The sequence below is a fragment of the Erithacus rubecula genome (assembly GCF_903797595.1).
Source record: "Erithacus rubecula genome assembly, chromosome: 2".
Classification (NCBI taxonomy): Eukaryota; Metazoa; Chordata; class Aves; order Passeriformes; family Muscicapidae; genus Erithacus; species Erithacus rubecula.
The window spans coordinates 80,796,618-80,940,796 of NC_136685.1; the positions used below are offsets into that span (position 1 = coordinate 80,796,618).

At 40.5% G+C, this 144,179-nt stretch overlaps 2 protein-coding genes across 2 annotated transcripts; one reads left to right on the plus strand and one right to left on the minus strand.

The window, feature by feature from the left end:
* The first annotated feature begins 952 nt into the window (after positions 1-952).
* Positions 953-84,066, plus strand: GLP1R (glucagon like peptide 1 receptor). The gene is made up of 13 exons (XM_079329368.1): positions 953-1,170; positions 27,283-27,379; positions 28,611-28,721; positions 50,025-50,134; positions 52,678-52,784; positions 56,132-56,285; positions 57,712-57,871; positions 66,203-66,263; positions 70,318-70,387; positions 71,073-71,161; positions 73,669-73,807; positions 74,657-74,698; positions 79,538-84,066. Exons 1-13 carry the CDS (start codon positions 1,099-1,101, stop codon positions 79,703-79,705), a joined length of 1,380 nt encoding a protein of 459 aa, XP_079185494.1. The 5' UTR covers positions 953-1,098; the 3' UTR covers positions 79,706-84,066.
* Positions 84,067-84,086: 20 nt separating this feature from the next.
* On the minus strand, positions 84,087-84,746 carry SAYSD1 (SAYSVFN motif domain containing 1). Its single transcript, XM_079298260.1, has one exon. It carries the CDS (start codon positions 84,717-84,719, stop codon positions 84,192-84,194), a length of 528 nt encoding a protein of 175 aa, XP_079154386.1. The 5' UTR covers positions 84,720-84,746; the 3' UTR covers positions 84,087-84,191.
* Between the last annotated feature and the right edge of the window lie 59,433 nt (positions 84,747-144,179).

Sequence of the window (144,179 nt, forward strand, 5' to 3'; positions counted from 1 at the left end):
TATTCAAAGGTTTCTGTTGCTTGGCTTGGAGGTAATAATTTTTATTATTATTTTTTTTAAATCTTTATGGCAGTCAGGAATGCCATGATTTCATGATCTCACAGCATCGATGCTCTAACTAGTTACATTGCCAAAGCATCAGACTGGTGCTGTGTTGTATTTGAAATTAATACACATCATTAATATTTCAGCTATTAACTTGTTTATATTCTAGTTGCATCTAACTGACCAGTGTGAAGTATTTTCTTCACTTCCTGGTTCAATTTTGAACTTTCCTTCTAGGTCTGATGGCTTTCTTCCAGTCTGTGGTGTAGAATGTCACCAAATATAGGTGCTCCGGGGCATGTTTAGCTCTACCAGTCAGTGCAAAATGAATAAATAAGAACAGTGATATGAACCTAGCACAAAGCAGATTCAGAGCCTTCTTTTGCTATGAAAATAAGTATTCTAAATCCTCCAGATTTACACATCATGCTGCTGCCGGGACTGACCTGTGCCCCGTCTTCAACTTAGAAACGAAGGTCTGCGAAAGAGCTGCGTGCAGCTCCGCAAATTCAGGCTATAAATGGATAATTGCATTCACTATTATTAAACCTAATAAAACCTGGACGTCACGAACAGCATGAAGGTCACCAAAACGCCCAAGCCTGAACAGATTCAGAGTAAAATAAAAGGAAATAAGAAGTTGAAAAGGTGGGGGACGGGGTCGCAGAGGCGCTGCCTCCACTTTTTTCTTTCCCTCCTCCTCCCCAGCACATCCCTTGACGCTGCCGCCTCCGACGCCCGCCCGTCCGTCCGCGGAGCGACCGCCACCCGCGGCAGCTCCTCATCTCCGCCGGGCGGGGCCGGGCCGGGCCGGGCCGGGCTGTACCTGGGCCGGCCCCTCCCCGCCTCCGCCGCCGATACAAAAGCGGCCGCCGGAGCTCCGGGTGCGGCTGCTGTCGCTCCGCTCCGCCGTGCCCGGTGCCGCTCCGCCCGGTGCCGCTCCGCCCGGTGCCGCTCCGCCCGGTGCCGCTCCGCCGTGCGCGCCGCGGAGCCTCCGCGGGGAGCGGAGCCGGAGCCTGGCCGGGCCCCCGCGCATGGGGGCCGGCCCCGGACATGCCCTCGTCGCCGCTCGGCTTGGCTGTGCTGCTGCTGGCGGCCGCGGGAAGGTCGCTCCCGGTGAGGCGGGTGAGTGCCTGCGCGCTGCCCCGCGGTGCCGGGATCCCTCGGGGCATCCCCGGGGCTGCGGTGCTGCCGGAGCCGCCGCTCCGGGCGCGCCTCGGACAGAGTCAGAAGTTTTAAAGCCGTCACTTTTTGGGCCAGCACTTGCAGGGACGGCGGGGCTGGGGCGCCGGGAATTGTCCGTGCGTGGGTCCCGCCGCGGGTCTCGGCGGAGCGGGGGAAAGGAGCGGACACGCTGCTGCTGCGAGGGCATCGCCCTCGAGGTAGCGCTCCCACAGGAAATAACACGCGTGTCTGTAATGGCAAACAAACGGAGTGCTGTGGGAAAACCGGAGCGGCGTTCTGGGGATTGTAGGGTCGGCTGTGACACAGCGTTGAGGGTGGGAAAGCAAAATGTAATCTGTGTGTAGAGCAAGAGGAGGTGATGGGGGAAAGGGCCACGGAAGGGGTGATGGACAGAGAAGGCTGACTGTGGTTTAGTGACCAGGGGACAGAGAGGCAAGAGACACTGATGGGGAGGGATGGAGCTTATGGCGTTGAGGTGGCAGCAGGAGGGTACTGCTGTAGGGATAGAGCAAGGACAGATTCAAAGTTGGTGTTGTGGGCTCTAGAGGTCAAGGAAAGGACAGTGTATCTGATGATGGACCAAATACACTGTCCAGTGTCTTTCCACTTGCTGAAAGCTTTTGGGGTTACAAATTTCTGCAATACAGCGCTAAGAGCATCTGTTCAATGCCCAACTGAGCCTAAGCTTGTAGGGCTGTCTAACAAGTTGGGTTTTCTTGATGGGTTTGTTTTACTTGCGGTCTACCTCAAGTCCTTAGAGGTGCCCTTGGGAAAATTCTAATTAGGAAAATTGCTTCATTGTTAAGATGATCAAACACAAACAGGGGCCTGAGAGGCTGGGGAGCTTCCATCTGTGGAGGTATTTAGTATTTGACAGGCTAAATCCCTGATCTACTTGAGCTTTGACCACACAGCAAACTGATAGTGGAGCTGCCAGCAGTAGAGAATCAAAGTGAAGTTCATTTCTGAGCCAGAGGGTCTTCTTCACCTGGATGAAGAACTGGGAGCAGTTCAGAAGAAAGAGGCTTCCATGGCCTCAACACTATAACTTTAGTCATGCAGTAAAACAAGTACTTTTATAGTCTTTTCTGACACTAGAGGGTCTTATCTGACAACTTCTCTAGAGCAGTGATTGTTCTTGTTGTGTGCTGAGAAACTGAATGAAGTAATCTACTCAGTCATAAGTGTACAAAAGCATAAGACTGGATAACTGAATTATTTTCTCATGTTCAGCTTAGAATGGTGTTAAAGATGATATTTAAAGGAAACTGAAAATACTGCATAGGCAATAGCAGGTAAAATCTTTGAAAGACAAGTGAGAGGAAGGCAGAATGATGTGATACAGAGTTGAGGGAAGAACTTTATTGGTGCTCTGACAAATGTTTTACTTTGACTTTCTCCCCTCACCCCCTCAAACAAGTGAGGAAGGGAAGGGAAAGAAGAGAAAAAAAGGAAAGCTGAGAATGTACATAGAAGGAACAAAAATTTTAGTCCGGAGTTTTTATCTGATGTGGTGCTGCTTATATGCCACGATCTTAAATGCAGGGTGATGGGTAATTCCTAGGTCTAGATCTTCTTACAGCACTGAGGGTAGTGAAATGACCAAGAAGTTGGTAGCACATGGCTGCATTGCAGAATCTCATCACTAATGACAAGCTTGTGTCCTTTCCCTGTTTGGCCTTGAGCAGTGATGCCCTGCTGCTGAGAGAGCTGACAGGCAGCTGGCCACTGTTCACTGCCATCCAGCCCTCTCTTGCATTTGGATTTCAGATCCTGCTTTCCTATGTAGTACTTTTGTTCAAAGGTTTAATAAGATAATCCTGAAGAAGTAGTTTAAATATCAGAGAAGAGCTGTGCCACAGCTCTGATTTGGGGTGTCCTGTTCTTCAAACTATTCCTGCTTTAGTTTCTGAGGCTAAATGGGAATAATAGAGGTGGTCTGGGTAAAAGTAGAAACAGATAAATTCAGTGGAAAGGCTGTAGATATTTTGCTCTCCTCACCTCTTACTTGTGAAGTGCTCTGGTATGGGAATAGAAAAGCACACATGTAAATATCAGCACTGAGTGTGGATGTTTGTATGTTACTGGTGCTCTCAGTTACTGTTCTGTTACTGAGGCTTATTTAGATACAACAGCCAGCTGTTCTCTCGACCAACAGCACGACTTTGTTAGGTTGCAGGTGTTAGGGGCACTGCTACTTGCTCTCCCTTCCAAAGCCTGCCCTGACTGCTTTTCTAGCTCTGCATGCAGCATCTGCTTCTTCAGCTGTGAGTGTATAGGATTGAGTATTTGTCTCCAGGAGGGCTAGTTTTGAATCCTGATAAGCTTTGAGGAAGAGATGCAGTGTGAGGATGGGTTTTAAAGGGGTTTAAATGCCTTGTTAGTCTGCTGTACTCTGCCCTTGAGGGCGTAGAGGTCCCAAAATGTTTGCATGGCCCAGCCCAGGCTTGCAGGACCATGCCTGTTTTGGCCTCTTGTCTTCTGTTGTATGCCCTAATGCTGAGAAAATTGAACTATGGTTCTGACTACCACTGTCCTGCAGATCTGTGTTCTTTAGAAGTCATTAGGGTGGGAAAATGACTGCAGATAGTGCTTGTCTGAAAAACAGAAAGAAGTGAACCTGTAAGCTAGTGACTCCTTGCAGAAGTGAGGATGGTGAGTTGGACTGCATCTTGGTTAACTGGATCTTCTGTAAAAATTCCTCCATTACTAGGTTGGCTGGAGGTTCTGAGTTACTCCTTTCCTCAATTTTCTATTTCAAAAAGCTTCAAAGAACTGGTTGGGTTTTTTTGTTTTTTTTTTTTTTTTTTTTTTGTTTTTTTTTTTTTGTTTTGTTTTGTTTTGTTTTGTTTTGTTTGGTTTTTTTGGGTTTTTTTTCTTTTTTTTTGCCTGCACTCTGCAAATCCAAATGAGCTAGACAAGCATCAGCAGCACATATTGGCAGAAGTATAGAAGGCAGTGAAGGAAAGGGTGGACAAGGTCTTACACTGGGCCATCTTGCTCTAGTCATTATTCAAAGATACTTGGCTGGCTTTTAGGTAATGGGCTGCTTTCCCAGGAATATGGCCAGGCTCTTAAAAACCTAATATTTGTAGGCTACTTAAGTTCATTCCTATATTGTTATGGTGTAAAACTTAAATTAGGTGCTTGTATTATATAATTCAATGCAGATTAAATTGGTATCTCAAGTGACAAAAACCTCTATGTATTCATAATATAATGTGGGGATTTTTTCGTTTGCTTTGTTTAGAAAAAACTAACTTTCTGCAAACTTTAGAAAGCTAGTGACACTGAGTGTGCTGTAAAGCCAGATGGCCTAACATGACAAACCTGATTATACAAACTAAAAAGATACTTGTTACAATATCCCAAATGTAACTATATTGGGGGGGGGGGGGGGGGGGAATGACACATGACATTTCAGGCTTAAGTAACCCAGGACAAGGGCTGGAAGTGACAGGACAAGGGGGAATGGCTTCAAACTGAAAGAGATAATTTTATATTAGATCGTAGGAAGAAATTCTTTACTGTGATGGTATTGAGGCACTGGAACAGTCCCAGAGAAGTTGGGGATGCTCCATCCCTGTTAGTGTTCAAGGCCAAGCAAGATGGAGCTTTGAGCAGCCTGGTCTAGTAGAAGGCAGAGGGATTGTAACTAGGTGGTCTTTAAAATCTCTTCCAATCTCTTCCAACCCAAGCCATTCAATGATTCTGTGATCTTCAAGGGCCAAAGGAAAGGACTGTATTTCACACAACAGAACAATGACTTGGCTCTTGGCATCGTTTAAAAGCTCTGATGTCTGTTCTAGAAAAGTTTAATTTACTGAAACAGCTCTTAAATCCTTCCCCCTATTTCTCTAGCTGTGAAACCATACCCCAAACTAGGGGACAATCTGAGAGTTTGGACAAAAATATTTGAGGGAAAGTGTAGACAGATGCAGCTGGGAGTGGAAGGACAGGTATTATGGCTGTACAAGTACATGTAGCTCTCCTTTGTGAGAAGAACTTGCATTTTTAAAGTGAGATGAAAGTGACAGAGCTTTACAGAACTAAACCTCTTGCACTCTGAAAGTTGTGACTCTATAGCTGAGGAAGTTCAGTGAAACTGGGCCTGATATACAGAACATAAACAGTTGTCTGCCTTCTGTCAGATTTTTAAAGGTATATCCTGTTTCTGCATGCCTGTATAAATAGGGCTTTAATTTGCTGCATTGATTGATTGCCAGTTACTTGAGAGGACACACCAGGAGGAGCTGTTATCACTGAAATCACAGGGTCTTCACTAGTTTTTACCTTGGAAATAGTCCTTTTCAAAACTGATTGTTTCCCTCTGCAGTGCTGTAGGGAAATGAAAGCTGTTACTGTTTTCTTTCATGAACAGCTTTTGCATTTCTGTGATTAAACCCGTGTGTCCTGCCACCAAGGATGTCTGCTCAAGTTTCCTTGTGCAGTACATCAGTTCTATTAGTTTGTCTTAACAAAAGTGTACACAATAGCAGGCATGTCTCTGTTTTGGAAAAAAATTGTTAGCCAAGTGGATAAAAGACCTTTTATTTAAGCTGTTTTCTTGTGAGCGAATTAAAACGTCAGGCAGGAGCTCATTTCATTAAATAAAACTTCCTAACCTAGCTACTGCACAGAGTTTATTGCTTGCATACAATGCTTCCCATTAGAAGAGGGGTAGGGTAAGCAGTATCTAAGGATGTCTAGCTTGCCAAATAGAAGGTAACTGCTTCAAATGGCATAGCTTCTTATGCAGCAAATTTGAATTTATGAAGGGTGAAAAAGTTTGGTGGTGGCTGAATACTGTTCTTTGATGCCTTGTTTTGTTCAGTGTTGGAAACTGATATTTATGAATTTCAACCACACTGGGCTATGATTGCTTCATTCCAGTGATCCCTTGCCTTGGTGTGAATTTGGAGGAGCTTAGGAAATATGTGCTGATCTTTACAGGCAGGAGAACAATCTCCAGAAAAAGTTGCAGCAGCATCTGTGGTTTGTAAATATAAACATGGAAAGCCCACTGCTTCCATTGCTGAGGGAATGCAGATGAGTCTGCTCTTACTGCCAGGGATATGGACACATGCAAAAGGAGACTCCCTGCAGTTTCATCGGGACTTCAGTTAGTCTTAAAGACAGTGTTCCAACAATACAGTGCAGCACAACTTGATGGAGGAGAACCTGATTAGATTTCTACCACTTAACCTTTATGGTCTTGTCTTCCCAAAGTAACAAACTGCTGCTGCCTCTGATGAATGTGAATGAATTGATACAGGTTGCTTAAGTGTGGCCATGATAACATGAACAGCTCTTTCCCAAATGTTTACATGAAACCTTGTGAGCAGCCCCTGCCCCACGGTCAAATACGGCTTCTTAATAGTCTTGTAAGTACTGCAGTTATTGTATAGAGAAAACAGAGGCTTAATTTAATTGAATGAACAATCAAAAATATGGTAACTGTGTGGAGGAAATTGTAGTTTAGACATGTGAAAAAGAATGCTTCCTTCAGCTGGTCATTTTACTAACTATGTTTTATTGCTGTTTCACCATAATTGATTGTTAATAGATTTCTGTCTTGGTGTAGTCTGGTATTGACGGCTATTTTTCTTGCAATGGACTGTTTCATTGTTAGTTTGCCTTCTCACCATCTTTCTCCTCAATTGTTTTATGCTGCTTTTAGAATTGCCTTATTTTTGTCTTGTGCTTGTCTGTTGATTGAGCTCATCTGCATTCACCTGTTCTGTTCTTGCCTTGTCCCGCTTGTGCACGTGCTCTGCCACTCTCCCAGTGCCTTCTTGGATAATTTCAGGGCGGTTTTTGAAACTTGCATTTTATTACTGATAGACAGTGTTTTGCCTTTGTGCTCTCTGCTGCACTGTAGGACATGTTCAGGAAAAGGAACCTGCTTGCTTGTTGTGCCTTGGAAGCAGCTAAAGAGTTGGGACCTTCGTAGAAGAACCTTTTTGTATGTGTGAAACTATGAATCCTTTGAGCACAACTTAGAAGCTTGTGACTCACTTGGCCTTGCCTTTTTCCACTACCTTCTGGTTCTCTGGCTCCTTAGAGAACAAGTGAGCATGAGTTAGCTTGTCATCTGAATTTTGTTGTAATTGGGACATATCTGGTCACCTCTTACCATTGTTCAAGCTCATTTTTCCCCTTTCCCTTCTGTAAAACTACACTGCTTCTCTCCTTCTCCCCTACCTTCCCAGCTGCCCCTTCTCCCCATGAAGCAGTTTCTTTGTTAGATTTAATGAGCTTTTGGCAAACAGGAATGGGATGTTGGGTGTCTATATGAACACATCTGCATAGGACAGTGTCTGAAGTCTTGCTCTCTTTAAGACTTTAATTTCTGACTGGGATGCTTTGGTAGCTCCTCTGACATCTGGAGTTCTGGTGCTGCTCAGTACATCAGTCTGGAAGCTGAATAAGACTGAAAGGCCTGGCATCAGGTAAACCAAACACTTGTGTGAACAGCCTGAGGGAGGGCAGTGCTGTCCTATAAATCCCTCTCTAAATGGGAAGAATGGTGAACACTGACACTTTTGCATTGAGTGTCTCTGGTGCAGGGCAGAAATGTATGGAACTGTGCTCTTACACCAGAGAATGTCTTTGTGGCAGCATGAGTAGCCTGAGACTTGCTGTTCTGTGTGGACAAGCCAAAAGCAGACAAGAAGTTCAGCTGCCAGAAGAGCTCTCCCAGCTGCTCTGGCTCTGCTTAGGGTGAGTATTTCTCTGGTGCTTTGAAAGGCAGTCCAGCCACCTGTGAGCACGATGTATGTGCTGAAGCAAGTTGAGAAATGGATATCAAGCTTTACCCTGATGTCTATCAAGCACTCAAGAGATGTATAAAAGTCATTCCAATGAAATAGGTGGATTGCACCTCTTAAAACCAGATTATTCCATGCCATGTAGCATTAATCTTCCTCTGAGTTGTGCTAACAGTAAACTTTTATATATTGTAGGAAACAACTGTCATTCTTTCTTTTGCTAATATTTCTATTCCCATTTTGCTCCATATGTATCAGCACTGTTCATATTGTGACCAACATCTCCTGGATGCTATATTCATCCTTATGAATTATGTCATTGTGAAAACTTTTTTGTTGTCGTTGTTGTCTTGTTTTTTGCTTAAAGCATGTTTCAGTTGTTCAGTTGCATCTTAACATTTTTAAAACTGAGTTTCAGAGAGTTTATTTCTCACGTAACCAGATTGAGTCAAATTTTGCATATGCTCATCTCTTTTAGCAAGTCAGTCTTGACATCTGAAAGAAACCCTTATAAAATCAGTATAATTAGAATTTATGACAATACAGATTGGGATGTAAAGGACAGATGACAAGTGACTGCTCAACTGCAGCAATGGGGCCACAGTTCTCTAAGAACCTTACAGAACAAATAAATCAGAAGATTAATTTATTATCTTTAAAGGGTGTCAAAAGCTGTGTCCACCTTCAAGAAAACCCAAGCAAAGCAAACTTGAAAATCCCTCTAAAACATAACTGAACTTCTAAAACATATTTTCAATTTGAAGTTTGCTGTAACTTTATAAGGCATTAGGAGGATAGTAGGTGAGGGGGTATCATGTCCCTGCAGTTGCTAAGACCTTATTACCAAGTCTAATCTTTTTAAAGATGGCATAGTCAACTTTTATTGGAGAGCAGAAAGGACAAAGGGTTTGGGCTCAGTTAGATGGAGAGTTTTTAACTCACTTTTTACATTTGAGGTCATGTATGCACAACTCATACAGGAGAACATTCAGTGTTCATGTTAGGAGGAGTCTTGGTGGATGTGGCTTAATAAATTGTGTTCTGTGCTGTAGTTCATATCTAAAGCCTCAGTGCTGTGGAAGGGTTGAAGACATTAGAATAACTTTCTCTTGACTTCTGTCTAGTATCCTCCTGTGATATTTGTCTCTTTCCCATGGAGAGGATTGATAAATCCTAGGCACAGTGTGCCATGTGTATTGTGGGCAACCTAGCAGGTGTTTTTACTCTCTCCTGTAAAGGAGAATGTCTCTGAACTTTGCAGGTAAACTAATAGCAGAAGACTTATTCCCTTTGGGTGCTTGCTGCTTGTGCTAGTTTGGTGCTTCTGCAGGTGCCTGGTAGAAATTCTAAAGTACAGGGTAAATGTAATTGCTAAAGTGTGGTGTGAAAAAGTAGTTATTGTTATCTTTAAGATCTTCTGGGAAAGACTGATGTGCCTGGTATTTGCAGTCCCCTTTCACAAGATTCATTTCCTGACTGTACAGGCTCCTGGAAATGCAGTAGCTTCTTCATAGATCTTCTTCAGAATGGAAATGGACAACTTTGTTTCTCCTCTGACATATCTAGAGTGCTGTACAGAAGCTACTGAAGAGTTGCTGTCATTCATTTTGATACAGAAAGAAGCATTGAGAAGTATCAAGTGTTTACTTTGTCTAATTGGATGTGGAAAACCAGAAAACTCAAAAGGCTTGGTTTATACGTTACAAAATGTACTAGTCAATGACTACTCTACGAAATTATTAATTTATTAGTGTGATCATTGTGTTATTCAAGCTCAGAGTAGCAGCTTGAGAGCTGGAATAGGGTGGCAGAGCAATGTACCTGTTGTGTTTGTGAAGTCCAGAAACGTGTTGCCTTTATGGCTGGCTGTGACTTTGCTACAGACTGATCATTGTGCTTAAGAGGTCTGTGCATAGAAATCCATATTTTCTGCCTTTCAGAGAGTGAGAACATGAGCATCACTGCTTAAATTTTTCACTCTGCTTCAGTATGTGAAATTGAGTGGGAAGCATAAAGTATGAGGGAACACTAATATATAGGAAGGTAACAGCCTGTCTCCTATGCCCAAAAATCATCAGAGGTGTTACTGCTGTTGTGGAAGGAGCCAGACCATGTAAAGCACTTACTATTCTTCCTAAGTCGCCTCTAAAAGGATATTGGTAGAGCTATGGATGAGTTACAAATAAGATGTATAGCTATATATCAGTAGATGAGTGATAATCACTTAGGTCAATCTTCATCTTCCTCCTTCAGTCCAATTCCTCCCAAATAAAATTGTTCTACTGTACAAAGCTTGTTATGCAGAATGAATTAAGCTTTTAGATTTTATCCCTTGGGATGGGAAAATTAAAGGTGTAGTATTTGGTCTAAATTGTTTGAAATAGCAGTTGATCTTTGTTTTTGTCAGATGCTGTGATGCTCTCTAATATACTGCCCTTTTCATTACCATTTCTTAATGAAGACAAATTCATCAAGTATCACTTGAAATGCATCACTCTAAGAATAACAAAAAGATCCCATTCCTTTTAAATTCACTGACACTGCAGGCAGAGTACACTCTGGAGAAAAAAAAGACAGGATGCTATTATGTGCTGTTTACAGTGACACTGTTATAAATTGCACAGCAAATAAATTGTGTTTGTAGTGGACTTCTTTCAAAAAGCCCTAAATCCTTAATATGTATAACCTCTCTAAATTAAATACAGAACATCACAGATGGCATGGATGGCTTTCAGATATAAAGGTAGTCAGAAACATCCTGTTCAAAAAGTATTTCAGAAAATGAAATTCCAACACATTTATTGTTGTGATAGATGTGCTTTAAGCCTAGAACTTGGCAATCCTGTTTATTAGTTGAATTGAGTAAAAGTCTTGACACAGGAAACTTGAAAAACCTGCCTTCAGTTGCATTCAGCTTTGCTCCCTATGTGCTTCCAAGAGACAGCAATTTTATCTTTTAATTAACTATAGTTAGTTAGAGGAGAAACTTGTACTAGAGGAAAACTGTAAAATAATGATTCTATAACTATTCAGTATGCTCTGTATTTGTTCATTGCTCTTTGGGGATTAAGACACCTGGTGGTAATGAATAAGGCTATTAAAGCTTTGTAAAATAAAACTGATTTTATTACTAATAAGATGTAATGATAAAGGAATGTTAGCTTAATAGTTTGAACTCTTAATGGCCTTGCAATAGTAGAGATGGTTTTAAATTGCAGGAAACAAAGCTGGAGTTGGAAGCTGCATCTCTTGATTTCTTACTTGTTTTGATACCTAAACCACATTTGAACCATAGAATGACTGAGGCTGGAAGGAACTTCTGGAGATAAGCGGGTTCAACCTTCTTGCTCAGGCAGGGCCACTTTTTATTTATTTGTGTAATCAATGCCAGTGGATCATTGAGCTGTCAGAGTTCTGTATTTGCTGATCAGTTTTCCTACTTGTTGCTTATACTAAATGAATGGTGGGACATCCTGTAATGGTTGAATGAAACCTTTGTCTTGTTCCTTGCTCCTGTCTTTTGCACTCTGCCACCATTCATGCATCTTAATTAGTTATAAACTGAATTTACTGTGGTATTTCACCAGTTAAGCTTTTTTTTTTTTTTTTTTTTTTTCAGGTGAAAAGGTCAATAAGTCTCTGTCCAGTAGACTTAAAATCACCTTGGATTAGACCTAAATAGACTTTTACAGGACCACACCAGCAATTAAACTTTGAGTAAGGAAATAGGCAAATGAGTACATGGATTAATCTCTTCCCCTACATATTAATTCCAGAGGAAGCTCTTCTATTAGTAGACTGTTAATTTTCTGTAAAAGAAGCCTTGTATTGGTGCAGCTTTGACTTCTGCTTGGTTTTTGCAAAAGGGTGTCACAGACTTTCCAAATGTAAGCAGCAGTCTTGTCCTTGGACCTTTACTGTGATCTTCCAGGATGCTCTTGCTAGAAGGATGATAGAGAGGAGTTTTGGGATGGGGTGTTCTGTTTGTTTTATCTTGAGGAGTGTATATGGTGTATTATAGGGGAAACTCTTTGAAAACCCAGTCAGAAGAAAATGTTTTTCAACAGAAAATTAATTTCTGTGTCAGGATGGATGTGCTTTCAGCTGCAGAAAGTAGTTGGGGTCCTCTTTGGGGACAGAACTCAAACTTCTTTACATGGGGAAAGGGGAATGTGGGGAGCAAGCTGTCCCTCTCATTGCTGTAGTAGTTATGGTTAGTTTGAGCAATCAAGGGAGAGGTGCCATCCAAGACAGTGGTTATTGGTGACAAGGAATCTGCCTGTGACTTGTGGCTCACTCACAAGTTTTTATTTGCTGATGTAGTGGTTTTGCTTTCAAATAAAGGCTTTCTTCAAGAACTAGGGAATGGAATAGTCAGTGAGAAAAGAAGCAGAGGTTTCTCAACATTTGTGTTAAATGTCTTTATAGCCCCTCATCAGGTCTGATGGAACATCATGTAGCTGATGATGAGAAATGTTCAGATTTGGGCATGGGAAGTGTTCCCTTTTTTCTTTTGCTATCTTGCATGGAAAGATTTACAGTTGCAGATGTTTATTATCTTGCTCTCCTCATTTTAGGGAGTCAGATGAATAATATTGCTGTGGTTTTACATATTATTGAATAGGGGAATGGAATGCAGTGTTGCCTTATATTTTGCATAGGAAGTAGGAGCTGTCATCACTCTTGCTATTAGAAATGTGTGTGTAGAGATAATCCATTTGGTAAGATGACCCTTTCTGAATACCTGTTGTGGGGAAGGAATGGCAGTGCTTTCTTTTATGTGCACTTAATTCACCAAGTCTGTGTGTTTGAATACTAATATGATGGGTGCCTTGGAAATATCTGTAATAGCTATAGAAAGCAGTAGAGGAGGAATTGCTTTTTATATTGAGTCAAGGCTAAAGGACTGTGTTTGTCTGAAAATGTTCTCAGTTCCTGTATAATTGATTACTGGTGGAGAAGGGGTTACAGCTGCACAGAAGAGATCTTCATCAATGAGGCCATTTGTACTATTAAACACTATATTCTTCAGAGCCAGGCACTTAATAACAAACCAAGCTGTCAGTTGGTGCTACACATACTACTGAGGGAGCTTGAAGGCTGTAACACTGGGAGAACAAAGCTAATGTAAACATCATTTGTAGTTCATGAGGTTAACTTTATACTTGCTCAGGCTTTCCATGATTAGTTTTTCATATCTGTTTTGTATTGCCCATTGCATGTGGAGTTCTGAAGTTCAGACTTGGCTCTAAGCTTTGCTGTGTTGTGTCTTTGCTTTGTCTTTTAAAATATTCTGTAGTTTTTCTTCAACAAAAAGACTTACAGTTCTCTTTAATCATAGCTCTGCCATTATGGCTGAGCTGCTTGGCATAATGCTTAAGTAAAGGGTGCTCACATTTTTGAGTAATTCATTATTATGGCTGTACTGTATGGGGAAGGAGAGAGCACCTTTGTACTGACAGATCAAGAGGAAGCTGAATTTCCAGCTAGTGTGCTGAAAAAATAATGATAAAAATTCTGAATTCCCAATATTTTCTCTTATCCCCAAATTAGTTCTGAGATGGTAATCTTTCTGTTGATGCTACTTTATGGCCTCTGGAGTTTTTTGGTTTGTTTGTAATTTATAGCTCTTCTTATTCTTCCCTCTTTCTCCTATTTTTGTCATGCTGGAAGTATTTGGAGCCAAACCAAATTGTGGAAAAAAACAGATTTATTTTACTGCCCAAAGTATCTGTATCCTGCTCAATGGACAGCTGGGATCAGCACAGAAGAAAAGTATTATGTGAAAGACAGCATGGGCAGCAGACTATGTCACTGGGAAATGAGAAGATAATTTCATAGCAAATTTGTAGCAAGATTGGAATACTGTCAAGTATGGGATGACAGGCAGCCGACGTGAAAATATTCAACTTCCACCACCATTGAGATCTAAATGCTTCGTGCTTATTTTGCAATGCTTATCTTTTATTTAGTTTTATGATCCAAACTCGAAAATAAACTATTTGAACAGTTGGGAATGGAGAGTGTCAGCCTACTTTGGTCTTGACTAAATCATTTTCTCTTTAGCTGCCTTTTCCCTCTCATCTGTCTTTTCCTCTACCCCGGCGCCTTCTCAAGTTTTTGACCATTTCTGGTCCAAGGAATCTGACAAGAGAAATGTTCTGTGGGTTAGTGTCCTTTCCATTAAAAGTTCTGGTAGAAACAAAGCAGACAAGCTGGCCTGTGTGCTGTGTTTGTCTGCTTGCCCAAGCTGCTCATCTAGTGGGCCCCTCTAGGGAGCATGTCCCAGCTCTGGCCAGTGTTGTCTTCCTGTCCTCCATGTACAGAGTTACTGCCTTTTTTGGCTGTGTTGTTTCCTCCCTTGAATTCCATGAAATGGATACTTCTGAACAGCTCTAGTTAAGATGGAGATTTTTAGGAAGTTCCCCCCCACCACTTTTATATTGTGATTAGCCTGCAGAGTTTCTGTGCTCACCTGGAGACTCACTATGTTGTAGTGATGAGCATTTGTGTTTCTTCTGGTTTTGAAAAGCCAATAAAAAATGTTCATTTGTCTATTTTTTTCCCCTTCTTTTTTAAGCACTCTATATAGCTGAATAATCTATCATTTTGGAGACAGGAATTTTAAAGTATTTACCTTCATTATTTTCTTGACTTGCTCGTTTGAGTAATTGGAGGCTGTTGTATAAAGGATGTTGCAGAAGGTCTGCATGCACAAGGAGTTACTGCATCTGGATAAATCTTGGTTGCCTTAAAGGAGGAGGATGCATCTTTGTGACCTGAACAGAAGCTGTTCCTGCAGGTTGTTAAAACACAAGGGCTTTTATGTTTCTGCCATTTCCAGCCTGTTTTTGGAGCTGACCTTTCGTTTCTTTTCCACTGAGTACTTTGAATTTCACTTGGATAGTAAGTGTTTTTATTTATACTTATGTAGTGATGTTTGAGCAGAAATTTCACATACAGTAGCTTATTTATCTATTTTAAATCTAAGTGTTTCAGTGAACTTTCTGCCCTCATAATCTACAATGCTAAAACAGAAAAAAAAGATACCTGAGGTGAAAAAGGGACTGTTGTCTGAGTACAGCAGCATGCTACTTTGGTAGCTGCAAGGAACAGATGTATTTTTTTGGGCAAGGTGTTCAGGCATGAAAGCTTTTACCAATCTCTAAAAACAGATGTGATCTACAGCCCTGATTCTGCAGCACTTCCATCAACAGATTTTGACTTGTTTACCTCATTCATTCTTCCTAACTGGAAAAGTAGAAAAAAGAATGTAAGCTACTATCTGCAGCTGCAAAGTTGAAAGAGTAAAAATGGTGTGAAAGGAAAACATTATCATATAAAAAGCACAAGTATTTTTAACTTCCAGGAGATAGTGATGCTGATAGTGTCCCCAGTACCTCCAGCTCTGCAAATGTCTTCTCAGAACTTAAACTGTTCTGGTAAGAAATGGAAGTGGTGGCTAAAATAACTCCAGCAGTTATGTAATGAAAAGATAAGGGAGCTGATGGCAGCAAGTACAAACCAACAGTTTCAAAAATGCTAGTGATGATAAAACAAGTCTGCATAATCTGAGGCTGAAGGACACCTGGTTCCTTTGTCAGAAACCATCTTAATGGCAGTGAGGTGGAGGAGCCTGGACTCTCCTTTGCAGGGCTCCACAGCAATGTGGTGGTATGCAATGATAGCATTCTATGAAAAGTGAAATTTCTATTTGCTTTCACTAGTAAGTCTTATCTGTTTCATCTGATATGCATCCACCAGTTTTGTGAAAAGACTAAAGTTATCTAACCTCATAAATATTAATTGGCAGTTATCTTGGGAAAATTGAGGCAGATACAATTTTAATTGCTTCAGATTCATCTTTATAATTAAAACTATTGTGATATACTTCATGTTTAGCATGGTGGTTACTTTTACGAGAAGTCATTTGTATAGTTAATTTGCCTCAGACCAGAAATAAGTGAAGAATCCAATACTGAGTGATAAGTAGCAGGTAGCCTGCTACTATTTCCTGGTCAAGCTTATTTGAGATGGAGGCAGCAGTTGGTTGGTGTGAGAATCTAGAAGGTGCTGTGTGGGAAATTGAGTTTATCATGAGTCCTTTGGCCTCAAGGTCACTGTGTTTGCAAAAGGTGAAAACTCATGAGCTGTATGGTAGGGAGTGTAGATGAGGAAAATTTAAGGGCTATTTCTCCAATTGTTGAAGTCGTCAAGTCTTTGCTTCTTTTGAGTAACACATTTGACTCCTAGCTTAACATTTTGATACTGGTAATTCATTTTATATGCTATATAGGATTTTACTTACTACTCACTTCAAAGATGATGGATAATTAAGATTATTCTTATGTCTCACTGTGAGCTGTGCTGCATTTGTCTCTGCTTCACAGCAACACTTAGCCTGTCAAATATTTTTCCTGTTTAATTTTACCTCTGAGAGTCAGGCTGTTTGACTTGCAGTGCTAATGGTACGAGTGCATCATAAGGCATAAGAAGACAAGGGGAGTGAGGCGTGGGGGAGAAAATCACCACCTTTCACTGGGCTCAGAGAAACCACTGCTTTCAACAGTGGTGCTGGTATATGCTGCTTTAGATGCTGATAGTTAAGCTGTAAGATGACCCAGTGCTTCAAAAGTACATTTTAAGGGTGAACTGAAATGAAAACATAAGTCTTTTGCAGAGCAGGTTCACTCAGAGAACTTCCTCTGAAAATACATGCCAAGCCAAGCCTGTGCTATTTAAATTCCTAAGTTTTTTCTCTATTATCTTCTCTGTGAATGTATTCTGTTCCTACAAGTCCAGCTTGATTTAAGGTTAGTGTCAGATGGGGAAACGTGTGGCTGTGAAACTGCTAACATGGAATGAGTTTAATTCCTTTAAGTGACCTATCCATTTTCAGCTTTATTACTGCATGGTCACTGCTTCCCTCAGTGCTTTTAAAATTGGAGCTGGGTGGAGGGGAAGCTTTGTGCACAAATTCACCTTCCTCAAAAATGAACAATTTGGAGACCTGACTGGAGAGGTGGCTCTCTTGTGTTCCCATTTGTCCAGCTGGATGGCTTACTTGAATCTCTCTCTGCATGTTTTTCTTTGCTTGCCTTACTGAGCTGCTTCTCCCTTGGGCTTTATCCTGTCTCTTGCTTTCTGAAAACCAGTATGCTTACTGCTCGAACAGCAATCTGCTGCTGCTGCTCACTTTCCCCTTTATTTTGAAGGTGTCCCCAAGGACAAGTGGCAAGAAATGGAAGTCCTGTCAGCTTTAACATCAGCACCATTGCAGTTCACTTCTGTAGCTTAAACCACAATCCTCTTCAGCTGCTTGTGCCCTGGGGAGAATAAGGGAAGGAAAGAAGGCATGAGGTGGAGGCAGGCTGATTTCTGTGGAGAGTTATGACTCTTTCAAACCAGCTGTTGCCCATAGCAGAGCTGCTGGGCTGAAGGCTGTGCTGTCTGACTGAAGTCCAGAAGTGAGATCTGGGACTGGTGAGGATCGTGAGTGAAGAGAGCACACTGATTTCCCACTTAATGAGAAAATTATGTAATGACATCCCAACTGATGAAAATCAAAGTGTGCTAGAAGTGGCCTGAAGATGGAATAGTGATAAACTTTTTTTAAAAATAGAAGTTAGGTCTTGCCTCAGAGTTCCTGTCTTCTGCTGCTGTTTGGGGACAGAAGTGTTGCAGCTTGTGGGATTGCCTTGCAGAATTAATGCATGGATCATTTGCTACTTTTCAGCTGTAGCCAGAGATCCTGACTGCACAAGAGGGACTTCATATTAGTATTTGGTATGTGAGGTAAATGCAGCAGATTGGATTGGAGAAATATCCTGGGCTGGTTCATGTAGCAGTGGAGTGGTTCATAAGTTGCTTTGCAGTCCCAGAGTAAGAAAAGTCTGATTCAACTTGACCAGTCTGTACTTCTGCAGTCAGCTTCCTTGGCTCAGAGGATTGCAGGGAAACTGAGAAGTAAATCTCTCCTGGATGAATTTGTCAAGTACTTTCACTTTTTAGGATTTGGAAGGCAAACAAATGATGTCTGGAGAATGAGCTTCGTGTCTCCTGTATGTTCTGCTCTCAAATGTGTTGTGACCGTGGATGAAAGCCTAACAGTTTGTAAAGGTGCTACTTACAACTGCTTGGCAGGGCCAAGCCATACAGCAGATAATGGGATAGTGAACCTTGAGCCACTGTGACAATGAGCTGCTGAGGGAGTTAATTTGCATTTGTTAAAACCAAAATAAACTGTTGCCCTCAACTAGGACCGGTAAAAGCAATACAGATTTGATTGCATTCTACTCTGGCAATCTCTAAACGATAGTAGATGCAGAACCCATGAAATTGTCAACTGAAGTTCTTGGGTTTGTGTGTGGTGTTTTTTAAATAGTTTTGTGGTGATTGTTTTTCTGTTGAGTAATTTTTTTAAACTGGAGAACTCAGTTTGTTTACAAATAAGAGTGTAGATGAGAATGCTTTCAGTGAGAAAAATGTTTGTGAAGGTTAGTGTGTCTGATTTACTTAGTTGTTTTGTTTTTTTTTCTTGTTGAGCTTATTGCAGGGATTGCAGTGATGGGATGACAAACTGGTGACCAGGTTTACAGTGCTACAGCATTTGCGATCTTGGAAAAACTAGCTACACTTTGCACCACAGCTCATCAAGAAGTTATATAGTTAAATATATAGTTAAACAGTTATTTGAAAAGTTGGGGGAGCTTAACTCTTGGGCTATTTTGGTATGGAAAGTGGAAAGATTTAGAAAGTTTTTCCTGCCTAGTGAAAATACAAATTATTTACAATGAAGTGATGTTCATGTTTTTATGAGTTTTTTTTTTGTGGGAACTTTTTTTTTTAACTGGAAGTTCAAGTGTTGCAATTCCATGGCTCTGTGGAACTGCCAGCTCAGTCTGTCCCTCTGCTCAGCCAGCACTGGGACTGTCCAGCTGCTGGCTGGTACAGAGAAACCAATCAGTTACAAGCATAAGATAAAGATCCTTTTAAATGTACTTGGTTCACTATGTCCTAAAGAACCAGCTTAACTAATTGCATTTTAAACCTCAGCAAGAGGAGCCAGAAGTCCAGCTTTGACAGATGTTCTTTACTTTGTTTTGCTTGAACAGCTTAGAGCTGAGTCAGTTGCCCAAATGTAGGCATCTAGAGCTGCTCAAAATTTTTATAGTATTCAAGACCCTGTATGGGACTAAGGGATATGATGTAGGATATAGAAGAATCCTGTACCTCTCTGTAGGTGTGACAGGACACAACATGAGGGGACACATCTATGTTGAAAGGAACTATGATCAGGCATCTGAATTCCATCCTAAACCTCCTGGGATTTTTCAGCTGTACATATCCCTCATTTTCCCTCTGTTCCATTTGATAGTACATGATTGTGGTGTCCCTCAGGGGTCTGTACTGAGAATACTTTTGTATTTCTGTGCTTTTAAGTACCTTGATTAGTGGATGCAGTGGGATTGAGTGCACCCTTGGCAAGTTTGCAGGTGGCACTAAGCTGAGTGGTGCAGTTGTTGCCCTGGAGGGAAGGGATGCCATCTGGAGGGACCTCAACAGGCTTGCTTGGTGAAAATGGATTGAGAGCAGCCTTCCAGATAAGGACTCGATGGTGCTGGTGGATGAGAGGGTGGTCATGAGCTGGCATTGTGCACTCAGAGCCCAGAAACCCAATTGTATCCTGGGCTGTATCCAAGGCAGCATGGCCAGCAGGGTGAGGGAAGTGTTCTTTTCCTGCTGTTCTTGTGAGATCCCACCTATCTATGTGAAAGATGTCCCTGACCACGGCAGGGATATTAGAACTGCATGATCTTTAAATGTGTTTCAACGCAAATCACTCTATGATTGTGTTACTACACAATTTTTAATGAAATGCTGAGTGGCTCTTCCAGTAGCCTAGGCTGGATTTTGTTTCCAAATCTGTGAGTGTGAAATGAGGTTCTGCTCTCATTTGCAGCTTTGTAGCTTCTGTTCCTCCTGCAGTGTTCTTCAACTCTGCCTTTGTTCATTCAATTATGTTTCTAGAGCTATACCTGGTGTATCTGTCTAAAAATACATGTTAAACTATTGCTTTGTTTGCTCTGTTGTACAACTGCATCAATAAAAGTCCTCTGCTAAAGAGCACTTCAAAAAGTGTGTGTCTAAATTTGCAATGCACAGTAAAATCTCCTTGTATGCTAATGTAATTCTCATGAGTGCTGTATGCTGTCTTCCACTAAAATTGCTGGATTGCTTTCTTCTCTCCAAGAGTTTGTAAGTTATAGTTGCTTTTGAATTTTGCATTTTTCTTCTGTCCCTCTGCATAGTTGCTCAGTAGTTTCCTTCTGGCATTTTTGAGTGGCTCATGTAATACATCCTTGACAGGAACACTTACCAGAACAGATTAAAAACATTGTAATGAAAATAACATTCTCCAGTAACAGCAGCTGCCAGTCTAAGTGTGTACTTGCCTCAACAGTGTGAGTATATGGATTCATGGGTCCTACAGTCACCAAAGACAAAAATCTTTCCAGCCTTAGGAAGTTCTTCATGGGACAAAAAAAAAAAAAAAAAAAAACAAACTTTGCAGGTAACTGTTCCTGTCCCAGGTCTGTCCATCACTGGAGACAGAAACATTAGAAACTTGAACCCTATAAACACAGGTTTGCACCACGTTTTCAGACCATCTTACTTGACCTAGAGGAGTTTGATTTTATTTCTCTAGAAGGTAATGCTAAATTTTGGATCATGCTGAAATATTAGGCTTTACTTTATTCCCTTTATTTTGAAACTGTATATTACGCAAGTTGATTTAGGTCTTTCAAAGTTTGCTTAGACATCTATGTCTCTGAATGCCAAATACTTTGTCTTGATCCAGAAAATTACAGGGCCAAGAGATATTTTTCTCATTGAGATGCACCTTGTCAAAACAAATTTTTCAGGGTCGGGAAAACTGGGTATTTTCAAAGCACAAATGAAAGATCCTAGGACAGACCTGGAGTGTTTGATCCTGGAATGGAAACCCTTGTGGTTAGGGCTGAACTCTCCTGCCTGCTCAGGCAGTTCATGTATTTGGAATGATTTGTGGAATGATCAGTCAGCTGAACTGGGAGCTCCCTGTGCAGAAGTACCAAGAAATAGGAGTATGCCTCAAATCAGTTTTTGTTTTAGTTTACAATACCTTGTCTGAGATTCTGTGCAGAAGCATTTTTTAGGAAATGCCTATTCTTTTTTCCTTAATCCAGTAAGAACAGGTTTTAGGAATGGAGGGGGTGGGAGAGGGGAATGGAGACTGTTGGTGGTGATAATTGCCCTTGTAGGTGCTATTAGAAGCTGCTGTGGGATTGAGCTCAGCCAAACCTTCCTTCTGAAGCTGGGCAGATGTGTAAAAGAAGAGAAAAAGGCATGAAGGCAGGAAAGGACCATGGGTACAGTGGTCATTTTCAGCTGGGAGAGAGGAATGCTGAGATTCACCCAGTGGTTTAAAACAAATAAAAAGAACAGCAACAAACACCACCAAAAGAAAAGGAAATCTGGGCTGGGCAGCTCTGAAGAGAAAAACAGAGGAATGTCTTTTCTGTGAGTTGATCATATGTAACTATCTGATGAGAGCTTCCTCTTGCAGATTCGAGTTCAGAAGCTTGATGTCATGGAACTTGAAGTCAGTGACAGAACAGAGGGCTTTCCATGCTTGGACAGATGGTTCTCAAGATTTGCCTTTATTGGAGTCCTGAGACTTTTTGTTTTTCTTGAAGGACTTACAAGTGCTAAGCTGCTGCAGCCTAGGGGCAAGAACAGCTGGCAGGTGTCACCAGGGAATTTCTCCCTGAATTCAGTAGCTTCTTGTGAGGGAACTCATTTTTTGCTTTTCACTAGCAGGGAGCATGCTGAAAGGTTTCTTTTTCTGGCGCTCCTGAGCTTCTGAAATAATTGGTTCATTAGTAACTAAGGAACAGAAGCATTTACAGGAAAAGCTCCTAGAAGCTGGTTTCCCTCTGAAAGATAAGTTGTTTTGATCCTGTTTATTTTTCTGAAGGGCGAGGAATTTGTACAGAGTGATCCAACCACTGACAAAGTATCTTGTAAAATATGAGTTGGGAAGCATAATTAATATTATATCATCTGATCAGTCAAGCAGCCCTACGGAAGGAACTGAGAGTAATGACTTTATCTCAGAGGGTCACTTAGCATTGCATAATGTCAAATGACTACATTAAACTTGATACTGGGCAACGTAATGTGGGAAGAGAATGTGATAAATGCAGAAATCTAGGGAATGTCAGTGCTGAAGTAGGATCTAATTTATGATCTCTGTAAAAGGATACCTTTAATGATACTTCTTTTGAACTATCTATAGTAGAGACATCATTTTTTTGATGTACCTTCTCCTCCTTTGGCATAGCTTCAGCTCTTAAAGGAGAGTAACTGGACTGTGAGATGTTGCCCCTAATGGATTTATATTAACTTATTACACAGAAGTTGAACTAAATAGTTACAAAACTGGGTTGAATATCATCTTTTGAGGAGAGTGAGGGTTGAGCAGTAACACTTTCTCCCCACACTAACACACTTCCAGAATGTCTTTGGGTCTTTAAGAAGTGTTGTATTTGAAGGACTGATCCTCAACAGAATTGTTTTATCATGGGTTGAACAGTGAGTCAAAGGACTCTGTCAATACCAAATTCAGTACAGTACCTTTTAGTAAAGCTTTGGGTACTCTGTCTCATGAGATCCTTCTGGACAAAATGTCCAGCACACAACTGGATAAACACATCATACAATGGGTGAGCAACTGGTTCACAGGTTGGGCACAGTGGGTTACAGGGAATGGGCTGGCATCCAACTGGGGAGCTGGCACTAGTGGGGTTCTGCCAGGCTCTGTCTTAGACCCCATGCTCTTCAACACCTTCATAAACAACTTGGACACAGGACTGGAAGGGATCCTAAGGAAGTTTGCAGACAGCACAAACTGGGAGGAGCTGTTGACTCACTTGAGTCAGAGAGGCCCTACAGAGAGACCTCGACAAGCCAGAGCTGGGCAATCACCAACCATGTGTAGCTCAGCAAGGGAAAGTGCTGGATTCTGCACCTGGAATGGGCAGCCCTGGATGTAGGGACAGACTGGGGGATGAGGTGCTGGGAAGCAGTGGCACAGAAAGGAACCTGGGGCTCCTGGTGGATTGCAAGGTGAACACGAGGCAGCAGTGCCCTGGCAGCCAGTGGGGCCAAGCCTGTCCTGGGGTTCATCAGGCACAGCAGCTCTGCCCAGCCAGGGTGGGGATTGTCCAGCTCTGCTCTGCACTGGAGTATTCATGCAAACCTATAGCTCATGTTACCTAAGTGATGATTGAATAAATCTGTGTTATACTAGAAGCAATGTTATAAGCCAGAGGGAGCATAATGCTTGTAATGTGTAATCTTCACCTATCTTGCACTTAGTTGCTGTGCTGATCCTGAGCAGAATAGCCTTGAAATGTTTCATTGGGCTTTTCAAAGGAGGGCAGTGAAATTTAAAAGTAACTTACTAGCACCCTTCTGAGCTAAAAGGCAGTAAATATAATCTGCATCTTCCTCTCACGAGGTAGATATACCAACATTGCTATCTAAAGGAAGAGAGCCTGTAGCAGCAAGGCAGTCTTGCTTGTTATCCTGAAGTATTAAAAACATGAAGAAGTTGCAGCATAAGTGGTCCCATTTAAAAACAGGCAACTAAAGACAAAAGAAATGCAAATGTAAGGAGGGATTTCTCATTCTGTTGCATGTGAGACCTTATATGGGGTGGTGGGAGAAGAGAGAAGGTAATCCCAGGGGTCACAAATTGCCTCTGAAGCTCTGAGAAATCTCCTTCCCACTTTAATTCCATTTCATGGTACATTTTGTCTGGAGGCTTTGTACCCTCTCTGCTCAGATTTCACTATATTGGAATATTGCTTTTGTGGCATTGATCACCTTGTATCTGTGTGGATGCTGGATTTGTTTCAGCAGGAATAGTTTCAAAGATGTTGAGAAGTGATTAAAGTGCTTACTTTTACAGTAGGGCCAATGAAGGCAAATGATGTAGAAAGGGGCTTTCTATGAAGGTGTTAAGGATTTGTAAGGAATTCTGACTTCAGACTGTTAAATGTGCTCATTTGGAATGTGCTCACTAGAGATTAGTTGCACTAATTGTGTACATACACTGAGAGGCTCCCAGTCTCTGTCCCTTTGACTGTCCCAATTTTTCTTCATTTGTTTCATGCTCCTTAAGCTGCACTGTCACTCACCTCCTCAATGTCTTTCATCCATTCATGCCTTTTGACTTCTCCACCTTAACCAGTCAGCTGTTCCCATCTTCTCTGCTATCCTTCTGTGATATATTTTCACTCCAGCTAAACTACTGCTGTTTTTCCGCCTGTGGCTGACTATAACAGGAATAAAACCCCTGAGTAAACCACAACTACATGCTTTCAGCAATGAAAACATAGTTCTGAGTTATATATTTTCCATTTGCTCCAGATTTTAGGTACTGACCCAGGAACCTTGGCCTTGTATACTTTCATTTAGTGCTTTGTTGCAGAAGGATTTAAATAACTTCTCAAGAAAATACAGTATCTCATATTTAAATAACTACTTACACGGTAAATCTGTGGCACTGCGTAACTTGTGATTCTTTGTGTAGGCCATAAGCTCTGAGAAATAGAACACAGCATATATTAAAATCAAGTTGAAGTCAATTTGTCTGATAACAAACCACAGTATTTAGCTGAATAACAGTGAAATGTTTCATAGAGAGAACAAATTATGTAGTCTTAGAATTTATATTTGATTGTCTTATTGCAACAAACTATAGATAATAGAGAACTGCCTACCAAATAGGTCATCTCCACAGAAAGGCATGTCTAATTATTTCTTACAATTTGCTAATTTCCTTCTTAGAGTTGTCTTCTCACATTATGGAAAACCAGTATAAGTAGAATGTTTTTACTTTTTCATTAAATTATGGGATAGAGGCTTGCTTTTAAGCTGTAGTTAAAGCTGGTTTTTACTGCATTCATGAAGGCAGATGAAAGCTTACTTTAGAAAAATTACTTTAAAGCTTCCTGATTCCAAAAGAGCTACTTTTCTTAGTGTAAGCAATGTTAGTATATTGTCAGGATATTTTAAAAGGTAGAGTTCTATTTATAAATGAAACTCTGTATGCATCTGTATCTTGTAGCAATTTTAAAAATTAAGTTTGGATTAACTTGATGTAGTTATCAACATGCTTGATCAATAGTTGCTTTTTGGGAAGATGTGTGATGTTTAGTAACTTCTGAAATTCTGCTGAATTGTAATTTAAGAATTCATCTTGGAAATGTTCTTTAAATTCCTTTATTAGAGTGTTAATCTGGTGCTGAGAGGATAGTGAAACAGTCTTGTGTAACTTCAATTAACCACCCTTGTAAAATGAAGACCTTTAAATGATTATCTGATTCTAAAAGATATATAAACTAAAAGTCACATTGTAAAAACTGCCTGAGAGAAACTTAAGTTTGCAAACTGTTTCTCTCCCTGTATTCGGGTTATCTGTCATTACACAGCCTACATGGATATGTAAATGGTGTTTTAGTTACTGATTGTCTCTACACACACCTGTAGATCTAATTTAGGTGATGTTTTCTTTCCCCTTCAGGTATGTTGAGCATAGATCACTGTGCTACAGGTTTGTTTTTCCATTCAGTAGAATCCATTTGTTTTACAATAGGCAGACTTTACAACGTTTATTGGCATAGATAAGGGGATTTAAATCAGGCAAACAAGGTCAGAGTTTCCAAGATCCACAGGCTTGTGCTGGTTTTGACTTCGGGGGAGCCAACTAAATCCTTCTAAAATTATGGCCGTGAGGCCTTAGCTACAAGTTAAGTTAATAGGTACTTACTCTTGAAACACAACACAGGTATTTGCTAAATGCTGTACTTGCCATCACATGTACAAGACTGTATTTGTAATTAAATGTAGTGGGTTAATCCAGGCAGAAGCATTATGCATATGGTGCTTGGTTTCTTTTCAAATGGGTTTTTAATTGGAAGGATATAAAAGAAGAGGACTTTGAGAGATCTTTTATACTAAGGTGATTGTATTGGCGTCTAAATTTTAGTCATATTGGTTGTAGTGGACAGAATTCAGTCTGACTTACATGAAATGTAGGAGAGTTTCATAATTACTTCTTAATTTTAAAATAGTTCTTCCCATACTCTGGTTTTATTCTAACCATCTGGAAAAGGTTTAGAAGCATGAGTGGAAAATAAAAATTAGTAATTGAAGCTGGGAGGGTAAAACTGCAAGGATTATTTACCCTCATGCTTCACTAAATAAACTGATTGACATCTGGGATTAAATGAACTTCCTTCCACTCAGCAGCATTAGTGTTGTACCATTAAGTTCATGCTGTTGATTGTATGTCTGAGGCATCCATGGGGTTTTCTCTGGAAAAAGAAGGCTGAGTTACCTGCATTGTTTATCACTAACAGCCTCCTAGTCCAGACATTTAAACTTGGTTTATACAAATACAAAGAGGGGGGAGAAGGAGTAATGTCTCTACTCAAATGCAGTGAGTAAAGCTGGATCTCTGTGAGCCAGGTAGGACATCTGCTAGGGTTGAGTGAGCAGCCAGCCCTGAGTTAGCTGCTCACTCTAGTAACAGCTAGTTTCCTTTGTTCTCACATCAAGTCTGTACATACTTTTCTCCTGCTCTCTCACTACTTGGGGTAGCTGGTGGTGGAACCTGCAGCCTGTCAGAATGTCCAAAAAGGAGGTTCCACATCTTTCTGCAATTGCAGGAAAAATATGTAGGATGCAGGGAAAAGCTGTTCATCAAAGAAAAAAAAAGACTGGAAAAGCTGTCATCCACATTTTCAAAGAATGCTTAGGGAATAGCAACTGAATATGTTGAATTAACTTGTTTTTGTTTGTGGGAAAGCAGAAATACTGCTGTTGGAAAGAGAGCCTCTATTAATAAAGGACTTACTGCTGTCCCTGTCTTTTCATGAGACAATAAAGCACACAACTGGGGCATGTTCAAGAGAGCAAGGCTAGCTCAGTGTGGGTTTCAGTGAGGACACTATAGTTCGTGGGTTTTTTGTTTCCTTGTGGTGCAAATGGAAGGGGAATTTTTTTTTTTTTTTTGGTTGTTGAAATTAGGCAAATACATAGCATCCTTGTGATAAGCAGTGCTGTTCTGGCTTTTTGGAGTCATTTTCACATTCACCTACTCATTCTGCATGAAAAACCCTTCAGTTTAAATTCTTGCAATGTCTGAGGCTTGTGACTTCTCTTTCAGAGTTCAGATGGGTCCCTTTCTGAGGTTGTGCAGAAATGGAAGGAGTATCAGCTCCAGTGCCAGAAATACTTGTATGAGACACCCCCCATTGTGGCAGGTAAGCTGTTTGGATAGGGATAGGATGTATTAATTTGTAAAATGCATGGTAACAGTAGCAAGGGAGTGATTATGAACTTGAATATACTTCTTTCTGGTCCATTGCTCCTTTATATCATTTGCTCTTGCCTGCTCTCTGTGGGACTCTTCCCTCTGCTGGGGGAAGCATTTTATGAAACTATTTAATTTTAAAGATGTTTGTCCTTAGGTCCAGAGTGTTACACAGTGGCAAGTGGTAGCTGTACCATATCAAACACCCGCTAATGTAATAGACCTGAAACCTCTTCAGGGGTCAAGGTGTTAGGAAATCTGGAACCATGCTGTTCACATTGAACTAGGAGTTTGTGGTTGTAAAGTTGGTATAAATTATTCTGAGCCTTGTAAAATGCTGAAATGGCTTTGGGGAAAAAAGCAAGTGATTTAAGGAGAATGTAGCTTGTCTTAGTGTTTGAGCTGCTTTAATGTGCCCAGAGCATCTGTGGTGTGCCAGCATCATGGTGTTTAGAGAACAAGTGGTGACTTGTCAATAATGCTCACAATTGGACACCATGCAGCCTCTCCCCTGCTTCAGTGCTTTTGTGACACACTGAAGATGTGTCTAAAGTTGTGCCTGTGAAGAATTATTTCAAAACTGTTAATATTCCTTGTCTTAACTACATTATTATGTCAGAGTGAGAGCAGTGGCTGATGACAATGGCAGGGACACATTCATCTCCCTCTGCTGCATTATTCTGTTGAGCAGTTGAGTGCTGCCCTCTAAGAATGACAGTTTAATGAATCTGAAGTTGAAGTATTCTCATGTTGATTAAGCTGTAATGCAAAGTTATGGTTGTGTGTGGGTATTTCATTGGTGGGCCTGTATATTAGGGTAGACTTTCCAACTGCATGAATTTGAATCCACCATTCTGAGGAATTATTATCTTTAGTGTTCATAGCAAAAATGATTTTAAATTAAACTGTGACAAGGGCGTAAAAAAAGGATGGATAAATTAATATTAATCCATTACTTTTGTGTCTATTGATTCAGTGTAAGACCCTAATCTGTTCCTTAGTTCCTCCCTGAAACAGCAGTTTCCTGTGTGAAGATAAACTCACTCATTTGGATAAATAAATGTCATATAATTCTACATCAGAGCTTAAATGCATGTTGTCTGTATTTCCTTTTGTATTCTGCTCTTCTGTTGTATTAGTACAAGGCATTGGCATTAGCCTCTCTTTTTCTCTCTCTGCAGAAGGCAAGTTCTGCAACAGGACATTTGATGATTATGCCTGCTGGCCAGATGGGCTGCCTGGCACCTATGTGAACGTCAGCTGCCCCTGGTATCTTCCCTGGGCTAATGCAGGTAAGAGCCTTTCCTTATAGGCACAGCTTAAAACCAATCCTATTGTCCTTGCCCAGTCTTAACAAGGACAAGATTGGGTTAAATGTCTGTGGGTACAGTCAGTTCTCTGTAATATAAAAGTAGGGACAGATCTTAGTATGATACATTCTTTATCTCTGTTTAGCAGATGAAAATGAGAGAGCAGACTTCTTAAAGGTTGTGTTTAGTCTGGATATTTTTTGCTCTCATCTGGTTTTGCTGCTTGGATAGTGGTGACTATTAATAAACTTAGCTCTATCAATGAAGGCTGTCTAACAGTGATAATGGCTTAGTTGGAAAACTGAGATAAAAGCAACAAAGGTAACTGGTACCTCATCTTGTAGAAGATGCAGACAGAAAAGTCTACACTAAGTGTTTTGTGCTGCTTCCTGAGAGAAACTTATTTCTCAGAACACTGTGAGATGAAGGCATTTTTAGTGGTTGCAAAGACTTCTTCTATGAAGGACTGAATGTTACCTTTAGATTTTACACCCTTATGTGCATGTACACTTGAAGACAAGGTGTATTAGATCACTTTGTCTAGAATTCTGTCTTTCAAACCAGTGACTTGTACAGCTTGTTCTTTTTGAAGACCTTTCTATGCTTTGAAGTCTAAATGAAATAGTTTATTAGCCAGCTACAGTGGTGTGGAGAATTGGCTTTGGCCTCTGTTAAAGGACAGAGGATATTAGTTGATGAGGATGTATCATTCTGATTGATGGTCTAAGTGTATGGTGTAAGTATGGAGAACATGACTTGGTATGGAGGGATATCAGGAATGGCAAAGAGAATTATTTAAATATATTGCATAATGTGGGACCTGGGCATAATAGAAATTAAAATAGCATGAAATTAGGGATGGAGATTATGTTGGGTCTGGCTGGCTTGGAGATGACTTTCTTCCCAATAACCCTTGCTCAGCACCAAAGCACTCACTCCAAGCCCTGCCTGAGGCCAGCAAGCCTGGGGGTCTGCATGAGGTTGGGAGATGAAAATTGGGACAGCTGATCTGATCCGACTAAAGGGATCTTCCTGCCCTATGATGTGGTTGGCCATTAAGCTCAGGGAAAGGGGGAGAAGTGGGGGAAGGGAGTAGAGGCATTCATGGTGGTGTTTGTCTTTTCATGTAATGGTTGTACATGCTGAGGCCCTGCTTTCCAAGAAGTGGCTGGATGTCTGCCTGCTAATGGGAAGCAGTGAATAAATTCCTTATTTTGCTTTACTTGCATATGCAGTTTTGCTTTACTTATTGAACTGTCATTATCTTGAAGGATTGGTGATGTGTGTGTAAATCCCCATACTTAAATCAAAATGTCACCACAACATTGACAAAAGTTAAAAATTTACACACACTATTACACCCCTTAGCCCTTCACCACTTTACAACCACAAAGGATTCCCTGTAGTTGTTCCCCTCTGTGGCAACATCCTGTCCCAGTTTTTTCCTATTAGTTCTCCTGGTTACTTATTTATCCTGACCAACAAGATTCTACATCTTAGTTTTTCCCCCCATCCTGTTGAGGAGAGAAAGCAGCTGGGGGTGTGTTTGACAGCCCACCAGTCAGTTTACTTCATCCACCATGGAAGCCCAGGGGCTGTGAATAAGTCCCTGCCCTGATGCCTGCAGCATCTCATCTTCTCTGACCTTGGTGTTCTGCACAGGGCTGTTTCTCACACTTTTCTCACCCCTCACTGCCAGGCAGTGTTTGGTTTTTTGTATGTTTTCCCTGAGGTGCCATGGTCTAGTTGATAAGGTGGTGTTAGGTCATAGGTTGGACTTGATGATCTCAAAGATCTTTTCCAACCTAGTTGATTCTGTGATCTTGGCTGGGGGGCTCAGCTGTGCCCTGCAGGGGATCTTTGGAACCAGTTGTGTCCAGCATGGGACAGCTCCAGCCTCTTCTTGCAGAGGCCTTCCCTGGTTACCTCTTCAGCCTTATCTGCTTTCCTAAGTGATTTCAGAAGTTAAAATGCTGTTTGCTAGTCCGCCTCAAGTTATTAAAGATGTTATGCTTTTGGAATGAGCAAACAAGCCTTTTCAAATGTATAAAATTAATATTTACCTCACAGTTAACATAAAATGATTGGATACTGCAAGTTTTTGTTTTTTTTCCAGTAATGCTTTTCTCTCTGGATACCTGAAATTCTTCACAGACTTTAACTTCTTTCCTCTAAACCTGTTTACTTTCAGTTTTTAAGACACTGGACTTTCAACTGCTCTTGAAACCACTGCTGGAAAAAGCCATGGTTTAATGCAATACTGCAGATTAATAAATTACTTGAATGCAATATCTTTCATACTTTTGGAAATAAGTTTTTTAAAAAATTAATTATCCTGAAAATGGTGTTTGTTTCAGTGAGAAGAGCAGCAGTCTGTAAACTCCTTGCTAGGGAGAATTGCAAAATATTTCAGAAGATCATTAAACCTTTGGATGTGTTCCCTTGCTGAGAAAATTGTGCATATACCTCAACCTCTGCTTTATCAGTGAGGAATAAAGATGGAACAAGGAGGACTTTCACTGTCCACTATAAAACAAGTAGTTTGTGTCAGTGCCAGGTATGCAATTTAGGAGCCTGAATTGCCATGACCTGATAGTATTGTGTGACATCTTGTGGAGTCGTGTTCAAAGTGAATGCTAATGAGCTGATGTGATGAAGAGGTAAAGTCTTTGTAACAGAAGATCTACAGCAATAGAAAATTGAACATCCTGTGATTTAGAGTGGTCACTAAAACATGTTTATTACTTGTTCCTGCTTAGCCCCCTACTTGGAACTTGAAATAGGTTCTAGCACTGTAGGACTTCAGTCTCATCACCTACTGGAAATAGAGAAGAGGAAAAAATGTTGTTTGGGAAGTGCCTTCAAAATGTGTTCAAGGAAGGTCATCAGGTACAAAATGTTTCAGCCAAGCATACTCAAATATTTAAGATTGCTGTTCCCTTGACTAGGAGTCAGGTTTTCAAGATTGTAGAAAGCTTGCTGGGGTATACGCCCAGGAATCCCCTGGGAATTTGAATCTCTTGAAACTAAGATGCTTATGATGGGGTACTGAAATGGAAGAAGCATTGAGTCTGAGTCTCTTCATGACTTAACCACTTCTGTATACAAGTACAGAAGGGCTGGAAGCAGGGAAAGGTGATCCAGAAAGCATACACTGGTCATTAAAGATAGCATTGGGAAAGTCATAGCCCAACCAGAATCTTGTCAAGTGAGATGAAGAGCAGCAAAAAGGACTTGTAAACATATGAGAAAAAATTTGTATTCACTGCAGAGTGTGGCAGGAGAGTCTTTGGTGAAGGATGGGGAAATGACTGAAGTATTCACTGCCTTCATCATGGCCTTCATTGGTAAAACTCACCTTCAGCAGTTTGAGGCCACTGTGGTCAGTGGTAAAGTTGGAAGTAATGAAGACTTTGTCTAACTGGATGAGGATCCGAAAATGGAACACTTTCACACAGTACACCCACAGCAATTGGTAGGATGTAGTGACAAGTGCTGAATGAGCTGATTAATACTGATGTGAGGTCACTTTTGTGTATCTTTCAAAGTTCATGGCAATTGAGGGAGATTCCTGCAATTGTCACCACTATCTTCAAGAAATGGGAGGAGGCAGATCTGGGGAATTACAGATAATTTGCCTTCTGTCAGTCCCCAGGCAATGGAGCAAATAATAATGGGAATAGTTTCCAAGCACTTAAAGGACAAGGAGGTGATTAGGAATAGTCATCATGGGTTTATGAAGGTGAAATCATGCATGATGAACCTGATAAGAGGACTAGCCTGGTGGCCAAGGGACGAGCAATGGAGATGTTTTTCTTGACTTTGGTAAGACTTTTGACACAGACTCCCATAACATCCTCCTTGACAAACTGATGAAGTGTGGATTAGATCAAAGGCTGGAAAAGTGAACTGACAGGAATCCTGTGAGGTTCTGCCGCTGGGGAGGAATAGGTGTGTGTATCAGTGCTGACTGGCTGGAAAGCAGCTTTGCAGAAAAGGCTCTGGAAGTACTGCTGGACACCAAGCTCAGCATGAGCAGCAATGTGCCCTTGAGGCAAAGGACACCGATGACATCCTGGGTTGTATTAGGAAAGCATTAGTGGCAGCTCAAAAGGATGATCCTTCTCTGCTCTGGGGAGTGACACATCTGGAGTTCTTTGTCCAGTTCTGGGCTCCCCAGTATGAGAGAGACATGAACTTACTTCAGCAGGTCCAGCAAATGACTGAAGTTTGAGGAGTGGAAGTGTCTCTCTAATGAGATTGAGAAAGCTGGTCTTCTTCAGCCTGGAGAAGAGAAGGCCTCAGGGGAAATCTTATCAATGTGTATGCTCACATATTGAAATACAGACAATTTCCTTTAAACATAATTATTTTATGGTGAGGTTAGTCAGATACCTAGGGCAGGTGACCCAGAGAGAGTCCTTGAAGAAGATGATCATAGCCTGACTAGACATGAACCTGAGCAACTTGCCCTAGTTCCTCACTGTATTAGGAAATCTCCAGAGTCTCAATCCAATGTTGACTGTTTTGTGATTCTCTGCTTCTGTTAATTTCTTTTTTACAAGATAAGTCTTGGTAACCAATTATTGTCAGATGTTACAAATTTCTGTTGGTGTCAGCCAGAATAGGAGATGGGGAGAAGAAATAGCATGGTAAATGTTTGCAAAGCTGGAGTATTCCTTGGAGAGTTACAGGTTTTGCAAACTATGCTTTAATAGTTTTTGCTGTTAGTGTACCTCTCTTATCCTAGTGATTGTCAGTCTTGAGCCTGCTCTTCTGCAGATCTCAACAGCAGATGTGGCCCAGCAGGTTGTCTTGCAGAGTGGCAAGCTGAAAATGGTTTGAAGAACTTTTTTTGTGCTCAGCAGGTATGTGCTGTGTCACTAGTCCAACTGCACAGGATGTCAGTGTGTTCTTGTCCCTGCATGATGCCACAGAGCTGCTCACTGAGGTGTGACATTTTTCTTGCTCATTTAATGTGGAGGTCTCTGAATCCCTGTCTGCAGTGTGGGCATGGTTCAGCAGTAGTGCTTCCTCCACTTCTTTGGATTGCTCATTTATCTCAGGGTACAAGAGCAGGGAGATGAGAATCTGTTCATTGAGAAACATGAGAGTCAATCTGGTGTTCAGTGCTGTGTGCCTGCTCAGACCTGTGTTCATATAGACTCAAAAGCAGCCTTTTGCCATCCAGAGCCATGCAGGATGGGCTTACAGGTCTTTTGTGCTAAGGAATATGTGCATTTGCAAGATTTTTCTTTACAAGATCACTTTCCTGGTGATTGCAACATTTATCTTCAGCACTTTTTGAAAATGCTGCTTGCAGTGGCAGCCTGTAAAGTACAGCAATCAGTACTGTAACACTCGTGTCAAATCTCTTTAGAAACACTGAGGCTGAGACATCTTTTTGTTGTGTTACCTAGCAGGTGTGTCAGCATCCCTGAAAGAGTCACTGTTGGCCTCCTCTCTGCAAGGACGGGCTCTTGAGGGCTGGGAATATGTTTAAAATAATTGAACAGAAGAAATATCACAACATTAGACCAGGATTTTATGCTTGAAACCATGTATGCCTGTACTGCTACAGCTTTTTCTTTTTGTGACAGGCAAGTAAATGAAACCTGATTTTTTTTTTTTTTTTTTATTATTATTATAGGTTGCACTGAAATAGTGGGTGAATTTGTGGGTGCACTTTTGAGATGTCCTCTGAAGGTTGGGTTATTTTCTCTTCCTTCAGTTGCCCTGCAGTGCTGTCATTTTTTCATCTGTAGTTAAGCAGCAAACTAGATTGGAAATTCATCCAACTGAGATGTGGGAGTTTAATTCCTTGGAGTCTTTTTTTTCCCTCTCATGTAAATAATTTTCCTGATTAGTGTGATTGCAGCTGTATTAGCATTCATCTGCTTCAAGTACATTGCTCATTATATTATTTTCTTAAAAGAAAATTGTGAAATAAGAATATTATGGATATATGGGTAATCAGTATCTCACTAAAGCCAATGTAGCTGAGGTTCAATGCAGGTTAAGTCATTGTCACTGGAATGAGAAATAGGTGGCTGATGTCTCAGCACAGGGGCTTGTATCCTAGCAAATGAAGAGCCCAGACACTGCTGGGCTGCAACTACATGGCAGGAGTTCATAAAGTTATCTGTGTCCCTTGAGAGCCATATAAAGCAGCTCTGTGTATGTAGTGAGGGAGTTCTCTTTATTGCCTGTTGACAGCAAGAAGCAGAATCATTGGAGCAAATGTAATGTGAAAAGGAATCTAAATTTGGTCAAACAAAGTATTCTGTTCAAGGCTCTGTAGGGAAATTCTTAAATTTTCTCTTTGGGAAGGTTTCTCGGTTTTCAAGTGTTATTTTGAAATGCATTGAAAATATGAAGTGAAATGTATAGGCTGTCAAAACAAGCACATGCTTAACTTTTGCATGACTTGCTTCCCTACCCCCAAAAAAAACTCAAACCAAAGCAAAGTGCTTTTTTGGCCTGCTTACACATCTTTAGAAAGAGCAAACTATAGAAATTTCTCAAATCTGTGCAAGCTATGTCACTCTAGCTCTATTTGGCTTTTACTTGTTCTTATGCAACTCCCACTGAGGGCAGATCTTTGTGGGGAGATGCTGAAGTAGCAGGAGGGAAGTTATTGTTAAATGAACTTTTTCTGCAGAGTTGCCAGTACAGATCTTGGCCCACAGCCAGAGCTTGTTGAAGGCAAATTTTCTATACCTGTATCTGACAGAGTTGAAGCTTTTGCTCCTGTATGTAAAGCCCACTTAGGTTATGACAGCATTGAAGTTGCACCAGGTAAATTTTGCACACCTTGCTATGTACATTGTAGTTGGAGAGATTGTGACAAGTTCTGTGGCCAAAGCTGCATAGGTTGGGCTCAAAGCCCAAATATTGCAGAAGCTCTGAGGGGAGCAGCAGGGGCTCCTTTAAGGGACCATGGGCACCTTGCCTCACTGTCACTGGCTGTGTGCTTTTTCTTGTTACCTTCTCATAATTGAAGGCCAGCTGCCAGTAACACCATGTGGATTTGGAAACTGTGGAGCTGCACAATTCATCTTGCAATTATGCCTCCTCTGGGGTTCTGATATTTTATTGTTTAATAGCACTAAGTCCTTTTTAATTAAGAAACCTTCCAGAGGTAGAGTTTCAGATGAGTTATGTGAACAGTAGCCACATCAGCTGCTCCTATATGCACTGGACTGCACCAAGGCTGGCTGTGGACTTGCATCAGCACAGATCTAGCTGTTGCTCAGATCTCCACTCAAAATCTGAAATCTTCAAATGTTTTTGTTTCAGCTTAGAACCTGTCTCTAGTTTTGAGGGGTCTGACACCTGAATTAGTTTGATGTCAGTATCTATCTGTGTTGGTGTCTTGCTATGGCACAGTAGGGAATTTTGAAGCAACCCCTGATTGTACCTCTTGCTGAGACTGATTTAGTTTGAGCAGCTTTGGTGTCTGTTTCTTCAGAGGAAACTAAGCCAGAAGCTCTGCCCCAGGAGTGCACTGGATTCTTTTCAGTCCTGGGCGGAGGCATAAGACCTAACAATTTGGCTGTACTATTATGAAGTCTTCCAGAACAACCATACACGGGCCTTTGGAGGATTCGTGCACTACCAAGATCTCATGAAACATGAATGTTTCTTGTGCCAAGAAAAGGGCCAGAAGGCTTTCATGCCATGTATTGGTGTCTATGTTGTCAGTGCTTTGTGGTTCCCTATGCTCTCTAATTCTACCTTTCTCCTAGTTTGAAATTTTCTTTGTTTACCTAATAACTTCTGTTGTCGTTCACCTTTGCTTGAATCACTTGTCTCTTATAATTCACTTTATTATCTGTGTTATCTTCTCTTTACTACATTATGTGTTGCAATTGTCACACCTGCTCCTTTGTTCTCCCAGATCATTGGGTAAAGTACAGCCTGGGGACCCCTGGAAACAACATTGGTTTCCAGCCTGTGACGTGAGAGACCTGAAAGTCTCTCTGGTGGCAGACTAAACCAGCAGTAATACCAGGTGACCTCTGATGGTAACCTTGTGGCTGCCTCTGGCTGCTAGGGATGGAGCCAGTCTGATTAAATCATGGAGATATCTGGCACCACAGCTGTGCTTCACACAGTAACTTTGCCCAGTCACAGAGATTGTACGAGCTGGGGGTGTGGAAATGCAGGGATCAGACTGGTTTGCTGCTCCAGAGTACCTCAGCTGCAAGGATACATTGAGGTCAGATATCTCTTGTTTTCCCTCCTGTAACCTACCTTTGAGATCCTCTTCCAGCACTCCCCATTTTCTCTCTGGTGGCAGAACTTCTTTTCCTGATGTGTCTTTTGGTAGGGGCACTGCATGAGGCTTTGGGTGGAAGTGGGATGTTACCTTGGAAGCCCCAAGTACCAGAGGTTAGCAGTTTGACTATGAGGATTTTATGCATGTATAAAACAATTTCCTTAGGGTTATGAGATATAGATAAACCTTATTGAGGTGCAGCAGAGATCACGGAAATTGTCTGCACAGTTCCCACCCAGCATTAGTGTCTAAGTTAGTCCTGGCTGTTGCTTAAATCATGAATGAATGCCTTCCTTCTTAAGTGGCGCCTTTCTTTTCCCAAGAGCTGTAATTGTACGTACACAAGTTCACGATTAATTGCACAATTGTAATGGTATCAAATACAGCAATATTGCAGGTTCCATTCCCTGCTACACAAGCAGGAAAACCAAAAGTGCTCAAATGAATCTATTTGACCCAAACTAAATCCACCTGTGATTGTTGTGCCCAGCAAAAAGGGCTGAGAAAGGAACCAGAACCTTGTTGTGTTTGTCAGGGTGCTGCCACGAGTGCCTTGGGTCTGTGGCATACAGAACTGTGACCCAGAATCACATGTAGACTTCTGCCTCAGCAGGATTTTGTGACATTGCCGCTGGGGTGCCTGCGCCACTGGCAAAGTTTCTGCACCTAATCTTTTCTTCAATGTGATTTAGTACCCCCTCAGCCCCTTGCTATCAAACATAGTCACTCAGAGCTGGTGTTGAAGCATCTGCACTCCCAAGGCATCTGCTGTCCTGCAGGATTAAATCCAGTGTCCTTGTCCTCTGCTCTTTCCCTGAATTGTCTGTTTGCACGCTGTTCAAACTCAGAGGAGGAAAGAGTTTGGGGACAGAGTGTCATTGTGCCAGCAAGAAACAAAAGCATAAGAAAAGATGTTTGATTTTTGTTTGTGAAATCTCCTATGGACAGCAGTGCTGTGGCAGTGAAGCTCTAATGTTGCCTTGTGCTAAGCAGACCAAAAGAAACTCTGTTGCTTTCTAGAGGGCTCTGTGGAAAACCACAGCCAAGGAAGCATCACGAAATGCCTGCATTTGTGTGAAAGTTTTCCTTCAGACAGTTTTTGAAGTTATGTGCATAGCAGGAACATTTGGTTCAAGGGACGAGTTAAACCTTGTCTGGTTTCATCTCTCTCACTTTCTGTTTCCATCCAGCTTCCCAGTTTGCGATGTTGTTTTAAAACCAAGGCAGCAGATGTCTTCGTGAGTGTATAGCTGAGGTACCTGCTTGTCTTTTTGCATGCAAGAAAATAAACTACACTTCAAATATTGGATCCTCTGAAGATGATTAGACATTTATTAAATTGCTTCCCTTCTTTGCTTTAATAAAACCAAGCTTCCAGAAACTTCTCCATAGTACTGAACTGGAGTGTGACCTTTTTTCAGAGAAAAATATGCTTGCATTTGCTAACCTGTAAGCAATTCAAAATTTATGTTTCTTCACACCAGAAGCTGTCTCAAACTAACTGGCAATTTCAGTTTGCTTAAAGTAATAAAAAAAATATCTTAGTCTTTCAAGTTCACCTCTGCCTCTGTTTGTCAGTCTCCATCTGGTAGTATACCAGAGAGCTCTCAAACATATGCTGCTCATCTCAAGGGTAGATATAGGGGCTGTTGACAGATATAATTTTTAGTATCATTAACAGATAGATGTTATTGACATGCATTTATTTTGGGCCATGTGGCAATGCCATTCTCCATTTTATCAATTTTGCTTAAACAAAAGAAGCAGCTTTTTTAATAAACTGCTACTTAACGTCAGATTGAGGTACATATAATAGTGCAGTGCTTTATGACCTTCCAGCTGGGCTGAGATGTGACTTTCTGTAGGGACAATCAAAAGCTCTCTGCTCTGATTCCTCTTCTGCTGCAACCAAAATACATCAAGTGTGTTACAGAACAGCACACTTTGGCCAGACACTGAAATGCTCATATGTGTGATGGAAGCATGAGGTTCACATGTCAGATATAGATTTGGTCACCTGAGACATAGGAAGAATTATGGTTTTTTGCACTGCTGTACAGGCCTGCTGTTGGATATCAGCTTGCTGTGTCTGTGGGAGTTGGAGCAGTTGGCAGGACTGCATGTTTTCCAGAAATTTTTTTGTTATAATTGTACAATGTTTTTGTTTGAAGTAATTCCTTGAAATGCATTGTCAAGGATGTCAAGGCACACCTCAGAAAAGAGATAGCTGAGCTTCCTTTTGTGAGTGCTTGAGACATTTCCTTCAGCTGATCTAGCCATGAACAGTGCCTTTCAGTGAGAAATGAACACCTTTAGACCCAGCTGCAGGGAAGAGCTGTACTGCCTCTGTGCCTTGCCCATGCTAGTCTAGCAGGTAGCTAGATATCTTTGAGCTCAGCAATTATCTTAGACTTCATCTGTGCTCTCATTCCATACCAGCATAACTGAAGTTATCTATTTGCTTTTATTTGTTTTCTGTACCAGTGCACTCTTAAACAGAGGGAGGTCCAACCTTTCTTCAGGTTACTTGCAGTTTTTAATTGCTGTGTACAAGGAGTAAACTGAACTAATTAAGGGTCTGAATAAACAACAGTGTTTGTGTGTGCTACATAATTAAATGCCTTGATGAGAACAGATTATTAACATTCAGCTTACTTAAATATTGCTAATTAGTAAAATATTGATTGTTTTGGGTTCCCACCCCCAAGTCCCAGAAGGTGTGATAAAAATGCCTGATCTTAAAATGGCATAGGTGGAGAGCAACTTGCCCACATGGCTCACTTCATCCTCCCCTTTTGAGAAATTTCTGGCAGGAATTTACCTTGGATGATGGCAAAGACTCCTCTCACATTCAACCCACGTGTGGCCTCTCACATAATAGATATGCTTCTGATGTGATCCTAAAAGTTACTTCTTTTCCCAATATCCCCAGTTAAAATTTGGTAAGATACAACTCCATCTATGTATATATGTGTGTGTGTATATATATAAGTAAAAGCTTTATTTAAAGGCAGCTGAGCCTTTGCCTCTTGAAGTTAGCAGCTCTGTGGTTGAATCTTCTATAATATTTTCATTTGACAGAGTAGTCCTGCAAAAAAAATGTGGACTGATTTAAAAGATGCCTGAATGTAAGTCTAATTATAGAACATCCTCCCTTTCATGCCATTTTGCATATTCAACTTTAACTTGAAAATATGCTGCTCTTTACAAGGATTTAACTTCATAATCATGCACAGAGTTTTATTTATTTAGCAGTATTATTGAAGACTTTCCCCTTGAGAGTTTTCTGTCATCGACTAGATTTTCCCTGGGAGGCCCAGGTCCCTGCTATGAATTTTGAATGGTCTAATCCTCCTCAAACATTCTCCAAATGTTAAATGTTAGGATTCCCATACATCACTGGAATTATTCTTTGGATAAGAATAAAGCTTTTCTAGGGCAATGTTTGTGAGAGAATTTGGGTACATGACTTGTTTGATGACAAAAATAATTCTGGTTGATGCCTGGTCAGACTCATATGACTTTCTGGTTCTAATTTACTTTTTGACAATTGGAATGAGCAGAAATGAATTAGGCAAGAAAAGGATCAAGTGCTCATCGTCGCATTTCCTCTGAAGGCAAGAAAACTGACTTATGCAAAAACTGCCTGGTAATGGTCCTGGAGCTTAATAAAGCAGGGCACAACAATTCCTTAAACAGAATGAAAGCTTGGGCAAAATGTGGAAAACATTGCATTGGTGTGATTGATGAATGGCAGTAGGCCTCTCTTAATTTTTTTTAAATGTGAGGTATCATTGGCAGTGAATATGCAAAGGAAGGGATTGCTCCTTGGCAGGAAAAGTTTAAGTCAAAGGGATTTTATGTCCATCCAAGTACCTCTCAAGCAATGAAAGTTGAACAGAAATTAAAAAGAAATGGAAAACTTGTGGAAAATTGCCCATATAAGGGTGTAAGAGAATCCTGGTTTTTAGATCAGGGGTAGGTCCCAGATTTGGGTTAGAGGGCAAGTATCACTGAGGCTGGTTTAAAGATTGACTTTGTAAGGGAAAGGTAAATCCAGACATACCTGCAGCTTTAGTGGCCTCCAGTTACTGTTGACAGAAAAGATGGTGGTTTCCATAATAAAATTACTTGGTCCTTCTTTTTTTCCCCTCCATTATTTGTAAGAGCTTGTATTTAGTATCTTACAGATTTATAGGACTTGGCATGATGAGGCTCAACAGATTAGAGCTCTGTTTTAAGGCTGATGTTTTCCAAGAACATTTTGTCAAAAATCTTCTACATTTCAGCATGTGGCTGAGAAAGATGAGCGTGGCTCCTGTGTTACTGGTGGTATGTTTCTTGCTGCTTGTGGGGATGAATTCCTTGTGTGTGCTTTGTTTGTACCTACACACCAGTGTGGAGTAGTGTTCCTTTCTCCTGAGATGTGACTGTTGAGGCCAGTTGTGCTTTTGGTGCATGGGCTGAGCAGGGCTTCTTGTGTCCTTGTTGGCTGGAGTAGGTCCGGATCTGAGAGCAGATGTTCTTCATTGGTTTTGCCCTTTTCACTGCTTGGCTGGAGCAGGAGGAGCTTGGAGTATGATGAGGAAGGCTGAGACTAGTGATAAAGGAGATGAGAGGCTGGAGTTAGGTTGCAGTTTTAATTACAGTTTTGGAAAATGGCAATCCTGAGTAGGAGCTGAAAGGGAAATAGAAGAGTATGGGGGGAAAGGGAGAGGGTGCACAGTGCAAAGGTAGAGCAGCAGCATAGGGCTAAATGTTGCAGCAGTAGGAAGGCTTGAAGGAATGAATCTGAAAATGAGAACCAAGGAGATGAATGCAGTTAGAGAAGAATGGTGTCTTCTGTCTTTAAAATGGATGAGATGCTTTATTTTATTTGTTCTGCTTTGAAGTATCTACATTCTTTATTTTGTGTAGATAGAGGATAGTTCTTGTGGAATTATAGTTGCATATATAGCTCTAAATTAAGTTTGATAGTTTGAGATAAATTTTATTATATATTTTGCAGGTGTCTGTGCTGAAAGCTTCCTATTGTTTAGGATTTTTTGGATGATCTTTGTAACTGTCTTGGGGGAGATTATGAATTCAGGATTATTTAATCAGTGGTTCTTTATCCTATTGTTTTTGCACATAACCAAATGCCACTAATTTCCATGTTGCCAAGACTGATGGTTTCCTTGCAGCACCTGGCATTTGTTTTAGCCTCCATGTTTTGGAGCTTTTTTGTTTTGTGCAGAAGCTGCATCAACCAACCAGTGTTTATTTGCATGTGTGCATCCCTCTCCTTCCTGGCTGTGCATATTTAACATGCTAGTTATCTGTTATCTTTTCTCAACTCTTTTTTTTTTTTTTGCTTGCTTTAGCTCGGCAAGCATTTTGCTAATGATTTATTTAGTTTTTTCCTTTCCTTTTAGCTTGTTTTGAGGTGTTTTTTTGCTTATGTTTATAAGGCCTTGTAATATGGGCATAGTAAAATAGATCCCTTCTTCTGCCCTGGGAAGACCTGTGTGGCTTGCAGCCTTTTAAAAGAACTTTACTGCAGGATTTGGTTTTTACATCACTTTGATATCCTCTAATAGGATGGATCCTATTAATTACATTAACCAATCCAATAACTTAAAACACAAAACCTCTTAACAGCATTTTTACAAGTTTATTTTGCATTAAACTTCCAATCACGTTTGTTGTTGCAATAAATGTATTCCAATCCACTTTTATTTATTCTGAGCAAAACTTTTAATGGTAGTTTTTGGTATCTTAGCAAATGTTGACAAAGTTGTACCATTATCATAAATACTTGTTTTTTGTAAGCTGCCTTCCTTTATTGCATTAATTCACATATCTTTTATAGTTCATAAACACTCTTTATTAAACCTGATGCCCACATGCACTTTAATGATTTTTTTTTTTAGAGTTTGTTTCAAAAAGTTATGTTAGGTGTCAGTGTTGTCTAGCATAGTTAATGGCAGATTTTTCTTAATACAAGTTCCTCTAATTAAATGCTTGGAGGGTATAGCTCCTTTTGGGGTAATGCTCTGTTAAAAACAATATTCTTTTCCAGAAAGCTATTTTCATTTTTGAGATACTAGCTCATACCCAGTGATGTATAAATTTGTGACTTAAAGAATACTTTGTGATTTGATATGGTCTTCTTTGCTTCCTTAACCTTTATTGGCCACCATTATGCAAGTAGTTTTTAATTCTGAAGCTATGTTCTGTGATTATTTTCTTTTTCACAGATCTTATTCCTTCAGTATGAAGAATGGAATTGAGTGTGAGATGTAGTAAAGGGGCTCTTCTCTGCAGGATCATTGCCTTATTAACTGAGGAAGTTTGTGTTGAGTGAGGCAAGATATTACAGAGCTGGCAAGGATGCTTTCTGCACTAGGAGAATGGAATATGCCCATGAAGAACTTTGTGGCTGCATAATTTTCTTTTTGTGTAAATGTGGCTTTATTATGTTACCAAAATATGGTCTTTATTTTTTTATCATCTCTTTATGTATACGAGCCTTTAGTCTTCATTGGGGAGCTGAATTGTTGGTGGTCTTTGAATGGACTATACAAATAAGAAAATGCTGTATTTGGTATAGATTTGATTCAGTCTGCTTAAATATAGCATGCTGTAGTAAGAATGAGTAATTTCATATTATTTTTTTTCCCTTTTTTCTCTGTCATGAATAAAACCATGGCTTCTGTAATGAAAAAAAAATATGGCTGTGTATGTAGAAACAATATTGTTGGGTAGAACTAGGGCTCATGTAAATAGCTTTAGTTTAACACTTCCTAATTCTTGAATCTTTAGTGCTGTTGTGTTAATGTAATTTCAAAAGGAATGCTTTTAAATAAGAATTTATATGCAGGCAATATTCCTTGGGTGATGCCAAACAGCATCACCTCCATCTGCAGTGTCTGTGACTTCGTGCTTGTGATGGCAGAGCAGAGGGTTCAGGCACTGAGAATTTCTAGGACATGCAGGGTGTCTGTGCAGCCTGAACATGACCTGTGCTTGGCTGGATCTTCCCTTGCACCATTAAAGGTGTCTGTTGCATAAGGTCATGTCAGGTGTCACTTCAGGTTGTGATGGTTTGGGTGAGAAGTGGGGAAACAGACTGAAACATCTATTGTGAATATTCCTCGTCACTAGCTCCTAGTTTGAAAGGTCCACAAATTTCTCCAGCCTTTTCCAATGAAAAAAAACCCCAAAACACTGCAAGGAAGAAGAGTAACAAGAGGAAAAAGAAAAGTAAATGCATTCACACTTCTACCAAGAGACAGACGTGAGCTTGCACCCACCTAACGACCACTTTTACACGGTTCAAGGCAAGATACACAAGAGCAAGCACAGGCTTGGTTTTTTTCTTTATGTTATTACAAAAGCAAAGGAGTTGAGATTGCTAATACATTACGAGGGAAGAGGAATGGTGGGAAAGAATACTAAATCAAGTACCTGTAGTTAAACTGCCTGTTGAGGTAATATAATTTCACTGGTGGTAAGCCCAGCACAAAGGAGCATTTTGATAAATGTGGTTCTTGAGCAGTGGTGCAGGCTGGGGCTCTTCCAGCTCCCTGGAGGCTGCAGGATCAGGCTGTTCCCTTATGTCATGTTTTTAGCTGCATGCTCCTAGGCACATGAATCCTGGATTTAGGATGCCTTTGCAGAAAGTAGCACCAGGGTTGGGGCTGAGTGACACTTAACAATAGCTTTTATAGCCAAGAGTGATTCCTTTCAGGAGAGCATTGCCCAAGTCACAGCAAGTGATAGCTGAACAGAGCTGCTGATGGGGATGCAACCTCCTAAATTCTGATAAGTTGTTGTACCCATCAAAGGGCAGGTTGCTCATTTCAGGAACAAGCCAGTCTGTCTTGAAAACTGTAGTGATGTTCTCATACTGCAGAGTCCCTGCTTTATGGAGAGGATTGTTACCTTTTCCAAAACAATTCCCCTGCTGGAAGTAGAGAATGGATGTTAAGAGGACAGGTCTATAATGCTTGACACAGAGCAGACAGACAAAACTGCAGTCTCTTGTTCTTCTCATTCTCTCATCTCTCTGCCTGAATAGAATTGATTGGCTAGGACATGCTGTAATTTATTTTTACAATGAATAATGTTCCAGTTTATCCTCAGGGACAGTTGGGTGAGTAATGTCACACTGACCTTGACACCCTGATGTTGTAAAATGCAGATGAGGTTGGCTGTTTCAAATAGAGAAGACATTTGATTTTTTTAATTTCTAGTAAAAGTGGGGCTAGTAAGGAAAGGTCTGTGAGTTTTTTGCCCATGCTCTCCATACGTAAAAAGAATGCAGCTACTTCTGGGATTTGATTTGATTTACAGATTCAGTAGATAGATGTTATTAATTTCAGTGCTAACTCTACCTTTTATCAGCTTACAGAGAATGAGTTTTGGGCATCAGTCCATGTTTTAACATGTAATTCTAATGAGGTGTGATTGACACTGTTCAAATGAACTCGTGCCATTATGCTGCTGTTCCAGAGATTTTGCAACTTTTTGCACTTAACTTAAAAAGTAAATAAAATCAGATTCCCTATGCACTGGGTGTGGATTTGTTTATTTTCAGAGGATGGTAGCCAATTCTAGAATATAGTGGAATGATTTGAAACATTGATTCCATTGATATGGTAACAGAAAACAACAGTGCAGGAAAAAGGTATTGCAGGATAGCAAGGAGGCAAGAGCCACATTGAAACTTTAAAAAAATACTGTTTGTCATTCTGGTCTGTTAGAACTGATGCTGGTCTTTGTGTGCTCGGTGTTTTGACACCATTGAAGGTAAGAGAGCCTGAGTCACTGCAGAATTCAGGCATGGACAAATGTGAACTGCCTCTGAGTAAATCACCTGCAAGCAAGAAGCTGAAATTGCTCAGCAGCTGCAGGGGAAGCTGTGTGGGTGCCTTCTTTCTGTCATGGCACACAGGCCACCTCTTAGCATGTCACTGTGAGTTTGCCTCAGTGTCTATTAATAACTGATTTTCTTTGCAGCAATGGCATCACGTGAAAGTTGCAGGGAATGAGGTTCCCATTGAGCTTTGGACCTGGCCCTCAGCAAAGACAGGATGTGTACATATATTGTCCCTTCATCTGTTTTAGAAGGTTGAAGATCTCTGCCATCTTAAGCCATGACCACCTGTGCAGACAGAGTCATAAAAAGTATATCTGAAAAAACTGTTTGAAAACATTTTTAGGTAGCTTCATTGCAAACCACGTGCTTTCCTCTGAGCAGTAAGAATGGTAAGACACTTGCAATTCTTGAGTCAAAACATTCCTCATTAAAGGCTAGTGGATTCCTTGAACTTTGTAGGAGCTGCTTCTGGTAAGCAAAGATGGGAATTTTGTATATGAGAAGATCTAAAGTCTCCATGGTTTTATTGGTTATTTTGGAGAAATATACCAGAGGAGATTTTCTGGTGTAGAGGCTTTACTCTGTCCCTCATGCCACTGAGGCAAGACTGGAGAAGAGGTGAATCTCTTCTGAGCTATCTGTCATTAGCAGCCTTTTTTGTGTTTGGCATAGCAGGTGGCTGCCTGTGACTGAGCCTGTTGCCCAGGGGAGGAGTAGATGGAGGCTGTTTGCTTTCTGCTTCTGGGGATGGAGAAAGCAGGGATGACCATGGGCTGGATGTAGTTTGGGAGGGTTCTGTTTCAAAGGTGCCCACACCCCTGGGCTGGGTTTGTCTGGGAGACCCTGCATGATGCTGGTGTTGGATGGGCCAAGCTGCAGGCCATGAAAGGTCTCCTGTGTGTGATGTTTATCCATTTCTGAGTCCTTCACAGCTCCACAGAGTGATGCTGGGTGGGTAATGGAGAGTCTGGCACATTACTGAAAGCATTTCATTATCACAACAGTGAGACTTTTCACATTTCTGAGAGTAACTGGCTGCCTACAGTGCATCAGCCCTGTGTAATTTTCATGTCCTGCATTCTGCACTCTCTCAACTCTTTAATGAGCATTGTCCCATGTATCAACTAGAAGCTCAATAGTAGCTCAAAGTGGAATTTTTCTATTTTTTAACATTTTCCATCTCATAAACATTTTTGTTAATAAATTATTCCACAGACTAAGTGTTTAGGTTTTCACATTGTGATGTGCAATCTCATCTATTTGGAATTAGTTTGATTTATTCTTTTATATTTTAAATGCTCTTCCTGGGTACAGACAGCCCAGCTGGTTTTCAGTTGCCTCTGAGTCCTGCACTGATCACCACTGGTTTTGCAATCACTGTGTCTATGATAACCTGCCACAACTGGCATGTGACTGCCTAGAAATCTGTAAGCACCATCCACTTTGAGCATTTGTGCCTCCTAGATGTGGCAGGAATGTTCCTGTCCAGTGTAATAGCATTACATTATTGTTTTTGCTTCATATCTAAATGAATTGCCTTGTCTTTCTGCCTGATAGCCAATTCCATGTTTCGTTTATAGTAAACCTTTCAATTCTCTAATATATGCCAGGCTTCAGGATACACTAGATTTTCCTCTTCATTATTTAAAAAGTGTTATCAATAAAAAGAAAATTAAAGTGTGTCATGATGATTGGGAGAGAAAATAAATATATTGAAGCTAAGCATTCATCCCAATTAGACCTTGTCACTAAGAAATACTGGCAGAGGAGGGGAATTCACAAAGAGTTTCAGAAAATGTGAAATAATGATGTGGTTTGGGGTTTTTTCTTGCTTGTTTTTAATTAATTCTCCTTTAGAAAGAAGGGGTTTTTGGTTTTTTTTTCCCCAGGAATATAGTAAAATTACTTGTTTTCTGGGATTATTTCTCATAACTTTGTCTTCTAATACTTGATTAGAGCTCATCTAATGGCAGTCAGACAAAATTCCTAGGGCTGCTTTTGCATAGGTGTTTTGAATGGCTTATTTCAATTTGCTGACCACTTATCCTAAGGGGGAGTGGGAGGGGAAATGATGTGAAAGATCCTTAATATATTCATAGAGTCAAAGAATGGTTGGGAGGGACCTGAAAGAAAAGATCATCTAGTTCAGACCACCATGCCCTGGACTGGATGTCCTCCACTAGGCCAGGTTGCTCAATGTCCCTGGTCTTGAACTCTTCCAGGGGTTGTCCTCAGCCTCTCAGCATAACGTGTTGCAGTGACTCACCACCTTTACAGTAGAGAATTTATTTCTAATAAATAATCTGGGTCTATTCTCCAGCTTTCTTATAGCCCCCTTCAGCATCTGTAAGGATGCTGTAAGGTTTCTCTGGAGCCTTTTCTTTTCCAGGCTGAAAAAAAACCAAAACAAAACAAAAAAAAGAACCTCACAGCGTTCTCCATGTCCTTTGCAGCCAGGTCTCCCCTATTCTTCCTGACAGGACCCATGTTTTCCCTAGTCTTTCTTTTATTCCTGATGTTCCTAAATAAGCATTTTAATTACCCTTGAACAACATCATTGCAATACCCTGACCTAAGGAAGTGGTTGTCACTGGCCATAGATAATGAGAGCAGGTGCAGTTAGTGGCTCTGAATGTGTGTGTTGCAGATGCTGTGCCTAATGTCTCCTGTTTTCATGTGAACAGTTACCTTTAATAGCAAAAAAAAACCTCCACAAGCATAACTTAATTTTTATACCGTCTTTATATTATCTCTTACTGGTATATTCAGTATAGCAATTACAAAACCAAATAGGCTCTGCCTACCAGAAGGATTATCAGGTATCATTTAGTATACTCATTAAAAATAGCTTATTAGAATTTAATTGTCTATATTGTTTTTATTAAAACATTTATTACTTAGAGTACCTACTAGTTGTCTGCTGCTGACAATTATCAAACAGATTACCATTGTCAGCTAACATGCAAATAACCTACTGGGTTGTTGGAATTTCAAATAAGTTTTTGAATTTTCCCATTGTGCAGAAATGCCAAATTCTAATGATTCTAGTTTGCAGTAGCGAGGGAGCTGACAACAGGATAAGGTTGCAGCATGTGAGGCTGGTTTTGAGCAAAAGCTGTAATTGGGAGGTGTTTTGATGCCCCTGTAGAACTGCATCCTCCTAACTCAGCTTCTTATATCCCAGAATACTGTATTTTTCCAAATATTGTCTGGTAAAGGCTAACCCTGGTTGAGGGATTGACCCAGCATTGCTTTTTGAGGGGTAGCTTTGTTGTGTAGAGTAGGTCAATTTACTGGGTCAAAAATATGGTTAGTGAGAAACTTTCTTTGCAAAGCAGCTCATACAAGGACACTTCCAGGTTGCTTACGTGTACAGCTGTCTAAGTTGTTGGATTTCCCCAGTACATCAGGCACTAAAGAGGGAGTTTCTTGTCATACACTATGACTAAGTGGTGCTTTCCCTTTGCACTTTTTCTTTTGGAGCTTCAGTCTGACATAATTTTATTAGGAGCCATTTCAATGTACTTGCTTTTACAAGATCAAGCAGCTAACTGCTCCAGAAAGGTGTTTAATTTATTGCTAATTTTGTTATTCAAACATGTAGACAGAGGGAATAGAAAGAGCACATAGGTAGTTTAGGAAAAGATTTATGGCTTCATTTTGTAGCACAGATGTTTGTATAAGCATTTACATTTTGGGAAGCTTGTGTTAGTGTACCTGCTCTGAGATTTCTGTGGGTCTGCATGCTTTCAGAAAAGAAAAATCACATTAAGTCTTTCTGCACCTTCTTTTCCATGTAAAATCTGTAGCTAAAACTTAACATTCTTAGAATTTGTATGTTTCAAAGTCTAATATTCTAGTGAGCTGGAATTTCTGCGCCTTGTAGAATCCAAAGATGGCAGCAATTGTTTCAGTCTCTTGTTACTGTGGAACGGTCACAACTGTCCTGGAACATGTCCTGGTGCCATCTGATGCCTTGGCAGGTGCTCCAGGGCTCTGGGGACAAGGAGCAGTGTTGGGGGCAGGCAGGGAGCAGGTGCAGCACTCCCTGCCACGCTGCAGCTGCTGGAGATGCTCTGTGAGCCCTGGGTGGAGCAGGCTCTCCTCCCGCTCACCCTGTGGCTCATTTTGCTCCTGGCAGTGCTGCACGGGCAGGTGTACCGCTTCTGCACCTCGGAGGGCACCTGGCTGCTGAAGGAGAATTCAACCCTGCCCTGGAGGAACCTGTCTGAGTGTGAGCCCTCTGACCAGGTAAGAGCTTTCCCCATTTCCCCCTCCCCACACCCCTTACTGCTGTTGTTAAGGACAAAGCAGAAGAGAGGAAAAAAATAGTTGTTGATGCCTACGTGGTTTTGTCCTGTCAAAGTAATCTTGACTGACTCATCTCAGTGAGCCTAATGGGGAGGGACATCAGGTCTCTCCCTTCAACAAAGGGAATATGGAGGGTAGATGAGAGCACGTTTAAATGTACGTGAGAGCCAGGAGAAGTGACTTAGGTCATCCCAGCTGTGGTGCAGTGCAAGGAGCTCAACTGCAGGAGTGACCTGCTGTTATTCCTTTGCCTTTTTCCATTGTCACGTCATTGTAATAGGGACCATTTGCTCTGTCTTGTTAGCAGCTATTAAGGTGATTAAGATGAACTGAACTGAAGGATATTTGCTTTTCCACCTTTGGGCATGGGGCAGTCCCTGCCTTTTATTTTGTTTAAGGTTTTTTGGTTTCTTTTTGTCTTTGTGCCTTCATTCTCTGTGGGCGATGGAATTAGGCTTGTCAGTATTATTTTCTTGCCCTCCTGCTTTTTACTCTGCAGGGAGCTGAGATGCCTGGCACTAAATGAAGGAGAGCAGAGGGATTTTCAGAGGATTTTTGACAGCCATTGGCGTCAGCCAGTGCACTGTGTGCGTTCCCATGACACGTGATACCACTACTACTGTGAACCTCCAAGGGTGATGCTTTTCCTCACAGAAATTGAGTGCACACTCTCTATCCTGGGGTACTGGGATAGAGAGTGCCTTACCTAGTCAAAACAGTTTGAGTTTAGGAAACTCCCAAGAGCTGCAGGATCTATTCCCTCTGTAGTTTCTATTGCTCAGTACCTCATTCTTCATAAGAAATAAATAGACTTGGAGGATCTGGGAAGAGTTTCTGTTTTCCAGATATGTGAATTCTAACCTTTTCCTTTGACTTGCAGCCTTATTCCTTGTCCCTTTTGTGTTCTGTGCTATGCCACCAAAGCACATTGTCTTAATACTAAGTATAAGCCTGGTTGTTTGACTTTTTCTTGTTAGCCATTATGATTTCTTCCAGAGCTGTGTTGGGACATGCCAATGAGTGAGATACCTAATGTTAACACTTGTTCATTTGGCACCTGCCTCCAATTTTTCTGAACTGATCTGAAATCTGAAACCTTTGTACATGGTGTCACTCCCTGAAATGTGAACAGCCATGTTTGGTTTTCCAGCTAATGTATCTAGAGCCCCATAGTAACTTTGGTTTATGCATCTGGCATGTGGGAATAAGAAGTTGTTTTTAAAAGTTTGTCATGTGCTATATTACAAATGCAAATAAAACAAATTCCAAAGTGTTAGTGAACCTTCATAAATTTAGGTGTACAATGTCATTTTCATCTGTATACCTGTTTTAATTGTCAGGTTTCAGCTGTTTGCTTAAGCTTTGGTATTGAAGAAATTTTCCTTTTCATAAGGCAGCTTTTGTATCATTCCCTTCAAAGTATTAAGCTAGCAAATCTGAGGTACAGCGTGTATGTTCACCTTAAATCCTCCTGGCTGTGCAAAGTGCATCTGAATAACTGTGCCTAATTTTTTGAGGTGCAAGGAATGTATTCCTTTGTACAGCACAGGTCTCAGGAGTCAATTGCAGAGTTAGCAGATGGAAGAAGGGAAATAAAATCCCTGAGTCTATTTAGATAAAGATTCGTGCTTAGAGATGAAAAAGAGCAGTGAATATGAATGTGCCTTGAAGGCTGAGCAGTAAGACTGTTTTAAAATTCAGAGCTGCCTGTACTTTTTCAAATAATTCTCTTCTCTGCAAGGATTTTGGCCAGAGTTTTCAAGCGAGGATCTCAATAATTGTGTTTTCAGTGAATCTGAAGCGAGCCTCACTGCTCTGGTCTACAGCAGGTTGCTCCCTGTCAAACAGTGCAGCAACACCCAGGTCAGGAGATGCTGGTTTTTTACCAGGTTTGTTACCAGGAGCTTGCATAGCTGAAGCAGAAGACAGATTATTTGGGGGCATAGAAGGGTTTAGCTATGTGAATGCAAGGCATGCTTTGCCTCTAAATCATCAAATAGGACCTGGATTGTTGCACTTTGAAGTGTAGATGAGGACCCCTCTCATTATCACAGTAAGGAGATTTGCTTGGAGTGCTGAAGTCTGAAAAGATTAGGTCTTCCATTTTTACTGAAGGTCTGAGTTGTGTCTGTGCTTCCTGCCATCAGTTTTAAGACTTGCTTGTGTGGTATTTCATGTCTCTCCAATTTTATTATGAAATAATGTCACATTATCTATTTTTCTAGCCAGGCTGCAAAACCCAACTATTTGAGCAAACACCTGGGAGCAGCTGAGGAATTAAGATTAAATTTTTATTTCTTTAGAACATATGGAAAGTGGAAGACTGATTTGACATGTGCATTTAAACTTGAAAGTAGGAGAATGATTTCTGGTTATCATTAAGAAAATTACAAAGTAGCTGTGAGAAAAGAACTGAAGGCCATGAGCTCTCTCTTTTCCCCCTCCACCTTTTTGTTTTTCTTTTCTTCTTTATATGCTCTCAGGATGCACCAGAAGAACAGCTCCTGAATTTGTCCATCATATACACCATTGGATATGCTCTTTCCTTCTCTGCCCTTGTAATAGCAACTGCCATTCTTCTTGGATTCAGGTAACTGGCGAAGCTTTGAAGACAGTGGACTAAAGGTTTTATGTTTTTCTATATGACAGTATCAGACTTTGACAGAAACATTTGATAATTTTTTCCCTCCTTCCATCACCTCATTATTTCTCTATCTTTTGTCACTTCTGTATTCCTTCCCAAAATAATTCCTTCTCAACACGCAAGCAAAATTGCCAAATTTTTGCAGTTACCCCTGTGGAACAGGTACTTTTAATCAATTGGAATATTTTGTTAGGCAATTTTTTTATTTCCATGAAATTTCCACTGAAAGAGGTGATAAAAGAGAGAGACCCAAGCATTCCTTCATGGTCTCACCTTGCAGATGAGGCACAAGTCTGAGATGGGCAAGGACATTTAGGAGAAAAATTTTCATCTTGCTTTGCTTGGAGTTATCCAGAGCATAAATCTCTGGCCTATATCCCAGCCCTTACAATGCAAGATGTGCAGAAATTGATTTTTGACAAAATTTTTAGTTTTGGAGGACTTTCAGAAATTCTTATTTCTTTCGCAGTATGGAGATAGTCTAATTTGAAACTTGAAAAGTTTGTAAAATAAATTGCTGTCAGTGTGCCATAGTGACATACTGAGTTCATCCAGGTTTGTGCCTACAAATTCAACAGAGCATAGAAAAATTTAAGCACTCTTGGTTGCACAAAGCACTGTGTGTGTTTGGTTAAAAAAATAAAGACAAAGCCCTCCCACCAGACCAAAACACAGATTCAGATTCTAATAGTGATCTTTTTTTTTCTCCCCTCTGTAAATTTGAGAGATGTTTTGATTCCAGTCAGGCTTTACTTCAGTTTGGGGGTGCTGAGCACAGGAGACTGATACTTAGAAAACACAAAGATGAGATTCTGTTCTATTGTGGGAAGGAAGTCCCTCTGCCATGAAGGTGATCCCTACAGCCAGGTCCCATCCCTCTTATGTCCTGGTGAGACTGCTTCCTAAGAAAGTATAATGTTCCATGTCCTGGTACTCTTATTTGAAATCAAGTCAGGAACCTTCAGTGCTCTGATCCTTAAGGAACTTCTTCCCTGAGTGAAGAATTATCATTGGTAATTTGCCCTGGTGTCTCCACTACACTTTTAGCAAGGCAGTCCCTTTCCTTTCTTCCCTTCCCTTCCCTTATGTAATTAAAAAGGTCAGTCATGTCTTTTTAATTCTAATTTCCAAAATTAAAATGATGCAAGCTTTCTCATGTTGAACCATACTTTTTTAGCAATGTTCTCCTTCCACTGGAGAAGCATAGGTGGACAATATCAAGGAAGTTTTAAAATGACTGCAGAAATCCTGATACTCACCCTCTGTAAATGCCATGTGATAATTATGATTTGTATGTTTGTACCTATGCAACTTTGGGACCTTTCTGAAAAAGCACCAGATGGTCTTGAAGTCTCCAAATGTCTCCCAGGATAACTGTTTTTCTCTTCATTTCACCTATCAATGACACTTCTTGAATAATCTTAGCAGCCCAAATGTAAAGGTCACAGAGCACAACCATGTACTTTTTGAAGGAAAGAAGAAATTATGTTTTTTGTCAGGGAACAAAGAGCAAGTTTGTCACCAAGGACTGGTAGCAGAGAGGGAATTTTATAGGGGGATGCCTTAGCATTTTTCCCTTCCACCGTGATGCAGGGACTGCAGAAGTGTACACAAGTGTGTGCTTCTCATTTTGAAAGTGAGGTTCCAAGAACATCAGAGGTACCAAGGGTCTTGTTAAAACTATGCTATCAATCCATTTTGTGTTCTCCTGTCCAAATTGTTTACCAGGGGACAGCTTGGTCCTGGATCTCTTGAAATAAGGGACTTAGCCCTATGTGATTTGCAGTTTCTGGATTCTGACTGGAATCTCTGCTCACATCCCCAGAGCAGCTCAGCCTCAACAAATGGGGATCAAAATCAAATTCCATGACATGCAAATACTGATGGGCCTCTTAGAGTTCTTGGACTACAGAATAACCTTTGTATTTGTCCTTAAAGGTGATACAGCAGAGGAAACGGTATCTCTCTAGTCCTATTTTGCATCCTCCCAACAAAATGGAAGAAAAGTCTGTAATTTCAGTGGTGGAAGCTAAATTAGGCCCACAACCTTGTGACTGAAACAATTTGAATAACTTGCATTGCCTGTGGCTGAAATACTCAGTAACTACTTGCGACCTATTTTCTTCAATTGCCTAATTTACATAACTATTTCAATCAGATCGAAATGTGTAGCAGTTCTGAAGGGTAGCAACAAGCAAATATTGAGTTTAAGGAACATAAATATTAATAATAGGTAAGTTTTGAAATAAGTTGTGATTTCAAAGTGATACAGAAAATTCTATCTGACCTATGGCAAGCAAGTTGTTCTTCAATGCAAACCTCTAACTTTCAGACCAAGTCAATTTTTCTAGCAAATTTTATAGAGCTGTAAAAATCAGACATTTAAAGTATAAGTTTTGCTTATACTGTGAAAGTTTTGCTAGAATAATTGCTCATTACCATATGTTACGTTTGTCTTTTAGCATCTTAAAAATCATGCCCAGTGTAACTTTCTTTGAGGTGTGAACTCTTGCAGGGCTGGGAGAAAAATGTTTGTGAATAAGGCTGGTAAAATATTGGCAGTACTCTGCAATTGGATGACATTTACATGACTGCAGTTTCTTTTACTATCCCTTAACATGCTTTTTTTTTGACAAGTAGCAATTTCATTGTCTTTGCAGTTGGCTGCTGAAATTCAAGAGGATTTTTCCTTTTTTTTTTTTTGTTTTCAATTCTGAATGCAGAGGTGAAAAATCTGTTCATTTTACTTTTATAGAGAGTATTTACTATTCTCCCAGAAGGCAATTTGAATACAGATTTTTCTCTTGTTGTCAAAGGGTGATTTGCAGGTGGATGTTTTTTCATTGTGGGTTTGAGCACAGCCAGAACTGCACTGCACACCAGTCCTGAGCTTTGCCAAGGTAAACTTGCACAGTGACACTGGGGTCAATTCAAAACAATTAGCTTCAGCATTATGTGGAACTTGACTCTTTTAGTTCTCTCAGATAAGGCTGCTGAAAATGACTTTATTCTTACAATTTTTAAGCTTTTGAAATATTTTTTTTCTTAACACACCTATCTTCTTCCTTTCCCCAAATATTGGCTCTGAGGGCTGAAGTTTTGAATGTATTTCCTTTGATAGTATTTTCTTCCCAAAGACAGTGTGAAATCCCTACAGCCATTCCCAAGTTATGGGATTTCCTCTGGTGCCTCCTGATTTCTTACAGGGCTCATTGGTCCCTCTCTCAGTCCTGTGTCTGATGTTGCATCTTTTATGTAGGTAGTGGATTGTGACAATATTTTTCTTTTTACAGACATCTGCACTGCACAAGGAATTACATTCACCTGAACCTCTTCACCTCTTTTATCCTCCGGGCTATATCTGTTTTCATTAAAGACTCAGTGGTGAAGTGGATGTACAGCACAGCCACACAAGAGTACCAGTGGGAAGGACTTATAGCCTTCCAGGTAAGGGCAGACACTGTGGCTGTTCTTAGGATATTGGAGTCATCACTGTGGTGCGTCTGCATGACAGCAGGGGATTTAATTCTTTAGTTTATGACATGTTTCTCTACCTGTGAGAAGCTTACCCCCACTAGACAGAGGAACAAGAAGCTGATCTTTTTGCATATATACATGTATGTACATGCACCAATGCCCGTTTCTTCTCTCCATGCTGCAGTTTTATTTCTTTCTAGCAGCGACAAGAGGACATTTATTTTCCTAGTCCAGCACTTTTTGTGATAGAATTGTCCATCTAGTCCATTGCTTGTCCACCAGCGAAGTTGGTTGCCCTTGGTCATCTCTATATCATCTCTTGATGACAGAAAAAAGGAAGCATCTGATTAAAATGCAAATTTGAAAGCAGTTAGAAAAGCTTTGGAGGAATAGGCTAATTAAATACTTCTAATTGATGAGAGAGGATATATAATTCATTTATAAATAATGATGAAAGTGTGCCCTTCCCCATTTGGATTTGGAATGCAAAATATACTTGAAACCTCAAAGAAAGGTAGCTTTATTATCTGTATGGCTCTTGTGACTCTAAAACATGGGCCCAGCATTTGCTGCTGCAATTGGAGTGTTAAAGGGAAACTTTCCTGATGCATCCTTAGTGCCCATCTTTTCCTGACACTGCCTTAAGGCAGAAGTGCTAAAATGACTTAGTGAATATCATACGATGGTTGATTTTTTTTCTCATCTGCAATTTGTCAGTTGTCAGAAAATAGCATTGTAAAACAGATCTTAAATGGTTTGGAAATATTCATATTGGATTGTCAGTCATTTCCTCTTTCCACAAAGCGTAGACTTTATGATTTTACACACGGTTTATTCAACAGTGGTTTAATCAGGTCTGATGGATATATTAATTAGATAATCGGGTTTCTTACGTATCTAAAACCCTACTGATCGTCTCTGTAATTTACCAGCTATGAAAGAATTTGCACTTAAATTTGCACTGGGCAACATTGCTATTCTATGAATATATCCTTTGCTTTGCCAAATACTCAACCTTGTGGCATCCACTCTTTTCTTTTTAATAGAGAAATTCTCAACTGTAATATGAAAGTGAAAGATTCACTGACTGTGGTTGATATAGTACCTTTCACTTGTTCTTTTCATCTTTATTCATGCTTTTCAAAATAAAGTCCATTGCTTATTGAGGGGAAAATACAGAACATGTACTTTTTTTTTAAGGAGTAATATTGTTTAAAGCATCTGTCTGCTGTGCATAGCACCTATTACTGGCTTCTGTCCAATCAGCAATGAAATATGTGATTAGTTTAGCAAGCTCTTTTTTTGAGGAGCAAAGAGAAGCCAGTCTTTTGAGTTGGTATCCTTTTATTCTCAGTCCCAGTTGTGTTACTTTGGGCTGTGCTGTTTTCTGTCATAGGAATCACTCAGCTGCCGTTTGGTCTTTGTGATGATGCAGTATTGTGTGGCTGCAAACTACTACTGGCTGCTGGTGGAAGGCATGTACCTGTACACCCTGCTGGTGCTTTCTGTCTTCTCTGAGCAGAGGATTTTCCGCCTTTATCTCTGCATTGGCTGGGGTGAGTTGGTTTTACTCTTTGTCCTCCTGTGGCTGCGCTGGCAGAGAGTGTAACAGGAAGACTTGTGTCCTAGTGCTTCCCAGTTCAAGTCCTGCACTCTGCATTCCCTTTTTGTTCCCAATCCCTTCCCTTGTTTCGGCTAGAGGGTGTGGTCACACCTCCTGGATGCTCATGGTGCAGGGGCTGTGGGACACCACAGAAACTCACCAAACCAGTGGCAAACTACTTTTCCTGCTTCCCAGGGCAAATTATGTATGGGTGGTTCCAGTTGGGTGTGGACTTTTCTAGACTGCCCTGCTTCATCCTGAAAGTTTCTCATTGCACTTAAAGACAAGCTAACTACTTGTGGTGCAAAACAGCAATGATGCTTTGCATCATTGTAAAGACAACAGTAGAGAAATGGTGACAGCATGAGAGGGGGATGCAAAGGGACTGATGAGCAAGGGGCTGCTAGAAGGGAGTGTCATGTTGGCTTAGTGGGCAGAGCAGGTCAAACAGGGATTGTCTGGGAAAAAAGGGTCAAGGGTGCATGTGCCATGGGCATGTGTGTGCCTGAAATGAGGATTGTGATGCCTTGAAATCTGCTGGTTGAGCAAGGGTCACCTTCTGTAGAAAGGCTAAAGCTTTGATTCTTTCAGTGTGTAGTTCACCTGAAAATACATTACAGTGTGGGATTAATCCTATTTGTGGAGTGATCTTGCATGCACTTTTATTGCATTCTCTCCCTTCTCTGCCCTCCCCTTTTGATGGAATCAGGCCACTTTTGGAAAGATGAAAGTAAATCCAAGTAAATACTACAAGTGCTTTCACAGATGCTAGTTTGAACATTTAAATTGCTTTGAGTCTCCTCCTCTCTCTATGGGGAATTCTTTTGTGAATATTTTAGCAAACTAGTTAACTGGAAAGGTGCACATAAATGGCATATTATTGTGAGTTACCCAATTTTACAAAAATGTGATATATAAGGAGAAAAGGTTTTCTGGCATATTGATAGGAATAAATGATTAAATGCAAATAGTAGCAGTTTCCTGCTGTAGAGTTTTATTTATAGTTCTTTGTCTTCCATATTTTTCATGTCAGGCATGCAGCAAAAGCAGCACCATTTTCTTTAACATTTGAACTATATGTTTTAATTAGACTCTCAATTTAATTTAAAAAAAAAGGGGAGGGGGAGCTATCCTGAAGCACTGACTGAGGTCATGAAAGGAAATGGAAAATAAATTGGAACAAAATTATATCTAGTCAAGTCCTGAGGGAATTGTGTTGTTTTATAAGAAAGGGTTAGGTTGCTTTTGGTCCAAATCACTTCTGTTTAGTTTGTCTCCTGCAAATGCAGAAGGCAGAAACAGTTGATGTTATTTTGGTTTTGTTCTTCCTTTACAAAGGTGGTTTTGCTATTGTATATTGAATTTCTAGATGAGTTTGTGAAAATGAGCAGCAATGCAAGAACTTGGCCCTAGATACATGGGTTTCATCCAAGCTTCCTAGAAAACCTCTGTCTGTGCCATTCAGTTGTTATCTGGACAATTTCTTACTCTTCCATATGTGTCTGCATGTGCAAACCTTGCCAATGATTCTCCACCTTCAAATGCAGAAGCATCTGCTATTGCAGCGCTCCCAGGTTAGTTATACCAGATAAGTTTCATCTCTAACCAGTGGAAGGATACAAAGATTTTTCCTTTTCTTTCTGCTTTATTGTTTATTCCACTTTTTTGGGAGCTCAGGTCCCTCACCAGGTGACTTTCTGTGTGTGCAATGCTTAGAAGATTTTTATTTAATTTGATTTTTGAGCTGTGTGGTAGCCTCAGTGTAATGCTGAGGCTTCAAAGAGAGACAGTAAGTTCCTGTTTGAGCTGTTATCCTGCTCTTTGAAATACCTAATCAACTGTAAAAATAAAGCTGGAACAAAAAACAAATATTTATTTGATTGCCAGAGCTAATTTGATATTCTGACCCTTTGTTCAATTAATGAATTGCCTTCTTAAATGATAATATTTTAACTTGTTCATTTCTCATCATTAGGTGAATATTTATATATAAATATTTCATGTTTGAATTGCTCAAAAACATAGTCACTTCATGTTGTTATTTCTTGCAATTATAACTGAAGCTTGGGATCCCTAAGACATGTTGGAGTCTGCTCTCCTGAAGCCCAGGGTACTGATCTTGATGTGCACCCTCCTCACTGCCCTGAGGTCCTTGAATTCCACCATTTCATGGTCACTGCAGCCAAGGCTGCCCTTGAGCTTCACGTTCCCCACCAGCTCCTCCTTGTTGGTGAGAGCAAGGTCCAGCATGGCACCTCTCCTCATTGGCTCCTCTGCCACTTGGAGAAGGAATTTATCAGCAGTGTGATCCAGGAAACTCCTGGATTGCTTATGCTCTGCTGTACTATCCCTCCAGCAGATATCTGAGTGGTTGAAGTCCCCCAGGGGTGCAGGGTTTGTGGCTGCAAGGATGCTCCTGTCTGTCTACAGAAGGGCTTCCTGGTCAGGCTGCCTGCAGCAGACTGCCCTGTAATGTCACCTGTCCCTGTCCTCCCTTTAATCCTGATCCATGAACTCCTAGTCAGCTCCTCATCCATCCCCAGGTGGAACTCCATGCACTCCAGCTGCCACTGATGTGGTGACACCCCCTCCTGCTCTCCCTGCCTGGGCCATGCTGTTCCAACACTCCAGTGAGGAGCCATCCCACCATGTCTCTGTGATGCCAGTGAGATCATAGCCCTGCAGGTACTGCACTGGCATCCTGCTGGTAGGAGTGGGATGGGTTAAGGATCCCATTCCCCAGTAACTTTAGTTTAAAGCCCTCTTCCCAGACTTGGCAAGCCTATGACTAAAGATTCTCTTTCCCTCCTCTGTCAGATTCAGCCCACAGTAGACCAGTTGTTCCAAGCTATTTCAAATATATATTTGTTATATGATGATATCAGGTCAGTTCTAAAGTCAGTTATTAAACAGTAGTCCATTTATTATCAGTTCAAATTACTAATTATCTTTGCTGTTGAAGTGTTTGTAAAGGGAAAAGTCTGTCTTGCGTTATTGTATTTTACGAAACCTAGAAAAATCTCAATAGAGCTATGAAAACTAATGTAGTTTCATAAACTGGGGCCATTTATATTAACATCACATATGTTGATAGGATTCTATAAACCTTCTCTATTACTTGTGAGGTAACTGCATTCCTAATGGCCACTTGCAGAGATTTCATGCCATACTAGGCTTTGAGATGGCAGTGTTAAATTTTTCCTATTTCATTTAATGTGGAATATGTCTTTCTTATGTCTTCTATTTCTTTGTCAAAGCAGACTTTCATACATTTGTGTCAACTTAAAGTTCCACATATCTTAATGCAAAAACAATTGTGTATTCCCTTTTGAATACTGATGAAGAAAAACAAAGGCAGAAACACGTAGCAACATCAAAAGCCCAGAATTTTTAATAGGTTAATGGAAGAGCAGGTAGGTGAGAGGTTTCCTTCACTCCAGTGGTCAGGACAACAGCAGCTACAACAGCTGCTGATTCAGATAGTCATTTACACCTGCAGAAAAGAACATCTGTTGCTATGCACTGCTGGTACCTGGTGTTTCCTTGAGAGATCCTTGCCTATAGATCTCAGTTTCTAGAGAAAAGGAAAAAAAAACATTTAAGAGAAAGGGGTGAAAAAAAACCCCACACCCAACCTAACTACAGAGATCAAGATCATTACTTTTTTATTTTGTTTGTGTCTCAGTATGTGCAGACTGGTCTGAATCAGTGTCCAGGACACCAACCCAATGTTCATCATGTCTGAGCCCAAGGCAGGAGTTGCTGAGCTTGATATTGGTTTTCAGGTATCAGTACTGCACTGACTAGTCTCTGGAGAAGAGCAGTCTATACTGTAAAGCTGCTGTTATCAGCAGATTTTAGTGGAAAAGGGACCTGCTCACATTTAAGAGTAGAGAGGAAGGAGGAATGGAGAAACAACAGAAACATCCCATAGTGATTTGGAGCGACATCCAGACAGGAGAACATTTTCAACACTAAAGACTGAGAAGAAAGTGCTAATAAACAGCTAAATATTCTCTGAACTTCTGTGGTAATTTTACACCCAGTTGCACTTGCAGCAGGAAAATCACCATAAAAAATAAATAATCTGCTCCCTTCCAAGCCTTGGCAATCCAAACTTGCTCTAAGGAAGACTACTTTGAGGAATGAAGCTATTAAAAGCAGGAAGCCTGGATGGGGTATCAAAATCTACATCCTGATTGCAAGGAAGATCTGACTGGAACAGAGCCAGTAAGAAACCTTCCTTCAGAAGCCCAGTGTGAACTCACTGTAGCAACAGGAGGCATTCATTGCACTGACAACTTCTATTTTCAAATGGAAATTCTGCTTCAGACAACAATGTAAAAATAGATTTTGTGTCCAGACTGATCTTGGTAAGAAATGCATGTCAGGAGTTCCTCTTAATCCTCTTCACTCTTTGTCTTCTAAATTACTCTTTCATCTTTTTCTCTTTTTAGGAAGAAAAAAAAATGTTTCATCTTTTCTTCTCACATCATCAGTGTTTTTACTCTTTTTGCATGTAGTCATATTTATTTATAATTTCTTTCAGTTCCTCATGACAGCAGTCTTGTATTCCTTCATCAATCAGTTGTTCAAGTCAGAGCATCTTGGATGCTTTCGAAGAGAAAGAAGAATGGACTTTTTCTGACAGCAGTAGTGTCCTTATATGTGTTTAATTTCTGTGAAATTGAACTTACCACATGTGGAAATGAGGGATGTCAGGTTATGGCTAAAATACTGAAAACAGCTCTAAAATGCTGTGTTCAGAATATGTCCTTTAAGGGTTTCAGCAGGATGGTAGTGCTCTGGTCCTTCAGAGGCAAATTTGCTTCAGGAAGAGTCTCTAATCAGCATGTGAGAATGAGGGGAGCCTCTCTTGGTCCTCATATGTCTTTACTGAAATTGCCTTCATGTAAAGTGAGGCAATGCAATACAAAGCTACAAATAAGGTGTCTGTAAGAATGGAAACTTGCTTGCACTGGTGATAGGGGAAAGATGATGGCATGGAATAGCACCACCTGGTGACACCTCTCTTGGTAATGGGGACACTGTGGGGTCCAGAACAAACCCCAGCTTTTCTCTTCTGTTACCAAAATATCTCAGATCTGTTAAATGAAGAGACTGGTTTTGCATGCTGCTATCAGGACAAGGTAACTTCCATTAGCAGCTGCAGGAATTTCCTGCCCCTCTCATTAGGAATAGTGGAGCATTATGAAAATCAGCCTGTGCAGATTTTCTCATCATTTTGTTCTTTTACCAGCCCCATCTTTTTGTCATTCTGAAAAATGATAGTTTTTTCCAACTTTTTTTTTCCTTACTATGCAGACACCTGGCCAGGTGTAAAATATATAAATTGGAGTGAAACTAAGTAGGTTGTGCTGATTATTTATGCAGTGGGGTGTTAAGACGTTGATTGGCAGTTCCATTACTTTTTCATCATCCATAATATATATTATTATTGCAGCCTATAATTCAGATGCCCAGTCATTTGAAGTTCAACTTTATTAGCTGAACTGTCAGCAGGCTTATTTTCTAGTACACTTGACAGATTTCATAACCACCATGGAGTGTTCAAAAATTTTGGGTCAGCTATCAGCCTGCAAAAATTAATATCACAGAGTTTATCATGATCAAGCTGTTGCAGTTTCTGGCATCTTCAGCAGTGATGCCATACAGAAGAAAAAGTGGACATTACCATTTCCAGAATTCAGAGACATTTTCCTGGTTGGTTAATCTCAGAAAAGATCCATCTCAGCTTTCTGTATGACAAAACAGCAAAACCAGAAAGAATTCAGCCAGCACCTTGAATAAATGCCTCCTGCAAATGAGTGCAGTTTTTTTCTTGGATATCTGATATGAATAGAAGCAGCAGGAGAAAGAAGTGTGAGACTGAAACTCAAATGCATCAAGGATGTTATGTTGGAAGCCCAGGAGTGGAATATACCACTGATGCTGTTAATGAAACATAGTCATCTGTGGTGTTTATTCAATGACTTGTATACAGTTTACTTCCCCTGCCTGCTCAAATCAGACAGAATTTTATTGACTGAAGTAACCAGAATAGTACATGGTTTTTTGCTAGTTAATGCAGGCTAATTAGGTATCAAGATGGTAAATTAGTATTTGGAGAGTCTCAGTGATCCTTGCAAATTGCAGCTCTCGCAGAGATGCTTCAGACTTGCTCTTTTGCTGTGATGGAATGACTTCTACAGGCTAGAAGTGAATTAGGGAGTGTTCTTGGGACAGTCTCCACTTTAGGTCTTCACTAGGGCTTTGGAAATCTGCATGTATTCCCATCTGAAACTGTGTCCCAGACAGTTTCCATTTCTCAGGACAAGGCTTTGTGAATTTGCTACATGTCAGGTAGATCCATGCAGTAAGGTTTGAACATCAGTGCAAATTCTTGTGTGTGTTGCACTGTTAAGTTTTGATGTCTCAGACTAAAATGTGCATTGCCAGCACAGAAAATGGTGTGACTGATGGTGCTGCAATACCAAGACACCAGTGGTGTGCATCACAAGTGGGAGTGGGCAGAGGATATTGAACAAGTTGCTTCATACTTGCTCCTATTAATTTGTATATTATTTGCATAGCTGATGCAATTGTATCAGATTCCCTCTAGTTAGGCTCTTTTGAAATATAGTATTAATAATAGGTTCTCAATTCAAATGTCAAGTGATTTGATTAAACATGGAGAGATTTCTGATGTATCCAGAAGACTGAGAGATCCACAAATCATTACTGTTATCACTTGATCTATCAAATGATATATCTACTGACATACAGCTTTTGTGCTCTCAGTGTTTGTGTCTTATCCTGTAAGTTTCACATTAAGATGTCTTAATGCTCAGCAAAGTCAAGAAAGGAATAATTTAAACTATAATTTGTTTCTGTGAATCACAGGTGTCATTTGGTTTGGAAGTGATGAGCAGTGAGCCTGTTCTTAATCTCTTTATATGACTACCAAGGCAATATAGAGTTTTTGGTAACTGCTCCCAAAATACTGTGTATTTGCAATATCAAGTAAATCCATGGAACATGGTACCTTTTGCCCAAATAATCTTTACTCAATTCATTATCTTTGCTATTATACTAATGATTGGTAGTTTTTCCATACTGCTCTATGTTCTCTTTTTTTTTTTTTTAATTAACTGATTAGGGAGAATATTATTATTTTGTGTCTGTAGTATTTAGCTGTTCTGATAGCAGAGGAATTCTGCAGTACAACAAAAGTGAATGTTTTTTGCTGATAATACCCAATAAAGGTATTCAGACTGTGGGAGATGACCTAGTTCCCGGTGGCTTCTGCTGCCACGAACTATGGATTTGCCCCGTGCAGAACCTAGTGCTGCAGCCTGATGTTCTTATGGTCCCTTACTTTACTGGCTCTTAAGAATAAAGTAACAAAGTATGTTAAACGTTGCTCTTTCTATACAATGAACATGCAGCATCACACATGAGAAAATAGACCATCTTCATCTATCCTTAAGCAGAAATTCCTAACTTTTGAGTCACAACCTGCTTTCGTTCCTTGTGTGCATTTTTATCATTCTCTGTACTGAGTATTGGTTGGTAGATGCACTTTAAAATTATTTTAATGACCTAGGCTCTTCATAAAGAAGTTAATTAGAGAGCCTTTGGCACAGTAAAGCAGGTAATGGGTGCCAGCTCACTTGGCTTGTGTCTCTGCCCTTTACACCCCAGATGACCTGACCAGCTGTAGCCCATGTGCTGTCAGGGGAGGGTAGGGCCAAGCCTCTCCTCCCTGCCAGCTTTGTCTGCTGTCCTCACTGCAGCCACTCAAGTCCACACCAGTACCACAGCCAGAACTGGGACTTCTCTGTGCTGGGTGTGCCCAGGCTCCCTCTGCCATGGGGGGCAGGTGGGGCTGGGCATGCTGCAGCCTCCACACCAGCAGACAGCCTGAACTTGGTCCTGCTTGAAAGGTGACCCACAAGCAGGAATTTGGTCAGAGCACACTGCACCTTCTCTAGCATGAGTACAGAGGCTAGTAGAGCTTCCAAAAATTTAATTCCCTTGTTTGTGAAAGTATCCATAGAACAAGTGGTGAATGCTTATTATGGGGCACTTGTTTTGTTCATTTTTCATGCCTGTTGAGATCTAGGTGGGAGCCTGCTGTTCATGGCAATGTGTTGGATAAGAGCTGCAATCAGTTAATTATGTTGCTCATCATTATTTGAGGGGGAGGGCAAGATGGAGTTGCCCTCTTCTCTGCTTTTCCCAGTCTCAACATCAATATCAGCCTTGTCTCCTCTCTTTTCAGGTGTGCCAATGCTGTTTGTTATCCTCTGGGGAACTGTCAAGTACCTTTATGAAGATGAGGGGTTGGTTTAGTTCTGATTTTTATAGCTATCTCATTTGTGCTGTATGTGTGCACCAGCAGGTCACTGTTTGCTTTCTGTTCAGTGTGGTTTGCTTTGGCAATGTGCTGAAACCTCACGTAATTGCTTCTGTTTTGTCTGAAGGTCTTGCATAACATTTCAGAAAGGAGCATATGTTTTTTTCTGATCAGAATTTTCTGCATGTCTGAATAAATCTATTCTTTTGCAGGTCAAGGAAAGGTATGTTTTGTTTTTCTGTATTTATAGGATCAACAATAGCAGTCATCCCACCCATCCAAGACCACTGTGCCTTTGGCAGTAGCCTTTACAGTTGTTTCAGAAGAAGACATCAACCTCCCACAGGATTCTGCCTGCAATTTGTCGTGATTAGCCTATGCCTAGCAGCAGAGAAGTGATTGCCTTTTCTTGTTCAAGCTCCCATTATTTAGATTTTCCAAAAATAAAGGCACATTCTCTGTCTGCTTGCGTTAGTCTTGCTGAAGTCAACTATGTCATGCACAAGACTGCTGTAAAGCACAAAATACTTTTTGTCCATTTTTACCATGGTGGCTATTCTGGAAAAAATTACCTTAGTATATGTTTTATAAATAGCTATTTTGCAAATAGCACTGTAGCTTGTTGTTTTGTTTTTTGCTTTCTCTTTAAGGGAAGAAAAGGGCTTCTTCTTTTATAGAGATAGTGGCTGCCTTAGAAATATTTGGGTATCTTCCTTTGTGAAAAGAAATCTATGCTCTTTCTTTTTTTTTAAATTTATTATTTAAGGGATTTTCATTTTACTTAATTTCCAAACTACCTAGCCAATACTTTTGTAAAGATGGTTTTTTTGTTTGTTTTGTATTGCTTTTCTCCCTCACAGACACAATTATTGCCAAAGAGATGCTGCAATGTGAAAATTCAGTTTAGTCAGAGCCACCCCCAAACTATTTTCTGGTGTTTCTGAGTGCTAAGAACCAGCTTATTTTTTTGTGTTCCTTATGGTGTTGAACCACTTCAGTCAAAGCTGCCTTTTCTGGCTTAAGCAATGCTAGGATTTTTTGACTTTCCTTTTCAAGGTTGACTTGATGATATTCTGTAGCAAGATTGTGGCTGTACTGATGTACTGCAAGTTTTGTTGAAATTACCAGAATAGGTGTAGAGACCATGCAGCCTCTGAACAGGCAATGTTCCATGGGCATTTCTTCCCATTGATGTAGAAAATGTATTCAAAGTGCTCATGCTGAGCCTCCCACATTATGCAGTGCTCAGAGCTGATTTATATTTTCTATTAAGGAAAACTGTCACTCACTGCCTTCAGCAGATCTTGAAAGGGGCAATTTTGCACATTATTGAATTTTCTAAATCTTGTCTAAATATTTGTAAAATACAGCAATAAATAACCACGTGCAGCAGCTGCTCTGAAAGGCAGGATTTCTCTGCCTTGGGCAGGCATTTGCTGGAGCAGCCAGGGATATCTTTCATGCTGTTTGCCATAGCTCTGTCACCGTGCAGCAGGCTGTAAATTTCATTTGTGATTTAACTACTTCCCTGGCTATGAAGAATAACTGGAAATAAATGTGGTCAGGGCTAGGAATCTGAGGCAGTCCTGTAAACAAAGACATTTGAGTAAAGGACTGAAGCCTGCAAGACTTGGTTGGTTGCACAGTGACTTCTTCTTTCCTTTCACATGCAAGTGTAAACTCCTTTCAAATGAAATTAGTGTTTTTAAAAGTGAGCTATTAAAAAATATTTTGTCTACATTATAAATAACAATTAAAGGCAAGCTGTTGTTCTTAGTAACAAGACTGTGCCTAAAAAGGTGATACACTTTTTTTGATTCTTTCTGCAATTAAGTATGGGAGCAAAACAGTCAGCCTTTAATATCTTTTTTTCCCTGTAGCAATTCAAGGTAAAAATTCAGTGTTTTCACTTTTAGAAGGAGAATACTGGATTGATAAGCAAAGGCAGAAACATCCCACTAGGATTTTTTTCCACTGACAAATTCTCCATTCATGGCACTGAGGCTATTAGTTGCCAAGCATCTTCTGAGAGGTGCCAAGCAAACTGTAGGGATAGATCCCAAGCACAATAGATATTGGTGTATTTATCAATGTGGCAATCACAGAAAGCACAGATGGGCAAGAAGTCGTGTAGAGATCTACCAGTTTAATTTTCTGGATGCTTCAATAGTCATGACACCTTAATTGACCTGTAATGGTTTTTTTATTGCACATATTTGTATAAATTTAAAGGTAGCTAAAATTGATGTGTGCCACAGGAAGCAAGTTAACACAGAAATGTAGCATAGTTTATGTGAAGAATTGTTTCTCAGCCTCTGTTATTATAAAGAAATTTTTTTAATTGTCTCTACATCTACTACAGCTAGTGAGAAAATTAGAACTCCACTTCCAGCTGTGCCTGTTATCCCATCAGTCTTGAGATGTTCAAATAAAATTAATTTCAAAGGCTCCATGAAGCTGGCTCGCAGTCCTATGTACCAATTAAGAAAATCTGTAACTCAGATTCTGGCTCAGGTAAACTGACTGCACACACAGTCTGCACACCATTTTTGTCCAAAATGCAATTGAATTGGAGGCTGATGGTGGCAATAATATGCTTTTTGTACACATCAAACTGAAATTGAAGGAAAAAATTATATCTATCCCAAGCCCTTCTCTGACCTGCAGTCCCTGCAAGGGAATGTGGAATTGCCACAGCCAGGTTGCCACCTTTCCTTTCTAGCATGGTTCCCTCCCAGGTGCTGCATGGTTTGCTCTTTTCTCTTAGATTATCCCACTACAAGGCTGGAGAGGGTTTCAGCTCCATCAGCATCACCCAAGCTGAGTTTTCATAGGTCTGTTAAGAAGCCTTAGGGAAAACTCTGTATTTTGGCACAAAATGGTTTGGCAGAACAGATTTGGAGATGAAGAGAAACCATATTTGGGAAGGAACCTATGTTTTATGTAGTGCTGTTTCAGAAACCTGCTGGCTTTACTGGTGACTGTTGCTTTTGAGTAATGCTGAGCAGGAGGCTAACAAAGTTATTTCAGGGAAAAATTGAGAATGTTGTCAGTGCAGCCACAAGCAAAGAGGCACATGAGCACTGCCCTAACAGCTGGGCCATCCTACACCAGCATGGCCCAGCAGACAGAGGCGGTGGCTGGCTGAGGCCAGAGGAAAGCAGCTACATGTAAGACCCTCAGTTTAAGGTTCACTTCAAACCAATGAACCCAAACTGTGGCTGACACAACTTTTCCTGTCATTTTCCTCCTGTATTGCTCAAGGAGACAGGAATTTTGAAAGCTGAAATGAGACTCGTGGTAAATGAAGTATTATATTGCTGCAGCATGGTACTTGGCAGAGGGCTCAGGCCAGCAAAAGTTAGGAGCTGTTGCTCCCATTTTTGATTTTACTTGTTTATAGTCTTTAAAACTCCCAGTAGGCCTGAAACCTTGTGCATATGCACTGAAGGAGTTGGAGTTTGCAGTTGAAATTGCTTTCCCATGGTTGAAACTAGTAATTCCTTTTTGAAAATAAGGACAGATAAAATAGATGACTGATCTCAATACTGATATGAGAATAATGATGTAAGTAATGGGATAAAAACTAACAAGCAATTAAATAAGGTGATCTGACATTGGAGACTGAGGAATAATGAAAAATAGTGCAGGACAAGGAAGCAAAGAATGACAGCGGAAAAATCAGAATCAAACAGATTCCCCCCCTTCTCCTTTCAGCCCAATGACAAATATGACCTTGGTTTTAATGGAGTAAATCTTCACAATTAATGGATGATAATTCATAGCAAATTGTGAAGGAGAGCTAGCCATTAGTGGGCAAGAAAGGCTGGTGAATAGTGTCCAGTTGGATGATGATAGCTGCAATAGTACGAAGCATTCAGTGTTTCTCAGAAGCAGCTGCATCTGTTTCCATGTCAGCATGATGTGCTTTCCTGGTATCTAGTCCTTAATATTGTTTTCCATCTGCATTGCTGGAACAGAATGAAAAGCAAGAGATTTTAGTAATGTACTGAAAACTTTTCCTTTTGTCCTCCTACCAGTTGCTGGACCAGAAACTACAACATGAATTACTGGCTAATCATCAGACTGCCCATTCTCATCGCCATCGGGGTGAGTCTGAGAGTGTGCTGTGACATGGCACATTTCCCTGAGAACAGCACAATATGTACAAAGATGCACATGTGGCCAATGTGCATGTCCAAAGGCTAATAACCTTTGAGGCTATTGACATTTTCATTCACAAATGTGATTTCATGAAGCCAAGTTGGTTTCTGTCACTGAAATTTCAGCCTAGCATTTTGTTTCTTCAATTTGGCCACAAGCTGTCATGTTGTAGTGGCAGGACATGATAACAGAACAGCATTCTGCAGCATTAACTCCCCCGTGAGCAGGAAGGTAGTTCAGGGAGACCAAAGATAATATTTCACATGCTGGGCTACAAAAGAGCTGCAAAATGTGTGGCATTGTGTAGAAATGTTCTGCAGGCACAGTACTGTGTCAGGCTCAGACCTCCAGACAAGGCAGATGGGCCAACCCACAGTTTCACTGTGTCTCACTCCCCAGAGAGTAAGTAGGATCCCCTGCTTTGTGCAATGAAGTGTCTGTGTGTTTTCAAGGGTGGCTTGTTCATTCACAGTTAGACCACAATTCCTTAGCAAGGAGTTGAGTTCCATGGTAAATTCTGCAGCTGCTGCATATCAGGATGTACATAGACCTACACATGCATACACAAACCACTGCTTAATTACTTACAACGTGTTTATTGATGGTGATATAAATTCTTTTATTTCTCTAGGTGAATTTCCTCATCTTCATCAGAGTTATATGCATCATCATCTCCAAACTGCAGGCTAATTTGATGTGCAAAACTGACATAAAATGCAGGTATGTCTTAAGGTGGTCTGACACTATTCATGCTCATCAGAATAAAAGTAGACAAGGATATACATGAAAAGAGTGGATTCACAAAGGTGGTTGAAGAGCAGAACTCTTGAGTAAGGCACAGGTGTGGTGTCATGCATTAGTGTAACTGCTTGGACATTCAGTCCACTGAAAAGTCTCAGTGAAACTAGGGCAGGTATTTCACTTGTGTTATAAACAGCAGGCTTGGTGTCTGTCCCTTTTACAGTCTTCCATTAGACTGGATGAATATTAATTAAGCAGATAATTCTAAAATACCTGCAGCACATGCAAGTGAATGCTAGAGTCCTTGCAATCACTCAGAGGAGCGTGTAAGGGCTGGAAAGAATGTGCTGTGAGGAGTGGCTGAGGACTTTGACTTGTTTGGAGCAAAGGGCTCTGAGGGATGATCTCATTCCTTTCTACAGATCCCTGAGGAGTAGAAGTGGAGAGGGAGGTGCTGAGCTCTTCTCCAGAGTATCCAGTGATAAGATGTGGAAACAGTTCACAGCTGCACTGGGGGAGGCTCAGATTGGACATTAGGAAGTATTTCTATGCTGAGAGGATGATCAAACCCTGGAACAGACTTCCTAGAGAGGTGGTCAATGCCCCAAGCCTGTCAGTGTTTAAGAGCATTTGGACAGTGCCCTTAAAAAATGTGCATTAAGTTTTGAACAGGTGGTTGTCATAGGTTACTCCCAGCTGGAATATCCTATCTTATTCTAATTTGAACACAATAATATTAATTGATAGAAATTAAAGCTTTCACTTCAAGAAAGATGAGATGGGATCATTTTGAGTTTTGCTCCTTGCTCTTCATGGCAGTTGTTATTGGGAAAACTTTCAATCTTGAATGCATGAGCTGTTTCAAGACAATGTCAGGACAATCACAGATATGTTCAGTTTTTGGTTTGCAGTCAGTCTATCCCTGTCTGTATTCTTCCTGTTACTTAATCACCTTTCTAAGATTCATGGTTGCATCCTTCATTTCTTCATCATGACTTTTGTACTGCAATCTGAAAAACAATGTAAGAATAACAAGTTGCCTCTTGAAGTGTGGAGCTACATGCTCTGATATGTGGACTGCTGCTGGCACTGGACTTAGCTATTTTACATTGGGTATTTCAATGCTGCAGCCTTCTAAACTAGATGCAGCATGTATTTTGGTGGTTTCTTGTCAGTGTAGAATTGCCGTGTATGTTACCTACCTTCTTTACCTCACATGAAATTTTGCAAATCCTAATGTGTCTTGAGAGTTCAAAGCAGGGATGAGGACTTGTCTGAACTGGAGGCTTTGATTCCAAGTCCACTTTTACAGAAAATAGAGTATTTTCAGAGTGTCTCAGTGAAAGGACAAGGGCAGAGGTCACAAGTTATAGTGAGAGAAATTCCCTTTGCACGTCCAGGTGAAAACAAATTCACAGTCAGAGTGATCTGATGCTGGAAGAGAGGTCCAAAGGGGACATTGGAGTACCTTGGAGATACTCAAACTTGGCTGGACACAGCATTGATTAACGTGCTGTGAACTGGAGTTGGGCTAGATACTTCCAGAGATGCCTTCCAGCCAGAGTGGTTGCATGATTCAGAATAGCAGCTAACAGCCCTCAGGCACACAGATCTACAGAGGTCTCACAGCCCTGCTAATTGAGTGATTTTGCATCTACTGACCTGTCTCAAGACAGGTTGTTGTGAGATGTTGGCAAGTTCTGTGGCTCAAGAAGCTCCCACATGATCCCCAGGCATCTTTCACTAACCTGCTGGGTGACTGGCATGTATGTTTGTCAAAAGAGAATTAAGGATCATCCTTGTGATTTTTTTTCCTGTGGTTGTGTACCTTGAACTGTCTCTCAAGTAAAGAATAATTTACTTCAGATTGGTTTGTCTTTCATCCTTTGCTAGCTGTGTCTTTGAACTTGCCATCACTCATTTCTAGACACTTTGATTGCTTTGACAAAGTGTGCTTCAGTTACAGATAGTTACAATATTTAGAAGATTTAACACACCACAGAGGTGGGAAGGAATACCAAGTACTCCTCACTTTGCCAAGATATTTTTAAAGATATTTTTAAAGGATTCCAGGTCATCAAGAATATAGGTTTTGGTTGTCTTTCCCAATTACAGGTGGAGAAAATAATACAGAGGAAAGACACCACAGGTACAAGAAAGCATATGGCTTCTTACTGAGTTTGGAAGATTTTCCAGGTGAAATACAGCCAGTAGCTGGATACACAGCTTTGTTCTCACCAATAAATGATCTGCAGTAAAGGGCTAGGGGAGGCTAAAACTTATAGGAACTTACCAAGATTATTTTGACGAGGTTTTTATCCTGCAGCTTCTGGAGGAGGACCCTGCATCACAAAGCGGTGCAGCAACTTACCAAAGTTGAAACTGTGTCAGAAACAGAATACAGAAATGGTGACTCCCAGTGATCATTTGGATCAACAATGGTCTTTTCAATGGTGCTGTGCTTTTTAATTTCTTTGTGATCTTAGGTTGGCCAAGTCTACACTGACTCTGATCCCACTGCTGGGGACCCATGAGGTCATCTTTGCCTTTATTACTGACGAGCATGCCAGAGGGATGCTGCGCTTCGTGAAGCTCTTTACTGAGCTCTCCTTTGCTTCATTCCAGGTAGCACTCACAGTGTGCCCATGGGCATAAGAAATTTTTTAACTGTTGTGTGGGGACCTGCTTTCTCTTTCATTCATTGCATACTCTCTGTTTCTTATATTTCTCAGTTTAGCACTAGATATTTCAGGATTATGACAGTGGAAGGGAAAGTGTAAGGACTAATTTTTAACAGCCAACTTTCCTACAATAAGCTAGTATTCCTGTCCACATATTAGTGTTTACTTCCTATGGTTCACCTCAGGGCAATAGCAAAATTGTCTGTGATTTCCTGTAATTGTACAGTGGCATTGCTGAAAGCACATTTTGTGCTTTCTCCAGTATTTCTGGTACTCCTTGGAAAATCTGTGCTGGGAGAGGTAGCTGTCTCCAGCTATAACTGCATGTGAGGAGGACATAGGCTCATTGTGATTTTTATTTAACTGTTGCCTTAGGTAAAGCCATTTGAAATGAGACTTTTTTGTGTAAGGAAATTATTATTCTGTTTCCCTGCACACTCACTCGTTCCCTGTTTATCAAGCACAGAGCTGTATTTAAGACCACTGTGAATTACTCACTTATGAAGTGTTTAAGACTTGAAACCTTTGCTTTGTAAGGAAGAAGGGGAAAGAAATCACAAGACAAAAATAACAGATTGAAGGAAACAACAGCTTCTTTTTCCTAAGGCCATGTGCTTTGAGACATAGTTTGGTCAAACCTGTGCTCTGCCATCAGAGTTGACAGGGACCAAGGAATCTCCACCTTTCAGTCTAATCAGAGATGTGTCAGTGGGGAGTCTCTAGCCCTCTGCCACTGAATTTGGCAAAGTGAGGAAACTGCTCTGCTCACTGTTCTCGTTTTTGTTGATTTCAGGGGCTGATGGTTGCAATTCTTTACTGTTTCATCAATAATGAGGTAAGAGAGATACTATTTGTTCCAATTTGCCTTATCAGCATACACTATAGGAAAAGGAAATTGAAAATTATCTTGAACTGCAAATTTTCCTTGTTCAGGACTTTTTTTTTACAGATCCTTCCCTGTACAGCTCTGTGGGATAACTCATCAGACAAATGTGTTTGGAAGGAATTCAGGCAGTACAATTTACAGTCACTATTTGTAAATGTGGAATCTCACAAATAGTCTTGCTTACAATTATGTAGTTTGCACTGGTGGATTCTTTAATTAAGAGTTACAGCTGTTCTTAATCTGTCTCATAGTGCTTCTTATTTGCTTGTTTTTGTGAATGTGAGAATGGAGCCCATTTTATTCTATGAACTCAGCTCAGCTTGCTGATGAAGCTGGAGAATCCTTGTGGCTATTGCTGTACAGTTTGGTTTTATTTGGTTTCCCTCTAGCCCAGCTGCTTGAAGGCATCATCACTCTCGTTAAAATTGAACTTCACAGAGTGGTAAACTCACAGACCCAGAGGAAATGTTCCTTTGGCTTTGAGTTAATTGATTGCAAGTACCATCTTTTCTGACTTCTGCTGAATCCCAGCCTTGATGTGGGAAAGGGTATTGTTCTATTTCAGTATTGCAGGAATCTCATTTACCTTCTAAGTGATAATTATTCATTCATTCATTCAGCAGCCAGGTTTGTAAAGGAAGAAAACACTACTCATTTAGTCAATGCATTATTAAATTAAATGCACATCAATATGTTTTACACTCACAACAACTCTACTTTTAATGATGGCATGGTAATTCAAGATCACTTATTGAGAAAAAGGCCTCATCAAGGAGCTAGAATAAGTAGAAAAATGTGCTACTTGTGTCATTATGGCCAGGCTGGAGTCAACAGAAAAGCAGCAGGCATCCTGAATTAAGCCTTGCAGGAGTCTGCTCACTTTTGTAGGTTGTGGATAAGATTTTATTGAAGTGAATCTATTAATTCTACTGCTTACCAAAATCAGAGGTGAGTAGCAGCAGGCTTCACTGTTGGGAATGAATGTCATTTGCTGCATGTCATGCATTAGAGAATATTTGTTTCCAATTCCTTGTGTGGCTCTACAGGTGTACTTCAATCCTGAGATGCAGCACCGTCTGCTGGTGGATCATGTATTTCTTTTGATTCACCTTGGCATTTGCTCTTACATCCCTTATGCATCTGCAGCCAGGCCTCTCATGTGTAATGCTCAATAACTTCCTTCACATTAAATAAGGGCAAATTTACATCATAACCCAAACTTCATTTTGAGCCCTCAAACAGGCAGCCTTGTTTCATTTGAGGGAGCTGCCTGTGTAATAGCTTACCTATGTTTCTAAGAAATGCTCCAAATCTCTTGTTACAATAATTCTCTTGCCTTTGTAATGTAGTTCAGAAAATCTAAATATGAGGAATTCAGCTTCACCAGCAGTCTAGGATTAATTATTTTGCTTGTTCCAACTCCTGTTTAAAAAGGGGAGTAGGATTTTGTCAAGTCTGGTCATCAATGTCCATTAAAAAAATCTTTGTGAAGAGTTTAAGTAAAGTCTGTTCTAAACTATATGAGAACTCTTTTCCTAAGCTAAATGAGAAACTGTCTTCTGATACACTGCAATGTGGTCTACATTTTATTTTTGTCTGTGACTCATTGACTCCTTTTCTTTTTCCTTAACTGCACGGAATGAAAGTTCTTTGCAAGTCCTGGTGCCCAGATCAATAGTACAAATGAAGATGGAAGTAATATTAATGTCCTTTTCTAATATCTACTTTGAAAAAAAAAATGATTTGTTCATATTTCAGTCTTATTTTGCCTGAAAGATTCTGGATTTTCTCTGAACTTGCTCTGAATCCAACAGTAGTATCTCGAGATTGCCTGTTACCACCACTGTGCTTTGCAAAATCTTAATATGACCAGTATTTCTGCTTTTAGTGCTGCTTTCTATAAGAAATATTTTAAACCACTGATATGGTTTCCATTGCTTAGTTGCAGATGGTTCATATTTCACTCTCTGTAGCCTTGTTTCTCCTTTTTGCCTTCTTGTCACAATGGAAGTACAATTCAGTTTCTTTTATTTTAAAGAACCTGTCCTGGTGTCAGGAGTCCCGAGTTCTTGAAATACTGCCCAATCCTCCCTTTTGCTTTTAATTTCTTTTCATTCTTTATACAAACTAACAATTAAACTCTTCTATCAGCTCAATTCCATCCCATTTTAGACCAACTTGCCTTTCACTATCATTTGCTGAGATTTTTTTTGCCAAAATTTAGTACTTTTTTATAACTAGATTCCAGATTCACTGTCAACCTCCTTCCCCATTAGCTGCATAAAACCCAATCAAAAGCTGTCTGTGAGAGATCTTCAACTTTAACCTCCATGACCATCTTTTCCAAGTTCTCCCACCTATTTCCTTTCTCTTTTGAAATACCCTGTATAAAAATTTTTCTTCCCCTTTCTCACATGTCATGGTTTAAACTCAGACAGCAACTATGCACCACACAGCCACTTTCTCACTCCACTTTGGTGTGATGATTCAAGGAATACAAGTGAGAAAACTCTTGGGTTGAGATAAAGACTACTAAAGCTACTTCCCACTGGCAGGCAGGTGTCCTCCCAACTTCTTGCACGCCTCCAGTCTGCATGTTGTCAGGGATGAGAAGCTGGAAAAGCCTTGGCACTGTGCGAGCCCTGCTCAGCAATAACAAAAGCACCTCTATATTACCAAAACTGTTTTCAGCACAGATGCATAACATAGCCCCATACTAGCTGCTATCCCAGCCAAAATCAGCACACCATAGGAGCTTTGTTCTTGGTATCCTTTTTTCTGTATAGCTTCTTTCTGGGGAATCTTACCAACACAGGGAAGTTACTAGGATAATTATTTTGCTGAAAGATCAGTAGATCTACTTCTGTGCTCAGGAACTGCCTCTGAAAAATAAATCTTAACCAATTCCAAAGCCATCTAGGTGAAAGCTCAATTCAACCCAGGCAAACAGAGTTGCTCCCTACCCTCCTCCTAAATCCTGGAGTGAAAACTGGAGTTATGCCAGTCATATCCATTCCTAAGACAGACCCTACTGTCTTTTGTTCAGGTCTTCCATTCACTTTATCTCAATTTTGCAGGCTATTTGTATCATAGCACAAGCCTGTCATGTCTAGCTGGAGTAAAGACTCCTTTCCTTCCTTTGACTGACCTAAAGGTACCTATTTCTATTGCTCATTGACTTACTCTGTCAGTCATTATGGTCATGCTTTCATTCAGGATTTGCCAGTAAATGCCTAAAGCAGCTTTTTCCCAGTGCTGCCTTATTGTTTTCCATGCCCACAAAAGCTGCCAAGTACTGAAGCAGTAATATGGTCAATTATTTTCCTGCAGACACCATGGTTCCTACATTTCTGCCTTCGTCTGACCATTCTCCCTCATTCTTCTATGTCTTCACAGTGTCTTTCTCTGCTGTTTTTGTGCACCTTTTCACACTAAAACCCCCTTAGAATGGTAAAATACAAGCATCTGTCTCAGCATCTTTCCTTCTGACCCATATGGTTGTGACAGTGGAGGTGAGATTCTGGATTCTGACAGATTTTCAGAAACACAGAGATGCAGCTGGTTCCAACAGAACATTCAATACAAGGGCTCTGTAGCCCAGAGCTGACAAGCACTGATAGAGGTAGCCACCAGGGGAAGACAATTAGTTTTGTAAGGCTTTGCTCCTTTTTTAGGACTGCCTCTCAAATTCAGTATTTCACAGTGAATAAGCAAAGAAAGAAGACATACAGCAGCTGGTTCCCTAGGAAGTGTCCCTTGGAATATGAAGGTTTCAACAGCCTGGGCATGATGACAAATCTGTGCTGAAACTGCCATCAACCTACTTAGTCTCTTGGTAGTCAGTACAAGACCCTAAAATTAAAGAAAAAGCATCTCTCCAGAGAAAGCACCCTTTAAGTGACCCACCTACAGTGAATTTACTTCCTAGCTAAAGTACACACCATAATGAACTTATTACTGTGGACTCCTGCCTTGATCTAGAGTAACAAGTGTGAAATTTTATGTCCTCTGCCTTATGTGTTAAAAGCTAATGGAGGTTCTTTCTTCAGTCAAGTGGCAAGAACTTTGCTGGTGGAACAGGAAGATGTAATTCTGTTCTTGTTTAGCAGTTGCAAAATCCGGGATAAACCCCCAAACCAGTGCAGAGGTTACACAGTTTAACCCAGAACCTGTAACTAGATGAGCATACTTTGTAGCTTTAAGAAAAGCTAGTATCTGGAATGAGATACTGTAATTGCTATTTTAAAGGAAAAAAAATAGTTTCAAACTTGCTTTAAATGTTGTTTTCAATTCTGAATAAAAATTTGGTTTTGTATGAAATAAAAAGAACAAAAATAATTCAAGACATAATGTATAAATCAAACCAGAAGTTACAACTCTTAAGAATACCTGTGGTGCAATATTGAGCAGAAAGCCAGTCTTTTCAGCTGTTTCATGGCTGATAAGCAAAGTCAGCTTAATTGTTAGTACTGGTAGGGCATAGAGTACAATCAGTATTGTGGGTGAATACAATTTAGAGCAAAATAATGAAGGTAAGACTTTCTGGTGCATAAAAGAGCTTTTTTTCTACAAGCAAAAATGAACGTCGTCATTATTTTAAATGTGGGATGGCTTACAATGGATTAATGAGATAATTGGATCATTGGAAGCAATAATATTGCAGGATTAAAGCCACTTCCAGCTTTACTTAGTAGTGTGATATCCTTAATTTTTTTTTCTGATGGAGTCATTTAAAGAGGTGATTATTTCTACATTCATTCCTTTTGTTTCCTTCTTTGCTTATGTTAGGTTCAGATGGAGTTCCGAAAAAGCTGGGAGCGCTGGAGATTGGAACACTTGTATGTCCAGAGAGACAGTAGTATGAAACCTCTGAAGTGTCCAGCCAACAGCATCAGTAGTGGGGGCACAGTGGGCAGCAGTGTCTATGCTGCCACTTGTCAGGCCACATTCAGCTGAGACTTCTGCAGGTGAATCAGACTGAGAACAATGAACTGTATAATACATCTGAAAACCCTTAAATAACCAAGCAAGTGGCTTAAGTTTGCCATCTCCAGCAAGAAACTAAAGCATATGCTGCTCATCGCCTGCAGGCTGTTGGACAAAGGTTTCTAGGGAAAGCAATCTGCTAATGTAATCAACACATCAGTGGAAATATTGGTCACATCTAAAGTAAGTTAAAAGAGTTTCTTCCTATTTGCACACAAGGCCTCCGGGGGTCCAAAACTTAAGCATTGATCCAGTCTGAAACCACAGGGTCAATGGCTTATTACTGTTGAGTGGGTGAGCTGAGTGTTCAACTGATTAAATTACAAGGATATAGAATATGATTATTGCCAAAAAATACATTTAGACTTTTCTGGGGATAGGGTAAGGTGCCATCACCATTTTTAGAAAAAAATAATTCAGCGGGACACAACTTGTGTTTCAGGGAAGAATCAGTTTTGTAGCAGGGTTTTCCTAAAGCTGAAGTTGCAAAAATGCTAATCTGTTCTCTGGGTAGGTGAAGCACAGCATCCTGAAGGTCTATCAATAAACAGCAGGTAGTGTAGTGAACACTTCTGAATGCTATCTTTAAGCTTCACATAAAAAAATTTTTAAACCCTAATAAAAATGCAGCATCTGTTAGGAACCTCCTCTGCTAGGAATAGGTGCACGTTATCTCAGTGACATGGATGGAAATGTCCCCCGCATTCACAGCCCTTCATTGTCAGTGCTAGTCTGCCCACCTGGTGGGAACACAGCTGTTCAGAGGGGTGGGGTGATCTTTTGTTTCGAGAGAATGTTTCCTGTCTGAGCTCTTTACTCTGCGTTTTGTGGGTGCAGACACACAGAAGTCAGCTTGCCACTGCTGGTTTCGGCAGAGCTCTCCTCCTCGCAAAGATTCGGTAGCTGGCAGTGTGCATCACTTTTGTCTCCCCTCCGGCCCTGGTCCTTCTCTCCTGTGACACTCGGTGCCCACGCGTGCGGAGGGGAGGTGGCCCTTGTGCAGGGCGCGGGATCAGGACCAAGGACAGCTCCCGCCCCCCTTCCCGGGGTGGGCCGCCATCCTCCAGAGCCTGCCAGCTTCCCATCGGCGGCATTCCAAAAAAACCCCAAACAAAACCAACAACTTCAAACAAAAGTCCTGAACTCCATGAGCTTTTCCCTATCTGTTTAAAACAAGGGCTCGTGCAGTGAGTGCATCTGCACTGTGTAGTGTGTTCCCTCCCTGATGTTGACCAGAGTTGCTGGGGACAAGTAGAAGTACCTTTACAAACAGGATATGATAGGTTGCATCACTTACTAACAAGCTTTGCACATCTTTACTCTGCTCTTACTTGGGCTCCCTTTACAACAAAGAGGCAAAGTGCCAAAGATTAGCTCTGAGAATCTCCCTGCTCACAGATTTCTTGTAATCAATAAGTAGCTTCCATGGCAAAGCAGTTGCAACTACTCAGCAGAAATAACCCTCCCTATTTTCAAGTCTCTTTGCACTTGCATTCACAGCTCCTATTGCCAGGAAAAGTGGACTGGATATTCTGGGATTTAACTCAGCATCTTTCCTGCCTGAAGCTAGATTGCTTTGCATGGGATTATTTAATCATTGTATTAGAATCCTAATTGCCAACAGCATGGATTAGTTTTGCAATCATAAGGTTAGAATTGAATTAAAGAGGATGTGTTACCTTCTTCTGCTCTAATGCTGTTAATTGAGCTCCAGGGAGAAAGACATGTTTGCAGAAATCCACCACAGTTCTCAGGCTGGCTTATGTGTCTTCAGCGTGTTGGCTTCTCTGCAGGCTGCTTCCAGGCCTTCCCTCCCTAACACCAGTTACAAAGCTGGCTTTGGAATGAAGCACTTCAGGCTCTCTTGTATGTTTAGTAACTACCTTCTGTCTTGTGTGAGCATCAATACTTGTCTACTACATGCAGGCATTAACTGCTGTCCTGCAAGTTAATTAATCAGCTCCCTGTACATACAGAATATGCTTGATGTTTCTACCTAACATCTGTCCTGAAGTGCTAAGAAAAAAGTGCTAAAGATTGTCACAGGAAGGTGAAAGGGCAGCATGGTGACAGATGCAATTTACAGCTGTGGTTTAATGAACGCTGGTGGGAATGATTTCACTCATTAATATTCAAGAGTGGATGTTGGTCCTGTTTAGTTGTGTGCAAACCTGGGAAAAAAAGTTTCTGCTGCTTATGCAGCTGTTGGCAAGATCATAGTTTTGCTATAAAAACAGAAAGTTACAGAAGTGTTTTAACTCACTGCTGTGCTGGACAAACAAGTGTGTGTAACAAATGAAAGAGGAACAGACAAGGGAATAAAGAGCATTTCCAGCTTGTCAGGCTTTTGAACTAGTAAACCATTCTTATCCCTCCTGCTCATTTGTGAACTGAGGGCTTTGGGCCCACAGGAATAACTCCAGTTAATTTGGTGACTTCTGCTTTCTTAGAATATAAGAAAAAAGTCAGGTAACAAAGTGAGGTCTTAACCATGCAGAAGGCTGCAGAGAAAATTTTTTCACCCTCTAATTAAGCTCTCACTTGTTCAAACCTTTTTAAATCCCCTGTCAAACAACTCAGCGAGTCATTACCACCAAGCAGAATTACAGTATTTGTGTATTTAGACCGTGCAAGGCCTCAATGCCAATTTCTCCATCATACTTTATCTACTTCAGTAAAACCTTTTACAAGCCTTTGTTACTCGTGCCATCTCTGTTTCACAATGTGTAATGTACATTTATTTGAGTAGCATGAAATAAGCAAACCAACACAAAGCACTGGAACAGATGAACTGTGTCAATTTTTATTTCTTGTGCCTTTTGGCTTCATGCTCACTTACTGTGGTAACTTGTTTCATGAAGCATTAAATCCAAGAGTCTATGAATCCACCTGGACATAATGCAGCTAGAGTTTATAGCAAGTGAAAACTTTATTTCCAGCATTGCTGCTATGAATTTTTATAATTTCATGGATCTTACCTTATATTTAATATTTATTTGCATGTATTTCATTGTTTTAAAAAAATACCCACAGAACTGAACTGTACAAAATGTCAGATTATCAACTCCCCATAAACACTATGCTGATGTTTATTTTTATTGTTGTGAATAAATTTTCAACTCACAAAATTGCATTGCCTACAGGTGTTTTGAGTACCATCAAATTCCTTCTTACCCTGTAATTAGAATACTTTTCAAGAATGGAAAGATTCACAGCCTATGGTTCTTCCAAGGAAACAATGCATTATATGTGCAACTGTGTGTCCACTACCAAGAGGCCTTTGACTCTGCTGAGCCTATGTTATCAAACCCAAAATGCAGCATGCTATAGAGTTAAAAGGAATCAGTAAGAATAAATGGAAAGTCTAGGGGGTTTTTACTGGAGGATGGCAGAATTTGTCCAAGTGGCAAAATTTTATGCCTTTAAATAGCAGGACTTGGAATTTTTGCAACAGCCTAAAATAGAAACTGAGTGCTGTGGAGAGCTACTAGATGTTTAGCAGTGTTAAACATATTACATGTGCTTTAATCTATTACTCTCTTACTAGTCCAGTTAAATTCAAAGTACCACTTTCTTTTGTTTCTACAATCAATGATGAAACTTGTGTTGAGTCAAGCTTTAACAATGTCTTTAACTGTTAAATTAGAAAAGACATAATGGAACAGGATGTGAAAGATCAGTTTGTGACTTTTCTTCTCAACTCTGTCCTCAGTTCTAGCAGCTGCTCTTCAAAATGATGACTTAATGAATCATAAAATTGTTATGGTTGGAAAAGAACTTTAAGATTCTCAAGTCCAGCTGTCTGTGTAGCATCACCACCACATTCAACACTAAACCATGTTCGTGAATGCCACACTCATGTATTTTTTACATGCTTTGAGCAGTGGTGACTACCACTTTGCTGAGCAGGTCTGGCTCAATGCAATGATCTACATATTAAAAACAGAAGAGAATCATACAAATACACCTGCTAGGAGTAAGTATTTTTTGGCTAACAATTATGAAAACTGTAGTATGAAGCAAAAAGGGAATTACAATCTGATGTTTGTGTTAGATGGAAGACCCAAAGCAGCAGCCTGTTTTAGGTATATGGCTATTGCTTCAAGTCGTGAGGTTTCCAGCTGGTGCAGCGGCCCCTTCTACTGCAGGTGTCGTCGAACGCCAGCCTCGCCTTTGTGTCACCTGTGGCAAAGCTCGGGAGCTGGAGCCCTCCAGCTGACACGCTGGCAGCCGCAGCTGTGCCAAGGCCGTGCCTCTCGGGGCCGCTCCCCAGCGGCCGAAACAGCCCCAGGAAACGAGACCAGAGCGCGGGCTTTGCTACGGCTTTATTGGCGACCGGCCACGGGGGGACAGGGGCCCAGCAGTAAGGCTCGACAGGTTTTCTGCACAGGAACAAACCGCATTTCGTTTCCCCTTGGCGCGGCTCCTCCTCGGCGCAGTCCCGCCGGGCCGGGCGCTAGCTGCCCGCCGCGGGCCGGTAGTGCAGCTCCCGCTCCAGCTGCTCGGCCGTCAGCGTCCCGGCGATGGCGGCGCAGCCGGGGTTGAACACGGAGTAGGCGCTGAGCTCGCCGGGCCGCCGCTCGGCGGGGCCGCGGGTGCCGGCGTACATCCAGTAGAGCAGGGAGAGGATGAAGAAGGGCAGGCCGAGCTCCAGCTCCGCGAACAGCGCCAGCAGCACGGCCCACAGCAGCACCTTCAGCAGCAGCGGGCGCGCCCACACCGGAGCGGCCGCCGCGCCGGGACGGACCTGCGGAGGCGGCGGGAGACGCGGCGTCAGGCACCGGCCGGCCGCCGCACCCCCGCCCCGCCCGCCTCGGCAATCACCTGAGCGCCGCCGCCCGGGCCCACCGCAGCAGCCCGCGGCCCCCTCGGCGGCCTCCGGAGCCGCGGCCTTTCCCGGCGGCTCGGCGGGGCGCGGAGCGGCGGCGGCGCTGCCGCGGGCGGCGCGGAACTGGGCGAGGCGCCGCTCCACGGCCGCCGCCATGGCCGAGCCGCGCCTGCGCCAGGGCCCGTGAGGAGAGGGCGGGGAGGAGGCGGGGCCGGGCAGCTGCCGGAGGGGCTGGGACCGGGCTGAGACCGGGCTGGGACAGGGCTGGGACAGGGCTGGCACCGGGCTGGGACGGGGCTGGCACCGGGCTGAGACGGAGCTGGGACCGGGCTGAGACCGAGCTGGGACCGGGCTGAGACCCGGCTGGGACAGGGCTGGGACCGGGGCTGCGGTACTCTGGCTGCTGTGCCCCTCCTCGCCGTCCGGGATGCACGGCAGAGCCGCCGGTTAGCAATGCAGAAAAGCTGTCATTCGCCACAGGCCTCTCGTGTTTTGTTTTCACACAATTACAATGTTGGAAAAGGCGTCTGAGTTATAGTCCACCCTTGACCAAACACCAAATCGTATAGATCAGGGCATTAAGTGCCATGTCCCGTCACTTCTTGAACATCTCTAGAGATGGTGACTCAATCCCCTCCCTGGGCAGGCTATTCCAGTGTCTAATCAGACCTTTTGTGAAGAAATTCCTGCTGCCATCCAACCTCCACCTCACCTAAGGCTGTGTCCTCTTGTCCCGTCGCTGTTTGCCTGGGAGAAGGGACTGACCCTTATCTGGCTACAACCTGCCCCAAGCCACCTCTTCCCTGGGCTAAACACCCTCAGTGACTGATGCTGGCACCCAAAGACGAGGGGACGGAGAGAATAAAGCATGGAGTGACCAAAGCCTGGGAGGGGGATGAGGCGTTGGCAGCCAGGCTGAGCAGCGCCATTTGGGCCTGGAGCCGAGGCTCCGGCGGCTGGGAGCAGCTGGGACAGGGTGGCGAGCAGCAGGAGAGCACAGCACTGCGCTGGCTACTCGCCATGGGGTGCCAGGAGCCGGGCTCGCCCTGTGCCATCCCTGCTGGCCCTGGGCAAAAGCCTGTGAGGGCTCCCCCCAACACGGGCCCTGCCCGCATCCATCCCGCCCTCTAAGTCAAATATTAACGTGGGGAAAACCAGCTCTGTCACATCGCCTTTCAGCTATCGGCACTGCCAAGAAATAAAAATTTATTTACAGAATCTGTCTCTTAGCCTCAGGAGTAAAATATCCATCACTCTCCAGCAGTAATAGTCAGCAATGAGCCATCATTTCATCCTGCAGTGCTGTTTCCCGTTACTTATAGCCTTCTCAGAAGTGACCTTTGGGGCTGAATGTCTCATGCATGTGTCAGCTCAGAAGTGAATATGAGAAGTCTAATAAAAATCAATTTGGGTGTTCTTAAGTTATCTTAATGTGGAAAAAATTGTGGTTTTTCCCAGCTAAATAATTTTTCAAATGCCTATTTTATGCTTGGTTACAAAATGACTTTCTTTTAACCTTCCGACTTTGCAGAGAGTGCCGCAATGAATAAAATTTTTCTCTTTATTTGTGGAAATTTGATTTTGAAATAACAGTCAAAAATGTTTTAAGGTAGCCTGCACATGACATTATTTTATTTTGATTTTTTTTTCTTCCTCTTGTTCTACTGTTTACAGAAACAGCTTCTTGTTCTTTTGAGACTTCATTAGTCAAACTGATAGTTTTATGTGAATGATATATAAAATATCACCTTTGTAAGCTGTACCCAGTGACTCCTATGTTGTCAGATTTTACTCAAGATTAGCTGGGTTTATTATGAACTTGCTATAATACATCCAAATAGCTATTTTATGGCTATTTTATAGGGCTGCATATATTTCCATGTGTTGTTAGCAAACAAAGAAGAGTGCCATGAATCATGCCTTTGAAGCTTAAGAGCACTCCAGTAACTTCATCTCTTAACGAGTGTTACACTGCAGATAAACACCTAAAAAAAAAATTGTGTCCATAAAGTCTTGAATTACTTCAATATATCCTGTTTTAAACAAGCACCTTAATTGTATAGACATTTCATTTTGTTTGTTTGTTTGTTTAACAAACCATCTGAACAATTTGTTCTGTATTCCAGTGCCTACAGAAGTTCTTGGCAGCTCAGCAAGCTTAATCTTTGGATCCCCAGCCTGTGATTAGGAGGGCAGAGGAGACATGGAGAGGCTGAAGAACGCTTCTGTGGGACTTGAATCCCATGCCTTCCTCTATTCATGAGAAAAACAAATTGAATATAGTGGGTTTGTAGGTGTAAGAGTATGAGTCAAGTATTTCTCCCCTTGTGCCACAGCCAATGATGAATCAAAAATGTTGGGTGCTATTGAGAGATGTCTAAAGCTCATTCTTTATAAAGGAAGTTCTGGACTGCCCATCAACTTCTAGGAGGCAGAATTAAGATAACTTTAAAAACTTTTTTTTTTTTTTTTAACTTTTTTCATACTAAATCATAATACAAAGCAGTTCACATGTGTATTTCTCTCTGCCAAGAAGAGAACCTTTGTTCTTTATAAATTTCCACTTCAGCGGTTTTGAAATCTTTTCATCTATCCCAGCAATCAACTTTTTGTTATATTTTAGTATTTATGACAGAGAAGAATCATTGCATTCTGTTCTCAGCCAAATATCATCATCTTAAGGAACTAAGGATCCAAGCCATTAGGAACTTTGTCTATGGCACTCTATCAGCTAGTGAACGGAAGGAGGTGAAAGAATTGACAGAACAAGAAAGCTGGAAAAGCCATGCCCAAAGTGCAGGTTTTTTTATACTTTTGGTGTGGTGACTGCAGAGTTTTTTCTAATTAATTCTCAAATGTGTTCACTCTTTCATGCCCCTTAAGGAAGGAAGTGAAAACTAATTAGATAAAGTATTTTTACTTGACAGACAACCTTAGAACTATTTGTGGCAAAATACCAACCCAGCTGAGTTAACCTAAACATTGATAGCAACATTCAGATCCTGTGTCACCCTTTGCATGTGCCACATCAGCAGCCTGTCACCAGGTCTTGGTGGCAGCCACCTCCTTGCTCAATAGTACAGGCTTGGAGCTTTGCCCAGTTGTTTGGAGTGTTGTTGCTTGCTCCCTACAGCTGCAGATACCTGTTAGTGTATGCCAGCTTCTTCAGATATCAACAGTAATCAAGTCACATAATTCTCTTGATGGATTAATCTCATTCATTGTCAGGAACTCTCTCCTTCACGAGATAAGTGTTCACACTCACACTGACTTGCTAAGTGCCATAAATGCAGACAGAAGGGCAACCCATTATTAATATAATGACCTAGCTTAATTAGTTCAATGGAGCTGAGGGAGCATTAGCTCTAGTTGTTGAGGTCTTGCAGAACATGTATAAAATAGATTGAAGTGCACAGATTCATATTTGTCTAATTCCATAGAGAGCTTTCTGCATATCCTTTTACTAATCAGTTCTAAACTACAGAGAAGAACTGCTTCCTTTGTAAAAAATGGTCATTAATTTTCCTTCCTAAAATAACAACATTGGGATACTTCGCCATTAGACATAAAGAATTTTTTCCGTCATTTTATTCAACTCATTATTCAGCTTCTCAATTGCAAATTTTCATATCTGTGTGGTATTGAAACGTGTGCATTTGTATATTCAGCAGTGCATGCTAAAGAGTTCTGAGACACTAGCACTTATGTTCTTGCTTTATATGCTGAAGTGCTCTATATTGAAATATATTTAAAATTGGACAAAGCAGAGTAATTAATATTTCTGTCACAACTATGAAATGTTTCTCATCATTTCATGAGAAAATTCTATTTGAGGGAAAATAGAGAAAAAATCCCTCACTAGTTCAATGTCAGCAGTAAATGTCAGATATTTAGTGAAATAATTGTAACAGAAAAGGGAAATGAGCTATTTTACTGCTTTTGGAAGATAACCCAATGAACACTCTAGGTGGGATTGTTTTGCCATATTCATAACTTTGCTCTGATTCCAAAGTCAAAGTTTTGAAAACTGTTTTAAAACTTAAAGATTTGGAATACTGTCTTGATTTTTATCATATAGGTAGGATGGGAAAAAAAGGCATTTTTCACTTGGTGAAAAGAAACCTGTTTTGTCAATAGACAACAGGATGCTGGGTTTAATCAGTCTCCTCAAACCTTTTTTTTGGAAAAAAAAAAATTAATTATCAAAGTACTTTTGTGAAGTTTGAAATAACAGCCCTTTGGGCTTGGTGTGAATGGTTATTTATACTAGTTTTGTATAGCACTTAAACACAACAGCACTTAAATATACCTAGATGCTGTAACAGCATTTCCCCAGACAGAGAAAATGACGTGACAAGAATGTCTGACAAGATCTTAAAACCAAATGTAGATCTGAGTTCTGGTTCCACATCTATTTCCTTTAATCCATCACATTTTAAAATACAGAAAATTCTAGATGCTAGAAGGTCACTAACGAGTGAGAAGACAGAAGTGGGCTACCTTACCCCCTTACACACATACACAGTCTCCAGATGCTTTTCATTGAGAGTGCACTGTAGACTTTAATGCTCCCACTGGCTGCCAGCTTTACACAGCCACATCTACCAAAAAAAACCCCAAACCAAAAACAAACTAGAGGCAGAAAAGCACTGGTGGGTTTCATTTTTAGAGGAGCAGAATTGCCAGAAAGATGTTGCAGCAACCTTTTCTTTTGCCTTTAAGCCTCTGCCCTGTGTAGGACAAATCATTCAGAGGAGATGCTCTATCACTGCAGTTATTGTGCATTCCAGCCAGCTGGTTGGAACCTCAGGCTCTTGCTGATAAATATAATTTCCCTTTAGATGGTTCAGGTAGGGGTGAGACTTGAACTGCTCCCCTGCAATAGGTATACCAGGTGTAAGGGCTTGGAGCTATTTCTGAATTACCACAAATTATTCAGCAGACAATAAGATGAAGGAGGGAGATATGGCATTCCTCTTCCTCCTGGGCTCTAAATGAAAGAAATGAGCGTATCTAGAATGAAATAGTTGATTATGTATATCTCCACATAATCTACAGAACAAAAGTCTAAACTATTACTTCTGGCAAGCTGTTAGATTGTATGGAAATATTATCACTTTACTTGTTTTGACAATTGCTCCTCTTCATTATCTCCTTTTCATCCCAACACTTGCACTGGACTTTGGAATATTTATGATGCTTACCACCAGGAGTGAGAGATGACTAACTTTAGGTGTAAGGTCTTCCCTAATGCTTTCAACAAAAGGAATAAACTGGACAGTCCACCAAGAGAATGAGCCCTTCAATATGGCTGGGGAAAATGCTTTTCCAAATTGATATTTGAACATATGATATACCAAGTGCTTCTTTCTAAACTGAATCATAAAAATAATTGATTGTCATTCATAACAGAAGTTTTGAGCTCTAAACTCCCTTCAGTAATACACAAAGGTTGTGCTGGGGCTCACCCCTGAAAATTACTGGATGTCACATACAAATAAAAAGGGGGTACACTGGTAATGAACATAATCCCTAAATCAATTTTCCAGTAAAGAATTTTTATGGGTTTGAGAATCCGGAGAGAAAGGCAGAAGCAGTAAGCTTTGTATCCCACCCATGTAATAAGTCAAGGCTGGGGCATCATTAGAATCACCTGCGAAAAACCTGGTGTTCATGGAGGAAATGGTCCTGTGGTGATGCATCACACAAAGTGTGGGAATCGCCACAAGTACAAAGCTCCCCAAGCACCCATTCATTTTCTAATTGAAGTGGTGATAATTTTTTAATGCTCTGTGCTGAATCCAGAGCTATCAGATATCTCAGCCATGTACCAGAGCAATTTACCACCCATAGGGATGAGTGGTTTGAGAATCCCTAATTAATTTAATAGAAAACAGGACATGAGGTCACTCTGCTCAGTTAGTATGACAGCACACACGAACAAAGAGTGTCTAATCCCTAGAGCAAAGATTTTGTGTGTGCCCATCTTGGATTGCAATCATGCAATCTAAATTCTGTCCCAGTCCCTCACCCCTGTTTAGGTGACTGTACCTGCTCTATTTATGTCACATCTAATAGCTAATTTTGAATGGGGTCAGACTCCAGACTGCAACTGATCTGTGTGTAAGGGTCTTATTAAATTTCAGCTCTGCTCTAGGTGATTATATGCTATTTTGGATATTATCCCCAAATGATGACTTTTAATTTATTAAGAAAATATCAACAAATTTATCTTCATGATTGTAAAGAAAACACAGGAACCCAAATGGTACAAGCAGGGTAAAAATTGCAATAGTAGTTCAGAACTCTTTTGTAATCAGAGTTCCTTGTTTTTTAAGTAAAATTTAATAGGATGTAATTCAAACAGAGAGTATTTTTCATGTCAGTATTTGTTCTAATATGGGGAATAAAGATCTGGAAAAAACCTTATATAAAACAGAATGTGAAGTGAAGAAAGATGTAAAAAAGTCTTGAATCCACAAAAGACTTGCAGAAATACAGCCTTTGCTAACTGCTGAAAGCTATTAAAAGGTAGCTTGGCCTACTGGAACAGATTAATAAATCTTTGATTTAAATACACTGCCAGCCCTGACTTGCAAACTAAAAATCACGAGTTCAGTACTCCAGAATCCAATACATAATGCCTTCCTCTGACATCCTCGAAAAGTGGAAAATCCTTCCACTAGTTACCACTTTATCTCAAACTTACTTTACTGGCTTACTGGCTTACTTACTTGACTGTGAGACCTGAAAAAACACCTATCAAGGACCACATCAAGCAGAGACTCAGCAACAGCCACCTCTCATTAGAGATAGAGATACAATATCAAGAATGAAAAGCCCAGTGGGTGGGACGAGAAGAATACAGGGAGGAGATAAGAACTAGGGATCATGTGAGAACAGCAGAGATGAGGGTGGGGACACTCTGGAAGAAACAGAGACACCAAACCCAGATCCTCTGTTTTCCTGACATGATGTGACACTGTGGGATTAAAACCTGTCCCCACTGAAGTCAGTGAGGACTTTGCCAGGATTACACTGGGGTTGGGGTTACATTCCTGATGGACCAAACTGAGCTCGTACCTTGCTAGCTGCCTGATGAGACCTGTGGGCCTCCTACAAAAGATCTTCATGTTACTTCCCTAAAAATAAACTGACACAACAACAAAAACTTTGCAACTTTTTTTTTTTTTTTCCAACCATGACAAGCCTAGCCAATTTATTCTATTTATTGTACTGTAAACATGCCTCATAAATCTTGCACCTTATGCATTCTAAAGTAACATAAATTGCATGAGGAAGACAATTAATACCTAAGCAAGATTAGCTTCTTATATATAAAGTTGTAAAGACAACCTGGAATGGGGCTGTCTCTGAATATATGGCAAACTCAGAACTCAGAGCTCAGAACTAGGTCTGGCTGTTCCAGCACAGTGAGAAATGTGGAGTGCTCATCCTGCCTCTGGTAGGTATAGAAACCATAAACTGTGTTTTGGCATTTTTGTGCTGACCCTGAGGGACACTCAGCATTGCAGCAAGTTCAGCATCTACCCCTCTGCCTGGATTCTCTCTGCAGTCAAACCTGACCAGAGTTTCATTATTTGTCTTGATTGTGGCCTCACAGGCCATGATTTGAGCAACCAAGCTATGAAAGGAAGGAGGAAAAAAACCCAAGAAAACCATGCTTTGTATGTAGTGGCTAAGTAGAAATTTCAGATGGTAGAAAATACTGAAGACCATTTCTAGACCATTTATTTATCTCAGAGGGCAGGAAAGGATGCAGTACATTCTTTTGTCAGCTCTTCAAAGGGATGACTAAGTGACTTTCATAGGCAGCACATTGCAAACATTTAACAATATTATCCTATCATTTCTGTTTTAGCAGTCCAGTAATGACAACAATATGCAGCAGATAAGGCATGAATTCTTGAGAGAGAAATATTTACAGATTAAAAGATCTAACATTTATGATTCTACATTAAATGCAAATGGACAGCAGCAGCAAAAAATTTCCAGAGTTCTATACAATCAAAGTACTTGCAGGAGAGCCTTCACATTTTGAAGCTGAATTCTGGCCTTAAATCTGTACCAGTGTATATTCTTTTTGATCTGTTCGTGGTCTCTAATTCCCTTCCAGAACAATTCCAGTGAATTCCAAAATTTACTGGGTTGTTTGGTTTTTTAAAAGATTCTTTAGAGTAGAAACTCGGGGACAAGAGAGCTGCAGATTCGCTTGACACCGTGAACTGAAGGAGAAATGACAGCACCCTCTGGTGACATTTTAGATGATTACTATAAAGATTTCTCTGTTAATCTCACTGGTTTTATGTTTCCTGGGGAAAAGCTGACAGAATCTTTGGTTCATAATTTTTATTTCATTTTAGGAGGACTGTGATAGCCTTGTGCTTCATTTCTACTTTGTTGCTTGGCAAATGATGGTTATATTCTGAAATTCAGACTAATTTGTTTTTTGGGATCTAAAATGGACTGAAATTTTAAATCTATGAGTTCTTATATAAGATTCATCTTTCAAAATACATCTTGTCTTTCAATAAACATGGTTTTAATCACATGCACACGGAATTTTAACATATGTTTTCTAAAACCCACTCTCTGACTGATGAGCCAAAGAGCCCAAGAGGTTTAATCTTCACTTCATACAGCTGATAGCAGGGAGCTGCACAATTAGGATTACATCTCCTTTTTCTCACAGGTGATTCTGACACTGAGCTCCCAAGGATGTAGCTGTAGATTGACTACAGAGACCAGAAGGGATTTATTTCCATGATTAGGGATTGAAGTAAAATTTGAATTATATTAAATGAATATATACTCCCTCTCTCTCTAATTCCTACTTCCCTTCTGTGATAGACATATGGTTTTGGTTCTGAGTTAAATAAGTTCTAAAATAAATCACAGGAACTTTATTTATGTACTTATGAAAATCGACTTATTTGCTGTAGACCTGATCTGATTGTTGCTTTTAATTCCTTCACGTACACATGAAGAGAGTGAAATATATTGGATTTATAACATTGTGATTTACACAAAAGCATGTGTGTCTCCAGCCTGTGGGATACTGAAAATGGAGCTCTGGACCAATTCCAAGAAAATCCTTTACTTTAAAACTTCACGTGAGCTATTAAGACAAAAACGGATTAAGGCTTCCTTTACAACTAAGGTCTGTTTCATTAAATTGACTTCAGAGTTCAGTTTCAGGTTTTCCAGTTGCTGTCTTTTCTTTCCAGAGGAAATTCATTAAGTATTCTGTCCCCTTTCTTTCCTTTTTTTTTTTTTTTTTTTTTTTTTTTTTCCTATTATTATAAATGCTCAGTATCAACATTTTAAGTTGAAGTGCTGGGAAAGATTCTTCTGTATTCATTAAAAGAAACTGTTCTGCTTGCCGTGGTTTTAAAACATTGTACTCACTCATGTTCTTGAATTAAAGTGATTTTCAGGAGAGAAATGTGATGTAAATACGGATAATGTACATGAAATTTTGTTTGGGAGAACAAACACATAATTATCCCAGCATTACTTTTGCTTCATGTAATTTCCCAGATTTTTTAGCATGCAGTAAACCAACAAAACCAATGGGGAATCAACAGGATAGAGCTGATGAGGTTCTCAGTAAAAGTCACTAGTGCTCATGTGCATATATTAGCATGTATGTTCTGCATATGCATACATTAGCAAGGATCTGGCCAGGATTCCTCATGGAAGGTACGGGCCCAATACTGAGTCACGTGTGGTTGGCTCAGTTCAGTGTCTGTGTCTGTTTCTGGGGAAAATTGATTGAACAGAATGGCCTCTGCACTGAAGTTCCATGTACTGTCCATCACCGTCCGTAGGCTTTGCAGCCAAATGAGGCCGTGCCCTGTCTCCAGACCTGGCAGGGGAAATTTCTCCACTCAGTTCTCCACGTTCTCTCCCTGTTCCTGGCATCCACCTCGGTACGAGGCGGTGTTCTCACGCCTCTTCATGCCCACTAGGTGGTAGCAGAAAGGCGTTCTTGGGAGCCGAGGGGTTTGCAGGGCTCCTCCATCCTTCTGCTGGGAATCTGCAGGGCAGAGCCGGGTCAGGCTGCTGCTGCTGCTGCTGCTGCTGGGCAGGTGGGGAAAAGGCAAGGTGCTTTGTCCAAACCATAAAATGGGTAGTAGGGAGTTCTTGGGGATTTTCTCCTTCAAAGCACTTCTAAAACCTGCAAAGGAATGTTCCCGTGCATTGCTGTCCCGTGTTTCAGCTCATTCCATCAGGATGCAGTACATATAGCAAAGGCATCCCTAGGAAAGTGCCAGAGGTCAAAGAGGGCAGCAAGGTAAAGGCATTTAAAAATACCTACATTTAATAAATTAACTGAGCTGTCTGTTGGGATGAAAATTCAGGTAGAAGCTTGTAATGTGGGTTTCCCTTTGTAACATCACTAGCACTAAAATTCAGTAAAAAAATAGGAAACTTCTGATATCGTAGTTTTCCTTTTCTACATGGGGACAAATTCAGTATTTTTAAATGGAAAATTAGATTATTTTTGGTGAAGAAAAAAAATGTCTTAAAATAATTTGAGCATTTACATGGGAAGGAAAGAAAATGAACAAAGAAAAATATTTCATTCAAATGATAGCTATGCTTGGTTCAAGACAAGCCTGGATTTCAATGGGCAGCTTTACCAGAGACTGGGGTCTCTGCATTAGTTCTACTGGGCCACCTCATGGGACACAGAGATGCAGTCTGTGCCTGCCCAGCCTCTGCCTCTTTGCAGGTCTCTCTCAGAATGTTAATCAAAATTACAGGAAACATCTTCTGCTGAAACATTGTTGCAATATATTTGGCTAACAAAAAAAGAAGCATTTTTTATTTGGAAAATTGCTCCAGGAACTCCTGACCATCTTTGTTCAATGGAGCAGGAGGGCCATGATTTCAGAGTGAAAACAGCAGGCTCAGCAAACTGCCTGACCTCTCGTGCACATACAACTTCCCAGCTGCTGAAGACAATAAAAAGAGTGGCAGAATGACTGTGGAGTGATTTTGTACCAACCAAGTGGCACTAGGAAAGATGGAGTTTGCTTCTCTTCTCCAGCTCCTCAGCATTTAAGCTGCAATAGTTCAGATTTATTTGGAGAAATACTCACAAGAGTGCAATTTAAGTTGAGTTCTTACTGTTCTGCATGAGAAAAGCAGAGCAAAGAGAGAAAAACAAACAAACAGAACAAACTCAGTCACTATTAAAAGTGAAATGGCTCAAGAGCAAAAATTCAGAGTATGTCCCTCATCAAACAGGATCACTTATATTAGCTTTTCATTCCTGCATTCCTGCAGGTTTGATTCAGAGGCAAAGTAATCAATAATTTGCATATTTTCATAATCTTAACAACATCCCAGAGGGAATATTTTCACAGGGATAAACTGTTCAGCTATTTCTGTGGTATATTAACCACAAGCAAGTCTTTCTAGAATGTAAGGCCTTTGCTTTTGCTCTCCTTTTTGTCACTCTATTTTTCTTAAAAGCAGTATTCAAAACAAAACAAAAGAAAACACAAAACAAAACCCGAAACAAAAGTTCTGGTTTATTTGACCATTACTTAACTTCATATCCTTTTCACAAGACAAGTTTGCCCTGGAACCCAATCCCTGTGGCGCTTCATTTCCTCATATAAATTGTCATTTGTCACAGTTCCTGCATTTAAGTTATAACCCTGTCTTGCTCCATTTTTAGATTTTGCTGTAAAAAGAATGATTTAGATCAAGGTGAATGCATTTCTGTTACTGTGGTGGACTTCACAAAGGCTTTTCCTGATGTCAGATCTTCTCTAGGCTCTTGACAAATACCATTGCTTTTGTAGATGATTTTTCCCACTAACAGGATATGTAGCCTTTCACCTCTAGGATGCTGTTTTGAGTCCTGCCCTTCTCAATTGCCAAACAAGTGTCAAAGAGCAGCAATTTAGATTGCAAGACTTGAAGAATCTTGATCTGATTTCCAGGGAAAAGATGCTCAGAAAGCATAGAAGTCCCTTTCTTCTGAGGTTGGCCTTGCTCACTGAAGAGTTAATAATCAGAAACTAAAGTTAGACCAGCTCAGTTATGAAATAAAGTGGACATTCTCAGTAAGTCATGCAATTAAGTATCTTACAGATTTAGCAGACTTCAGGGTCAGAGAGAGGGTATCCAGTGAGCAGAAGCTCGTGCTGTACATGCCATGCTAATAGAAGCTTTAATGCCTTTGCTTTACCTCCACCATCAAGAAGGGTCTGGTGACTGCAGCATTCCCCAAACCAGGGCTTGTATAGAAGCAGAAAAAACACAGGTCTTGTATTTTCATGCCTGAACCATCCCTATCCCCTGGTTAAACAGAGTATGCTATTATCATGTTCTTCACGGATGATGGTCCAGGAGAGGCAGTAGTAATAAACTCTCTTGCCCCATGCAATTTCATTAACCTTTCTCATTTTGTGCCTATGAGCTTTGCAACCTCAAATGTCACCTTATTTTCTGCCATCAGATGCATGAGTTAGTCATGCACAGTTGTATTTATAAATATAATATCACCTTGTTTATTTGAGCCCCAGAGATTTTGGGTAAACAGAGCCTGAACAAATGGGGATGCTGGGGCTGAGCATAAAGTTCAGCATTTTCTGAGCACCCTGTGCTGCCTTAATAAGAATAAGTAATCATCCTAAACAAAGGAAAGACCATAAGGACAGCAAGCAGAAGCAGGACTCAAATTAAATCCAAAGGTTTTACACATACACACACACACACACACACACACACACACACACACTTAAATTCAATTACATTAAAAAAATACAAAACAAAAAGCCCAGAACTCATACACACTATGCATAATGCATGGACACAGGGAAGAAAGAGCTGCCCTGACCCACACTGTGCTGGCACAATAAAGATACTGCAGTTGACTCTTGCCAGTGTTGTTGCTTCCCATCTTTGCCTTTTTGGGAGAGTAAAGGGGGATTCCAGCTGCCCTGGCACTGCCCTGGTGAGCCATTATACTTTTGCTCTGGATAGACACAGAGTTCAGGAATTTTGTATTTTTTGGGCTACAAAACAGTTCTTTTGGTTCTGGCAGGTCTTCTCCTTTTCTTCCTAGTGCTTGCTGAGATGGAGAAACTGCAATGTTTCCCAGCACTATCTAGGGCATCTATGAACAACTTCCCCGGGCTAGAGCAGTCTCTGACAGACCTTTTGTCCCTGACATAATTATAAATGTCCTACTTTGACTTCACAATATCCAACCCTTTTTTTTCTCACACCTTTTGTTGCCCTTCTGACGTTTCTGGTTTTGTTGACTTTTTCCCAGCATTTTGCTATTTCTTTGGCTGTGTGATGTGTTGATTTATATTTTTACTGTGTCTTTATTTATTCCACACCCTAACCCTGAGGTACCAAACTCATAATTTTTTGCTCCTCAGGTACTTCTGGCTAGGTAACAAATTTCTTGAAGTCCCTCATAGTTAGTTATCATTCCTACTCCAAGCCTATGCAATTCCCTTCTATACTCAGTGAAGTCCTTAGTCCTCCCTTAAAAGGTCAATGAAAGTCATGTTTGTGCATATCAGGACAGAATTTGGCATCAAAAGCTTCTGTTTTTCCATTTGTTATTAAAAAAAAAAAAAAACCAAAAACACTTAAAAATAGAAATATAAAAAGAAGTGAAGATTTTCTACATTTCTCACTAGATCAGAGATATTTACTTAGTGATGCAGGTTTTCACTTGTACTCACTATCCCAAAAGATCCAGACAGGTATTTCTCAGGAGCTTAGGAATATGATGTCATGGAGCATTTTTCTGGGGCTCTCAGGACCCCTACTTTAAGCATTCACCTTCCTGCAAACCTTTCCCACCTTGCCTCAGATCACCAAATCTGCTGTGCCTTTTTAGTTCTGCCTGCTCTGTTTTGGTGATATTCCCAGCTGGGTCAGCCAAAGTCTTCCCTAGTCTTGGCTGTCTTTGCAGGATAAAAGGAAAGAATCAGAGCTCCTCCTTTATCCAGGATTTCAAAAGTTCAGTCTGCACTTACCAGAAGTCAACAAGAAAAAAAGATCCAAAGAAAAGCAAGATGAAGAATAGTATGTAGGATAGCCACATTTATCCATAGAAGTCTCTGCAGTCCAGATACCTTTCTCTAATTCATCATTGGAGAAGAGTGGAGAAGGCAATTTACCTAGAGGAAGAAATAGGGGAGAAAGCTTTAGCCAGGTCAGCATTCTCCTCTTTAAACCCCTGAAAAGGTAGAAGGGGTCAGAGCAGTGTGTCTCCCATCTCCCTCAAATCTGCATTACACTTCTGTTCTCCAAGGCATCTGGAAAAACACAGATCAAGCTGTCCTATGTGCATCACTTGTGAGTTCCATCTCTGGACAGAAGGAAATGGGGCCCTGGACCCCCAAACCCTTGGAAACAGAATGAGGCAAGCCATTGGGGACCTAACTGAACCAAAAGGGGAAATTTCTGGTTTGGATTTTGAAAAGTTTGCAACACAGGCCATAAAAATTTTCCCAGAGGTAAGTATAGACAACTGCACTGCAGCAGCCTAGTACTTGTTGTAGGGCACTATAATGGCAATCAGAGAATGCCTTTATGTATTTTGTTGCAAAATATGCTGAGCAATATTTAAGAGTGTATTCTTGAACATTTTTCACCCTGGAAGTGACTAATCCTGTGCAGATTTAAGTTTGTCAGAATGTCAGGCAGTGCCAAGGAGCAAAGCAGCCAGACTACTGCACGAACTGAAGTGAAGCTGTTAGCAAGGACACCTGGCACAGGAAGAAAAGTTGAAAAACCCAGTTTCCCTTCTGCTTGAGTACAATTTCTAGACAATATAAAATTATTTTCTTAGAGAAAAAAAGGCCTTTTCAATGAAGAAGGGTTATTTCTACTGGCAATAGGCTTCCAAATTCAGAATAAGAAAGAAAACAGCCAAATATATATATATATAATATAATATAATATATAATATATAATATATATATATATATATAATATATATATATATATTATATATTATATATTATATATTATATATTATATATTATATATTATATATTATATATTATATATTATATATTATATATTATATATTATATATTATATATTATATAATATATATTATATATTATATATTATATATTATGCATTATGCATTATATATTATATATTATATATTTGCATATATAAACATATATTCTGTATGTTTAAATTTATTAATATATTTACAATATATTGCAAAGAGCACTACATTATCAAACGTACATTTTTAGTGCACATGGGACATATTTGAACACTCCAGATTCTTTCTCATAGATGTCACTTGCACAGACACTACTCTGCTCATTATTGTACATGAGATTTGTAAATTCTTCTGCTGGGACTACTGAAATACTCCTTTTAAAACAACAAATAATATTTTCTCACATGCCAAGGAAAACAGTTTTAACATCTTAAGCCTTCCCTAGAGATGGCAGGATTCCCTTGGTTTGTGTGTTACTCCACAGAGTTGCATGTTATGCCAGTGGGAGGGAGGGGCGTCTGCTCTGGTTTTTTCCACTAACTTCACAGTGAGGAGCTTTTTTTCTCCAGACTCCTACAACAAGTCTTTTTGTTTCCTGACTTTGCTCATCATTCATTTTTGAATCCACCAGGTAGGACAGTTTTGTACAAGGTGGGGGAAAAAAAAACAAGTGATTGCATTTGCCCAGACTCCTGTGGCAAGCAGCAGATTTGAAAGGAGGAAGCATGACAGGTTAAGGCTGGCTCCTTCAATTTTGGTTCTTCTTCAGGAAACCCATTGCTTCCTGCCAGTCAAAAGTTTCTTATCCTCATCTGCTCACATCTCAATTTAGTGCCTGGTTTCCCTCTGCCACCAAGATCTGTGTGTGGGCTGCTTCTCATGAAGGACAAATGTTCAGCTCTGCAATCGGGGCACTGCTCCTCTGCCTGGCTGTGACTCAGAAACAGCTGGGGGCCTTCAGCCCTTGGTGCTTGGCTCCTCTTGCCCCAGGTTCATCTCCTATCACACAGTGCCATGCTGGGCTGCCAACTATTCCACTTAGGTAACACTTGGCATTTCCAGCCCCAAGGCCTCAGCACTGACGCAATTTCCAAAATTATTTTCTAAAAAGCCACAAATATTTTGAATTCCTAGCAACTGAAAAACCCCAAAAGCAAGAAAGCAGCATTCTTCTGCCAGGAAGGGAAGAGGAAAGGCTGCAGAGGGGAGCAGAATGGTGGATTGAACACTGCTTCATCTTTCTATTCCCTCTTATTTTAAAACTTGCTGGTAATTCGAGGCAATGAGAAAGGCAAGAAAGAAAGAGACAAAAACTGGGGTGGAGGAAATAAATTTTGGAATCCTTTCTCCTGGAGTAGAAGGAAAAGGTCACATAAAGCAATTCTGGCATCTTTCTGTCTCCTCTATCTTCCCACCTCCTTAAAAGCCATGTATCAATGCAGGTGAGAGACAGATGCTATTACATTTTCCAGTTCTTCCTTCATTAAAAATAAACAGAGGCATAGTTAATGGTTAATGCTGCTGAGTTCATGGAACAAACAGTTCTCCTTTCCCATCTTGCCTGTAGTTCAATTATGAACTTAGGCTGCCTTCAGGCTACAAAGGGCAAGAAAGCAGGAAATACATATATCCAGAAATGCAGCCAGCGTTTGATGTCTCTCAGCTGAAATTAAATAAAATTGAAGTGGAGAATAAAAGCAATATGCAAACCATGGAGCTTGGAGTCAAAGAGAGAAAAAGCAAAAAAAAAAACAGGTCTGAGATAACTGAGCAATATGGAGAACTTCCAAATTCAGCAGTAATGCTAGAAAGCTGCTTCTGTGAAAGTTGTTAGTAAATGATCTTTGAAGTAGTCACAGATTAAAAAGTAAATGAACATATAAGTGTGGCTTATATAAGTGTGCCCTCTGGGTTTGCCAGCACTGAACAAGTAAGGTCTGGAGCCAGAGCAGTGGCTGAGAAACTCATCCTCACACTGGGATTCATCCTCACATTCCTCCAAAACACACGGGAAACTTCAGAATTGCCTTAGAGTGTGTGATGCTCTGAATATCAAGGTTGGTACATATCTGTTAGGGAGGTGGAAGCAGAGGTGAAGTACTGTGCTGGATGAGGATGCTCATACAAATCTGACACTCAGCAGTGCCATAAGCACAGACAAAGTCAGCAGGCTTCAACTCCTGATGCTGCAGGAAGGAGAAGGTAGTTTTCTGTCTGGGTTATTCCTTGGTGAAAGGGGACAGTGTGTACAGAAGCCTGCCAGAAGGGGAATAAGTATTTGGAGCTCTAGCACAAACCTAAACTAGCCCCCCAAATATTTCCTGTAAGTGTGGCCCACACTTTTCTGCAGCTCAAAGTGAATCAGAGCTCCTAATCTCAGCATTGCAGCGAAATGTGAGATCGAGGAAGGGATCAATCCAAAGTTCACTAAGCATCAGAGAAATGAACCTGGCTTGCCTTTGGATTAAATAAAATACAGGTGTTGCATTTAAAGGAGTAAGAGCTATGCACAAACTAGCTGACTTCACAGAACATGCAAGGTAACTTTTATCTGAAGAAACCATGAAACATGATGAATGACATAGGTATGCTCAAAATTGTTATGGATGCAAAATTAATAATAAGTACTTGATAACATATGCAAATCTAGCTTTTCAAAAGTCATGTAGGTAGATAATCAGGCCTGGAAAAACTCCAGGGAATGTCTAAAAGAACACTGCATATTGAAAGAACAGTGTACCTCAACATCAGACACATCAAGAGATGTGCAGGATGGAGATTCTGAAGATACAGCACCTGAATACTGCAGACTGAAAATATCTAAGACAGAATAAAAGGATACTGTAATTTTAACTACTGTGTAGATCTCAGAGAGTTGTCTTCCCAATTGGTGCCTTTCCCTGCATCATTTATTGAAATCATCTTGTTAATCAGCACATGAGTTTACTACAACAATTGAGGGCTAGGTGAACACTATAGGAAGGACACGGTTTTGAAAAGGGAAAAAATCCCAGGCAAACAACCACCCCAAAAACCTAAAAAAAATGAAAATTCCAAACAGCTGCTTTACAGTTTTATGTCTTTAATATATAAATATGATAATTAAATTTAGATATGCATCGAGATTACAGCCAGTAATATTTACATATGTATCCCCAAATCTATGTATCTTGATGCAAAATGTGTCATTAAGAAACAATAAAAATAAAGAGCAACTTGTGGCAGAGCACCTTATCACCGTTGATGTGTTGATATACACCTAAGGCTGAAGAAGAGAAAGAAAAAAACCTTTAGTAATGTTGGAAGATTATCACTTGTTATTAGAATAACCTTGGACTTTCAAAGAGAAGCCACAATGGGTAATTCAAGCCCAAGTGCACATTTTTGTTTTAGAAAAGAAGAACCCAGATACTACTGTGAAACAAGATAGAGATAATACATACTCCTTTCTTTAGTTTTGGCACAGGTGAACAGATTATGAGTGGGATTAATTAATTTTGAAAAAAAAGAAAAGCATAACGATGTATTAATGCATTGTCATTAACCTAATAATGTATTTGTCATGTTACAAATTGAAATGTCCTGTCAAACAAAAATCATTATTTAGAGTCTTTTCCTTAGCTGAGTAACGTGATTGTTACAAAAGCTGTTGTGATTTACATACATTTTTACTATTTTTTTTTCTTCTCTAGAATACCAAATCGCTTCTCAATGAGGGATCTGACCACTAGTTGGCATTGTTACTTCACTGAAATAAATAACCTTTAAACGAGGTGTTGAGCTACAAAACCCAACTTCCACATTTTTGAGCTCTAAGTTTCATTTTGCAACATCTGGACATGGTGATGAGGGAAAAGGGAAGGAACAAGTAATATGTGATTGGAAAATTATTTCTCCTTCCCCACCCTGTGTATCTCTTTCAGCAAATTTTTCGTTCTACCTTAAATACAGAAAGAGTGAAGCAATATAGAGTGTATCTGTGGAGGGAAAAATCCCCAAACCAAACCACAGCAATGGTCATGTACACTTAACTGGTACAGTCCAGGCCAGTAGTATTCCCGGGTCAGGAAGCTTAAATAACAGAAACACAACTGTTGCATGCAAACATGAAATAAAAGAACTTTATGCCCCATGAGCTGCTTTTTCTGCTACACCAGAGCTTTCAGTGGTGCCTTATGCTCTGAGCTGCTCGTAACAAAGCAAGTGCCAGCTTTTCTGCATGGCAATTCTGTCAGTGCTTTCCTCATCTTTCCAGAAAAATTGGGGTGATACCTTTGTGGGTTAGGGTGCAAAGAGGCCTTAGGGCAGAATCTGCCTGTGCTGCTCGGCCCCTGGTCCATTCACTCTCAGGCTGCTTTGTCACATGGGATGGGATGTGGGATTCCTGCTGGCTGTGTTATCCATAGCTCTGGTAGCTCTGCTGTGTAAGGCTGGGGAGCCCCTCCAAGGCTCAGCAGCACAAGTTGGTTCTGGAGGTTCCTGCAGACAGAGAAGAGGAAAAGAGAACAGGTTGTCTCTCTGTCCCATCAGTGGGAGAAGGAGAGGGGATTTTCACCTTTTGGAGTCTAACTTCTAGGACTGATATTGAGACAGTTAATGGTTTGCTTTAGCTGCAAATCAAATTTCCTTTCAATTAAATTTAGCATTTCTGTGATATAGAAGCAAGATTTCAAAAATATCCACTTTTCAAAGGAAAATGAACACAACCTGAAAGAGCTGCTTTAGAACAATAAGAAAGATTTAATCTCTGTAATACTGCAAATCCTGGCTCATACACAAACCCACAGACTGACACTGCTTGCACATTAACTACAGTGAGTCACAGTAATGTTCTCAAATTAAATCCTCATCTACACTACTGACACACTTTAAGGCCTTAGGTATGTCTCATCAACACTCTTGAGCTCTAAAATACACATAATACTTACCCAGTATTACAGAGATTAATTCATTAGTGACTGCAAAGTGCTAAGTAAATGTTTACAACAATTAACCAGCAGGATGTTTTCATCACCAAAACAGAAAAAAAATATAAAGTGCAAGCAGCACTGATGTGAATGGTGGAAAATAAAAGCAAAAACTTCCTTCCATTCTAATGAATGTTTCAAAGCCAAAACAACAAAGAGCAGTCGATCAACCAGGCAGTGGTTTTGAATAACTCAAGTAACTTGACATCAAGTTTTTCAGAAAGCACAGTAGGCTGATATGTAAGAAAATTTAAACAGATTTTGCAACTGCTTTGCCTATAAGACTTTCTAAAATTTCATGGTAGAAAGCAGCTGATTCCACAATATCCAAGCTATCCCTTGCTGATCTAGATTTAATTAAATTAAGCTACTCACAAAATTATCCTTTGCCACCAGGCAATGGTCAGAGAAGCTATAGCAAGCCATCCCCAAATTCTCCACTACTGAATATCTTAGCAACTGTTTTCTTTTGAAGGAGCTGTACATTAGAAATTCTCAGTGGGTTGAAGTGAGCAGATGCAATGCTGCTTCAGACACCCCTGTTTGTAATCTCCCTCCTCTCAGGGAGAGCAACTGAAGAATGTGATGGCTTCTGGTCTATAACACAGACTGGAGTCTGATATCCAATTGTACTCATTATCAAAATCTATATAAATGCCATCTACTTTATTTGGCATTAAAAGCTTCCACCCTTTGAAGATAAACAGGTTAACAAGCTTTAAAATCATTAATGAAGTAAGGCTTGAGGAATATCTTTCTGAGCAGCATAAACATTGGCTCAGCTAACATCTCATGCCATCAACGAAGAAAGATCACTAGCAGACCCAGGCCAAGATGCTGTGGGAAATAAGTGGAAGGCAATAACAGCTGGAAATATTTGGCACATACAATAAAGTTTTGAAACCCTTTGGATACTGGGTTTCCAAGCTCTTTTTTTCATTTCTCTCTCTCTCTCCTTTTTTTTTTAACCACAAAATATTTCATTAGCACTTACGTGAGAAAAAGTCAGAAACACCCAGGTGTGGTATGAATGGCCATGGTTACCTGCCATGAAATGATACAAACATCCCTCTCCTTCCTCCCTCTCCCCCTCCAATTATCTATTTGCAGAGTGCATGTAACAGCACATCTTCAGAGCTAATGTTCTATGAGCTGAGTAGGAACACATATCTGTCTGTATACATTGCAATGGGGAATCCAGTCTTCTTAGGCTACTTGGCTCATTAAATGGGCTTTATGCAATTGTGCTGTAGGTCTGTCCAGCTTTGCATTTCCTAATGGTTTCCAAACACAATGTGCAATTTCAGCCACACTTGACAGATGGATTGAGGTTCAAAATTCCTAAAGTGCAAGATTTGCATAGGAGAAGAAACCAGCAGGTATCCCTGTGATGGGAAAAGCTGTGAGAGAGAATCAGCAGCTCCTTGCTGAGTTGGGTCTTGGAGGACACACTGCTCAGAACTGGGCATCCCACACAATGCCTTTTGCCCATGCAAAAGTGTCCAGGAAGATGACAGTGTATACAGGGAGAAAGGCAGGAAACAGCAAAAGGGGAAAAAAAAAATACTGGTGAAGACCTCAGAAAAGATGCAACTGTTAAATCTGGAGAGGTTTTTAAAATGTATTTTATTTATTTCTTTTTATTGGCAGAAAGTTGGGATGTAAGATGCAAGATGTGAATGAACTAGATTCCTGCAGCTCAGAAGAAAAATTTGTTTTTCTACTGCAATTGTTACTATTTAGACATCTCACTCAATCAGATGGGACCTGTTTATCCACAGATCCACTGGACAGTTGGATGTGGGATGAGAAAAGCAAGGACACAAATAGTCATGTATTGTGGCACAGGAGTCCCAGTTGCTGTATGGACCTGGCTGTGCTTACTCCACAAATGTAAACAGAAAAGATTATTCCTGTTCTAGAAAAAATATAAAAACCCAACCAAAACCACCCCCACCATAAATATTTTTCCCGTCTGCCCTAAAATAGTGAAACCCAAAGTAAACATAAACCAACCACCCCCTTTAATGGTGATTATAGCCTTGCTGGATTCTGTGCACAATAACAATGGTTTGCATTTGTTAAAGGTCACAAGGAAAAGTACAGCAACAAGACCTTGTAGCTGGCAGCATGTTTTTATTCCTCAGCTTAAAACACACACAGTAGCTGGCTACACAGTGAGTGCTTTTAAACAGCAATCTACAGGGGAAAAAAGGAATTAACTATGCACTGTTGAGCAAGGTAAACTGATAGATAAAGGTGTGACTCCTACCCTCTGAAATTTCATTGCTATTTTACCTGTGTCAAAGCCATCAGGGCAAAAAAGCAAATAGCACTTCTTGACTGTGTTCCTAGAGCAGGAGGATCTCTCCTGCTCTCATCTCTTGAACACAGAGCTCTGCTGTATCACAAGGGATATTCAAGGAATCCAGAAAGTGCTTTTTTTTTTTTATGCACCAGAAAGGAGGAATGACAGAGGCAAAACAAACTTGGATTCAGTCAGTACAACATGACAAGTACTCAGTTGTACTCCAGGCCTTTGCTTGAGTAAACAGCAGTGTGCCTGTGAAATGTTCAAAACAAAAACATAAATAGCCTTTAAAGACACAAAGTGTCTGTATAAACAGAGGATGGGGGAACATTACTCAATTACCAACACCTTTGGATGGAAAAAGAAATCAGCAACTCTCTCTTTGGCAGGAATGGAGGATACAGATCCTGCAGCAAGGCTTCCTGCAGCCCCAGGAAATGACACATCAGATGCCCAGGTGCCCACTGTCCACACAATACCCACCCAATACTGATAACCAGATAAGGAGTTAAGAAATAGCTGTAGACAAAACAGCTGACAGAAGGCAGCAAAAGAGAGACTGAAGGCACTGCTGCTGTCCTAGATCCCTTCAAGGAAGAGTTTTAAACAAAGTTTGTTGCATAGTTTAGGGGGACAAATCTCTGCTGATCCCTACAAGAAAGGGGCTGAAGTCTTAGCACAGGATTACCAAAAAATAAATACAGTGCAAGCAGTGATCTGGTTTCCTTTTGAACACAGCAGTTGCACATGGATTCTTATCTTCAGGAATTCTCCAAATTAGTTACACAATCCCTTCCATTGGATTTATCATGCTCAATCTCCCAACAACTTAAACTCCTCTCTCCTTCCAGTCCTGTTTAGAGCTTCACTCTATGAGTGTTCAGGAGCCTTCCAGTTTCTGGCCTAGATTAGCTAGATAATAAACACTCAATCTGGGATTAATATTATCCTTTTATATAATTTTTTCTTTCTCCTTGATACATAATCCTCCAGTCCATTTACAAATAGTTGTCCTATCCTCTTATAAGCATCTGCCAACCAAGCTATAGAAATCATGCTATTTTTATCTCTTTGTAAGGAATAACATGGAAATGTTTCATCCATCCCATTCTTCTAACCAACCTACTAATCCTTGCTGCTACCTGTCTAAATTAAATTAGGCTTTGTTAAAGCAAGGTGATCTCAGCTGTACAAAAAACTTATCGTGGCCACTTAAAATGGCTTGGGTATCTCTACAAAACCACCTTGCTTGGCATGCCCAAAAAGCACATTTCTGCATTTTACTTCTGTTTCACACTGGTTGCTCATAGACGCAAATCCAAATAACCATCACATTCTTCCAAGTTTTTTTCTTGTATGCTTTTATTTGTTTCAGGGACCCAACAGCAAGTACAAGCAAGACAGTTCACATCAGAGATGGCTGCTGTGCTGCTTCTGTCCTGCCACAGGGCTTGTGGAATACATGTTGTATTCTGGCCCACTTTCTTGAATCAGTGGCAGGATTAGCACACAAGGTGAACGGATTATTTTGCAAGATTTAGGTATTGCAGAAATAGAGCTCTCCTCTGCAATAAGGAATTAACTTTCTTAATATTCCTACATCCACAGATACTTGTGGTTTCATATTGAGAAGGTAAAAATCATGTAGTTTTTAATGCAAAATGGCCAACAGGGTGTAACTCTTGCATAGAGTTAAGGGAGCCCCCACCTGGAGTACTGAGTCCAGCTCTGGAGCTCTCAGCATGGAAGGATGTGTTGGACTGAGTCCAGAGGAGGGCCACAAAGATGCTCAGAGGGATGAAGCACCTGAAAAGCAGGAGAATCAGTAACACCAAATATCACAGGAATTTACAGAAATGTGAAAGCAAAACTCTAGGGACAGTTTCTAAAAAGATGTTTGCAAGTGCCCAATGCAACACATGTGAATGGGCAGGAAAGAGAAAGCACTCCTGCAAATTGGCCTTGCAGCTGCACTGCCCTTTTGTGGCTGCTGAATGCCACCAGAAAGCTCACAGCCATGATCAATGCTACAGATAAAACAACAAGACCAATTGCACCAATTTTTTAAAGTTTATTGAAATTACATGTTTCCTGTGAAACATTTTAATTAGTTATTTAGCTACAAGCACATGCAATGCTCACAGGGAAAAGTACAAGTTTTGGACTTTCAGCAGACCAAGGACATAAAGAATTATTAAATAATATTAACTTAGAGTTGAGAAGAGCCAGAGCCAAGATTCTAGCATCTTCTTAAATTTGAATGATGGTCTACTTCTGTATTGCATGGCATCACAGCAGAAAGAAGTAAAGTATTACCTGAAAAAATTGCTTTTGAGTGACTTCAGACACTCAGCTCTTTGTGACCCACAGACACGTGGCTGTGAGTTGTGCTCTGCTGTAGCTTTGCCACAAGTTGGTTTGGTCATGGCACAGACACTAAGAATCTGGGAACCTAGGAAAGCAGGATGTCTTCCTGGACAGCTGGCTGGTGAGAGGAGTGTACTGCAGATGCACCTGACTACCTGTCCTGTTAATTACACAAGGGCAAGGCTTTTGTGCTACCCTGCCACTACACAAACTTTGTATCAACTGCTGATTTGCTCCCTGTCTGACATTTGGATTTATTTACAAAATACATAAGCAAAGTGCTACTGAGCATTCAAGGAAGCACTTCCTTTGCTCATGATGCCAAGTCTCCTTTCCGTCACCAGCTGAGCCCTGAGATCTGAGATCTTCCTCTTGGCTTCATGATTGAAATAAATCTGAGTGATATTTCTGCAAACTTTCCTTGGCTGCTGCTCTCCAGACCCACACTTCCATAGGAAGATCATTGTGATATTTGGGTTTTGTTTGGCTGTTCATAAATTCTGCCTACACAGCTCATGACAGTTTCATTGAGATTTCTGTAAGGCTTGCACTTTGAACAGCAAAGATTGTTATTTTATCTATGCCAGAAGAGAGCCAAATAACTTTCTTACACTTGTTGTCAAAGTTTCACCAAACTCTTCTACTACTGTTTTTTCCACAGACTGCACATTCCCTCCCCCAGTCACTGAGCACTTCTGATGATCTACATAAAGACAGAGGACCATCCCTTTTGCACCTTTGTTCACTGTTGTTTAATTTCTGCACAGGAGTCAAAGGGACAGTCATGGTCTTGGGCCTGGATCTAGATCCAAGGCAAGCTCTGTGTTCCTTTGGGAAAGGGAACATCTGGCCAGGGACCAGGCACTAGAAACACTGAGAGCAATGGAATTAGGCAAAGCTGAATTAATCCTCTCCCAGGCCTCCCACCCCCTCACTGAAAACCTTGGGAAACCTCAAATCCAAGCTTGATCTTTAGGTACAATATGCGTCAAGGCCACAAAGTGCAAGCTTGCAACTAAAGGTGCTTTGAATACACAACAGATTTCCCAGATGGGAATTTCCTCCATTATTATTTTTAATTTTCCATTTCCTAACATTCAAATACCAAAGAATACATCCAAGCATACTCAGCTTTGAAGAAAGCAGTTAAGCAAGGACTAAACTAGGAAAGAACACTTGGCCTTCTACAACACAGCCATTACATTAACTCCTCTGAGAGCTGGTCTTTTGAGTCCAAACATAGTTTGTTTTTTTAAAGTCACTAGTGATTACCAGGGGAGGAAAATAATTGTTGGGAAAAGCTTGGTTAATTCAGTGACCAACATAACATTTAACTCCATCCCAAGCTTTCTGTGGAATAATACATTGTGAGATGATGGCATGCTGTACTCTAAGAGTCAGAAAAAACCCAGTCACCCAGAAATTCAGATCAAATGAAAAGCACAGTTATTTTTTTGGAATAGAATGACTGGTGGACACAGAACATTAGGTTTGAACTCTGGTAATATCAAAAGACTATTATGTATAAACAAATTCTATGTAAAAGTTTAAATAAGAAATATCTCTTCAGAATGTGCTGAGGGCTTCAGGAGAAAAAAAAAAAAAAAAAAAAAAAAAAAAAAAAAAGCAAACAAAAAAAACCCCCAAAAACCCAAAACAAAACCAAACAAAAACCAACCAAACAAAAAAAAAACGAACAAAAAAACCCCAAACAACCAAACAACCAAACCAAAAAAAAAACCCACCCAGTTTTATAGAGAGAAAGCTTTAAAAATTAAATCTATTCAAGAAGCCCTAAAAATATGCAGCTCAAACCCCAGACTATCACACCCTCTTGTATTCTTACTTTCATTACCTCTAAACACCACAAAAGAAAAAATGGAAAAAAAAGATCTTTCTTAGGACCCTTGCAGACCAAGCTGAATGCATCAGATGTGAACTCACAGATCTTTTAAGGCAAGGCTGCTCCAGCTGAAAGCTTTTTACAGTCTGCAGTTAGATCAGGAAGGTATAGCAGAGGGCAGTGGCCAATGTAAGGAGAGCCTAAATGTGATTTGAGGTTTTGATGGTGCAAGCTGGTATTTTCTGAAAGAACAAACACATCAGCATCACCCACTTCAGCCATAATCCTTCTTCTCTCAGAATGAGGTATAAGTAATGAGACTGAGTGTAAACCTTGGCAGTGCTGCCAAGTACCAGGAGAAGAGGCCAGGCTCTTCCAAACCCACAAATCCAAAAAGAAGTCCCATAACCTTTGACAAATGCAAAAATGTTACATGGAAATAAAAACTCAGCTGTTTGTCTGAACAAATCACCACAGTAAAATGTGCTTACAAGCAGAAAACTTGATCTGCAGTCAGGAGATGTTATAATATTTTCAGTAAGTGGACGCTTCTGCAATTGCAGTGCTACTTTTAATCGGATTTACTGACTGTGTTTTACAAAGTGGTCATGGAGAGCCAAAAGGGGCTCTCATCCACCCTGTGTGCCTCTGCCAGTGTAACAGCAATTGCTGCCTCATTAGAAATTCCAAAACATGATGACTGGAAGAAGCCCTTTCACTCTACATGAAAACAAAGGAAAACACAGGTGAATTTACCCTGAAAGAGTTTTAGGGAGGAAAAAGCATTTCCTTCTCTTTTCAGAGTGTTTCTGGCTGTTGTATTTTTATTATAGTACATTTTGTTTTAAATTAAAGAAAATATCATTCCCAGGGTGAAGAGAAACTGAAATACTGAAAAGTTCTCTGATCTTGGCCCATCAGTGAAAGTAGTTTGAAATGTCTGCTTCTACTAAATGTTTTGTTTGGGTAACTTCCACTAGGGATTAAGCTTTATTTCCATTAGAATGTCCTTTGAACAGGATTTTGTAAAAGCTTAAATGAAATGAGAAAACACTTGGGTCAGAACTTGTGCATTGCAGTGTTTCTTCAGGACTTGATTAGCCTGGGATTGAATGAACTGCATTCTATCAGCTGACAATCAGTAAATAAAAGTCTGGGCAATTATGGGTTTTTTTCAGTTCAGTGATTCTTTCACAGCAACTCCAGCAAAGGAGCTTTGTAAGGAATAATGTGAAGCCATTCACTGAGAGACATTCACTTTCTCAGAAAGGGACACATTTGCTTGCTGACACATCTGCAGGCAGGCATACATGGTGCTTCAGAATACAGGCAGATGAAAATAAATGTAGCAGATTTTGCAGTTTATGGGACAATTTTATGTTCACATTTAGACAAGCCTGTACCTGAATCATATCTATCATTTCACTGAATTTAAAAACAAAACTAAACCTCAAACTGGATCAACAAAAGCATTGTCTGGATCTCTGAACACAGCAGAGAATTAAAAAATACTTAAAAGTGTTTGAAAATAAAATCCTCCTCCTTTAGGACTTTATTTTATGGATTAATAAATTTAAAAGAAACAGTAATAAAACTGACTGTATGTAAGTATGAGAGAACTTCACCTCTTATCCCACATACTTTAAATCATAATCCAATCTCTAGCTTCTAGGGATTGGTATAAATCCTGCAGTATGAAGTGTATTACCTCTTCAAACTTTTGTTCATATTATTTATGATGTCCCTTCTGGTATCACTTTTTCTTTCCACAATGAGCTGTAAAGAAGTGAAGAACACAAATATTTCTGTGGTCACAGCAGGCTTTGAAAAAACTCTTATACAGAATATTCCCCTGCAGGATGCTCCAGCTGGTTTTCAGCATATGAATGTGTCAGAGAACCAAAGCATTAGTCCCTAAAAGAGGGAGTAGTGTCAGAATAAATATGTTGCCAAAGTACAATGTTCTTTCTGACAGCAGTGAAAATTTTAATCATGACAGCACCAGAGCATATGACTCCATGGTTAGCCCTGGAAATTTGTCCTACAGTAAAAACTTCTCTATATTTCTTCTTACATTTTTAGCGGGGAAAAAAAAAGCTACTGCCCTGATTTGCTGTAAATTACAGCTCCAGGCAAAAACTTCAGCAGAAGGGAAACATTTCTGACCATCCACTTTTATCTATACAGAAGATACAATCAGCTTCTGTTGCAGAAAGTCTCCAGCACATTCAGTTATAATTTCACCCAAGGTTAACTAACATCCCTCACCCCTCCCCACCCCAAACCTGGTCTTGCTCTGGAACATGCTGGTGATTTTCCATTCTCTGTACAACACAGTCTCTGATGTTTGTCAGGTGTCTTGGCTACATGGATCAAGGTTTTCTAACCAGACAATCCATTTCCCCACTATGCACCACGCTTAAAACTCTGTCCTCATCAGAGGAAGTCAAGTCTGAAAATAAATCCTACCTGTTTGTTTCATTTGTTTCAAGGAAACTAGTTATTAATAAGTTATTAAATATCACCCTTTCCCCCACTAGTATTTTCATTCACATTCAGCTGAAGTCTTCTCACTGCTTTTTGATTGTGTGTAGGGAGCAAAATAAAAATATTTTGTAAAAGAATATATGTATATGTATATGTATATGTATATGTATATGTATATGTATATGTATATGTATATATGTATACCTATACTTTTTTATGGTGAAATAATTGAGGGGCAATTGTTAAGCAGAGTGTCTCACCATGAAGTCTTCCTGCAGCCTTCCTTTCTCTTCCCCATGAGCCTTTAGCATGCTCCAGAAATGCAATCTGCTCTTAAGAAAGCCAGCCAAACCCACTCCATTTCAGGTCTTTCTTCCCATCCAATCCTTACACCACCATCTCTTTCCAGCCCCACTTCCCTCTCTCCTTCAGCACAGCTTCTCTGCTGGACCATGAAATGTTACTACCAGCTGCACCTTCTTCCTGATCATGGCAGGGGTGGAAGAAATGAACTCAAAACAAGCCTAAATTCTGTTCTAGCAGCAAGACCTGCAGGTACACAGATGACCTTGGGTATCACTGCCATCTACCTGCACTGTTTACATGAATCCCAAACACCTGCACAACAACAGCCAGCAGCTCCTGGGGGAGCAGTGAGGAACCCTGTGCAGACACACACCAGCCTGGGTTTCCTAGGAATCCCTCCACCTTCCAAAAAGCAACATGTGGCATTTCCTCTGGACAAGGGCAAGAACCCTACATAAAGCTTATTTCAATCTCAAATCCACTCCATTCCCGGCTTTACTTTATTTATCTTCATAAGGCACAACCAGATTCAAAGGGAGACTTGTTGCTGAAACTCCTATTCAGGGAAAGTGTTTGCCAAAGCAGAACTCAGTTCTATTGGAATCTGACTGGAAAGATTTCCTCCTCATCCTTGCAGAGGCCTTGTGTCTTCTAACACATTTTTCCCTCCAATCTGCTCTGTCTCCAAATCTGCTTCAACTTCTGCTAAACTTCAGGGTTTGTCTGAACACCCAGTTGTGTCTCCTCTAACCATGTGCTAAGGCCCACAGGAGCTAGAGAGGAACAAACCTGACCAGCATCCACATGTTTTCTCAGATTTGACTGAGGGGATCATAGAACCAGAGTTTATCAGGATATGTACACAGCTAAAATAATTTTAACTGTTCTGAGTTCAGAGCCACAATCTTAAGGCATAATTTATTTGTTTACTAAACAGCATAATGATGTCCTGGGAAACTTTTTAAGTTGCTTATATCCTATGAAGTGACATCACTAAAATGAAACAGCGGGTCACAGTGTCACAGCTGGAAACCTTGAATCCATCATAACAAGATCTTCAAGTTACCAATTCAAAGGCTCTGGAGTGCTCAAGTATTTTTCCCCCTAAGGGTATTAGCTGAGGATTCTGCTTTCCATGGTTCATTGTAAATAGGGCTTGGTGCTGAGCTATTGATAGGATATCTCTGGAAACTCTGGCTGTGAGAGCACTGTGTATGGAAAAGCACAGGGCCAGAAGCTGAGCTACAGTCCCTCCAGCCCTAAGGCAGGGTTACATTGCTGTGAGGTGCCTTCAAGCTTCAGAACTGTATGAAATACAGGAAAACAGTCCAAGTTGGATGACAGATACATCCAGTGTCCCTGGGGAAGGGAATAGATACAGGCATTACTTGTGCCTGCATGACAGAACAAGAAAAGCGGATCCATGTGAAGAAGATGTTCATCGAGGCAGAGGACACAGCCATACACGCAAATACACAGAAGAGGTTCCTTATAAAGGAATATCCTATGTTCAGCTTTTTCCTGTCTGACCAATGGAATTAACTGGTTTTACATCTCTATGATGTTACAGACAACAAGAGTGGTAGAAGAATAATGCTGCAGTAATTTGGACAGAGTTAAGGACTCAAATTTCAAGCCTTCAAGTTTATCTGACAGTAATCGTGAGCCACAATGCAGACAATTCCTGCAAATGCTTCTGAGTTAAGTCATCTGCAGGGAAGGAAGTTTCTGCTGTCTAGTATCTGATGTCTAAATAGTCTTGTACCTACTGAGGCTGCTAATGGGGACTCTATTACTAGATTTACTACAAAACTAGCATCTAGGCCATGTGGAAACCCAAATCCAGAAGGATTTTTATGACCACTCCTTGAAGGTGTAAATTTCCACATTTTTTCACCAATCGCAGAATGGTTCAGTTTTTTCCCCAAGCCCTTTTAGTGACTACAGTTCATTTCTAAAAATAATATTTTCTTGAAACTCACTAAGATGCATCTGTAGAGGGGGGAAAAATGAAGTTACTAACTTTAATAAACAAACAAACAAAACCATTTAGAAAAACCTTCCAAATATAAACAGAATTTCCTGTATGGCTTACTGGCCCAACTAGGATTAATCAGTCCAATAAGAAACATCATTATGCCTTTTGAAATGACAAAAAAGGCCTGAGAAATTTCAGCATGATCTGGAGGAAGAAAAGTTAAGTAATAAGTGTTCTTGCCCTCACATATAAAACACAAAGGATTATTTCTTAAAATCCACAAGAATAACCATTTTAGTGCCAATTTTAGTTGCCTGGAGAACAAGGAGTAACCTTATACAATCTTTAGTAAGTCTGATAGAGTCAGCTATCCATTCGTTGTAACCACTTGTTATTTTTTTAGCACTGCAGGTCGTGCCTCAGTGAAACAAAAAGGGGAAGATGGTGGAAATTGAAGGAATCCTTCAAAGAAGGAAAAGAAGCATGAAACAGTGAGGTGGCTTACCCAAGAAATTTTGAACAGAGGGAAGAATGAAGTCGGATCATTACAACAGTTAGCAACTGAGGCAGAAAATAGTGATTTCTCCTCTCATCTGTCTGTATCTGAAATACCAGCACCTGGACTCACTATGGACTAGCAGGAAATCTTGCCTATAGAAAACTTCAGAAGGAAAACCAGGTAAACACTTAATTTCTCACTACGTACGGGTAAAATTAATGGAGAAATATCAATATAATTTCTGAGAAATGGGGAAGATCTCTCTGTCCAATACATTGCTGCATTGGAAAAAAAAAAAAACAGGAAAGAAAAATTGTGACAGAAATGTTTTTTTCAGTAAATACTGAGCTTTCTGCACCTCTCAAACTTATTTAGAGAATATAAAATAAAATCTCTTCCCAGCATTTCACGCTCTTTCACATAACACATTTAAAGAGAAATAAGTAAGTTATATGGGACGGTGATGACCCTCTGAACAATCCCTTTATTCATCAGGATCCAAACTGGGTTTCAAAAGCTGCCTGAGACATGCCTAGCTATTTCTGTTCCACAGCAATACAGTCATGGAAAGTTTTCCATGTACCACAGCAAGGCCACAGAGCCAACAGTTTATCACTGGAGTGTCTGAGCTTGCATGATAAAAAACAAACAGGGAGTAATATATGACAAAACCTTGAAACCAGAGTTTTGGACTCTAATTACCTGGTCAGAAGCTCTTTTGAATGGGCTGTGTGAGATAATAAATTCCTTGTTAGAGAACAAGAAGAAGTCTACTTTGTCTGGACTCCAATCTTGGATTTTTAGCAGATTGTTATCAGTGCTTCCCCCTGGAATTCTGTTTCTCTGCACAGATTTAAAAGAATAAGTCTTTTTCTCTTCCTTCAAGGCAATAGCATGTGATATAGCTGCTCCTATTTTTTTGCCCATATTTGGCAAACAGCAACTGGCTTAATTTTCACTTATGCTTAGGTTTCCTTTGGCTTTCCAGCAAGAAGAGCCTGCAAAATTCCTACAGAAGGCTTCCCACTAAGTATTTTTTTTCTTTTCAAGTTCTTCACTGCAGATTTTAGTGGGGACCCATTTGATGCATGTATCTTTGGGAGCTGGTGGAAGGAGCTCAGGGTAGTTCACAGGCAGGAGGTGATGGGGTTTCCTGGTGGGTCTTGAACAGCTGTGTTCAATAGCAAATGGGCAAATTCAAATCCAGTGGTTCTTGCTGTGCCATTCCTCAGAGCTGAGCACCTGCAGAGATGCAGCTCTACAGCCCTCTGGCACCCCTTGGCTGGTCGAATGCCAGAGCACCAATGTGGGGACAGCACCAACATTACTAAAGAGCTATGGCTTGGCTGCTCCAAGGATAAAAATATGGGGAAAAAAAGTGAGGATCAGGACTTGGGATTTCTTTATTTTTGTACAAATCCAGAGGAAATCACAAAGGTGGGGTGGATCAAGATGATTATAGAGTTTGACATGACATTTGAATGTCATCTTGTGTGACCAGGGACATCTTCAAGGCCTGGTCTTGAATGTTTTCAGGGATGGGGCATCTACCACCTCTCTGGGCAACCTGTTCCAGTGTTTTACCACTCTCAATGCAAGAAACTTCTTTAAAAAACTTTTTTAAACTTTTATGAAGTAGCAATGGTCTTTATGTGTTTCATTGAAGTCTACCCATGTTTTCCCCTTGTTTTGTTATCTAAACCAATCTCACTGAAATACTGATGGAGGGTCCCCTTGACCCTTCTCTGATCATGTCATCACAAATGTAAGACTTCTCCAAAAAGCAGATGTGCCAAACCAGCCCAAGGATGCTGAGCTGAATGGAAAGTACACATTGATCAAATATTTGCTATTGCTGATGGAGAGGTGGCATTTCCATGACATTTTGTTCTTGTAAAGCCAAGAACTGCTCTATAACCTTTGAATGTGCCTTGAAACTGTTAATCTCACACCAGAAGTAAATTGAGAGACATGGAAAAGATGCAATCACACATAAATATCACACATAAATAACTCCTATTAGGAAATACCATTAATAAATAAGTCCTCATGATGACTGGGAGAAATAACTGATCATATCAAAAGAATTTACAGCTTAGGAGCAGGGTGACATAGCAACTTCACACAAGGTTATCTTGCTCTGTCCTGTTGTAATAGGCACATGTGCTTAGCTGAAAGTTTATTTTAAAAACCACACTCATATTCCAAAAGTCAGCTAAGAATAGTAGTCTACAAATATGAGGTGTTTCCATACCATCCATTAGCCAGAGCTCCAGGAATAGCAATGTCTAACAATGAGGGAATGAAAACATTTTTACCACTTCTACCCTGCATTGGGTCATTTCTCATGAAATGTGAGCTCTCCTGAAAGTTGCTAGTACAGATGTGACCTGGAGTACAGATTGGTTGGACTTGGATAGAAAGCAAGCAGGAACAAAAAAATGCCATATTCAAGGAGGAAACAGTGAAAAGACTCAAAATCCAGCTGAAAAGTTCAGGTCAAGAGACAAAAATAATTTCAGCTGCTGATTTTTCTGGCAGAACAGAAGTTCACTTTCTCTCTTTTAAAAATGTATGTATGCCCTTCTGAAGCAGCAGTCTTCAACCTCCTTTTTGCTCCTTTACAACCCTACTGGGATGTATTGGTATGTATACACACCGCTTTTATCAAGCATCACAAAGTACCTAAATTCTATCTAGTTCTTTTCTTTTGAAAAAGTGCAAGAGTGCTACCTATCCTAAATTATTTTTCTAATATATTGTCTGATTTTGTTTGAAAATTTTCCAAGTGATTTAAAACAATAACAAGAGTTGTCATGAGGAGAAATCAGTGCATTTAGTAAACAGTCTTGTTTCTTCTGTTACCAAAAAAGAGCTACTATGGAGGAAGGGGATAAAGGCCAAAAAAACACCAAATCAGAACAGCAGCAACAAGCAACACTAAAATCTCCCTAAAAAAATAGAGAAACCCTAGAGGACCATTAAAATAAAATTTAAAAAATTCAATCACCACTGACCCTAAGATTTTATCTGCAGCCTGTGGGATCTACAGACTGCTTAAAATATGGTTAAGTTTGTGATATATGCAGATTTCACTTATGGTCTTATAGCTTAATTTATTCTCAACCTGCATTTTATTGTCACAGCTATTGTATAATTGTTACCACACAGAAAAGGAAGTCAGGATTCTTGGGGTGATTTTTTACAACTATTTCACTCCACACTCCTGTGCCTTTATATCTCTGCAGAGACACATAATGTATCACAATGGGCAAAGCAATTTTAAAATTGCTGTTAAGGAAAGGCAAGTCCTATGTGGTGATTTCCCTGAATCAAAGTCCCTCACAAAATGGGGAATTACATAAAATTGCTTTCATTTAGCAGAATGGGAGAATGACAAGACAGCCACAAGAGAAAAAATTTAGATTTTAGATAATTGCAGATGCTGAATAATTCTCACAGCATCCCAGCCCACCTCCATAAGGTGAATATCAGAGTTTTTTAGAAGAGCTTGTAGCACCCCATGCACCTCCCACTAGAGCATCACAAAATTCCAATAAAAGTAAAAGCAAGTAAACAAACAGCCTGTCATTTGATATATACATGGAAGTAATTATCCTGCATTAATCCAACCTCACACCACAGAGCATCCATTCTTCTTCAGCATTTTCCAAACAAGCCCATACATTCATCCAGGCTCATGCATACAATATTTAGTCATTTCCAATAACATTAGAGTTAAATGTGGCCATTAACTTCTGGAGACTTTTTTAAAATTCAGACTAGACTATCCCTACTTTCTGTCACTTTGTGGTTGCTATGTTTGAAGGATCTTCCCTCTGGGAATTTGCTGTGGTCAGAAAGCTTCATCACAAGCACACTGCATTACATTTGCTGTAAAAACAAGAAGCCAGTGCTTCTCCATTTCCTTTTCAAGAGCCATGGTTTATGATGTTTTAATTAATGTCTCTTAGCAATTCAAGAATCTAAACAGTGATTTGAACATGCTTTATTGCTACAACTTAAAGCTGTGGTCATTGGTGCAGAGGGCTGTGTGCTCATTGCATATCCCTGGGTGGGTTCATGTCTGACTGTGTCGTGTACCAGCCTCTTTTTCTTCCTTACATAAAACACAGATATTTAGAATTTTAAAACAACATTAAAAGATCAGAGAGTGCATGACTCTCAGCATAAGATCCTGGAGGTCTAAGTGAAACAAAGGCAACTCAAACTGTACCATGAGGTAAAACACAGTTATTCAAAAGTAATGCTGAGACAGCTTTGATATTTTTGAAGGATGATCTATAGAATAATTTACAGCGTTAAAAAAAGCTCAAGGATTGCATAGGCAAAGCTCAAAAAAATATGAAGGAGATAATTCAGTGTTTAAAAGTGAGAAACAAAAAAACCCCAACATTTAATGCAACTCTACAGTCTGGTATCAGACTTTCTGAAGGGCTAGATGAAGCCTATCACTTTTGTAGTCTTCCAAGAATCAGAAGTATTTGGCAGATGCTTGAAACAGGAAACAAATACGTTTTATTTAGGCCTCAAAACATTATTTATAAAAAGTCAGCTCATAGTAATGAAAGCCTTGTACTACCACATCTATAAAATGTATATTTTAAGACGTTGCTTCAGAGTTTTAGAGCTGCCTGAACCATCTACATTTCTGTCTTTCATATATATATGGATATGTGTGTAGGTATGTGTGTATTTACAAAGCAATTTGTTTGCCTTTAAAATTTGTTTCTCATAAGTCAAAACACTCTCCTCATTGCATTAAATTGTTTGGTGTAAACACTGATCTCTAGGGCACTGATAAACAGTATTTTTGTGGGTTTGGGAAAGCTGAAAATATTTTCACTTTAAAAATCCCATAGTGCAGAAAAGCAATGTTCCAGCAATCAAAAACATGGCAAGTTCTTTGAGAATGATTCACTGTAGCTAAGCCCCCAAAGAATCAGTGCTAGTGGATGATTGCCAGTGGTACTGTGTTCTAGAGAGGAAAAATAACCTGTGGAAATGTAAATAGGTGCTGTTCAAGCTGTGCACAGGTACCACTGACAGACAGGCAGCCAGCATCACATCTTAGTCCAGATGTAGTTCAGGTTTCTTCCTGGCAAACAGGAGCTTTCCCGTTAGATGTTCTCAGCCCAAGAAACAAAAACTAAATTAGGGCCTGATATAAAAAGTTGTTTGTCCTTGGCTAAGTTAAATCTCTCCTGGGGACCCCATCCTGAGAGCTCCCTGCCCTGTTTACCCCACTGTGGAGGGACGTGCTGCCAGCTGTGGGATGAGGCTTCCCACATGATGTGTGCCACCTTTGCCAGTCCCTGGAAAGGGAGGGATGTTTGACAGCAGTTCTGCAGACCATATCAGGGTTGGCTAGTCAAATGCTCAGCGTTTGAATGAATCCCAGCTACCTACCTCCTTCTGGCCCAGACCCAGTGCAGCCTCAGCAATAGCATGTGATATACAGCAGAGCAGGAACACAGCACCTGAAGCTTCTTACTGTAAACCATACACCAAGAAACACAATACAGACATTCAGTGGCCATATAAGGAACAATCCTGGCACTGATCTGCCATTCTCAGTTGTCTCCCTCACCTCACACTGCTGCAGCACAGCTTCTGCCTGGGCAGACTCCCACTGGCTTTTGGGTTGCACAAGCTGTGTCTGAAAGCAGGGATAGATGAACTCAGTAACTCAATGACCAATTCTACAATCTACATCAACAACAACAGCAACAGCAGCAAGCCCCCACATCTGTGCTTTGTTCTCACCTCTGGTACAATTTTGCCACACACCCCCAAAGTCAGAGAGTTCGTGGCAAGGGTTATTTTCTCTGCCCTCAACTGGACTAACTGCTCTGTTGCCCAGTTCTCACCAGGGCATGATTCCTACATCCCCACATCCCCCCATCATAGCAGAATGGCTCCAGATTGAGACCAGTTTGGCTGAAGATGCCTTTATGCAACTCCTCCCATTCCAACCTGTCCAAACAGGTCCTGAGGAGCTCGTTCCTCTGCTCAGTTTTTATATGAGAGCAGAGGTAGCTTTGCAAAACAGCCTCAACCAAGATGAATCCTACCTAGCCTGCACAGTGTCTGCAGGACATATTTCCTGGTGCTTCCAAGGAAATATTGCTTCTATTCATTCCTGAAGGTCCAGGCAGGGACAGAGGGACTGTCCTGGCAAGGGGCAGCAGAAGTCCCTGCCATGTTTACAGGGCCTCTTACAAGTAAGTGCATCTAGCAGGAGTCAAAGCACAAATCACAACTGAGCCTGTGAAGTTTTCTAGCTTCAGATATCAGACATCCAGCCTTAGGCTAGCCTGTAAAAGACCCTCTGAGCTCTACCATCTCATGATCAATCACTCCTGGAAATGACCAAACCAGCAATGCCAGCACATCTCTAAGGGGCAGCCCAGGAAAGGTTAGTGTTGCTCAGAGAATGTCTCTGCCTATTTCAGAGGAAAGACACATTTGCAGCTTTACTTGCATTTTTAAAGAAGCAGACAAAGGATTTTTATCTCCTATATGAGAGACAGGGAAGAATTTGTTTATTTTAACTGCAAAATTTTATAGATGGTCTGAAGTTGGGGGAAGCATTTTAACCAGCTGAAGCTTGAGCTACTTTAGGGCTGGGAAAATACTTTATCTTCAATGCTTGATTTGGATGGCTTTATAAAATGACTGAAAGGCCCAATTTTGCTTGTAAGTGTCACAGCAGCAGAAACAATTTTAATTCCCCAAGCTGTTATTCCCATTGACCAGTCTCCACACTCACGTATTTATGAACCTGGTTGCCCATTTTCTCTCCAGAGTCAGATTTTGTAAAGCTGTGGTAAAGCTCCTCTATGCTTTTGTGTGCCCCAAAAGATGCTCCTTCTTCTTCCAGACTACCTTACCTGGCCATGTGCATGTTCTGTTCTGGCTCTAGCAAAGTCATAAGGTGCATGTGAGCTAACCTCCTTCTTATCTTATGAGGTGTCTGGTTCTGAGATCTGATTCCTTCAGATGTTTCTACCGTCAGCAGTGTCACTGAGAGGTTTTGTTATTTCTTCCTTCCATCATATTTGCATATTTTACTTTCAAGTCTCCTATCTTGTCAAACTTGACAGCCTTACACACAGTTTCAGTGTGTAACATCATTAATAAATTAAATTCTTGAGTGAAAGGAAACCTCACCAATATTATTCAACTGCAGCAGAGAGCAAAGCAGGATGACTTTCCTTACCTGCAGTCAGTACCTGATAATGCTGGATTTTTTAGCAAGTCAAGAGATGGGCACCATATCTTCCTTTGAATTTTACAGCAAATACCAAAACCCAAAAGCTGCTCATCTGTACATAGGTGAAAGCATTTTTTTATTTCCATTCAAGTTTTCTTCTTTGTGTCGTCCTGTTCTCTGAATCCTACAATCCAAAAAAACACTGTAGGGCTTTTCTGCCTCTGCCAAAAAAAAAAAGAGAGAGAGAGAGAGAGAGATATGATTGGGGCATGTATTTAGAATAATTCAGGTGTTGCTACCTTTTATTAAATCTACTGGAATTAAAGGTGGCTGCCAGGCATCAGTCTTGTCTTTTGTGTTTTGTATGTTAGTTGTGGCAGAGACTTCATAAGCCACATGAACTTGAGACTATACAGCTTTACCTGGTGAAAAGAAACATGAGGCAGAAAATCTCCTTACAGCCTTTTATTGCAGATTCCTTTGTGCATTCATGCTCCTTTCTAAAAAGTTAAAATCATGGCAATGAAGAGAAGAGAAGAGAAGGCATCTCCTGACAAAGCCTCTCACCTTCAGTTCCCATCTCTTTCAAAATTGCTAATTCTGAGCTTACATAGGGATATTTTAAGAAGCATTAAAGTGCTGGGAAGGGCTTCCTTTGAAGGAAGGCAGGGATGGATTTGGTGAAAATTAAATTATGCAATTCTTGGAGCTACCAGAAAAGTCTGGGCCACAGAATGTGGCTCTGTATTCATATAAGGGAATACAAAGGCAACAAAAATATTTAGGATGCCAGTATGCTACTGATACGCTTTTTAGGTTCTTTATTATTTTCATTATCTCTTCTTTTGCTGCTCAGATATCAGCATGTGTGGGGTGAGGTTGTTTAAGCTCTCTCCACAGATAATGTTTATGGCTTTCAGACCAGCCACTTCATCTGCCCAGCCCACACAACTGACAAAGAGATTGCAACATATCCTAAAACCTTACCCCAAAACCCACACCCACTCATCCAGTGGAAAACTGACACTCGTTGGTTTTTAAAGTAGTGCTCCTCCTCTGTCCACACCTGAAGGTAAAATTTATGATGCAATCCATATTTGAGTGTAATTTATTCATTAAGCCTCTTCAGAACAACTTTTATGAAAATGCAGGCTTGATCAGACACCAGGTGGATTTGCTTGGACACAGAAGGTAAATGCAGTATCAGAGTCACCACAGTGCTATTTGCTACTGTAGCTTCATCAGGAGATAAAAGTATGGAGCACTGGAACATGCTACTGGAAGTTTTGTAGAGCTGATAATACTGAAAGTAATGCACATGCTTTTTCTCTTTTCATCACCAGGTCTTTAAGGTTTTGTGGTAATGGACTGCTTCCCATCATGATTATTATTAAATAATTGGTAGTGTTTTTCCCAACTTACTTATAGTGTCATAGAATGCCCTGAGTTGGAAGGGACCCACAAGGATCATTGAAGTCCAGCTCCTGGCCCTGCAAAGGACTGCCCCACGAGTCACACCATGAGCCTGAGAGCACTGTCCAAATGCCTCTGGAACTCCGTCAGATGTGACCACTTCCCTGTGGAACCTCTTCCACTGCTCAAACACCCTTTTTTGTCTGGTCTTGTTTAGAAAATTCAGCTAAGTTCATTTTCTAGCTCAGTACAATAAAATGCACACCATACTTTAGTAACAGTTACCTGTGCCATGGGATACAAAGGAAATGGTCCCGAGGACCTAAACAAGTTGCTTTCTCCCTACTTTTCCCACCTTTTACTCTCACTATACCCACACATTTCCAAAATACAGAGTTTTGGCACTTTTAAAAATCATTGTTTACTGTCCTATGGTTGGATGGTGCCATTTCTAAAACTGTAAGCTGACCTGGCATATGACCAACATTCCTAATGCTGCTGCTGCATTGGGAAAAAAAGATTCCCCACAAACCACCTACACACACAAAAATTCCTGATGGAGAAGAGGCAAAACACTTAGTTGGGAAAGGATAAAGGTCAAACCCATAGCACATAATTGCTCAGAAAACCATTTGAGGTTTTGTGGTGTAAAAGGGACATGACTTTTTTATCAAACAATGGCACTGTGATGCTGTCATAGCTTTAGAGATTATTCCACTTCTTGACTCAGAACTCACAAATGGCCGGAAAAACAACTTTTAAAGGAATAAGCAAATTCAGTGATAACTTCCTTAGTAGTGGATGAAAACACAGTGTCCCAACCACAAGACTGTCACCAAATGCTATTTCTTGTCACCCTGTGACTCACTTAAGAGGCAGCTGTTAATACCATGAAGCTCTCATTGCTCTATTTCCCCACGAAGGTTGGATCTATGTGCTGAGAACTTGGATGACATAGGAGCTAATGATGAGTGGTTTATAGCATCAGACTACTTAAGAAGTATAAACTGATGCTAACTTCCTCTGCTCTAAGTCTTTACGATAAAAGTTTTGAGTCTCACTAAAACTGGAGCTGCTCCATAAGTAGAAGAGACTGAACACAGCAGCCATTTCAAGCTTGCTGTAGGTGGAACAGGCAATATTAATGTCCAGTTTCCAAAATATGCTGCATTTCACACCTTGTTCTTCAGCAGGGCAAAGAGGAACAGGGTGGGGATTTTGTAGGTTTTCTGAAATGAAGCTGACAGTATTTTGACAGAGGAGAAAGCCCCTGCAGAACTGTGGGGATGTACACAATCTCAGGAAATCATATTCAGGCAATTGAGTTCTCTAGGGTGGACAGACTGCTAGATGCTGAGCTAACTCATCCTGCGGGACAATGCTCTCACCAAAAGCTGGTCTGTGAAGAAGTAACTTGCATCACTCTGAGAGAACTTGTTCTTGGAGGTAACAGAATCAGATAAAGCTCTTTGCAGAAAAGAACAGCAGATGCTGTCTACAATGAGAACAGGGCAGGAAGCTCACTGGACTGGGGGCTTTCCTTGCTCTTTTTCAAGTCTGGTAAATTGCACAGAAATGTGCATGAGAAGAGCAGGTAAACACCAAATGAAAGAAATGTTCTTTATGTCTGGTCCAGACAAGAGCTGAGGCCAAAGTCAACACAAAGAGGTAGCTTTAGTCATAAAACCCCTCAGTCATCTTGATGGTCTGGATTTTTTTTCCTCCTTCCTTAGGAATGTCGTAATTACGTGCAACAAAGGAAGATTTAATACAGTTTGCTTAAATATTAACTACTTATGATTTGAGGAGAAACCACAGACTTTGCATGAATATTCTGCTATTATATGCCAATGAATGACACATATCCCCTCTTCTGAAAGGGCATCATGCTTAACCCTTCTCAGCAGTATGCAGAAAGTCATGATCACTTGGTTGATGGGAAGAATTGCTTTCCACAGCTATTAAGAAGGGAATCAGAATACTATGGTTGCACAATAGGCTAAAATATAATATAATTGACAAAATCAGTGAAAAAGAAAGCACAATATCTGGAATAAGAGCATTAAAGTCTCTGTGGGGAAAAAAAATGGTTGCAGAATATGTACAGTGTGCACTGAAAACAATGATCCATAAAAAGATGTATCTTACCTAAACCTGTTTGGGAAAGAAAAAATGAATACATTTAAAATCTCTACTGAAAGTCAGGAGGAGACATTTAAACCAATGAGAAATATTTGTGCTACACTATTATCTTTGCCATTTTCAAACTGCTGTAGGAGTTTATTCATTCCTGTTCTTGCCAAATATGAAAGTGCATAATTGAAATGGCCTGGTTTTTTTGTGGCTTTTTGTTGTTTTTTTTTTATATGGCCTGATTTGGAATTGTTTGAGTGCTCCTTTAAGGATTCCATTCAGAGTTCTTTACCCTCCATTGAAACCTAGCTGTGGTGTGGCAGAGGCTGTAATGAACACAGAGAATTAGCTCAGCCCAGGACTGGATCAGCTGCTGCCCACACCCACACCTCATCATTTGCTCTCTGGGTACAGAGGCATGACCTGAGCATGGACAGCATTTTCATTATCAACACACTGATAAGCCTCTTAGAAATTAAAAGAACCCTTCCAAAGTTACCATCATTTACACAAGAATGAGTGGGAGACAAGGGAATAGGTATCCCAATACAATTCTGTTCCTCATTCCTCAGACTTTATCTTTTGTGGAGCATAAAGCTGCCTGAAGCTGGAGTAAAGCAACCTAAAGACTACCATATTATGGTGGCTAATCATAACTACAGAAATGCCAGTAATGAGTGTTATTTAACTGCTGCATTCATTATATAATCACATTATTGCATGCTTGGATTTTCACTTATGTCCTTGTTGTTTCAATACCGTGACTCAGTGGGGAATAATTCTTAGCTTATTTTCCAGCTTCTTTGTGGTCTCTCCAATTGATGCACATAGTACAAGACAGGAAAAAGACAGCAGAAAACAGTTCAGATCCTGCCACTGTATGCAGACCTGAAAGCCAAATCTTCAGATGTTGTTGCATCCAGCATTGCTCACTGATGGGAACCAGTGTTAAGTGCTTGGCCCTGGTCTTGTACAGCGGATCTTTGCTTGCAGCTTTGTGAGCTATCAGCACTGAAGTGACCTCAATATTCCTCTCCCAGCACTGATGCTGTAGTGTTTCCAGATGTAGGAACAGTCTGAATGCAGGATATGGAGCACTCTTCCTCACGCAGGATTTGACTCAGACTCCCTTATCCAAACAACACCCCAAACAAGTACTTCTCCTGAGTAATCAGCCCCTCTCCTAGACCGTGGTGCTCATCAGCTGGCATGGCTCCTTGCTCTGTTCTCACCAACTTTATGGCAAGTGCTTGCAGTGTTCACAAGGCTGAGCTGGGAGCATCAGGGGCAGAGCACACACAGCTTGGCACAGACATGAGCTTTACCATCTATAGGAGATATTTGGATGCTCCAGAGGCTGAGAATAGCAGATGTAAAACATTTCTGGATCTCTGGTTTTAAATTTAAGATTTAATCATGTCATTTGACATTTTCTATTCTAAGATTTCCCCAGTGATGAGCTTCTTGAATTGGGTCAACACACTTTGTAATCCCACATCTTCAGATCAGCTGTCAGCTGGATCACGGAGTCTCCTCCACAAACACATATATTTTGAGATGATGATGTATGTGTGCATGAGATGTACATTCCTGAGAATCATTGTTGACTGGGGAAACAGACCTCAGCTCCTCAGAATTTTGAGAAGAGCTGCCCATTCTTTTTAGTGTGATTTGAACTAACTTAAAAAAACAAAGCAATTAAGGACAGAATGACCAATTCTATTCCCTGCCAGATTTCATCAGCCCTCTCATAGTGCTAGACAGGTACCTCATCTTCAGTAAATTTAACTCTTTTATCACACCCTCTAATCCTTCAGGTTTTGAAGTCACTCAGGCATTGCAATTTTGGGGACTGAAAAAGAATTTACTGCAACAATATTTTCTGTGGGGCTTAAATCCTACTTGGTTTTAGATTATTACTTGGAGCACATTTTATTTATGTTGCTTCTACCAGCTGTGATGACTAGACTGAATAAACAACTAATATATACACTAAAAGACAGGAGCTACAGGTGGAGTCCAGGGACCAGAGCAGCTGCTGTGGCTGCTGCTGTTGAGGAGCCATCCCAGTCTGCAACCTTCAGCCTGCGGGACAGCAACCATAAATAACCTAAGAGAACTTCCTGATTATGGAAAAGCTTCACAGTGATATTTTCTGTGCTTCTGTCAAGCCAAGACAGAATGAAATAGCCTTTTTTAGTTATTTGATTTCTTTTGGGGGAAAAAAATGGTTAAAAAATGGTAAATGTTCAAAACTTTAACTCAGAAGAATATTTTGGAATCACAGAAGTTTAAGTCTCAAAGTATCACCTACAGCTTGTTTGATCCAGATAGAAATATCTGAACCTAGATGTTCCCTGGCAAAAGGATCTTTTAAAAACTTCCAAAATCAGAGTCCCCAGAATGTAGCTTATTCCTAGACTTAGAAAGTGCTTTTCAATCCTTCAGATGAGTGCTGATCTCTTCACTTTTGTGTCCTGCCTGGTACTGGACATGGATAGCACTTGATGACATTTATATGTTTGATATCTATTATCAGACAAGCTGATGACTTTCATTTGGAATAAAAATATTCCTTCAAATTTCTTCCACCTTCCACAAAGTTTTTACCATATTTCTCGATGACTGCAACTTGTGATATCAATTATGAATTGTGGTGCCTTTGTCAAAAGATTTGGAAGGCCTGTGTCACCAGGGATGCACTTTTACATTCTCTTAATTTCAGGTAAATTTGAGACACTGAAATTTTGGGATGCTCTGTACATAGACCAGGAAAGCTCTTTCCCCTTTAACTGAATATTTCTGCTTCATTATAACATTATAGTCACTTGCATTACTTCAAGTTTAAAATAATTTTCTTCCCAACAAGATAGGCAACTATTTGTGCTGATAGGCTTAGGTAACATTTCAGTCCAGCAACCTGTGAATTAACTGAACTTCCCTCCATTTCCATTTACACAACACAATAAAAGTAAATGGAGATATATCCAGAATAATGCTTCTAATAAGTCTAAATTGTACATCAGTGGACTGGGTGTTTATGTAACATTTATTTGTGGTTGTCTTGTTGAATGTCACTCTGCAGCAGGATTGATTCCTCGATTTTGCATAGTGCTATCTAACAATCATTAAAGCAGGATTAGTAACACAGACATATTTCAAATATTTCCTAATGATTATGATTATTTTTTTTGGTCCCTGCTCCTACACAGCATTTGGGCATCTGTCAGTCGAAAACATTGTGCAAGTGTTTGGCAGCACTGCTAATGTCCTCTTCTGCAGAAGGAATACTGGCGTTCTCTGCTGTAGACTTTGTTTGTTTAACATAGTGATCAAAAGGCACATTGCATTGCCACCAAACCTTGAGTCACCTTCCCCAAGGAGCAATCACCCTTTCTTTCCATTGGGTGGAGATTGTATATTTCTTAATAAGGCAGCGGTGATCTCAGTCCAAAATTTCTTGATAATACTTACTAAGCAGAAGAGGGCTCTTTTATATTGAGGTGGCAGAAAAAAGAAGGCTTATTGCATACATTCTGGTTAGCTTTTGTCATTGCAGTGCTGAGGCCATGGCAGCAGCCTGGTGTCTGTCTTCTTCTGAGCACAGTTAAAGAGGGAGGGGGAAGGAGCATCTGTATAGGTGGTGCTGTGAACTTTGCAACAACATCTGGCAGATCCTGGCTTTAGCAAAGGAACAGAAACATCTCTCAATGTTTTTTTTCAGACACACTGCCTGGTGCGCTTTCTCTGTTTCTAATGGAGACATTCCTGTGTGGAATCAGTGGGTTTGGCTTTTTATGGTTAGCAAGATGCAGCCACATCAGGACACCTTGAGATGCACCCTGATGGTGACTGCCTGCTGTGGGCAGCAGCACATGGCAGCAGAGGGAAAGGGTGGGAGTGGAGGGTGATGAAACTGCCTGTCATGTGCTTGAGGATGGATTGGAGTCTGAGCTAGACTGGTTAATCCTGCCCTAGAGGAGGCAAAACGAAAGACTTTGCAGCCAATGCCACTTCCTTTTGCACCAAGATGAAAAGCAGGAGGGAGGGAGGAAGGAAGGGGAGGAAGGGCAGGGTTCAGAGCCAGGGATATGACAAACCCAACCCCTCGGGGTCTCTCCATTTCTCTCCCATTGCTACCATAACCCTCCCAGCAGCTGATCAGGGGCAGAAGGGAAGAGTAATTAAAGGGAAGTGCAGGGGATGTAGGGGGGCATGTCAGAAATTTCCTAGAATTGGACATTTGGGCTGGACGGTGATGAGGCTCTACAGAGTTACTCATAATACAAAGTTTCAAAATATGGATAAGTCACACTCAAAAAATGACTTCTGTCTGAGGGCAGAGAATATTTTACCCAGCCCCTGCTTGTGAGACAAATAGGAAAAGGGTGGGGGGAGGGGGTTGAAATTACTGCAGTGAACTGCAGTTTAAATAAAGATAGCTGCACTGAAGTTTGCTCAGGTAATTCTTCATCTTGCTGCATGTTTACTAGAGACTGTCCAGGGCAGGTACCTGATAGCACAGCTGGTCCTGGTGGGGCACAGAAGTGGCAGAGGAGTGTGGCTGGGAGCCTGAGCCTGGGCTCAGTGAGGACTTTGGGGATTTTATGTAAATTATCTTATGAATTAAGACAACTGATACTGAGTGCCTAAGTGGTTTTTTTTAAGGCTGTCTGCAATCAAAAAGATTATCAATTTCTTTTAGCCTTACAGAGAGAGCAGCTGGTAGATGATAGTTGCCTTTAGCATATTATTTTTTCTTACATGATTTTTTGCTCTTCTTTCCCAAACGGACAAGAGTATGAATCTCCTTATACACAGATACACTCCTATACTCTCTATCTAAAAAAATTATTTATATATCTTTAGAGCAATGGCAGTCAATTCTGATTTTCATTATCAAATTGCTCTTAAAAATTATTAAATCTTATGGCTGTTCCAAATTTTGCCTGGGTACCAGTGCTACTGTTTACCATTGCTGACCTGGGATGATCCTTTCAAAGGCACTTTTGAATAGATACATCTTGACTGCTGCAAATAATTCAGCTGTGACTATCCCTGCATGAGTATGATGTGACTGACAGTGACCAGACACCTGGATTTCTCATAGTTACAGAACAATATTTGAGCCTGATGGGAGGAAAGCTTCTCCCCAGCCTGACTTTAAAAAGATCTTTGGTTGCATCAGGCATGTATCAAGTCACTCTGACCTGCTACAGTCAGGTTTCCATAAATACAACCTACAAAAGGAAATACTTGCTCTAGCTAATGCTGCAGGAAATTACAGGTCAATTCATTTATCATATGCATCAGTAAAATACAGCAGTGGGTGCACACATTATTCCTTTGATTATTCAGAGCACTGCTCTAAATCACTTGGTGCTCAGGACATGTTCCTGCAGATGGCAAGAGCCAGCAAGTTCAGTCTAAATTGGGGAGCCATAATTTACTGTCTGTTAGTTACACTGACAACTACATGGAAGTTAAGCTGTGGTACTGAGAGCTGTGCTCTCTCATCTTAAATTAACCTTAGGGTGATGTCCAGGTTAGATGGACATCAGGAGCCAGTGAAAAATCATCTCATCTAGAGATGCAAAGCCATGGGTGATTTTCCCTGCTTTGGGAAAAACTCTCCTTCTTCCATTTCCACCTGTCTGCCTGAAACTGCTGATAAGATGCTGATAAGATATGTGGTACCTGCCTTTTCCATAGTTGTCACTCTGGGGAGGTACAATCAGAAATTGGCAATACATACAGGGAGTTTGCCACAGTAAAGTGATAACATTGCTAACACTGCTCTTTGCTTTGAAGCTCTTTTGATCTAGTGGATTTCAAAGCATTTCACAAAATTCAAGTGTTCTACTGCTTTTTTTCAGCTGGGACCACTGAAGCACAGAGATGGACTAGAATGTGTTCTAAATTACCCAATGAGCCAGGACTCACTGCAGCTGGCACTCCAAAGAGCCCTTGCTCTATCTGCTAATTAAAATAACATAGTGGGCAACTCAAGCCTGGTGATACATGCAAGGAAACAAACACAGGCTTTACAAGAGTCACACATGTCCTAGGAAGGACTCAGTATGAGCTGGTGTCTCCTTTCAAGATCCATTAGAGCCTCTCCCAATATTCCTTCTGCCTGTTGCATTCTCTTCCTGCAGATGTTTTGAAATATATCTGTTTAAAAGGGCCTGATGAGTATCTCCATGGTGGATACACAGTAGTTATTACAAGACTGAAAGCCAAATCCTCACTTCTAAAAGTCTTTTTGAGACCTGAAATTCTTTGTAGGAATAAGGACCTCCCACAGTCAAAACCATCTATCTCCAGAGGACTAGAAGTGTGATCTAGTGTGGGTTAACATCAACACTCAGATTATCCTTGTGCTAGGTATAGAAGTAAAGGAAGCCTTTAAGTTTCACTTGGAGATGCTGGGAGCTGTTGGAAGAACTGGATTCTCTTAAACAGATCATTCCCTGATGCTGATTCCAAAGCATTCCCAAGTATTTTCATTTGTCTTGAGTTTTAGGCCTAAAGAAAAATGTTGGATAATACCATAGCCAGGTACATCTTGAAATACCTTTTTATGTTTGCAGAGGTTTACAGGATGAACATTTTGGTGGGAAGAAGTTTTTGATGTTATCAATATTTTTATCACTCTATAGCTTAAGATTTCCTTACACTACATTCACTGAATGAGGTTAAAGAAAAAAAGAAAGAAGTAGCTTTCATCTGTTTGCCAGTGAAATTCAGTTTTCGTTTCACACACTGAGTTCTCAGAGATTTGTTGTCCTTGTCACATGAAGCACTTTATGACAGGAAAATTATGTTCTATTACCAAAAGCCATCAGCACAAAGATCCTGGCAGTGCAGCCATGCCTAATGACTACTTAAATCAGCTATTGTTTTAGCAAATTAGATCCACATTTACAGCAAGGTGTTTAGATTTGGGAATATATCAAACGGAAAAAGAAAACTTAGCTGCCATTCTGTTTAAATGAGTATTTATTTACTGAACTAAGCATACATTTGAGAAAGGTGGTAAAATAATATTTCTAAAATAATATTTCTATGCAGAAGTGCAATTTGGTTTATCATTTCTCCACACTTTCAAAACTTTAATGTGCTGCAAAACTAGGTTGAAAAAACACAACAGTATTGCAGAAGTATCAAAAAGAGATAGAGCTGGAATGAGGACAGCTGCTTATTAAGCAGCTGTGAGGGAGGGAGACAGTGCTGGATGAGGATGATAAACAAGTTAGTCGGTTCTTCTTCCTAAAATTCACTAATAATTCATTCACCACAAGGCACTAACACTCAGATACCTGATAAGGTGAGCAGAATAGCTTAGAGAGCCATTTTTCAGGTGGTAAATACCATTGCATCAGTCTGCATTCTGGTTTCCCTTGCAATCACAGTGGCTGGAAACTGACTTTTCAGTAAGTGAAGGCAGATCTGAACAGATTACACACCAAAGGTTAATGACATATTCCAGGCTCACAAAAGTCATGCAGCATGTACAGGATTACCTAAGAAACTTGGCTGATTTGTCTCTGTGATTGAGACACAAAAAAACCTGTTTTTCAGATGAAAATACCTCTTGCTTTTAATCTCCATTCTGCTGCTTATGGGGATGTTTCCTGGAATATTCAGGGTTTGGTTTTGTTCCCCTAGAGAAGTTCAGGAAACTCCAGCCAGATTTAAGTCTGACCTAAAATGTGATGTCAGCTCTCATACACTGAAATGCGTTAAAAATATGAAAACACTGTGTGAATCATAAAGAACCAAGTGATTTTGATTCCAGGATTATGATTCTAGCTGGAAAAAATGAGAATCAGTAAACTGAAGACACAAAATGATGCTTTGACTTTGATGCATTTCCCTTGAAATGGGAGAAGAAATAGCTAAATGCTGTTGATCTGAGTTGATCTAATCTGTTGATTGGAGTATGAAAAGCAGATAGAGTACAATTTATTGCTATTGATAAAATAGCAATAGTATCAATAACAGTAGCACCTAGAGTTTATTGCTGTAATTGAGTATTCCTTAATTAATTTCCTGGTGTGAAAAAGGAATCTTTATTTTATGAGCTTTAATCTGTAAAAATTCCTGACTTCTGCCATGCACACTGGAGTGGAGCAGAGAAAGGCAAATATGCTGGTTAAGGAGAAGATGAAGGACATCAGCTTGTTTAGTCTAACAAAATAAGCACAAAATAGTGGAGTGGGGATAGAATTACTGTAAGTAAATACACTGGACCATAACACTTCTAAAGGAAGAGAATACTTAAGCTAAAGGATAAGGTTAGCTTACTAAAAATAGGTAAGATCAGGTCAAAAATAGATTTCTGCTGGAAAACAGATTTCCAGACCCCACAGGAACAAGAATTTGGAACAGCCTTCCTCTAGGGCCAAATTCCCTCATTAGTTTTAAGGGGAAGCTGGATGGATTTGTGAAAATGGTACCTGTGATTCCCATGGAATGTGCTCGATTGTGCAGATGACAAAGATACTCTCTGCTCTGGCATTTTTATTTTCTGCCCTTGCTTTTGGAAGCAGGATGAGAAACAATTCAGAAAGTACACAGGCCAGACATACATTTTCACTGTGCAATTACAGGAGAGTGAGGGTGCACCTCTTGTGGATCTATCAGTGGGAGCTGAAACATGGCCTTACTCAAGTGCAGAGCTATTACCAGTCAAACTAAGCAAAAACAAATTTGCAACAAGTGAAAAAAGTTACTTGTTTCTCCCCACACTGTATTTTAGTTATTTGTTTCTGTCCATGCTGTATTTTGTTCCCAAAGGAAAGAAACCAGGAATATACTCCCTTGGTAGGAAGGATAAAAGGGAGAAACTTTATTGCTTTGTAAATGACCTTGTTGAGTTGGTCCAAGCAAACTGATGGTTCTGCATCTATCAAGTGCAAAGATTAAATTATTAATACATGTTTATAGAACACATAAGCAAACCTCCCTACTGTACATAGACAGCAACAAGACAGAGGGAACAAAATACCTAATTTAATGGGAGTTGGTGGATCTGAAGAGTCAGTGGGGAATCAGACCTGCCAAACTTTTGCTACATCAGACAGCTGAGGTAAAGTGCCTCTTGTGCTTTGCTGCTGCCAGCATGATTCCTCAGGCATCAGCTCCAGTGAGATCATGAGCCTGAGCAAGGTATCCCTCTCAGCCGAATTAAGTCACAGTCTCCAAACATTCAGACATTATGACTCAGGCCTCATAGAGGCACAAATTTTATCTTTAAAAGGCCTTTGATTTGTTAAGTATGTGTGTGTCTAATCTGATAAAACTTTAAATGCTGTTTTACCAGTCTTTTGCATAAAAGATCAGGACAGATTAGGATATGCCTGATCCTCACTGTGAAATTCTGACACTGCTGCAGGCAGTGGGAGTTCTGCTGCACTTCAATAGACCAGATGCCTTTTGCTTTCATCTCAGGAACCCTTGCTACCTGTGAATAAAAGCCTCATTAGTGAATTACAGAGGAAAATCAGTTCCTTTGTAACTGAAGAAATTAGTAACCAAAGGGTCAATTTGAAAGATATTGTTACCTAAACTGGGGGAAATAATGCAGTTTCTCAGCTGTTATTCAAACTAGATTACCTAAGATGTCACTTCTTAGATCCTATGAAAACAGGGTACATTTGGAGCTTATTACAGGAAAGAAAACAAGTAATCCAGGAGATGTTTATTTGATAAATAAGATTATATTTTGACTCATTTTCAATATGCCTTTTGAGCTATGTAATTCATTGGCCAATGGGCTGCCTCTCCCATGAAAGCTCTGGTAATTAATGCAAACTCACCAAAAGCCTCAGATCTTTTCTGTAGTGAAGCTTGATGGTAATGTGAATATTCACATCCCAAAACAGTGTTTCTCTACTGCTTCTTCAATGCTGAAGACAAGACAGTAGCAAAGAAACATCTCTGTGCAGCACAATCTTGAGAGAAACATCCTAAACGGGAAAGGGTCTGAGAAGCTGGAGATAGGGATCAACATGAAGCAAATAGCTGAGCACCTGCATATATTCACCAGTGGTAGTATAGGACATTTCTAAAGGTCTTCAAAAGTAAAGAGGAAGGCCTGGCCTTTAGGGTAACTGGATGGAGTGTCTCAGATGTTTACAGTTGTCTTTTTAGTTCAGAAGAGCAAACACTTCTACAGGACACAAGGGTGCTGTGGTTTGATTTTGGTGATAAATCAGTTCCACAAATTCCTTATAATCCATATGAAAAGCAGTGATAGAAAAGAAATAGATTTTGAAAGCTATACCAAGGTCTTGATTCCTTTCTGAGAAGCCACCAGAGCATCCAAGACCAATGCCACATGGTAGTGATGTCTGGGATGCAAAGTTAAACATGTTGGTCTGCCAAAGCATGTTCCAAAGAGCAGTATCTGTTACTGCAAAGATTTATACAGTTTCAAAGGAGTATGTGGAATGCAAAATATTTGCATTAGGTGCTGAGAAGATCTGGTGAAGTCCTGGTCACCTCTATCTCAGTTATAAATTCTGGTGGCAAGATCATGGGAGGGGTTTGTTACTGTAAAGTCAGATGCTGATAGAGAGTTCCAAGATAAATGCTTGTATGGCACTAAGTTATGAGCAGGACAAAGATGGACTCCAACTTTCCAGGTGGAGCAGAGGAAAAGTCAAGTTGATTTAGTGCTGAAGCAGAATCCAACACAACTTTGAGGCTCCCTGTCTATGGCTCAAGGGTGATATACCACCACAATGGCAGCTTCTTCAGACAAAGACCAAAGCAGAAAGTTCCTCTTGAAGACCTTGCTAACTTTGAGCTGTTGAGAGATGTTTTGTTGGTTTTGAGCTTCTGAGGTTACAAAAACCAGAAGCAGATTTAAAGAGGTGGAGGAGAACTCAATTTTAAATGTGGAGGCTGGAGAGAGATCAAAATGACTTGCAGAAAAGCACACTAGAAGAGAAACTGGCAGTGGCTAAGGAGACTAGAACCCAATGGCACTGCTCTATGGTTTTGGGCAAGGCAAAAAGATCAGAATCTTGGCAGATGGCATGCACATATACCACCCTTCAGAGCTGAAAGTGCCACCTAACACCACCTGCTTGCACACCCATGGAAGCCATTCAAGCAATTTTCTTAGACCACTCTTGCTCATGTTCCCTGAACTTACAAACCAACTGGACTGTACTTTCCTTAGAAATGAAGGAAAGAAACACTGTGAACAGCATTTGGCAGAGCTGCTTCTTGTTTTCTAGACTGGTTTGTTCATAAATAACCTGAAATCAGATTCCACTTCCACGAGTAACAGGTTTTCCCCTTGCAAACATCAGGACAGAATGAGCAGAAGGGGTTGCTGTGCCCTGTCTCACCAGGATGCTACTGCTACAGATACTGTAGGAAGATGCTCACAGAGTGTTTGCACAGGTTTGCTCCCCACCCCATGAGGGACTGTAGGGAGTCTGTGCAACCTCTCCTGCCCAGGGATTTTGACTAGCTGAAGAGATGGAGCTGTTGCCTGATGCACTCCTGTGTTTCTACAGGGTGCCAGTAGAGGGCAAGGATGGCTTTAGGCTTGATGTGAGCAATCTCACAGGTTGCCAGGCAGAGTAGAAAAATAGCATGAGCTAAGGAAAAAGGCAAAAAATGTATGGGAGTCTGGGGAAAAGAGTGCCCCAGGACCTTTCTCTCAGCTCCTTCTCCTGTCTTTTGAGACAGCAAGTGCTGTGGATCATGGTGGTGAGCCTATGTTGTGGCAGGAGCCTTGCAGGGCTCAGACACAGGAGTCTGTCTGTCCTCAGGGACAGATATGGCTCTGCCTGACTGAGGTGCTGTTGGACCCCTCCATGCCTAGGAAAGGGACAAGCCTGGCTGCTGCATCTGTTGTGAACAGAGGCTGCTCTGTTACAATGGTCCAACTCCCCCTTCTTCATCAGCTTTCCCACTGTCTTTCCTGAACTGCTGCTTAACATGAGCTTAAAAACGAGGAAGGGTCTTCCACTGGTATCATATGGGACCTCATTTCCCTTTACTTTGCCAGAAAACTATAAATACAAGGGAAAGGAGTTTTTTTGGCTCTATCCTAGGAAAATGGAATTAGCTGTAGTATAAATAATCTTTGAAGATTTCATAATCCAAATAACCCAATAAATTAAGAATAAGGAAGGCAGCTCTTATTTAGACACTTTCTCTGAGCTAATAAAACATAATTTATGACAGTAAGTACTTCATATAGTCTGTAATACACCTTAGTAAAGCCTTGTTTTCTCTTTTCACTGCAATTTCAAGTCCTATGTCCAGTTGATTTACAAGTTCATCATAATACATTTCCCTTCTCTACATATAAATCGTAGGTGTCTGAGGAGATTAATTCCTCTGCTCCAGAAACTGAAATAGCGTAACATTTTGTAATAAAAATGGAAGTGAATTGTAAATAAGCCTCTTGCTTTTTATCCTGAAAGAGCTCTTTTCATAAGATTTCCCAAGAGTCAGAGGTTTTGCCAGTTCTCTCACCCACAAAGGGAGATACCAGTTGCTGCTTTTTAGCTGTGACTTTGCAAAGCATCTGTGCTACTCTGGAAGGCAAAGCATTTCACAGAATTTCTTACCTCCTTTTCCATCCCTTCTATCAAGCAGTGAGGTAAATGAAGAGGGACTTGTTACACAGAAGTTAAAGGCCACAAAATTTAGAAACCAGAGGACTATAATCAAGAGCTAACCTTTGTAACTTTACAAGCATGACAACTGATGTACAGCGCAACCACTTCATCCAAGTCACATAAATCCATACATGTGGCTGAAAAGCAATGGGAGATGACTAAGGAGTGGGAGGAAAAGGCAGGCAAGGAGGACATACTGTTCAAGGAGAAACTGCTTGAAATGAAAAAAAATCATTCCATCTTTCAAGTGAAAAAGCAGATGGAATACACTGGCATAGACCTAGAAATCTTTGCCTCAACACTATTATATCCAAACACTTGGTACTGGAAAGGAGAGCCTGACAATGAACTAGAAGTTACCTCACAGCACCATTTTCCAGAGGCCTTGACAACTAAGGAAGTGCAGGAAATAGAAAGGATATGAAGTCTCCTTGTCTTTTTATTATTTACATGTTTTTGTTCTTTTTATGTTAGTACATTCTAACCACCTTGGGGCAGCCCGTTAAGTAAGGAGAAGAGAGTGTGGTATTTCCAAGATGCATATGAAATATTGCATCTGATTTATAGCAGAGTCTCATTAGTCTGAATAACTCTAATACATAAGAGCAATAATTCAGAGAGTGATAAAAACAGATCAGAGAATGGACACAAACTACAGAAACACAGACAAACTTTGAATGAATACAAACTACAGCTGAAAGGGTCCTCAAGAGATAACTGAATATGCCCTTCTGTACTGGGTGTCCATACATGTAGCAAGACTATCCCTGACAGTTTAGCTGTTTGCCTAAACTCTTCTCACATTCTCCAAGAATTTAAAGCCCATGTCCATCTAGGAGTTTATTGCTCTCACAGTAGGAAATAACGTTGTTGTAGCACTAGGTTCTATCATGTTTATTGCAATGTTGACAGATTTCTTTTATTATTTTCTCCAAGGCTTACAAAAGAGCAGTTTAGCCCCTGCTTTGCAGTCTTCAGCAGTCTTTTACCCATCAGAAAACTTACGTGCACTTTGGTTTTCTTTGGTTCTTTGGTTTTCTTTTTTAGTCTGAATAAACATTTTCTGCTTTTTTTAATGACTTTCTCAAATGCCATCCTTTCTTAAAACATTTTTTAGTTGCTCAATACAGACTGCTGTCAGTTTACTGACAGTTTCCTTAAAATCTGATGATCTGATCTCATGCAAGAGTCCAGGTTAGCCCCACCATTCTAGGAAACTTCCATTCTAGGAACAAAACTTCTCATCTCTCATACATCCCAGGAATTATGGCTTTGGAAGCCATATGATGTGTTTGGTGGGGGATCTTTGACACCTCCCAGATCCTTTCATACAGTAGTAATTCTGATGCTATTCTAAGTGTTTGAAATTACTTTCTTGAGGTGAGAGGATGGGATTTTAAGAATTTCCTGATATGGGGTCTATAGATGCATGTTGGTTTCTTTCTCATTAATTCTGTTTTTAGTTTCTTCCTATTTTTGCTGCCCAGAGGTCTCTGCAGCCAGGACAGTAAATAATGAAAATTAAGAAGAAAACAGGAACCAATTATTTCTACTTGCTAATGGGAACATAAAATGATGGCAAAATTAAGCTTCAGAGTGTTGCATGTTATGAGTAAGAAAAATTATGTTACCCAAAAAAAGGAACCTGCTGAGGGAGGTGGTGGAAATAGCACCAGTAGATCCCACCAAAGCTACAACCAGACAGCAACTTGTCAGCACAGTGTCTTATGGGCTGTGTGCTCTATTCTTTGTTTAAATGTCATCTAATGGAGACCTTTAGCATGAGGATATAGGTTAACCTCTTTTTAACCCTTGAGGATCACTGTGGTGATTCAGTGGGAGGGAGGAAACAACTCTTTCTTGTAAGGTGATGATAATTTTTGCTTCTTCAAAGTCCTCTCCCAGCAGCTGGCATATGGTGGCACGTGCCCTGCCTTCCTTGCCTGTGAATATCTGTTAAGAGAGTAAGTCCCATTCCAGAGTCCCAGTGCACTTTGGTGTACTTCAGGCCTTCAATTACAAAAAGAAATATAAGAGACAGTGTTCTAAAACAGCTGAATCCACCCAAACTGATGTTCTTATCCTTCCCCCTCCAAATATTAGCCTGGCCTAAACAGAAGTCCAAGAAAAGATCTGTTCAGCAGGACATGGGGATGTAGAAGAATCTTTTTCAGCTATAGTTGACATGGTTTCTTATTCCCCCTCATGTAGAGTACCTGCTGCATGTAGGTGGTCTGGATTGAGGGTTGCTCCATTTTCCTCCTCCTTTTCAAAGTTCTAGATGGTGACTGTCTCTATCTAGTCCTGTTTCTCATTGCTGTTTCATTTTTGTGTACAATGAGTTTGGTGCTTCCATATATCCCTGATACTTGAAGAAGACTCCTGTACCTCAGCTGGAGACTTACCAGCCAAGAGCAATGCAAGCTATACAAATATCTCTGATAATTCTGCCTGGGGACACTGGCAGCTGCTATTCATAGTCTGCTCTGTGCCTGTATTCAGCTGATTGTCCCTTTCTGAAATGGGACATTTTGCACTCCCTGGCACCACAACACCCTAAAATTCAACTATGGCATCCATCCCATAAGCTTGTGCTCTCATGCATTATCAGTTTTCTATGGACTCCTTCATAACACAGGTGGCAAATCTTGTGGTGAGGGTTTCTGCACAGAGCTGGTGTGAGACCCCATTCCTGCTCCTCCCCTCTCACTGGCATTCTGAGGCCACCTAAAGCCAAGTGTTACACACAAATGGTTCCTGACATTGATCTAAGGTATTTTAAAAAAGTCACAGTTTTGGCATTTATTTGGAATTACTGTTACTGGGAAAGTAGCACATATGGATTTCTCTACTGCTTAAAAAGATCCCACTGTGGGAGTTTTCTGTACCCTAAAGATTCGATATGTAGGCTGTCCAGACTATATTGGTTGCCATCTGGTTTTCAGTCCCACTCTTTGTTTTCAGTCTCCAGGCCATTATGCCTTTAGTAAATAATCAAACATATTTTGTTCTATTCAATTTCTTTTCTTCTGGTGAATTGTTGATTAGGAGCCAAAGGTTTATTTAAACAGGTGACAGCTTTGCTGTTTACTTGGTGCATTGGTAACAGGATTTTAGGTCACATCTACAAAGACAAATGTAGTCATGCCAAGAGATCTGAACACACAATGACAAGCTAAGGTGTATCTAAGGTTTGGAAGACTTCTGGAGAGTTCCAGACTAGAAAGAGCTAATCCTCCAAGTTCAGAGGCTGCAGCAGTAGGGACACTATGGCTATGAAGTAGGGTGGAGGAGCATAGGAGTGGCAGTAAATGGGAACTGGAGTGGGAAGAAAGAGAGGAGGAACATGGAGCTAGAAAAGGTGCAACTAAAATTCACAATAGGCATAGCATCTTTCAAAACCTGTTTTGAACTGGAGTCAAATGCCAATAGGCTGCTGTGTCCTTCCTGCAGGCAGCCCTGATGTCCCTAGGGGGCATGGGACAGGTGCCACACAGCAGGAAGGGAAAATTAAGACAAATGATCGAGAAGACAAGTGATGGGAACCAGAAGGTATAGACCAAAGTGCTGGAAGTGGCATCCTTCCTTGAAAATTAGTTGGGTGATTACTGCCTAAGTCTGACTAGAATGTGTCTTTGAAACCAGTCACAGTTCTCCCCACCCTGAGTCCTGTTGATATTGCTTTCAAGAATGGTCATTCTACAGTAAATACACTTTGACAACCCCAAAGTCTCTTCCTTCCTCTGTGCCAGAGCTTATTCTATGCATTTCCAAAACCACATAGCACTTGAAGGCACAGTAATACTTGGGGACAAAAGCTTTTAAATAACAGCCAGTTAGAGCTACAATCCATCTCCACCTTATTTTTTATTTTTGTATTTTCCTTGCATTCTTTGAAAGAAGCCTGTCTCAAGCCTACACATTTTAAAAAGCTGTCAGTTCTTTCCTGCAGATTTTGGAGCTTTCAGCTGCTGTGCCTCCATAAGATTTTACTTTGCATCTACTGACAAATATCATAGAATTAAACTCCTCCAGAGACATCAATATCACTCAGCCAGACAACATCTTCAGAAAACTGCTTGAAATTATTTGCCAGAGAACTAATTTCTTAGTGTTTTAGAGCAAATCTCCCCAAAATTAACAGATTCCTCAGCTACTGTAACTGTGATTTCTTCCTGTCTTCATACAAATTTTATCTCTCACCCTAAAAAAAAAATCTCTGAATTCAACATCCCATCCCTTTAACTTTGCCTGACATGCTGGGATTACCAGAGCTGGAGCTAAATGTCAGACTCTCTCACTTTGAGCAGCTGTGAAGGACAGAGAACATATACCACAAAACTACACATAACTTGAAGGTTAAATTTTAAAAACAAGTATTTGCTTTACCTTCA

Excerpts from the sequence above, each read along its gene's own strand:
- SAYSD1 (XM_079298260.1), bottom strand. The coding sequence starts at position 84,719 with ATGGCGGCGGCCGTGGAGCGGCGCCTCGCCCAGTTCCGCGCCGCCCGC.
- GLP1R (XM_079329368.1), top strand. The coding sequence starts at position 1,099 with ATGCCCTCGTCGCCGCTCGGCTTGGCTGTGCTGCTGCTGGCGGCCGCG. Across the intron at positions 28,722-50,024 it reads TCTTCCCTGGGCTAATGCAG|TGCTGCACGGGCAGGTGTAC; the intron begins GTAAGAGCCTTT and ends TGCTCCTGGCAG. Across the intron at positions 52,785-56,131 it reads GCCATTCTTCTTGGATTCAG|ACATCTGCACTGCACAAGGA; the intron begins GTAACTGGCGAA and ends TTCTTTTTACAG.